At 48.8% G+C, this 144,179-nt stretch overlaps 1 protein-coding gene across 1 annotated transcript; it reads left to right on the top strand.

The window, feature by feature from the left end:
• The first annotated feature begins 29,615 nt into the window (after window positions 1-29,615).
• LOC147737910 (uncharacterized) lies at window positions 29,616-106,317 on the top strand. The gene is made up of 4 exons (XM_086924994.1): window positions 29,616-31,910; window positions 31,961-32,165; window positions 54,658-54,804; window positions 106,196-106,317. The coding sequence occupies exons 1-4, from the start codon at window positions 29,979-29,981 to the stop codon at window positions 106,315-106,317; spliced, it is 2,406 nt and encodes an 801-aa protein (XP_086781120.1). The 5' UTR covers window positions 29,616-29,978.
• Window positions 106,318-144,179: the final 37,862 nt, after the last annotated feature.

Raw genomic sequence — 144,179 nt, 5'->3', positions numbered from 1 at the left:
ATTATATCGTGATGTGGAAAGGATTCAAGGACACTATGGTGGGATTGTATGTTACCACTATGGACAGCCTTTCTTCGAGCACCACTGCCCACACTTTATGCTGTGTGTTGGAGCAGAGGCTGTGCCTCTCACTGTCTGAGCAGGACGGGCACAACCTTTGGGACGACCATGGAAGTTTCCTCCAGGAGGTCAGGTTGAAATTCTGTTATTTCAAGTTCCTACACCACTGGATGCCGGAGTGGATCTATAAAGCACATACGGCAGTGCTGGAGGTGCTGAAGGTGTAGTGTACGGCCTGTAACATTTTGCATTTCCTGCGGACTGTACAGTACTTTGTGCTACTGGGGCTCCATTTTGGATACCTTAATTATCAACCTAGGGGTGGCACCACAATTCATGGACCGTCTGACCTTGCTTCACAAAATGTAAATGTTCCAGTATTTAACCCACCATTGGAAAGGTTAGCTGTCTATGGCCTTCGTAGTGGGAGTTGTCTTTTTGGGGGCGACCATGGGGCCGGGCACCCTGATATTTTATTTTCCTGTTCCCAATGTTGCTGTCGAGGCACATAAGGCTGCTTGCATGACAATGCTACAAAGAGTTGACGCACTCACTAATCAACGGGGTATTGATGACTGGTGCACTATGATATAGGGGCTTATATGAAGGAGTAGAATATTTTCTATTTATTATAATGCCCCTCCCCTGTTCCTCATACCAGTAACACCCACTCATTTTTATGATACAATGCAAACTGTGTGAGACATTTCTGGTTCATATTTGATATCTCTATCTTAGGAATTAATTGTTTCAAAGATAAATTGCTTTATTTTGTGTCAGTGAATCTTTGTTGAGATAGGATGGTGGTTACTGTAAACAAAACAATAAAGCTTGGAAGAGGCCGCTATCTTGATAATTTAGGAGACAGTTGTACTCTTAAATCAGAAACTCAAAACCTAATTAGTGCCTAAATTTCAGTCTTGTGCGAGGATATAAAACCGTATCAAAAATAAGGAATAAGCCACATTCACATAGAATTAGAAATAAGCTGTTCCTTTCAGCCCTGCCAAGTACCATGCATCGGGCGCTAGACTAACGCATTTCAGTGTGGTGGTCCGCATCACCGCACTGAAATGTGAAGTCACGCATAAAGCGCCTGTGCCAGTCAAGCGCCGTGGACCGAGTGGGGGCTGGTCTTATAACAATACTAGTGTTAGTGGGCCAGGCAGGCAGCCTGCGCTATTCAGAAGACTGCTTGGGAGCTGGGCTCTGAGCTGCCTGCTTGCTACAATGTACAGACTGGTTTGAATCACTGCGCAGTAACGCAGCTTACTTTCACTTGTCATGGGCTGCCTCCCATGACACGTGCTCTCTGCTGCTGGTGCGGTAATGAAACTCGGCGGCTCGCTGCATTGCGATTGACCAACTCTCACCCGGTCTCACCACATCCCTGGGCGGCGGCGGAGTCACTTAGAACATTCGGACTGACTGCAGTTGATGGAGTGGTTAGTTCGAGGTCCCAGATCACTGGGACCCATGACTGTGAAGTTGAGTCCACTGCCCGAGAGAGGGAAGCCAGGCGGCAGGCATCACGTGGAATGCAGCTGCTCTTGAGCTGGCCACCACTGAATTAATTTCAGGTAAGTGTTTGCTTAACCCTGCTAGGAGTCAGTGAGGGCCATAAAATAACAATTGCTGCCAGTAACCAATTTGCAAATCTGTGCTTGACTTGCCTTCTGACCTCCATGTGCCACACACACACGAGTCACACCCACACTTGCAGTCAAACACAAACTTGCACCTAGCGGCCAGTCAGTGACATGCACACACAACATGTACGGCACAACACCTTTCTCAGGCCGGCTGATTTAACATGATTTCTCTCACCTGAACGCTCACTTGACACTGTTTACTAATGCCACTACACTTGATCTATCATCTTCCATATAATTGCCCACTGGCTCCACGAGGCTGTGACTAAGGGGGTCATTAGGATGGCGTGCTGACCTGAGTCTGCCAGCCATCCCCGCGGTTTTTGGACCGGCCGCCAGACCTGCGGCGGTCCCGCACCGCAAATTAGGATGCGATTGCCACCATGGCGGTTGCATTCCGCAATTTAACATTGTGGTAAGTGCTGCTGACAGCAGTACCCACCGCGATGTTAAAATCACATGTCTAACATTTCCCTGCACCACATTGCAGGCACCACACGGTGCCTGGCACCAGGTGCAGCGAAATGTTGGGGGTACTATAGATACCGGCAAGTGCACCCCACCTCCCCCAGATACACGGGGGGCCCTCAACGGGCCCCTAGACCCTATCCCCAATGCCGCCATGGGAAGGCCTTTATTTCCCACATCCTAGTATGGCGGACGGTGCCTGGTAGGTACTGCCACCATATTAGTGCCCCTGCTCCGTCTGCCAGACAATTGTGATGACTGCCACCAGCAGAAATGCAGCGGACGGACTTTCCGTCCACTGCGGTACCCACCGCCATCTTAATTTGGCGGTGGGTAAATCAACATTTGAAGGTGGAAGGATCGCCACCACCATCCCGGAGGTGGCGATCCTCCTGCCACCAAAATGCCTGGGGTGCGTGCTACTGCTCCAGTCTGCCCCCCTTAGTTTTCACTTGACTTTATCCTGGCGAGCCAACAGCAAAATTGTGCTTTACTTGGGTGATGATAGGAAATTAAATTCAGCGCTCTCAAGAGGCTGGTAGGTGTCTCTCGAAGGTAGTGCCCATGTTTGTGAGGCAGCTCGTACCCGGATGTATACGTGTGGTACATGAATGCTAGCTAAACTAAAGTGCAGCAAAAATACACCAATTATTGGAGCATGTGGATGGAAAATAGAACAGGTAGTTTATTTTGTATATTTACTAGCTCGTGCTGAGCTGCCTCGAGTTGAACGAGCCATTCCTTGAAATACTTCGAAACAACTGTGTAAATGTTGAGGGAGACTCATTTATAAAATTATAAACACTGCAGCGCACTGGCTGTTGGCTATGCCTGAGACTTCTCTGCGCCTCAGCCTGAGGCTTAATGGGTTTCAAGTGCTTTGCAGCAGTTTAAAGATTTTTTTGTTGCTCAAATTTAATTCAATTAAATGTCTTTCCCTCGTCTTCATTGCTTGATTTATTCTCGCAAAAAAGTGTCACTCATTGTCATTGAAATGTCACTCATAATCACACTGAAATTATGAAAATGTCACACATAGCAATATGAAACCTTGGCAGCTATGTTCTTTAATTATTGCTTTGACACATGACCTATGCTGCATTGCCACTGATCTGGTGTTTAACTCCTTGCATGCGACCGCGATTCTGCGCCTGTGCGGCAAAATCGCAAGTGGGCGGGTTCATGACGGCCCCCAGCCGTCATCAGCACACGAGCACCGCGGTGCATGACATACGGGTGCCGTCATCAGCATGCAAGGGGTTAAAACTCCATGGTATTTTCCTCTGTTTACTTTCCTACGTACCACGCTGTGGATTTGAAAAAAACTACAAATAGATAGTTTAAAAAAATTAATACACTGTACATCTTGATTGCAAAACTAACCAAAATACTTATATATTCATTGAAATATTGATATATTCATTGAAATACAGATATATTCATTGAAATTCAGACTGTCACTTCTAGTTGCCACCTTTCTGTAAATACTCTTAAGTCCTTTACATCGGTGTTTGGAAGATGCTCATCTGAAGGGAAGCTACAAATACTTTTCTATAGCAGCAACCAAGTGTGAGGCCCAGTACTTGAACTGTCTGACCCTTAAAAACATTCACGTCTGTGACATCTGAAATCCCAGGTCTTTACAGGTATAAATGCTTGTTTGTGTGAAAAGTATTCACTGCTGGAGCCTGGAGGCGGCGGTTCCGTCAGCGGCTACCAGAGGGCGCTCCTCGCCTGCTGATGAAATCCACAAAGCTACACATGGAATAAAAGGGTGAAGAGTTTTCTCTTCCGGGTCAGCGGTGGCAGAGACAGCACCAGCAGCGGTGCTGACATCACTTCCTCCATCTGCTCTGTATCCAGACTGCTGCAGAGGATGATGGAGCCCTGTCTGTCTGGTGGGCAGTTACCTTCATCTTCAGACCACCCCATCAGACCCCTGATCTGCCCCTGTCCCCCTCAGAGTCCAGATCTGCCCCCCCCACCATCATCCTCCCAGGAGGAGGATAGAGCCTGGACACGTCTGCACAGGTCTCTGCTCAGGTTGGAGATTGTCAGCACTTTCTGCTGTGTTTGAAGAAATAGACTGAATAATCCTGGAGGGAATCTCTGCAGGAGCCGGGCTGAGCTGGGCTCTACTATCCGGGGGGCCCTGGGGCTGAGCTGGGCTCTTTTATCCGGGGGCCCCTGGGGCTGAGCTGGGCTCTTCTATCCGGGGGCCCCTGGGCGACTGAGCTGGGCTCTTCTAACCGGGGGGCCCTGGGGCTGAGCTGGGCTCTTCTATACGGGGGCCTCTGGGGCTGGGCTCTTCTATCGGGGGCCCCTGGGGCTGAGCTGGGCTAGTCTTTCCAGGGGTCCTGGGGCTGAGCTGGGCTCTTCTATCCAGGGGCCCTGAGGCTGAGCTGGGCTCTTCTAACCGGGGGCCTCTGGGGCTGAGCTGGGCTCTTCTATCCGGGGGCCCTGGGGCTGAGCTGGGCTCTTTTATCCGAAACCCTAGGGCTGAGCTGGGCTCTTCTATCCGGGGGCCCTGGGGCTGAGCTGGGCTCTTCTATACGGGGGCCTCTGGGGCTGGGCTCTTCTATCGGGGGCCCCTGGGGCTGAGCTGGGCTAGTCTTTCCAGGGGTCCTTGGGCTGAGCTGGGCTCTTCTATCCGGGGGCGCCTGGGGATGAGCCGGGCTCTTCTATCCAGGGGCCCTGGGGCTGAGCTGGGCTCTTCTATCCAGGGGCCCCTGGGGCTGAGCTGGGCTCTTCTATCCGGGGCCCCTGGGACTGAGCTGGGCTCTTCTATCCGGGGGCCCTGGCGGGCTTTCCTTCCCGCCCTGGGGGTGTTTGTGGGCATCATTTGTGTTAAAGAGGGGATCCTTGCACTGTTGCACTGCATTTTACTGCACTATGAGGAATCTGCGCACAGTACTGCATCTTACTGCACTGTGAGGAAACTGTGCACACTACTCTCCATCTTACTGCACTGTGAGGAATCTGTGCATGCTGCTCTATATACTACTGCACTGTGAGGAATCAGTGCCACTGCACTGATCTGTACTGCACTATCCATGCATTTTACACCGCATCCTACTGCACTGGGAGACACCTGTGCATGCTGCACTGCTTTTCATTGCATTGAGGAATCTGTGCACACTGCTTTTACTACACTTTACGAAATATGAGCACGCTGCGGTACAACATATTGCAATGTGAGGAATCTGTGCACACTGTTCTGCATCTTACTACTCTTTAAGAAATCTGTGCACGCTGCACTGCATCATACTACAATATGAGGAATCTGTGCACACTGTACTGCATCTTACTACACTGTAAGAAATCTGTGCATGCTGCACTGCATCATACGACAATATGAGGGATCTGTGCACACTGTTCTGCTTTTACTACACTGAGTAATCTGTTCACACCACACTGTTTTTTCTGTGTGACGGCAATATATGGGCTGCACTGCTTTTTGTTGTACTGATGCATCTGTGCACACTGCACTGCTTTTTACTACGCTCTGTGTATACGCTTCATTACTTGTAATTGGCTATGATAAAGCATTGCATGCAGTAGTTTACCAAACAATGAGATATATGTGCACACTGCACTACTGTTTGCTACACCTTGAGAAATAATGGGACGCTGCAAAGCCTTTTACTACTCGAGGAGAAATCAGTGTACACTTCAGTGATGTTTACTGTACTCTGGAATCTGTACACACAACGCTGCTGTATGAAAAATATGTGCACAATGGATTGTGCATTCTGACCTGCTGTTTAATACAATTTGAAAAATCTTTTAACGCTACTGAGATTTGTTCTGATCAATTAGTAATGTGTGCGTACCTCACTGCTTTTCTGCTACACTGTTAGAGCACTATTAGCACTAATAGAAATCTGTTATGCCCTTTGGTTTAAAAAATGCCCTTGTCACCTTCCAGAGGTTGGTGAGTCAAGTCCTGACTGGGTTGGAGTCCTTTAGTGCAGCTTATCTTGATGGTATTGCTGTCTTGAGTTCCACCTGGCAGGATCACCTGATCCACCTTGGGAAGGTTTAAAAGCCCTGCAAACTGCAGGCCTAACCATCAAGGCATCCGAATGCCAGCTAGGGCAGGGCACTGTGGTGTAGTTGGGCCACCTTGTTGGTGGAGGCCAGGTACAACCCTTACAGCCCAAGTGCCAGTTTATCCTGGACTGGGCATCTCCAACAACCCAGGCCCAAGTCAGGGCATTCCTTGGCTTGACTGGGTACCACAGGAGGGTTGTGAAGGGATATGGGTCCGTTGTGACTCCCCTCATAGAACTCACCTCCAAGAAAATGCCCATAAAGGTAAACTGGACAGTTAGTTGTCAAAAGGCTTTTGACTCCCTGAAAGAAGCAATGTGCTCAGCACCAATTCTGAAGGCTCCAGATTATGCCAAGCAGTTCATAGTGCAGACTGATTCCTCTGCTATGAATAGGAGCGGTCCTATCCCAGACCAATGAGGAAGGCCAAGACCAACCTGTTGCTTTTATAAACAGAAGGCGTCTCACCGCGGAGCAGCGTTGGAGTGCCATTGAGAGGGAGGCCTTTGCTGTGGTTTGGTCCCTGAAGAAGGGGAGACCATTCTTGTTTGGTACTCACTTCCTAGTTCAAACTGATCACAGACCTCTCAGATGACTAATGCAAATAAAAGGAGAAAATCCTAAAATGTTGAGGTGGTCCATCTCCCTACAGGGAATGGACTTTGAAGTGGAACACAGACCTGGGACTGCCAATGCTAATGCAGATGGACTTTCCAGGTTCTTCCACTTACACAATGAAGACTCTCTAGGGAAAGGTTAGTCTAATCTTCTTTCGTTTGGGGGGGGTTGTGTGAGAACGTGCCCTCTTTCTTGCATGGTATGCCCCCACTTTTTGATGAATTGCTGATGTTCTTTGACTGAGTGTGCCCTGGGCTCCTGCTAATCAGGTACCCAGGGCCTATGTTTCTTCCCTAAAACTGTTATGAAGCCTAACCCCAATTGGCATCTCTGGCCACATGTCAGCCCCTAGTAAATGGTACCACATGTACCAAGGGCACTGTGACCAGAAAAGACCCCTAATGGCGGCACCACTTATTGTGCCACCCTTAGAGGCCCTGTACCCTGACACTCACACACTGCCCTTGCAGGCTGTGCGTCTTGGTACAGAACAAAGTGAAGAGTCGATATGGCAAACATCTCTGTGTGCCCTGCTCACAAACCACTGCCCTGGCATAGATCAGTCACCCCTCTAGCTGGCTGCCCTATGCCAGTGGTGAGGGTACAAGTGCATGAGCCCTGTGCCCCTACAGTACCCAGTGCCATTAAGAGTATATGGTGCTAGGAGTTTGTCATCACGAAATCCACAACACCATAATGGCTACACTAAAGACTGAGAGGTTTGTTACCAAACTTCTCAGCACATAAAACCCACACTGATGCCAGTGTGGGATTTAATGTAAAATGCACCAAAGAGGGAATCCTAGAGATGCCCCTGAAACTCAACCAACTCCTAGTGACCTGACTGAGTGGCTGCTTAGGCTGCCACCAATTGACATGTTTCGGGACCCCTGGGTCGAGAGCTTGCTGCTCTCGGGGGCCTGAAACAATGCACATCCTGGGACGAGGTACCAAGCCTCCTCCCCCAGGATGGGCAGGGTTCACGAAGGAGAAGATTCAAAGGCATACCGCCTTTGTGAGCCTCTCCAGACAATTTGCTGCTTTCAGCAACTGGTCCCTAGTGGTTCTACCCCCCACTTTGGGCGGGAAAAACAAGTGAGGAAGAGGGGTGTTGCCGACTCCACCTCTCAGGTGGGGGAAGCGGGTTGAAGCACAGCCTCGAGTCCCGGACATCTTGAGGATGGGGGACCCAGCCAACCAGGGACAGGCTCCAGCCGCCCTCCCACTGGAGAGTGGCAGAATAGGGGGTGTACCCACCCCAGGGAATGGACCCAATGGTCCATGCCCTTTACCTACCTGTAATATCCCTAAATCTAGTATTAAGGGGTCACCCTGAGCCTCGATTCCTCAGATCCAGAAACGACAAGAAAAGAAGATAAGGAGAAGGACCGAAGAGCCATGCAGAGCTAACAAGAGGACAGCGCCCACTAACTTGCCCCAGTCCTACAGGCCTGTCACCCCTCGAACCTGCTCCTGCAAAATCCCGGTGTGTCCTGCAGCCAGCAACCTCAAAACCACGGAAGACCTGCCTGCCTTCACTTTAAAGACTGAACCTCTTGTGAACACTGGACTTGTTCAAACAGCAACCCCTGGCAGCAGTCAAGGACCGTAAATACAGCCCACTCTGCACCCGCCGAACCAGGCCCGAACTCGAGTGGAAATATACCACATGGAGGTCACCATGGCGAGCCTGACCCGAGATCAGGTGACCCCCTGACCTGCCTCAAGCCTCCAGCTGACGAATGCAGCCTAAATCCAGAAGGCCCCCTTAAACGCGACCAGGAGCTGGTAAGAAGATCCGACCCAGAAGTCACCCCTGCACCCGACGCCCCGCGGCCTTGTGTGCCCAAACCGACGGTGCCTAACCAATCCTTAACTTCCCAACTTACCTCTCCCAGTGGTGGTCGCACCCAGAAGTCCTTTGTCTCCCTGCCTGAGGTTCTCCATAGAAAAACACTGGGCGCCCAACGTCGAATCAGCACTCTGCACCCGGCCGCCCCAGTGCCGCTGAGGGTGCATCTTTTGTGCTACTTTGTTTCCCCATTTGCCCTGACCTTAACCCTAGGAGCTTTGCTCTCACAACCCAGTGACCTGCTTGCCAGCAGCCACCATCCGGAGACCCCCTGTCCCCCTTTGGATAACAGTGGGCCTCAACACTCTGCACCCCGCCGCCCCAGTGCCGCTAAGGGTGTAACAACAGTGCAACACTGACCCTGGGGGACCCCTGAGACTAACCCCAGAACCTTAACTCCCACAGTCAATTACTTACCTATGGACTGTTAACCTGTTTTCTCTCCATAGGATAGCATTGACACTTTTTCTCCAAAAACTTTCCAAGTGTGGAGTTTTGAAACCTAAAAATATTCTTTAAAAATCATGTGAATAACCAAAACGTATTTACGTACCTGTTTCCAGGAAATGTCCCAGTGCTGAATCTAAGTATCCTGCTTTGAGTAAGAAAAGTAACGTAGAAAGTAACTTACCTGTAATTTACTATAAAAGCATATTCATTTCAATGTACTGTATTTGCTAACTGTTGCATCCTTCTGCATACCCTGTAAATCAAACAAAGTACAATTTCTATTGCATTTTCAAACTGTTCTATATCCAGTAACTTATTGCTGAAAAATATTTAATGCATACCTGTGCCATGTTTATTTGCCATCTGCTGAGTGTGTACATCAAATGCTTAACACTGTCCTCTGATACTGCCTTACTGCTCGACCAAGCTACCAATTTAGAGAGTAAGGTGCTATCTAACTTTAACCTCTTCCTACCTCTGGGTTCACTTGGTCTCTATACACACTATACCTCATTTTTGTGTAGTATATATATAGCCAGTTTCCTACAATAGGGCATTGATTTTTTTTGCTACAAGTAATGGATGGGACGGAAGTCTCTGTAGGGTTTGCTTCCAGAAGCATGAAAGATTTGGAAACACAATATTCTGTAATAGAAAGTGATATGTTGGAATGCGTTTGGGGTGTCGGCAAGTGTAAGCCATATCTCTTGAAAAGAAAATTTAGCTTGTGGACCGATCACAGACCACTCGTTGCTATTTTGTCTAGGATCCAAATTAAGATCCTCAGCCAGAGTATCTATCAAATTATTGGAGTTTTAGTGTGCTTCATATTACAGGAGGAAAGAACATTAGAGTGGACTTTCTGTCTTGGTTACCATTAGATTTGTGTTCAGTAGATTTACAGGAATAAATTGCGGCATGTATCATTGCATAAGTTGAAGAATTGGTCATTTGTTCCAATTTAATGGAATTGTGTGATCGGTTGAGGGAGGATACTGTATTGACCAAGGTCATGATTTTTGGGAAATTTGGGGGGCAGAGGGAAAAAACTTTGGAGAATTCTTTGTAATCTTATTGCAAGGTGGCAGATGAGTTATCTTTGGAAGGAGGATTGTTGGTAAGAGGTAATAAGTTAATTCCCCCAGGATGTTTCCACCAAAAGATTTTGGAGACAGCTCATGTAGGCCATCTGGGTATGAGTGCCACTAAGCGTAGGATAAGAAATTATTTCTGGTGCCCTGGAGTGGATGTGGAGGTAGAAGGATTAGTGAGAAATTGTGCATTTGGTGACCTCTGTGTGCACTGCTGTGCCTGTTTCATGTCCTGGTAAGGTGTGGCAGAGAGTTGTGGTTGATTTTTTTTTCCGACCCTTTTCATGTATTACCTTCCAATATGAGACACTTTATTGTCATGATGGATCATCTTTTCAGGCGGGTGGAAGTACGTGGTATAGCCGAACCCAACACAAACTCTGTGATTCCTTTTGTTTGTGAAGTGTTTGCTAAAGAACGGACTCCCGAGGAGCTGCTCACTGACAATGGAGTTCAATTTACTTCTTCCACCATGACAGAGATTTTAGGCAAATGTGGAGTGAAACATTTATGCACGCCATTGTACCACCCTTAGGCCAACTAAAAGTGGAGAGCTTCAACAGGTTTCTAGTGGAGTGTATCCGGAGCGCGGTGACATCTAGAGTTGACTGTGAAGTAACTACCAGATATTTATGGAGGGATTATAGCTGTACACCTCACTCGATCTCTGGTAAAGCACCTTTTACACTCATGAGAGGGAGAAAAGAGGTGTCCTTGTTGTGTCCCTCATTTGATCTCTGGTAAAGCACCTTTTAAACTCATGACGTGGAGAAAAGAGGTGTCCCCTGTGTTTCCCTCATTTGATCTCTGGTAAAGCAACTTTTAAACTCATGACTTGGAGAAAAGAGGTGTCCTCGTTGTGTCCCTATTTCGATCTCTGGTAAAGCACCTTTCACACTCATGAGGGGGAGGAAAGAGGTGTCCTCATTGTGTCCTTTTTGAAGATGGAGGTGATGGATCAAGGATGTGATGAATGTCTACAGCAAGTGATGATGCAGGGAAATTGAGTGACAAACAGTGTTGCTCGGTGTCAAAGGGACGTGAGGTGTAAGGAAAAATATGTCCAGGAGGTCAAAATCGCAATGATTGATTTGGCACGTGCCAGGAAGACACCATTTTGCTAAGAGATGCATCTTCGAAATCTAGAGATCCTGTTAGAGTCTTCGAGGTTAGAGGCAATGCTATTCGTGGTTCGAATGGACAATGGTGAAATATGACAAGAGTGGCTAGAAATGGAAAATGTGAGAATGAAAGTGAAAAACATGTAAGTGACAACCAAGTGTCTGTTGCAGGGAATGGTGCAGAGTTCTTGGTTAAGAAGGAGTTCTCGTGTTATCAAAGTGCCTAAAAGATAAGCTCCTCTTACATGTTGACTGAGTGGCATCTGGTTAGTTTTTCATATTTTCCTTGGGTATTGCTTTTTTCTGGTTCTCTGAGTTGATTTATTGTCCTGTTTTGTGTGTGGTAGTGTCACTGTGGTGATTTATTGTCCTATTTTGTGTGTGGTAGTGTCACTGTGGTTCTGTGTGTGTGTATGTCTGTGTGTGGTGTTAAAAAGGGGCAAAGATGTGTAGCCTCTGCAGATAGGATGCCTTTACTGTTTATTGTTATATGATGTAATACGGCAGTGTACAGACATTGGTCATGTTGTGTTCTGTTATGGAATTTTGTTATGTGATGCTTTGAATAGTGTTACAGATGCAAGGATTTGCTGGGCCTTCTACAGCTGTGTAACAACTGGCTCTTCAGGAACTTCTCAGATCTCTACCCCCACCCGCCCCCCACATTGTGGATTGGCATTATTTCCACATGGTTTCTTCCCCTCTGTTTCGGGGGTTCTTGCCTGTCCTCCCCATGGCCTCCGCATGTTTGCCGCCACTGACCCATACAGTAAATAGTGGTGGGAAGGCAGAGTATATTTGTTTGCGAGTTCCACAAAGTTCCTTAGTTTTCCACCTGTTACCCACTCCATAGCACTATCATACCCTTTCTATCCAACAACCTAGACCAATATCCCTCAAGCGAGAGATGTAGTAATGCCGACAGTGTAAGGTACTTCGCACACGGAACCCTCATTTGTGTTCGCTGCAAGACCCAGGCCCATTGAAATTGCAGGATGTCCAGCAAAAGATCAGATATTTGCTTGTTTGAGCATTAGGGCTAATCAATCTGGCCCATAGCATGGTACTAGCGTAGAGAAAGTGTACGCCAGTCTCTATCATGCCCCTCTCCCCCATCGACAATGTCGTCCGTAAGCTGCCCATTTCAGGTGCGCCGCCAGGCAATAAAGCTCCAAGTCAGGGACCGCTAACCCACCTCCATCAGTGGGGAGCCGTAGTTTGATTAATGCCAGTCTACGACATCCTGTGCCTTATATGAGGTATATCAATAGGCTGTTAATCTCCAAAAAGATGGATTTTGTGAGCCAATTTGGGCGAGCTGCAAAGTAATGAAAGAGACTGGGAAGGAAAACCACCTTCACAGTATCACCCTGCCTGCGACTGATAGAGGAAATATTAGCCAGAAATGTATGGATGTCTGCAAAAATCAGTGCCAGTTGAAGATTGCTCAAGATCGGCCAAGTTGTAGTAAATATGAATGCCCAGAAAGCATAATGTGACTGGTTCCGAGCAGAGATCCTCCCCCATTTCTGGCAGAATGGTGGCTGGTGTCAGAGCATGTATCGAGAATGCATTTGACTTATCCCAATTCACCTGGACTCCAACATCTGGCTAAAATCATCCAAAGCTCTAAATGCGTGATCCACATTTGCGTGTTCCCCACGCCGGTACACTTATAGATCCTCTCCATATAGGGGGATATAGATGGGGTGGTCGTCAATGACTATTCCTCGATAATGATGTATGGTGCAGAGTGTCAGGGCCAGGGGCTCAAGAGCCAAGGCAAACGACACTGGCGACAGCGGGCAACCCTGTGTGGCAACGGCCTCTACCCTACAGGGTGCTGATATTGCACCCCATTTCGGACCGGAGACATCAGGGGCAAATATAGCAGACGTGTCCAGCTGATGAAGCCATTCCCCAGTCCCATGCTGGCCAGAGTAGCATCAAGAAAGTCTCAGCGCCGATAGTCACATGCTGTCTCTGTGTCAGTGTTGATCACTAGTGCTCTAGGATAGTCCACCAATGAGGTATGGAGTATTTGGAGAATGTTAGGGATCAAACTGCGTTTAGGTATAAAACCCATTTTATCCGTGTGAATAAGATCATCTGTATGGTTGCCCAGTCACCAACAATTTACTAAGTAGTTTATAATCTACATATAATATGAAGAGCAGTCTATAGGATGGTATCTTATCACTCTACCCTTTTTGTGGAGTGGAACAAACAGGGACTTTCCCTTCATTGGTGGTAGTTCCCCCACAGTTTTTGCTGCATTATACAGTGTAGTCAAGATTGGGGGAAGCGAGTTTGCACAAGATGAATAAAATTCCAGGGTCAAGCCATCTGAGCCTGGTACCTTGCCCAGGGCTTTAATCAACCCATATCTTCCTGGATTGGGATATCACATCCTAGGGATGCAGCCGCTACCGGTGACATTGCTTCGTACTTGCAGATAGAACATAATCCTACACTGGCTGGGTTGGGTCCACATCAGAGCACCCATAGATGTTAGAATAATAGACAGCAAAGGCCGTATTATTCGCGGCATACCTGTAAACAAGGTTACCTTCCCCTTGTTTTGCATCTGCAGTATTTGGGGACACTGTCTATCAGGATTGGCCAGCCACACTAGTAATCTGCCGGATTTATAATATTCTATGTGTGCCCTAGTTTTTTATATGCTCGATAATCGTATGCCAGGAGTCGCTCCACTAGTTTGAGGAGTTTTTCCCTTTCTGCTCTCAGTGTGTCATGCAGCACCTGTGCTCCCTCCGTTGGTAGATCCGGTTTTATTAAGAGGTGCTCCAAGTGTTTGATCTAAGTATGAAGCTGGGACCGAGTCCCTACTACTGCTGAGATGCTGCAACCACGTAGCACTAGTTTGAATGCCTCCCACTACGCTAGTGTAGAAGTTGGACCTGTATTCTCCATAAGGTAATTACTGATCACGTTCCCTAGGGTAGATCTGAAGACTGGGTCATCAGCTTCGCAGTATTGAGCTTGCATGTCGCAGTGCGGGGTCTGGACAACGCCCAGGCCAGAATCCGTAATAACGGGTGGTGGTCACAGTATTTTTCACCAGACATTCGACCCTTCTTGCTCTCGCATGTACGCTAGCCGAGCATAAGAAAGTATTAAAGTATACTGATAGCTTGTGCGTACCCAAGTAATAAGAATTGAAGAGTTAAGGTTCTCCAGGTATCAACAAATCCTCAATTGTTAATCCAACATCGAAATGCGTGGGCAGTTTATGTAGTGGGGATGTGGGCTAAAGTGACACCAGCCATGCAGTTAAAATATCCTCAAAGTAACACAGAGTAATTATGTATTTGGGTGACAAGACAGTTTGGGAGAATAGGAATGATAGTTTGGCCCACATTGGGGAAATAAATGTTCACTAAGTCTATGTCTTTACCATCCAGTTTGCCTGCTAATATCACATAGTGACCTTCTCAGTCTATGATCTCGATCTGTGAGAGAAATAGGGAAGGAAGGATACAAACCAGCACCCCCCACCAAAGGCGGAGTTTATGGTGGCAAAGAATTCCCCCACATCGCTTCTGCAGCTCCCCCACTTCACCTCCAGCAAACATATCTCCTTCAGTCACACCACAGCTCTCCATTGGACGGACCACAGCTGCGTTCACTTTTTCTACAAAAAGCCCACAACCCACAACCATCCTCAACCTACTATGCGAAGAAACTGGAACAAAATCACCATCGACCAGATCTCCTCATCGCTTCTTCAAAACCCCCCTGCCCACTCTTCGAACCCCAACCAAGCAGCCTTTAACCTCACTCAATGGTGAACCAACAGCGCCGACAACCTAGCACCCCTGAGAAAAGGTCAAATCAAACTAGGCAACAAAAACGCCCCCTGGTTCAACAATGATCTTAAGAAATCCAAGAAACTCTGTCGCTCCCTTGAGAAGGCATGGAAAAAAGACCCAAACACCAGTACCAGGGACCTTCAAAAACGCCACTCGCATACACCACCAACTGATCTGGACTGCCAAGAAAACCGCCTTCAAAGACCGACTCGACAACAACGCCCACAACAGCAAGGAATTATTCAACATCGTCAAAGAGTTTACCAACCCCGCTGCCAACTCTAACGACATCACTCCCTCCCAAGCCCTTTGTGACTCCCTAGCTTCGTTCTTCCACGACAAAATCGCAGACATCCACAACAGCTTCGACAACCAACCCGGAGACCAACCCACCCAACCTTCCGCCGTACCTTCACCCCCCTTGAACATCCTTAATGACTGGAACCCAATCTCCACTGAGGACACCATCCGCCTGATGAACTCCATCCACTCAGGATCCCCCACAGACCCATGCCCTCACCACATCTTCAACAAAGCTGACTCCATCATAGCACCACACCTCCGAGACGTCATCAACTGCACCCTTAACTCCGCCACCTTCCCGGAAAGCTGGAAACACGCCGAACTAAGCGCCCTTCTGAAAAAACCCACAGCGGACCCCACTGAACTCAAAAACTACCGCCCCATCTCGCTCCTTCCATTCCCGGCCAAAGTAATCGATAAAGCTGTCAACAACCAGCTCGCCGCCTTCCTCGAAACCAACAAATCCCTCGACTCCTTACAATCTGGCTTCCGAGCCAAACACAGCACTGAGACCGCACTCATCGCAGCAACAGACGACATTCGAACTCTACTGGACAATGGACACAGTCGCCCTCATCCTCCTCGACCTCTCCGCAGCCTTTGACACAGTTTGTCATAGCACCTTAATACAACGCCTCAGAAACACCGGAATCCAAGGAAAAGCACTGGAATGGATCACCTTGTTCCTTGCCGGAAGAACTCAGAGAGTCCGCCTTCCACCATTCAAGTCAGAGGCCACTGAAGTCATCTGCGGCGTGCCACAAGGATCTTCACTCAGTCCCACCCTCTTCAACGTATACATGAGCCCCCTCGCGGCCATCGCACGCCAACACAACCTCAACATCATCTCCTACGCTGATGACACTCAACTGATCCTCTCACTCACCAAAGACCCTAACACCGCCAAAACAAACCTACATGAAGGAATGAAAGAAGTAGCCGATTGGATGAAGCACAGCCGTCTGAAACTGAATTCCGACAAAACAGAAGTCCTTATCTTAGGAACCTCCCCCTCTGCCTGGGACGACTCCTGGTGGCCAGAGTCCCTTGGAAAAGCACCCATCCCGACAGACCACGCACGGAACCTGGGCGTCATCCTGGACTCCTCACTCTCGATGACCAGACAAGTCAACGCCGTCTCATCATCGTGCTTCAACATTCTTCGCATGCTCAAAAAAAACTTTTCGCTGGATCCCCACCAAAACTAGAAAAACGGTCACCCACGCACTGGTTACAAGCCGCCTGGACTACGGAAACACCCTATACGCCGGCACCACCGCAAAACTCCAGAAAAATCTCCAACGCATCCAGAACGCATCAGCTAGACTCATACTAGACATCCCGCGTAACGACCACATTTCTGGTCACCTGAAAAAGCTCCACTGGCCCCCGTCAATAAGAGGATAACATTCCGCCTCCTAACCCACGCACACAAAGCACTCTACGAACCTGGACCCGAATGCCTCAACACACGACTTTCCTTCTACATGCCAGCTACGCTCCTCCAACCAAGCCCTTGCAGCTGTACCTCGCATCAACAAAACCACCATGGGAGGAAGATCCTTCTCCTACCTGGGGGCTAAAACCTGGAACTCACTTCCCACCCACCTTCGCCTCACTCAGAACCACCTAGCATTCAGAAAGCAACTTAAAACATGGATATTCGACAAGTAACTCCCCACCCTTCTACAAGCGCCTTGAGACCCTCTGGGTATGTAGCGCGCTATACAAATTAACTGAATTGAATTGAATTGAATTTGAGGTATCTGTGAGGGATGATGCAGATACATCACCTGCGGTCCCTGTGCCCACCCACAGTTGTTGTTTCAGTCGTACCCAATTGGTGCGTTCCGGATCTGTGGCAGAATGATATGCTTCCTGTGAGAGCTGATGCGCCAAATGAGATATTTCCATCTTTGGAAGTCTCAGTTCGCCTGAAGTAGCGGCTTGGAGTTTGGACATGGCAAGTCTGCGTGTCTCACCTTGCCAAAAGTATGTTTTAATGGCTGCGTCTATTAGGCCTAGTTCTGATGCTGGGACCAGTATAGGCAGCATGCTGAAAATGTAGTTAAACCTTGGGCTACCTCCATGTTCATAGTTTGGACTGGTCCCCACAGCGACAATTGCGGTTTGATCCATTTAGTGAAATCCGTGTGCATTTGATCAATCAGTGCAGTCATATTGTCTTTGATCATCATTGGAAACTTGGTGGTAATCAATAATCATAATATTTAATCTTTGTGGTGATTTACCAAAATGGATGTGCATGGAGGGCTTCCCTCATTGTATAGACCATCAAGGGTACGACTTCACTTATGGTTCTGTTCATTCTGTACCTGGAAAGTGCTGTACAGTCTGATATGGTGAACGTCGGTGCTGGTAGCGAACGTTCTGGAGAGGGTAAAGTAAGAAGCATGTTGTCTGCATACAGCCTAATTTTCAGGTCGCCGGCTATGATTTCAGTTTCCCAAATGTCTTCTGAGGAGCATATGCTGAATGTGAGGGGTTCTAAGGTTAACAGAAAGAATGCCACAACCATTGGGCTTCTTTCCCTCTTTCAGCTCTTCTCCACTTCTTTTCTTGTCTGTCATCTGTTTGTTCTCATCCAAATGCACACTTCACATTATGTGTTGTATGCATGCTCAGAATTTAGATTTTCCTAAGTTTAAACATTCAGAAAGTCTCAACTATTATGCATTTCATTCCTAGCTTTATCAGCATCCACGTTAAACGCAGTTATAAAAAGACTGCTCTTCCCAAAGCCCATTGGAATGCAAGACTACAGAAAACCACACCTGGTGCACCGTCATGGCACACTAGATCTCATATTTAATCCTCCCATGCATACAACAAGTCTTCTTCTCTAAAAAGGAGCATTGAAAACAAGATTCATTGGCTTTTCTGTTTTCAGTTTCTAAATTGTGGTTTTTTCAGTGTTATTCAAACTTTTAAAACATTTTTTACTTATTTTTATGCTCTGTAAAAAATTACAGGGCTAGTGAGTTTATTTCCTTCTCTTGCTTGTCCCTTTTGTCATTTCTAATTTACATCTATCTTCTCCTAACAATTTTTTTGAATTTGCTCTTTCAGGTCATGTTTCAGTGTTTTGCTCACCTCCAAACCTTCCCATCGATCTCTTTCCAGCAGTCTAGTCCCAGGATGTGCTGGATGGAGGTATGTTTGCATCTCATTATCTCATAAATATTTGATTGCATTTTTTATTCTTGTAAAACATCAACAAGAGCAAACTCTTTGAGCGATACAGGTTGCAGGGAACATCAATGACATAATATATGTGGCATATGTAGAACACATCCTGGTTGGGAAGCATTGCCAGTTACATCACTGTGAGAGTAAGATCTACTAACCCCTTCCATTCTTTGGACGTACTGGTAACGTCCATGGTTGTGGCGCTCCGGTGCCAAATGTAACCGTTACGTCCAAGGCCCACTATTTTGGAATCCCTCTGCTGCAAACAGCAGAGGAATTTCCTTTTTTTCTTGGGAGCTGGTGATGAGCTTACCCAGCTGCCGAGGCACTTTTCTTTCAGTGTACTGACGAGCAGCGTGCATGGCGTGCTGACGCCACTGCAGTGAAAGTGAAATAAGCTGATAGGTTAATTTCACTTTCACTGCCTACATGCTCCTGGGGCTATCCTAGTCCACCGAGCACGTAGGCAGGCAGGAGAGGTATCATTGGAAAGGGGAGAATCTAGTGGATCTCTGCTTGGGGATCGCCACAGGATGGCTTTTTATTTAACTTAGTGGTAGGGGCTGCCCTAAATGGGCATTATACTGCCCCCAGCTGTCGAAAAATTATCAGTCTTTCTGCTCCCCTCACCCTGGGGGACAGAAAGGCCACTAGGCACCAGGAATTATAATTTTTTATTTTTTAATAATGGAGAGGTGGGGGCTGTCCACAATGGGCATGTCTATGCCCCCACCCCAAACACAACAGGGACAGCCCCCCTGGGAGGTAGATAAGGGTTATTACCTACGATCAGCCCCCCAGGGGAGCAGAAAGCCCACTAGATGCCAGGGATTTTTTTTCCTCTCTGAAAGAGAAGTGGGGGCTTCCCAGAATGGGCATGCTAATATCTCTATACCCCAAAACAAAAGGGACAGTCTTTCTGTCTCTCCCCGGGGCAGAAAGGGGTTATTACCACTGATCTGCCCCTCCGTGGGGGGGGGGGGAGGGGGTGAGTCCACTAGACACCAGGGATTATAAAAAAAGGGATTGGAGCTACCCACAATGGGCAAAGCCATGCCCCCATTCACAATTATAAAAATAGAAGTCTTTCTGCCCCTCCTCAGGTTCAATTGAGGGTACTAGCCCCCGATCTGCCCCCAGAGTTATTGTTATTGTTATTTTAATTTTATACCGCGCCTAATCACCTGCAGGCCTCTAAGCGCCCGGAAAGATGGAATAGGACAATAACACAACAGGTCAGAACAAAAGATCGCATTGGATTAAGCCATGCTCAGGCTTCTCCTGAACAGTAGCGTTTTCAGGCTCTTTCGAAATTTTAGGAGGTTTCCTTCCTCACGTAGCCCTCCAGGCAAGTTGTTCCACAGCTGGGGAGCCAATACCGAGAAGGCTCTGCCTCCCTTCGTCACTAGCCTGTACCGAGGGCAAGTCAACAGCTGCAGGTCCGAGGACCGAAGTGATCTCGTTGGGCAGTACAGTTGTAGGCGCTCCTTGATATAGGCCGGAGCCTTACCATAGATGACCTTATGGGCTGTACACAGACTCTTAAATTCCACTCTCTCTTTTATTGGAAGCCAATGTAGGTTTTGTAGTAGAGGAGTGGCTCTAGACCTCCTAGGGAGTCTAAAAATCAGTCGGGCAGCATCATTCATTAGAACCTGAAGCCTATTAGTAAGGGTTTTCGGTAGGCCCAGGTAGAGGGCATTCCCATAGTCAATTCTGGAAATGATAGTGGCAGTTACTATTGAGCGCATCATGGGCTCTGAAAGGATAGGGGATAACTTCCGCAGTTGCCGGATGATATTAGTACAGCTGCCTACCACCGACGCGATCTGAGGCGCCATCGATAGGTCAGCGTCCAACCGAATCCCCAAGCTTTTTACAGCCAGGCTTGGTTTTGGGGCCGGGCCCAACTCCATGGGCCAGTAGAGGTCACTCCAAGGGGAGAGGGTGGATGGTATAACCAAGATCTCAGTTTTGTCAGGATTGACTTTTAAAAGGTTATCTGTCATCCATCGTACCGTGAACCTCAGAATGTTCTGGGATTGGAGTTGTGCGGCCGAGGTGTCATTTATACTTAGCAGCAACTGCGTATCATCCGCATAGTTGAAGACTTTACAGTCCATCGCAGCCAACGCAGCGATCAGGGGTTGCAGGTATAGGTTGAATAGAAGAGGGGACAGGGCCGACCCCTGCGGTACTCCACACTCTAAAACCCCGACCTCAGATGTTTCATCCCCCAGTTGTATCCTTTGGGTCCTGCCTGTAAGGAAGGATTCCAACCACTGCAGCGCCGAGCCCTTAATCCCAAAGCTCTTCAATCTGTCCAAGAGCAGGGTGTGGCTGACAGTATCGAACGCCGCTGATAGATCTAATAAAATCAGGGCGCTCGCTTTCTTACAGTCAGCCCTACCTCTTAGTTCGTCCAGCACCGAGAGCATCACCAACTCGGTGCTGTGGTGTGCTCGAAAACCTGCCTGTCTATCATGGAGTAGATGGTGAGATTCCAGATAGCAGGACAGGGACTGAAGAACATGTTGCTCAAGGATTTTTGAGAGAAAGGGCAGCTGGGAGATGGGTCTGTAGTTCTTCAACACAGCGGGATCTGACCCCAGCTTTTTCAATAAGGGTCTTACCCGCGCCTCCTTAAGTTCGCTCGGCAGGTATCCCATGTCTAGCGATCTATTAAGGAGAGAGATGATGTATTCCTCCAATAAGGGACGCGCAATGCGAAAGATCTCAGGTGGGCAAAGATCAGCTGGAGAGCCAGATTTAATTTTACACATCAGTTGTTCCAAGATTAATGTATCCATCTGTGGGAACATTGTAAGAGAACAGTCGCTCGCCTTATTAGATGTTAAGGCAATTGCAGTCCCTGTTGCCGCCGTATTCTCTATCTCCTGGACAATGATCTTCACCTTCTCCAGGAAATAGGTCTGGAAGGTATTACAGAGTGGCAGAAAGCCCACTAGGCCCCAGGGATTTCTTGTTTTCAATATGTGTGCCAATGACCCCACCTCCAAACAAAAAAATCGGACAGTCTTTCTGCCTGCCTTGAGGGGGCAGATGCGGGTAATTGCCCTCGATTTCTCCCCAGAGGCAGTAAGCCTATTAGACATCAGGATTTTTTTTAATAAAAGATGGCTGCAATGCAAATACCCCCTCCCCCAAAGGGGCAATAGCCCCTGATATGCTCCCTGGAGAGCAGAAAGCCCACTATGAACCAGAGAAATGTTTATGGGCTTAGGCAGGGTTGGTCCCTTTTTTGTGAACACATTTTTGCTGCTTCTGCCCTCCCCCCCACCACCCTCTTAGGGGCAGATCAGCAATATTTGTAGGCTAATCTGCTGAAAACCTTTAGACAGTAGCTTCTGTGTGTGTGAACTGGAGTGCGGATGATGGTCCGTTTTTACTGGCATTTGGCTGACTGTGTGTGAACCTGCATTTTGCTGGTAAAGTGTGTGGCCTGCGCTTAGGTGGCAGTGTGTGTGGACTAGTGCTTGGCTGGCAGTGTGCGTGTACTGTCGCTTGGCTATCGGTCTGCATGGCTGGACCATGTCTTGCGATTTGTATGTGGACTTTCACTTTGCTGGTGGATGTTGTGTTGCTGGCGGTACATGGATGGTTCTTGGGTGGTGATGTGCATGGATGGTGCTTGGTTGGTGGTGTGCATGGATGGCGCTTGACTGGTGGTATGCATGGATGGCGCTTGGCTGGTGGTGTGCATGGATGGTGCTTGGCTGGTGGTGTGCATGGATGGTTCTTGGCTGGTGGTGTGTATGGATGGTGCTTGGTTGGTGGTGTGCATGGATGGCGCTTGGCTGGTGGTATGCATGGATGGCGCTTGGCTGGTGGTGTGCATGGATGCTGCTTGGCTGGTGGTGTGCATGGATGGTTCTTGGCTGGTGGTGTGTATGGATGGTGCTTGGTTGGTGGTGTGCATGGATGGCGCTTGGTTGGCGGTGTGCATGGATGGTGCTTGGCTGGTGGTGTGCATGGATGGTGCTTGGCTGGTGGTGTGCATGGATGGCGCTTGGCTGGTGGTGTGCATGGATGGTTCTTGGCTGGTGGTGTGCATGGATGGTGCTTGGCTGGTGGTGTGCATGGATGGCGCTTGGCTGCTGGTGTGCATGGATGGTGCTTGGCTGGTGGTGTGCATGGATGGCGCTTGGCCAGTGGTGTGCATGGATGGTGCTTGGCTGGTGGTGTGTATGGATGGTGCTTGGCTGCTGGTGTGTATGGATGGTTCTTGGCTGGTGATGTGCATGGATGGTGCTTGGCTGGTGGTGTGCTTGGATGGTGCTTGGCTGGTGGTGTGCATGGATGGTGCTTGGCTGGTGGTATGCATGGATGGTGCTTGGCTGGTAGTGTGCATGGATGGTGCTTGGCTGGTGGTGTGCATGGATGGTACTTGGCTGGTGGTGTGCATGGATGGTGCTTGGCTGGTGGTATGCATGGATGGCGCTTGGCTGGTGGTGTGCATGGATGGTACTTGGCTGGTGGTATGCATGGATGGCGCTTGGCTGGTGGTGTAGGTTGTGTGAAACCTCCAGCGTTTTACTACCCAGAAGCTCCTGAAAACCTTTAATTTAGCTAAAAGTCACACTTTCCTCACATTTCTGAGTGGAAAAGTTGTGGCCTCATCGTGCCGGCACATATTTCCCACCAGCCAGCGTACTCCTCGGTTTCCTGATAAAAAAATGATATCTCAATTGTATTAGGCTGACTCTGCTTTGGGCACCCACACAAGTGAGGTATCATTTTTATCGGGAGATCGAGGGGAACGCTGGATGGTTAGAAATGTGTGCCGGCGCAGTGATCTCACAAACTTGGCACACAGAAATGTGAGGAAAATGTGACCTTTTAGCTAAATTTGAGCTTTGCAGGGGATTCTGGATAAGAAAACTTTGGGAGATCCATGCAAGCCACACATCCCTGGACTCCACCCGGTGTCTAGTTTTCAGAAATATCTATGTTTAGTAGGTTTCCATTGATGGCATGCGAGCCAGGACCAAAAACGCAGGTGCTCCCAATCAATCACAAAACAACCTATTTTTGCAAAGGAGTTTTTGGTCTCGGGCTCAGCAGCCATCTATGGAAACACCGGGTGGAGACCAGGGAGGTGTGGTTTGCATGGGTCCCCCAATGTTATCTTACCCAGAATCCCCTGCAAATCTCAAATTTAGCTAAGAAATTAAATTTTTCTCACAATTCTGTGTCGTATGTCACTGAACCTGTTGGAGTCTGTAGGAGCCCAGGATCAGTGATGAGTTCAGCTGTGGTTCAAAGCGGTAGCCAACAGCTCCCTGAGCTGGTTTGAACTGGAGTATGCAAGGAGGGCACCAAATCTGTCCTTCCAGCAGACTATGAGGCGCTGGCAAGCGCCTCCACCCCTGCCTAATACACTAAATCTTGTCTGGGAGATGGAAACACCTCCCTATGACAGGAAGCCTATTGTCCTACCTTCCCCTTCTCGGGCTTGGCCCAGCAGCAGGAGGGCAAAATAGGGTCTGTTGTAGGCAGCAGGCCTAAGTTGCTTTCAAGGTCTGTAGGATCGGTCCCAGGAGCGTGGTATGCTTCCCGGAGGAGCCCTACCGTGGATGGAATCATACCTCCAACACCAAATACAGTGTTGGGGTATGATTCCAACACGTCTGATACCAAATATGCCCAGGTTCATTCCAGCCAGTTTAGAGATAGTCTTGCTGTCTCATAATGGCTGATTTACGTACAATGCCTGGAGAATGGACTTCGGGGTTTGTATGGGTTGTTTGCTCATGCAGGGCCACCCTCACATTCGGAACCAATCACCCAGCCTTTGGGCCTGAAAGGCCTGCTAAAGGGGTGACTTATAGGTTTCAAGGGCAGGGATGTTAGATATAAGGAAACATATCTTTCGTGAGAGGTGCATGCACCAACTCACAAAGGCTACAATGGCAGGCCTGTGGTCAGAGTTTGGAGGGTCCCTCATAGTCATAGTCATACATTCTTATATAGCGCACAGTTCACCGTAAGGTCTCAAGGCGCTAGCAGCTAAAGAATGGAGGACAGGGACGGTGCATTGCGGCTAGTTGGTGGGAGGGGGGAAAAGCCAGGTTTTAAGATTTTTACGGAAACATTTATGATCGGTTATGGAAGAGATATGGACCGGTAGTTTGTTCCACCACATTGGGGCCAGATAGGAAAAGGAACGGCCCCCGTTGCGCAGAGTCCGAAAACGGGGCTGAGCAAGGAGGAATTTGGAGCTGGACCTTAGAGATCTACCAGGGATGTACCTAAGGAGCTTGTTTTTTAGGTACTTAGGGCCGGCGTCATGCATTGTCTTATGGACCAGGCTTAGGATTTTAAAGTGACATCTCTGGCAGATTGGGAGACAAGGAAGAGTCGGTAGGTTCGAGATGGATGAGGATCTACTGGGGAGATTGAGGACAAGCCTAGCTGCCGGGTTCTGAAGAATCTGAAGCTTGGAAAGCAGATTGGCATTTAGGGCAGTGAACAGGGCGTTTCCGTAGTCCAAACGGCTAACGATAAGGCCCTGTACCAGTGGTTTCCTAGCCTCAATAGGGAGCCACTTAAAAATCTTACGGAGAATGCACATGATGCCGTAGCAGACCCCAAGAACCTGATCTATGTGGGGCTTCATGGACAAGGTGGCGTCTATGGTAATGCCGAGGTTTCTGACAGATGGTTTGGGAGGGGGGCCCAATCCTAATTCCGCAGGCCACCAGTCAGACGACCAGACCTCCTCAGCTCTTCCAAACAAGATGATCTCGGACTTGTTGCTGTTCAGTTGTAACTTGTTGGCGCTCATCCATTCATTTATTCGGGTCATACAACTCCTAAAGCGAAGCCGGGTGCCGACGAGATCGGAGTCACAGGTGACAAGTAACTGAGTGTCGTCGGCGTAGGACACGGTTTCAAAACCATATGATCTAATGATGGCAGCTAACGGAGTGGCAGCTCATGGGTGGCATAACACATGCTGCAGCCCATGGGGGTCCCCTGGAGTACCGAGGCCCTAGGTACCTAGTACCATATACTAGGGACTTACTAGAGTACATCAGCAGCCAATAAGGAATGTACCAAGGTGCTCACCATAGCCAATTTAGGAAGGAAGCACAGTGAGTGGGGTCCTGATTAGCAGGATCTGACGCAGACTAGTCAGAAAAACTGTATGACACCAGCAAAGAGTGGGGGAAACCATGAAAGCAGATCCTACCTTCCCACCACCCCACCCATTCTCCCCACTCCTCTAGAGAGTAGCATGTGTAGTGTGTTATCCTCTGCTCGTGCACAGTGCAGGGGAGTATGCAGCCACCTCTTAGTGTCTGGCACAGAGGCCACTTTCCAAAACATTGCTTTTGTCACTTGTAAAGTACGTATCCAAGGTCTATGAACCAGTGTAAGTGTTTGCCCCTCTTTGCTTTATTGAGAAGGCCTAGCAGGCAGGATTCAGGGGTAGTTGACAGTGTATGGTCTGTGAGTTCTGCTTTGGTGGCTGTAATCTCAAGCCATGACACCAGTAGTGGTGGGCACTCCCGCACCATATGTTAGAAGCCAGCGCCAGCCAGTTTACAGCACCAATACTCTGGTGTCGAATCAGGAAACATGCACTTGATACGGTGGGGGGAGAGTTAACTGTAATGTGTGTAGTTAAATTATGTGAATTGAATCAAGGATTCCAGGACACTTCGCTAACATGTTTTAGCGCCCGTATGCACGACTTGAGCGGTTGCGTTAGCACGGTGTTCACTCTAGCCAATGCCGCCCCCGTGTGCCGCTGGTGAAAGGTTAATGGTCGGCATTTAACACACCTTCCTGTTGCCCTGTTCTTCAAACAATCATTAAAGATTGGCTTAAGTGAGGTGCTCAGTGCTGTGTTATTGGAAGCCAGCGTCCTACTACCCAGTTCTTTATCTCAGAATACTACTGAGCTATAAATGTTTTACTTCTGACTGATCTGGGCCTGCCCCCGCTCTATATTTCATAGAGGAAAAGCACCTTTTTCAAAGAAAGAACACTTTGGTGACAACAAACTTTGCAGCTGCGAACGCATTTGCGAAAGTAAAGAACCTTGGTGGCATGCTGCACGCTATGGATCATTTGGCGGTGCATTTCACACTGTGAAATACTTTTATTTTGCATTATTGAGCTGTGCCTGTGGCATTTTGTGAGTATTTGAAAAGCAATGCTAAGCATGTTGTTAACTTCTCAATCCTCGGGATCAGCGTGATGTTATAACAAGGCCACCTCCAGATCTAACCAAACCCAGATTGCTGAAATAGCCGTGGGTTAAGGAAGGATCAGGTGAGGGCAAAAAGAAAGGCGGGGAAGGAAGGGAACAGCGGGGAGGGAGATCTGGAAAACACAAGACAAAGAAATGCGTTGGTACCAGATACTCTCACTCCTGTTTCAATCAGCAACCCATTAACATAAGATGTACCCATCTACCTGTAAAGAAACTAAAGGAACGGTGTAATAGAAGATACAACTCTTCACCAGCATCAGAGCCCTGGAAGGATATGAACGGTGCTACGTCCTCCCTGTAATACTCAATGAATACCTTTCTTATTCTGTGCCCTTGTATAACCGTATTGCAAGAATGAAACACTATGCTATTGTACATACCCCACGACATATGAACATGACGGGACGTAGAGGAGAGTCTTGAGCAACATCCGAGGGACCCCTGGATTCAATGTATCCGAGTAAAACAAAGTTAAGCAACAATGGGTTACGTCACCCGATAGTATAAAACAGTACAGTACCTGTGTTACTCCAATCAGTATTGAATATGGTCCTGAAGGGCACTGCTTCAATTCAATATGAGATCCTGATTTCCTGTGTACGAGCCGCAAGACGCAGGCACAGCATACAGAGCAAAACTTACCACGTGCGGTAAGATTAAGTATATACGAGAATTCGTCCTCCGCACGAGCCGAAGCAAGAAGGCTCACCTGCGGAGGGCAACTGCAAGAAGGAAACACTCTCATGGAGAACACTCCACACGGAACACAATTCGTCCTCCGCACGAGCCGAAGCAAGAAGGCTCACCAACGGAGGGCAACTGTGGTAGTGAGACACACTCGTAGAGAACACTCCACACGGAACACAATTCGTCCTCCGCACGAGCCGAAGCAAGAAGGCTCACCAACGGAGGGCAATTGCGGTAACAATTCGTCCTCCGCACAAGCCGAAGCAAGAAGGCTTACCAACGGAGGGCAAGGAAATCCTTGGTAACTGCTACGGGAAGCAACTCACTCCAAGAGCTCAGAGTTCAGGTCGATAGAATCCAAAATATCCGACAAGAGAAACAGGACCGCCCCTAGATAGGCGCGAAGCATTCTGGGACATTTAGTTGTTTAGTCCGTATGACATCCAGCCGGATGACTACGTTCTGAGGCGCTCACAGAAACCTGACACATGTGGCCCTTTGTAAAAGCTGTGTAGGGACTGTTTCATTGCCGGGCATGTGTGAGAGTCGCAGAAGGCACTTTATCTTTATCTTATGTGCAGTGTGCGCTGTTCTGGTGCATTCTCCATCTTGTGGAAAGAATGAGCGCACCTCAGGATTGTACCATTGAAGGTGGCCACAGTGGTTTGTACAGGCGATGTTGAAAAGCATGAGTAGGAGGAGAGACCTATGAAAAGTCATGGGAATTACGTGGTTGGAAAATGTTGTTCGCAGGTTTTGTGCTGGAAATGGAATGTTGAAAGCAGGTCAATGCAAGTGAGGTGCAGGTGAATAGGTTTGAGAACAGGCTCTACCTTGTGTGGCGGGCAGCAGAGGTGTAGGATGTATGGACAGAGCAGTTTGACTTAAGAGATGTTTTTAAGAGAGTGTTTCGGGTGCTGAGCATGGTACAGGGGTGAAAGGGTGCTAACAGCCTTGGCTTTGGCGTACCATCTGTGCTCTTGCTACGCTGATGCACCACAGTTGTCAACTAGTGGGCCGCCAGTCTAGCATGCTATCTCAAGCTCTAAAGTTAGAGGTGGGACAACTAAACAACAGACCAGCCAAGCTCAATCTCCTTGTCCAGCTGGGAAACTCCCACCCCAGTGGATAATACCGACAAACTTAGAAATATATGTGAGAGAAGTAAAACCACAAAGTAAATACAATCATTAAACTGCTGCTCTACTGCATATTGTGGGTGTAGTGGATGAAGCAAAGCACCTCTGCGAGCAGCAATATTTGATTCATGGCACAACATTCTGATGTCCAACCTTCTGTCTCAAGTCTTCCTGATCCATCTCCCATCTCTTACTCAAAGAGCTGTTCTTGTTTTACAAAACCTTGAGCATTTGCCACTACCTAAAGCTGTAACTAGTGTATGAGTGCTATGCGAGCGCCCTTTTTTTTACCAACTTACTCATGAATAATTAAGATGTGACATATTCAAAACAACTTTTATGTAAATTTCTGTGTATGGTTAAATATGCCTTCATATGTTTCAAAAATGGTAATCAAGAGATATTTATACAATCAATAAAAAATTGTGTTTGCACATTCCGTTATGTTTCCCTTTAAGTTATTAAATTTTTTTTTACATCCGACAGAAAACAATCTTTGATTGTACGAAATGTTTCAAAATAAGGAAGATAACACTGTAAATCTGCAAAGATGAAGTCTGAAATATTGAGTTCCAGTATTCAGGAAAACATAAGTGCCATCAGAGCCAGCCAAACCCGAACATAAACTGAGACATCCTGAAAGAAGGGAGAAGGGACACAAGAAATTCAGTGATTCCACGAGTCTCAGCTGTGTACTTCCATGCCTCTGAACGAAGAAATAACCTCTTGAAAATGAAGACAATACTGATAAACCTCCTCTTGTGTAAACATGTCCAATAACAGCTTTGATCATGAGGTGGTGACAGCAGTGCGGTGCTTCCTAAAATAATACCAGGCCACCATTCTGTGCTAGAGGTGTATTGCAAACTGTTTCAGACCAATCCACAGCAACCATTGAAAAGCGCAATGGAGTGGAGTCAGACAACTGAAGGTTAAAAGAAATAGGGGTTCTGCTGTCTAAAATACAGAGCACTGTCCCAGTGTGCACCGACCAGAAGGACGTTGGATCTTTACCCGCATGCGTGCCGAACCATTATCCAGTCTAAAGACACAATCGCCCACGAAGAAGCCTTACACACGTTTTGAGATTGGGAAGTAGTTGGTGGCCATTGCACTTTATTCTTTAATCGGAAAGCAAACGTGCAAAATACAATACATACAGAGAATGCAAGAATAATACAAGTGCTTTATCAGTCATGTTGGCCCTTCAGGAAGTACAGTCAATGGATGTAAACAAGTATATACTAGAGCCAGAGACGCTAACCAAGAGAGAAGTCTCAGACACATGCAGTGAGAGCTTTAGTTTGTCATCAATATTAAAACACCATCAGCAAACACACACAGGGAAAAAACGATTCAAATGCCCTGAATGTGTAAAGAGCTTTATCCAGTTATCAGGCCTACAAAGACATCAACGAACACACACAGGGGAAAAACCATATCATTGCAATGAATGTGACAGTAGGTTTAGTTGCTCTTCAGCATTAAGGAATCATCAGCGAACACACACAGGGGAAAAACCATATAATTGCACTGAATGTGTGAAGAGGTTTAATCGATTATCACACCTAAAACAGCATCTGCGAATACACACTGGGGAAAAACCATTCCAGTGCAGTGAATGTGAAAGAAGTTTTAGTGATTCATCAACATTAAGGAAACATCTGCGAACACACACAGGGGAAAAGCCATTCCAGTGCAGTGAATGTGGAAGTAGTTTTAGTCAATCTTCAACATTAAGGATTCATCAGCGAACACACACAGGGGAAAAGCTATTCCAGTGCAGTGAATGTGGAAGTAGTTTTAGTGATTTGTCAACATTAAGAAAACATCAGCGAACACATACAGGGGAAAAACCATTCAAGTGCAGTGAATGTTTGAAGAGCTTTAGTCAATTATCACACCTAAAACAGCATCAGCGAATACACACAGGAGAAAAAACATATAATTGCACTGAATGTGTGAAGAGGTTTAATCGATTATCACACCTAAAACATCATCTGCGAATACACACTGGGGAAAAACCATTCCAGTGCAGTGAATGTGAAAGAAGTTTTAGTGATTCATCAACATTAAGGAAACATCTGCGAACACACACAGGGGAAAAACCATTCAATTGCAATGAATGTGAAAGTAGTTTTAGTCACTCTTCAACATTAAGGAAACATCAGCGGTCACACACAGGGGAAAAGCTATTCCAGTGCAGTGAATGTGGAAGTAGTTTTAGTGATTTGTCAACATTAAGAAAACATCAGCGAACACATACAGGGGAAAAACCATTTAAGTGCAGTGAATGTGTGAAGAGCTTCTCTCAATCATCACACCTAAAACAGCATCAGAAAACACACACCGGGGAAAAACCACACCAGTGCAGTGAATGTGAGAAGAGGTTTATTCTATTATCAGACCTAAAAAGGCATCAGAGAACACACACTGGGGAAAAACCATTCAATTGCAATGAATGTGGGAAGAGCTTTATATATTTATCAAGCCTAAAACAGCATCAGAGAACACACACAGGGGAAAAACCATTCAAGTGCAGTGAATGTGGAAGAAGGTTTAGTGATTTGGCAACATTAAGGAATCATCAGCGAACACACACAGGGGAAAAACCATTCAAGTGCAGTGAATGTGAAAGTAGCTTTAGTCGATATTCAACATTAAGGATTCATCAGCGAACACACACAGGGGAAAAACAATTCCAGTGCAGTGAATGTGGAAGTAGTTTTAGTGAATCTTCAACATTAAGGAAACATCAGCGAACACATACAGGGGAAAAACCATTCCAGTGCAGTGAATGTGGAAGTAGTTTTAGTCAATCTTCAACATTAAGGAAACATCGGCGAACACACACAGGGGAAAAGCCATTCCAGTGCAGTGAATGTGGAAGTAGTTTTAGTGAAATGTCAACATTAAGAAAACATCAGCGAACACACACAGGGGAAAAACCATTTAAGTGCAGTGAATGTGTGAAGAGCTTCTCTCAATCATCACACCTAAAACTGCATCAGAAAACACACACCGGGGAAAAACCATGCCAGTGCAGTGAATGTATGAAGAGGTTTGTTCGATTATCAGACATAAAACAGCATCAGAGAATGCATACAGGGGAAAATCATTCAAGTCCAGTGAATCTGGAAGTAGTTTTAGTGAATCTTCAACATTAAGGATTCATCAGCAAACGCACACCTGGGAAAAACCATTCAAGTGCAATGAATGTCTGAAGAGCTTTTGTCGATTATCAGACCGAAAGCACCATCAGAGAACACACACAGGGGAAAAACCATACCATTGCAGAGAATGTAGAAGTAGTTTCAGTGAATCATCAATATTAAGAACATATCAGCGAATACACACTGGAAAACCATTCAAGTGCAAGGAATGTGACAATGGATATATATACATATATATATATCAGGTCTAAAACAGCATCAGAAAACACGCACAGGAATCCTTCAAGTGCAGTGAATGTTGATGTAGGTTTTATGAATATTCAATATTAAGTACTGATCAGCGAACACACACAGGAAAAGCCATGTCATTGAAGTAAATGTGTGAAGATCTTTTGTCAACTCTCAGAGCTACAAAGATGTCAGCCTCTCTTCAGAAGAGTGCAGGATCAATAATGAAGGTCACAGAGCTACAACTGTGTGACAGCTCGGCCGAGCACACTTCAGAAGAGTGCAGGATCAATAATAAAGGTCACAGAGCTACAACTATGTGATAGCCAGGCCGCGTACTTCACTTCAGAAGAGTGCAGGATCAGTAACGAAGGTCACAGAGCTGCAGCTGTAAGACAGCCAGGCTGAGCACACTCCAGAAGAGTGCAGGATCAACACTGAAGGTCGCAGAGCTGCAGCTGTGTGATAGCTAGGCTGAGTACTTCACTTCAGAAGAGTGCAGGATCAATAATAAAGGTCACAGGGCTGCAGCTGTGTGATAGTCAGGCCGAGCACACTCCAGAAGAGTGCAGGATCAACACTGAAGGTCGCAGAGCTGCAGCTGTGTGATAGCTAGGCTGAGTACTTCACTTCAGAAGAGTGCAGCATCAATAATGAAGGTCACAGAGCTGCAGCTGAGTGATAGCCAGGCCGAGCACACTTCAGAAGAGTGCAGGAACAATAATGAAGGTCACAGAGCTGCAGCTGTGAGATAGTCAGGGCCAGCACACTCCAGGAGAGTGCAGGATCAATAATAAAGGTCACAGAGCTGCAGCTGTGGGATCACCAGGCCGAACACACTTCATAAGAGTGCAGCATCAATAATGAAGGTCTCAGAGCTGCAGCTGTGAGATAGCCAGGCTGAGCACATTTCATAAGAGTGCAGGATCAATAATGAAGTTCTCAGAGCTGCAGCTGTGTGATAGCCAGGTTGAGCACACTTCAGAAGAGTGCAGGATCAATAATGAAGGTCACGAAGCTGAAGCTGTGTGATAGCCAGGCTGAGAACACTTCAGAAGAGTGCAGGATCAATAATGAAGGTCTGAGATCTGCAGCTGTGTTATATCCAGGCCGAGCACACGGTGTCTGTTCAGCAAATACAGATTATCAATGAAAGTCTCCAACCCGCATGCTGTGTGATAGACAGGGTGAGCGCTTCTCTTCAGGAGAGTGAGGAATCATTTATAAAAGTCACTGAGCCGCATGTTGTGTGATAATTAGGCAAAATCACCATTTTACATTCTTGGACGAAGATTTTTTGATGGCTAATGGAGCCGAATTTTGACATGATTGTTCCACAAAAGAAATGAAAAAAAAGATTGATTGTATAAAAAATAATATTAAGGTAGAACCAATCACGGTGCTATAAAATGTACACAATAATGACTAAGTTTTACATATTAAAAAGAAAGGCACGTTTTTAAGATATGTAATAGAATAAAAAATTATTTGGATTTTGACATTTTACTGCTGATTGTAAAGAAATTATATTGAGCCCCAAACTCAAGATAATTTGTGCTGCCAGCAGGGAGTCTAGCAGAGGTGGCAACAGATGGGGGTTCTATCTCGACAGTGTGACTGCTGTCGGCAGGTGGTCTGGCAGAGCTGACATTAGAAGGAGGTCCTATCTCGAAAGTGTGACTGTCCTCAGCAGAGAGTCTGGCACAGGTGACATTAGAAGGAGGTCCTGTCTTGACAGTGTGATTGCTGTCAGAAGGTGTCTAAAATGAACAAAAGAGATGCACGTGCCGCTATTGACTTAGCCTAAACTATTTTTTCAAAACATATGAACTAAAACACCATGTTTCGTGTGTATTATCACTTCTTTTATTTGTTTTATATTTTATTTATATATTTCCTTTATTTTGGTATCTTAGTTTGCCAAATTCACATTTTTAAGACCTTATGTACACAAAGAAATACATTCATATTTACATAAACAGAAAACAACAAAAACAGATTTCAATATACACTTCAAAAATAGGAATCATTCAAGCCACTATTCAAACGGTCCTGATGATAACTCCAAAATAACACGAGTTTGAAACGCGTAGAACTTTCAATAAGCCAAAAATTACAAAAAGGGTTCCAAGAATTGTATAATTAGATCTCTTTTAGAGAATATTAATTGTAGATGGCTTTACTGTGAATAATTCTATTCCAGTATTCATTTAAAAGTATATTGTTATTGTTGTTTGTGGTGGTACGTCTGATGAATGAATGGTGGCTTGAATGATTCCTATTTTTGAAGTGTATATTGAAATCTGTTTTTGTTGTTTTCTGTGGGTTCCTCCGGGGAATAATCATTCCATAGTCCTATGGAAGCTTAAATTTAAATGTATAATTTTCTATAATGGAACTGAAAGCCCTCCTGCACTGAGCCAAGGTAGGGATAAGTACGTAGTCTGTACTGATGATTGTCTTTTTACCTAATGAGCTCGAGTGTGGATGATTGGCACAAGGATCGCTGTCATCACACAGTTAACCAGCTCAAATCTGTGTATGGAATTGTGTTAAAATGTCCTCATTTTGTGCACATATTCACACCAGTACTTCTGAAGAACCGGGTTATTTAATACCCAGCGGCGCCAGGGGCATGCCCAAAGTCTTCGGGTTCCACCTGTCTTAGAATACAGAGACACAGAAACTTCTTGGTGGCGTCAAAGATCAAATTTATTGGCTGCAGCCAGTAACAGAAGTCCTAGAAATCATCACGGTATGAGTTCTCAGGAGACTGCTCAATTTTACACAGCAAGTCGTCCCTTTTTATGCCAAAAATCACATTCCAGACAAATACCTAATATTTACAAACTGTCCAATCACATGTATTCACACCAAAGGTATCGCATGACAGTAAAACCCACTTTTCAGTTGCCCAGCCCATGATCAATCATCGGTCAAACCCAACATTCTTCTTTAGACAGGTTGAACGAACCCATAATAAAAAAGGCCACAACCCAATCATAAATAGACCATAAAGAAAGGAGCAGAAACAGGTGAGAGTAGGATAAGGCATATTTGTGTGCAATAAAACTTTACGATGTCCTGTGCTCTGATCCTTAACCTTGATCAGCTAGAGGGCAGGAACTGGTTTAACAAGGTCAGCTTCAGGCAACAGGGTCAGTTCACTCAGGTCAAACAGGAGTCGGCACGAACTGGAGCTAAGGTGTACATGTCCTTAAAAAGACTAGTTCAGCCACAGTCATCGGCCTATGTGAGGGCAACCACAAAATGGCTGCCATACACAAAATGGAACCCAAGGGTTCAGAACGAAATCCCTAAATACGTAGTGAATCCATCGGTCTAACGTGATGAAAACACTCATACTTGCCGCACTAACTAGTTACGGTTCGCTAATATCAAATTCGTAACTAAACCATCACCTTTATGAAACGGGTTCAGAATTCACGGAACCTCAGACCCTCCTTTTGCCCTTACATAGGCAATAATCTAAACTCACGTCAATCTGAGTCCAGGTCTATATTCATCAGATCATCAAGATGTTGCTGGAGCATAATCCTATCACTTAGTACCTCTCTTGGGACAGGTCTCCTTGCACACGTAGTAGCACAGAGGCCACATATAGCAGGAGCGCACTGCACACAAAGACAGAACAGGAAAAGAATCGCTAAAGCCATCCCAATGATCATCAGAATCTTCCATCCCCAAGTCGATAACAGTTCCCAAAACCATCCAATCAACGACCAATCTCCTTTATCCACATTTATAGACTCAGAGATCTTATGTAACTTAGAAATGGCCTGGTATACTGTAGGAGCATTGTCTGGTATGAAAACGCAGCAACTCGATTGGATCACTTTACATACCCCACCTCGATCTGCAAGTATGACATCTAAAACCATTCAATTTTGTAATGTCATAAGGCGATCTGCTTGAAGCTCAGCGGTCAGATTACTAAGGGCACCAGCAGTTTCATTTATGGTGGATTCAACAACTCTTGTCAATTGCCGTATATTTCTACTGTTTGCCATAGGTCCCCAAAATGGTAGGAAACCCTTGAAAAAGTCTCCCACTTCTTGTCCCGTAGTATCTTCCTCACTGAAGACACCCCTAACAACTCTCGTTCTGTGGTAATCTACAGCAGCAGTATACGTAGGAGGCAACAAAAATGCAACATTACATGTTCCTGAAAAATCAGGGGGCAACCATGTATATGCTCTATCATAGCAGACAAAATATGTGCCCTTAGCTGCTAAAAATGGTGGGGAAGTTTGGGACTCAAAGACATACGTCTGAGTACAAACACTCTTCCCTAACTGAGCTCTCGGATTCTTGCCTTTCCCTTGCAGACAAAAATGACCACGATGGGGTAATATCCAAATCGGAGGTGACCTTTTTCGTCTCTGCTTCTCACCCAGACTAATACTATATCTGGTTGCATTCCAACCAACATATGCCATTAACTCATCTCTGGGAATAGTTCTATAAGTATCGATCTCGCTACTCATGTTTAAAACTCCTTTCACCAAAGCTTGGTTACTCGTGTTCTCTCTTCCAAAACGCGGAGCATAAACCTCAAGGGCATAAAGGAACTATGGCCCACATGCATCAAGCATTTTTGGAGTCGCAAACGGTGCGATTCCTTAAAATCGGCCGTTTGCGACTCCAAAAATGCTTTTTCAGATGCATCATTATTTTTTAATGAAATTCGCTGATTTTGCGACTTTCCAGAATGCGATTGCATTTAAGGAATCGCAAATTTGCGATTCCTTAAATGCAATGCATCATTCTGAAATCAAATTGCGAGAACAAGGTTTGGAAGTGCAAATTACCACGAGGTTGAACCTCGTGGTAAATTGCGAAAAATGTTTAAAATGTACTAATTTACATTTTAAACAATGTCATGTTACAGACACACATGTCCTTAGGACATGTGTGTGTGAAACATCCATTTAAAAATACATTTCAGGACGCACATGCAGCATACGCGTAGGGATGAGCGGCTACAGGAGGACTTACTTGCATGGCGTATGATGTGTGCGGTGGGGTCGACTGACAGCGACTCCGATGCTACTAGTGCTACATTGTTCTCGTCCGAGGAATCGGGACCTGAGGAAGGGGGGGCGGGGGAAGGGGAGGGAGAGTAGGGGCTGGGGTACTACCCTGATGACTACGCACATGTTCCTTATGTCAGTTTCTGTACTTGCACTGTATCCCGTGGATCTGATTCTTGCGTTTCCTGTTCTATCTGCAACTGTTGGAGCCGGGCTGGGGGGGTGAACTGCGTACACATGTATTTTCTGTACCTTGATGCCAATTTTGGGGAGGGAACGTATTGTTTATTCTGTCGAAACAATAACGTTTTTTTTTTCTTCACCCTTAAAAAAAAAAAATACATTTCAGGGGTGCAGGGGGGGGTCCAAAGGACCCCCCCCTGCACCCATGAAATTTTCTAAGTGCCACTCGCAATTTCCATTGATTCCTATGGGCCTTTTGGCCCATAGGAATCAATGGGAATAGCGAATTCGCAATTTTGAAGTCACATAATATTTGCGATTCGGTAAAAATTGCGATTTTTACCGAATCGGAAATATTTTGCACTTTCTATGATGCATCCCGTTTTGCGAATCCATATTTGCAATTCGGTAAAATTCGCAAATCTGGAAACGCAAAACGGGAGTTTGATGCATGTGGCAGATAGTCTGAAAAGCCCACAAAGACCCGTTCTGACTGATCGGTAAAATCAAATAGGGAACACCTCTATCCGTAGTATGCGGCATAAGACGACACACCCAGCAATTAGTGATGTTCACCACCAACTGATGTTGATGCAATAACTGTATGAATGAGTTATTTACAAATTCTGACCTTCTAATCTGTTCGTGTTCAGGTAAAGTATGGAAAGAATGCAAAGAAGTAGTAGCAGGTAAAGTCGTAGGTTGAAAAACGGGTGCAGAAATCAGTTGAAGAGAAAATACAAACCAACCCACCAAAGCTAACGTCATGCTAAAAAACATCAAAAGACATGTGATCAGAAAACATTTGCCGTGCATAATTTTACACAGTTTCTTCTTAAAGTTCATTTTCTCAACGGCTCTCTCAATCTCAAAAAACTCCATCCTCTAACTCAGTGGTTCCCAAACTTTTGACTCCTGAGGACCCCCATTGAGTCACCACTGGAAGCCGGGGACCCCCAAGCAATGTGTATGAGTTAAATTTCAAAATTAAAACAGTCATTCGAAAAAAATACACACGTGTGCACACAAAACAAATACTCAAGGTACTAAGGATTTTGGGGCCAGATATACGACCATTTCATTTAGCGCCTCGCAATTAGCGACACATTGCGAGTGGCAAATTGTGAGTCGCTAAATGAAATGTACAACAGTGTGTTTAACACTGTTTGGGATTCCCAATGGGGTCGTAAATTGCGAGGTTCATTAATATTAATGAGCCTCTCGCAATCTGCGAGCCCATTGGAAATGCCAGCCCTCCCAGGGATGGTGGCCTGCTGGGCTCTGCAGGCCACCATGTCTTGGACTGCTTTTAAATAAAGCAGTTTAAAAAAAAATGCAGCCTGTTTACCATGCATTTAAAATAAAAAAGAAAATGAAACATTTTTGTTTCATTTTCTAAGGGCAGGCAGAGGTCCCTGGGTCCTCTGCCTGCCCTTAAAAAATAATTTTGCATGCATTTGCAAAGGGGGAGGGGTCCCCTGGGGACCCCTTCCCATTTTCGAATGCATTACCATCTACTTGAAGTAGGTGGTAATTGCGACTGTTTTGCGACCGCAAAACATTTGTACATGGTTTTGAGACTCTGTGGTACTTAAAATTCTGGACCCGTGTTATAAACATCGTCGTATCATGACGATTTTGGTATCAGCAGACCGAGAATGACGAGTATACTATATACGAGCATTTTCGGTGTGTTCGAGTGATGAGATCACCACTAAATCAGAGTTTCCGTCCTGAACCCTCGGGGTCCATTTTGTGAGCGCCAGCCATTTTGTGATTGCCCTCACATAGGCCAATGACTAAGGCCAACCACGAGTCTGAAGGACACATACAACTTTGCTGACTCCTCTGTGACCTGGGCAAGCTGACTCCACTGCCTGAAGCCAAACCTGTTCGGCCAGTTCCTTTCCCAGTGGTCGAATGAGATTAGTATCAAGGCACAACATGTCATAAACCTTTCATCATACACGAACCATGCCTAATCTTACACACACCTGTCCCTGTTTCTTTCTTTATGACTTGCTTTACGAGGAGGAGGTGCCCGTTTTTATTGGGGGTCCGTCGATATCTGATGAAAATACTGGACCTTGCCGGGTAATTGATTGTGGGCTGGACAAACTGAAATATGGGCTTGTCATCATGACTCTGCTTTTTCTTTGTAGTGGAAATATGTGAACGGTTAACTGTAAAATAAGGAATGTTTGCCTAAAGCATAATATTTTGTATAAAAGGAGAAGGATGGCTTTGTATGTTTGAGCAGTCTCCTGAGAATATACACCGTGTGGTACTTCTAGGACAGCTGTTACTGGCTGCAGCCAATAAATTCGATCTTTGACTTCACTAAGAAGTCGCTGTGTTTCTGTAGTCTGAAACAGGAAGGACTCGAAGTCATAGGGTGTGTCCCTGGCACCGCTGGGTTCTTAAAAACCCAGTACTTCAGTTTGCAAAATAGGCTATGTACGTGGCTCAATAGGTTTTTGCATGTATAAACGGGTTTGCGACCCGTTCGCGCATATCAAAACAGATCGTACATCTGGCACTTGGTATTTTATATTGAAGTAATAGCCCCTCTGTCACATGTATTTCATTTGTTTTATAGCATCTCTCATACCATTGTAGGATGTCAGAGCACTTTACATCACACACATATAGAGACATTGAATCATACATGTAAATCAGTGTGTATATAAAATGTTTAAAGAGTGCTTATCTGGAAAAGCACAAACTCAGGATTCAGAGCATAACACAGTGGCTAGCACTGACTTTAACATTAAAAATGCATTTACACACAAATAAATATTTTTATCAGCATCAGGATAATGAATGGGAAAAAATATATGTTAATAACTGGTACCATGCAGTTTGCAAGCAGCTCTTTGATGACAGTTTATAGGTCCATATGCTAGATTATGATTGTCACTTATGAAGTGCACAGTAACAAAAGAATTTCTGTGACAAAAGCAGTAACCACGAACCTATGCACATAAAATACAGCTTTTTAAGATGCATGATACACGTTCTTTGCAGTAGGCACATTAACCCTCTGTGCTACATTAGTTCAATCAAAGCTGCCACTGAACAAAACTCTCCTCAGCTCCAGCAGGTACATTAATCACTGGCATTCTCTTGACACTTTTATTGTTGCTGGAAGGCTGCTAATTATACAAGAAATGTTTCTGTGCTTTTAAAACTGTTGCCTACGGACCCCCTGGGAATGTGTCACGGACCCCTGGGGGTCCGCGGACCACAGTTTGGGAAACACTGCTCTAACCAATGCTGTTCACGGCGGTTGGTTTTCTTCTGCTAAGGAATGCTTCTGTCAGCCCAGGGAACTCCCTTAGACCAACCAGAACCGTCGACCTTGCGTCTTCGGCTTGCACTCTCTAGTCTTTACACCCTGACCCTACAGCTGAACCCGGATGGTGGTTCACAAAAATATACCAAAAAAGTTTCTTGGCTGAGAGAGTTCAGTTACTGAGAGAGTTCAGTTCCAAAAATCAAAAAAAAAGGAATTCATTTATTTTATTAGTCCATTGTTTCTAGGACGTAGATTATAACGCTCTTTTCCAGGCCTCGTTTGAGGCTGAAACTACAGTTCAGGTTCAGTAGTGTCTAATCTTTGAGACACAGGCACAGCTTCTTGAAGGACATCGTCATCTCCTTTGTCGGAACCTCTCCACACCAACTCAGCGTCGCTAAACGGTGCAAACTTCGGCACCCTTTCAGTCTCTGAATCTGCAATACCTTCTCGGACCCACTGGTCGTACGGCAGAGGCAACGGCACCCTCTTACAATGTACACCGTGGATCCAGTTTTTCTTCCCGAAAACCTTTACTGAAGTCCTCGTAGATAGCAGGACTTGGTACGGTCCATTCCAGGGGGGCTGATCATTCTTAGTCCGCTGAAAATATTTCACCAGGACCCAGTCACCGGGATTGAGAATGTGACCTGGGTCCGCAGAAGCTGGCGGCAATTTATCATGAACCTGTTGATGTAAGACACGCAATTTAGTCGTCAAGTCATACAAGTAGTCCACTAGCATAGGGTATTCGATGTCACTAAACTTCGTTGGCCTCGGCCAAACGTTTGACGGACGGCCAAAGACAATCTCATACGGACTAAGGCCTATCCGGGAACGTACTGTAGTTCTAGTCGACAAAAGTGCCAATGGTAAAGCATCAGGCCATTGAAGACCAGTGCTCGCTTGAATCTTAGCCAGCTTTAACTTTAACATGCCATTATAGCACTCAACTAAACCAGCTGATTGGGGATGATTCGCAGTGTGGAATTTCTGGTGAATTTCCAACCCTTCACACACTCTCTTCATCACCTTCCCCACGAATTACCTTCCGTTATCACTCCATACCATCCTTGGCAACCCAAACCTAGGGAAATATTCTTTGACCAGGACTTTAGCAGTGGACGAGGCAGTATTATCTTTTAGGGGGTATGCTTCTACCCATCTAGAAAAGGTGCAAACAACTACAAGGACATACTTTAAATTATTGCACCTTTCCATGTGGATGAAATCCAATTGCAAAACCTCGAACGGATACGTCGGAGGAGCAAAGTGACCAGCTGGAGTTGGGGTTCCCTTGCCAGGATTATACATTAAACACACCATGCAATTCTTGACCACATTCTCCGCACATTTGGGAATTCCAGCATTCTGCCATACTGGAGCCAACAACTTACAAATCCCTTTCACAATGATGTGAGGCAAACCATGTGCCATAATAACCACTGCAAGCACGTGCGCATCTGGCAACATCCATCTTTGGTGTTCTGACAATTCAACCCAACAACCAGTCGAATCTAATCTACCCGTAGTTTCTCTCCAAACATTCTTCTCACTTTCAGTAGCTTCAGCCTGTATCGATTTCACACTCTCAAACGTATCTTCGCACATTCCAACATCACCAATCCATCTCGCAGTGCCTGCCACATACATTCGACTCATCAGATTTCTTTCTGTGTCTTTCGCAACTTCATCCGCAAACGCATTACCACGGCCAACATCATCCGAAACCTTCCGATGAGCACTACACTTCACAATCGCAACTTGCTTTGGCAAAGTAAGTGACTCGAGAAGCTCATTCACCAACTGTCCATGCTGAATCTTAGTCCCATGGGATGTGAGGAATCCCTTTCTTTCCACAAACGTCCCAAACTATGGGCAACACCAAACGCATACTGACTATCGGTATACACATTCACTCTCTTTCCTTCAGACAAAACACACGCTCTCGTTAATGCAATCAATTCCACTGCTTGTGCTTAATTATAGCTCACTCGTTCAGTTTCAACAACTGTACTTAATGTCGTCACGGCATATCCTGCAGTCATGTCATCATTCGGAAGCTTGTAGCATGAACCATCAACCCATAACGTACCATCAGGATCCGGAAGAGGAGAATCTTTTAAATCGATCCTACCCTTCGTCTCCTCTTCCGTCCTCAGAAAGCAATCGTGCTGTACCTAACCATCTGTATCCACAGGCATCGGCAACAATGTTGCTGGATTCAATACATTGCATCGCTTAATATGCACATGACTAGCCAAAAGTGTCAACTCATAACCCGACAACCTTGCACTAGTAAGGTGTTGAGTTTTTGTCCGATTTAATAAAGTATCCACTGCATGTGGAACCATCACAATCAACGTATTATCCATCACCAGTCCAGCAGACTGTCGGATAGAAACAGCCGCTGCCGCTGTAGCTCTCAAGCAACTCGACAACGCTCTAGCAACTGGATCTAACGTTGATGAAAAATACGCGCATGGACGCTGCTTGTCCCCAAAAGATTGTGTCAACACTGACAACCCACATCCCTCTCTCTCGTGCACATACAACGTGAAAGGCATGTTATAGTCTGGAGTACCCAACACAGGAGCCGAACACAATGCATCACGTAATTCTGAAAAACTTTTCTGACATTCATCAGACCAAGGAAGAGGATACGGAGTATCTTTCACAGTCAATGCTAACAGAGGCTTCGCCAACAATGAAAAATTAGGGATCCATTGTCTACAATATGATGTAATACCCAAAAAGGCAAGAACTTCTCTCTGTGTCGTTGGCACACTCATTGACGCAATCACCTGAATTCTTTCTGGGGTCAATTTCCTTCCCTCCTTCGACAAGAGATGACCTAAGTAGGTTACCTCTTGGCGGCAATATTGCAACTTTGAAGGCGATACTTTATGATGCAAGTCCGACAGATGTCGCAACAAAGAAAGAGTAGCTTCTTTACAAGTTTTCTCATCATCAGCGGCCACTAACAGATCATCCACATACTGAATAAGAGCAGCACCAGCAGGCAACACAAGAGTATCAAGTTGAGTTTTCAAAGCCTGACTATAGATAGAAGGACTTTCACAATAGCCTTGGGGAGCTCTCTTAAACCGGAGGCTTCGGCCTCCTAAAGAGAAGCCAAAAATATCTCTACTCTCCTCAGCAATTGGAATACTGAAGAAAGCATTTTTCAAGTCTATGACTGAAAACCAGGCAGCTGAAGCAGGAATCAAAGTCAACAAAGCAGTAATATTCGGAACAACTGGAAACTGTGGCACAACAATCTTGTTAACCTCTCTAAGATCGATCACAAACCTGTAAACAGGTGGCTGAGAAGAGTCAGTGCGTTTCAGGACAGGCAAAACAGGACTGTTATACACATTACCTCTCGTTTCTTTAATCACACCTTTCTCAATCAGATCATAAATGATTGCTAAAAGCGCTCTTTCACCATCGCTAGAAATCCAATATTGGGGAATAAGCAGCATTTTAACATTCGCTTTAAGCATTACAACATAAGGTGGAATCACCAAAAGACCCACATCATTAGGACCTGTAGCCCAAAGATTATCAGGGAGAGAACGCAATTCTGGTGGAAGCCGATCTTTAGACAAATACATCGGAGAGATCACTTTCTTACCCAATGTAAGTTGTACTACCGCAGGAGAACAACGTAATGTTGCATGCAACCTTTTCAACAAATCCAAACCCAACAAATTCTCACCACAACCTGTCGTTAAAATGAGAGGTGCTTCCAACTCACAAGGCACTATAGAAAGAGACAAGGGACTAGAAACTGTGTTACGAACTGAGGCGCCAGAGAATCGTACTGAAACATTAGTTAAGCCAGACAAAGGTGCGCCAGGGAGTTTAGAGTGCATAATAGAACTCTTTGTAGCACCAGTATCCAAAAGAAAAGGCTCTACCACACCTGATTTAATCACTTCAACATACGGTCCACTCTGATCTACTGGAACTGAGACTACTCCCTTACTTTGTCCATGGCTGTCCTAGTTATCATTATAACCAACACTCTCACCTTCAACGTAGTAATCCTCAACATAGTACTGAGTCGACTGACCAGATGCAATTTTCTGTTGATCAAAACAATTCATAGAATTCTGTGGGGGAAAGGAACGTTCGTTCTGAGGAAACGCACCACGTCCTCTACCCCTAGACACTTGCTGAAAACCACCACGGCCTCTCGGGCCGTCATACCACTCGCTCGCTGTCGCAACACAGGGCACTCATTTTTATAATGGCCTTCCTCCCTACAATACGCACACTGATTTAAACCGAAGGGTGGTCTTGGAGGAAAATACCCAGCGTTCTGTGGCGGTCTCTGAAATGGGGGAGGTTGCTGAAACTGTGGGCGTTGCTGTGACTCTTGCTGATTGAAGCGAGGCGGATACGCCTGCTGCAAAAGAACCTTTGTCTTTAAGTCTTTGGTCTTTTTCTCTACTCTTTCTTTCTCGTCCTTGTCTCTATTCTCGTAGTACTGTGCAGTCGCTAATATCTGGGCCGACGAGGAAACAGCCCAAGAACTCTCAGAATCTTTCAACTTATTACACAGTTCAGGAAGTAAGTTAAAGACAAACTTATCTACGAACAATCTTTGCCCACCTTCCGTACTCATATCCTGACCACTATGATCTACAAATGTTTCTTTAAATCTAGTGAAGAAATTAGATACACTTTCGTCCTTCTTCTGCTTACATGCTGCTAACTTGTCCCAATTTACTCATAACGCTGGCATCATCGTCTTCATTAAATTAATAATTCTACCTGGCAATTCCGTAACCAAAGGTTCAGGTTTAGCACCTCCCTGTTGTCTACCATCCGCAGCAATAATATTTGCCCAAGTATCTCCTAATTCTACCCCATGATTCTCATGACGAATCTTTGCCCATAGAGGTTGAGGTACTACATTACCCAACAGCATATCTATGTCTGCCAAATTCATGATGCATGCGTCAACTGTCTGGGACAATTCTTTGTAATAGCCAGCAGGATTCTAACGGGGATCAGGTAAGGTCTGCTTAAGAGCCAAGACCTCTGCTCTCTTCCATGGCACATGTACCCATACTCACTGAAAATGAGCCGGTGCGGCAACAATACCCTGATTTACATTAGCCTGAACAGCTTCCTTCCATACAGGAGGAACTTCTCTCATGGGATACTGTCTGGTTTTCGTCTAACAGAGGAATCAGGTTCGTACAATGTCTGAGGAGGAAGGCTAGATCTAAAAGCCAGTATCGTCTCTACGGCATCTGTAATATCAGATTCCACTATCATCCCTTTAGCAAAATCCGACTGAACATCAAGTAGTTCCTGCGGGATCAAACCCAAATCATTATCTTCCCATTACTGACGCAGAAACATACACATCACATTAAAAACATACCTTTGCTTAGGCGGTTCCCACTGAAAGAAAACATCCATAACTACTGGCAAACTATACCTTGAGGCATTTATAATCCATTTACAAGCCAACAAATCCAACACAGCCCGTTCCTCGGAACCAGGAAGCTGACTACGACTCTGCTTACGTTCCGAAACAGGGGTCATATTCAGTGACCCAAACAATGGAGACAATAAACTAGAAACAGTTTCTGTCATTCGTTTTCGAACAGAAGGAGAAGAAGCAGTCATAAGAACAGGAGAATAAGTGTTTTGAGGCAAAGAAGGTGTAGGAATAAGAACAGTAGGAGTCTCAGATGCAGAAGCGGAAGGCAAAGGAGTTTGAGGCAAAGCTGATAGCAAAGCTGGCAACCATAGAGCGGGTTGTGCAGGCGGAGGTAAAACCATCTGTGGAGTACCAGGTGGCTGAACAACAGCAGGAGGTTGAACAACAAAGGGTGGAACAACCGGTGGTAATGGAGGCGCAGTAGCACCCTGCACATAAGGAGGTGGTAATCTCAGTAAATGAGACATCAAAGGATCTTTCTCAAGATCTTCAATCACTTTCAGAGGAGTAGACGGCAAGGCCGGATAACATTTATCTATGGCCATGCAACGTTGCCTATCTGACACCTCAATTGCTTTATCTTCTTCGTTTTCTTTAAACTGCCTAGCAGCTTGCATTATTGATACATCCTTTTCTCTTTTATCTCTTTTAGCTTGTTTAATTTCTCGCTGTCTGGCTTCTTTACACCAAAGGCGAAAGGAGTCAAACATTGCCGGCCGGGCTTTCTTCCTAAATAATTTAGTTTCTAAATTGTCTAAAATCTCTGTATTAAAGCTACCATGTTGGGGCCATTGTAAGGCACCATCTTTTCTAGTGTAGTGGACCCATACTTCATTGAACGTAATGGGGCCCACGCCGTGTTTAGAATAGAGCTCATAAGTCGGAGTTCCAACCGGAGGTATCGGACAAGAATCCTCCAATCGGGAATCTCTGTTGCAACCACAACCAAACCAAGTACAAAATTTACTACGATTAGGCATCTTCGCTCACAAATCGAGCTTCAAACTTCAAGGGATTATCTCTACTGATACACTCGTAAATATACAAGACCCTCGGTTTTGGAAATTGCAATTTTCAAATCAAAACTAAGGACCAAACAAACTAAGAACCAAAGAACCAAAAACTAAGGACTGGGGGCGACCCACTTTTACTTAACTGAGGTATCAGTCACGCCACCAGAAGACCCGTCTATCTTCTCGCCATACAAAGCATCACAAGTGGGTCCAAGACAGGGCGACAGTCAGGGCAGCAGTCCTTCGTAGCCGTCAGGAAAGCGGGAAGCGTCGCAGAAAAGACCTTCAGTCCACATTCGACATGCCGGGGTCGATGAAGTGGTGGCCGTCCTCCAGAATTTCCTCACGAAGCTCCTCACGATCTTCAGGCTTGGACCGGTACCGCTGAGGTCGCCCCACGTTGGAAGTGCCAACTGATGAACCGGGTTATTTAATACCCAGCGGCGCCAGGGGTACGCCCAAGGTCTTCGGGTTCCACCTGTCTTAGAATACAGAGACACAGAAACTTCTTGGTGGCATAAAAGATCAAATTTATTAGAAATCCTAGAAATCATCACGGTATGAGTTCTCAGGAGACTGCTCAATTTTACACAGCAAGTCGTCCCTTTTTATGCCAAAAATCACATTCCAGACAAATACCTAATATTTACAAACTGTCCAATCACATGTATTCACACCAAAGGTATTGCATGACAGTAAAAGCCACTTTTCAGTTGCCCAGCCCATGATCAATCATCGGTCAAACCCAACATTCTTCTTTAAACAGGTTGAACGAACCCATAATAAAAAAGGCCACAACCCAATCATAAATAGACCATAAAGAAAGGAGCAGAAACAGGTGAGAGTAGGATAAGGCATATTTGTGTGCAATAAAACTTTACGATGTCCTGTGCTCTGATCCTTAATCTTGATCAGCTAGAGGGCAGGAACTGGTTTAACAAGGTCAGCTTCAGGCAACAGGGTCAGTTCACTCAGGTCAAACAGGAGTCAGCACGAACTGGAGCTAAGGTGTACATGTCCTTAAAAAGACTAGTTCAGCCACAGTCATCGGCCTATGTGAGGGCAACCACAAAATGGCTCCCATACACAAAATGGAACCCAAGGGTTCAGAACGAAATCCCTAAATACGTAGTGAATCCATCGGTCTAACGTGATGAAAACACTCATACTTGCCGCACTAACTAGTTACGGTTCGCTAATATCAAATTCGTAACGAAACCATCACCTTTATGAAACGGGTTCAGAATTCACGGAACCTCACTTCTAAAGCCAGGACACCATATCTAAATATTTATACAATTGAAAATAATTGCTAGTGAGGCTGAGTCATTTGGAAATTTTAGAGAACCAAAACATTTGACACAAAAAATAGTGATATGAAATTAATTGCATTTGGTTCTTTTGATTGCGTAAACCTTTTTCTGCCCCTGGTTCTCTTCAAAACAGGTGCTAGCCGAAAAGCCTATAAAGCTAGTTTGAGATACAGCCTAGCACACTAGTTCTATGTCCAGTAGAATAAGACGAGGTCACTGTCAGAACTTGGAAATGAAACCGTTAGTTACCGTAAAATGCTAGAAAGAGCATAGCACAGCCACAGGGCCAGAGTTCCATCCACCATGGCTCTTTTGGTATGGAAGGCTTTGTGAACCAATGATATTCAACTAAAGAGAGATGGCTCCCTATCGACTTGGCTGCCTGTCCTGTATGACATGGTGGGTGTTCACCGAGAACTGGTTTCTCAAGCTAGGTGGCGGGCTCGCGGATGCTCAAACTAATTTAAAAGGTAGTCTGATTGATGAACAAGACAGCTGTCCCTAGCTTTTATTGCAGTGTACAGAATAAAAAGGTCATACATTTCTGAAACACCTAGTTGCTGACTCCGGAGGGGAGGATAAAATGATAAGAAAATGGCAATTTGCCAACAGTTATGTATTGATACATTTTCACTGTATTAAAGCCCTTAAATGGCTTGTAATTGCTGGTATAAGTCCGGAGCTCCAACATACCAATGTTTGTCTTCATGTTTTTTCTCTTTTTAATTTAGAACAATCTACCCTCAGTGGGTGGAATCTTCTAATTGCCTTATAGCCCTTCTGCCACGGGATATACCAGTCGTTAAAGGCCCTGAACCCGTTGCAGCCCCGAGACGCATGCCCTTGCAGGGGGCCATAAGGCTATATTAAAGCCTGCCTGACCAGAATAGTATGTTTGGCTATCATGTACTTGATTGCATTCTTAAAACAGTACTTAACTGCAATGTTTAAATAAGTCAAGACATATTTATACATTGTCAATTGAATAGAATAATTGAGAAAAAGTCTGAGGGGCGCCCGACGATCGCTGTGTGGTTGGGGGCGTGACATTAAAAGGTTTTAAGACCACTGGTCTAGGGTGTTCCTCATCAGAGAGGTGTGAGGGGCCTGACGTAACACTGTTGGTTAGTCAAATCTTAAAGGAGAGGGCACAGAGACTCAAAGCCGATGGATTTCAATGTCGAACCTGTTTATCACCACTTAATCATCCTCACAATTGCAATAAGTGACTAGATCAGGACACCTCCTCCCACGTCCATATGGGCTGCCAGCTAGGTATATTCAGCACAGGTTTGGAAATCAAGGTTTGAGATGTAAAACATGAAAGTAATAGAAACATGTACGCTTTACAAAGGAACGGTGATGGTGATGCCAAGCCCTATGTGCCACTGTTAGTACTGCCAGCAAGAGTGTGTACATTTATCTGCTAACAGCGCCGCTCCATGGGAAAGGTCAGCCATCCCTCATCATACCTGCAAACCAAACCTATTCTAGACCCTCTCCAGCAGCACCTGTAGGCAGCTGGCCAGTGAACAGTAAACTCTCTCTGATAAACCCACCTTTAGCAGACAGGGGCGTGAACACTTCAGGCAAAAACAACAAAACTAGGGCTGCTGATCGACCCCGATCACAGGCCCAGAGTGTTTGGTCCTAGAGATCCACGAGGACTAGTTTAGTCCCGTGTGGGGCTGAAACGTAACCGGTTCCTTACAGAAATGCTGAGTGGAAGAGCATGGGCATTCAGTGCTTATGACCAGGGGTTGCTCAGCCCTTTAAAATAATTAGACAGTACGTAAACCACTAGGACAAAAATACCTTAAACTCCCCCCTCATCCCCCTCCCACCTCCCTTTACCGTTCCCATCCCCTTCTCATCCCCCCTCCCTCCCTTGATGAGCTCGAACTTAGGAGCTGCGACGGCAGATCCGTCTGAGAGCAACACAGAGGTTTTTCATTTAAACAAGTTATGTCAGGAGAAACTTGAGTGAAACTGTGAAAGAAATATTAAAAAGAGGGTTGCTCTTGCGATTATAAGAATAAACATTTTGGCTTGGTCAGGTCTAACTAGGAACACCATTAAGTATTCTTAGTCCCCAATGCTGAAACCTTAAACCCCAAGCATCCTCAAACCTTAAACCCCAAGCATATAAACCTTAAGTACATATAAATTGAGTAACAGAAAGTGCCGTAGCACTTCTTACGAACATTGAACGTTGGGAATTGGAATTCCAGTGATAAGTGACAATGTTAACAGTGTGTTGGCACCGCTAATTCAGGAGCAAACACTAAACTCTAGATGCAAGAGTCGCGGTTTAACATGGGGTTTGAAAATTAACAGGACTTACCACCCTTACAACACTGAATATGTCTAACTGTATAGAAGTACATCATGCAGGGCTTCTTTGGATGACATTTGTGCAAAAGCAAAGTAATGGTGTAATGTTGTGTGACAAAGAATACAAAGTAATGGATATCAAGTTTTTCGCTTGTTTGACGAACCTCCAGAAAGGTCCATCTCTTGGGCAGGGTTGTCTTCCAGGTGACGTGCGAGGTCTTGGGGGTTTGTAAAGATGCTTGGTTTTCCATTCTCTAATATTCTGAATTTCAAGGGTCCTGCAAAAAAGAATTGAATGTTCTTCTTCCTCAGAATGTCCCGAAGTTGTAGGAATCCTTTCCTTGTGTCAACTGTGTCTTTGGAGTAGACCTGTAAAGGTAATCCGTTGGCCTGCCCAGGTGACATGATGATTTTTCCTGGCGTAGTTTAAGATGGCTTCTGTGTGTTGGTAGCGGAGCGGTTTGAAGATCATGGGGCGAGAGCCTTTTCTATTTGGAGGGTTGAACGACGGAATTCTATGGGCTCTGTCCAGTTCCAGGCCCTGTTGGAAGTTTATCCCCATTATCATTGGTATCCAAGCTTCGAGGAAGGCTACGCATGATCCTGCATCAGACTCTGACCCTTCTGGAATACCGAAAATACGTATGTTCCCTCTCCTATTTCGGTCTTCCAATTCCGCGTTCTGTTTCTTAAGCTCACTGGTGATGTTGAGGAGGTGTTTGATCTCTTTGGTGGCCTGGGAGGTCGTGTCTTCAACATCGCTTATTCGTTGTTCCGCTTCATCAATTTTCGTGTTCATAGTGTTCATATCGGCACGGATTGCGGTTAGTTATAGTTGCATTGCATCAGTGTTTTGTTTCGTTGATTTTGCCAGGTCATGGACTTGTGCTAATTATTTTAATATCATGTCTGTTGTGCTATTTAGGTCTGGTCTGGCTTTTATCAGTGATTCTGAGATGGTTGTTCCGGTTTCACTTTCTTGTAGGAGGATCTGCTCTCTTTGTCCGCCATTTCTAGTCAAGAGGAGGTTGAGATGGCTAGGTGACGCGATGATTAAGGATAGGCTTACTCTCAATGAGCTATATCTCTAAGGCTGCAAGGTCGACAAAGATCCCAGGCACTGCGCTTGTTAATATTAGCACCTAGATCAGTTAAAGCCCAGGTAGGAGCACAGGTAGGATGATGAGTGTGCCTATGATATCAGCAGTAGGAACAATTGGGACAAGTAGTCAGCGCAGACACAGTAATGCAGATAATGTTAATGTCCAATTAGCAAAGTTAACATCCAAGCCAATGGGTCAGAGGAAGCTGCAGCCTTGATTCTGACCGTACACCGCCTGTGAAGGCTTTATAAAATGTTGTCTTTTCTGAATGATAGGTATTGTAAGGCAGACAGACTTAGCTGGCAATGGAGTTGGGTCACCATCAGAAGAGGCTTGCCCCTATACTTGAGCCCAGTAATTAGCGACAGCAAACACCTACATGACGCCGAATAGAGCCTTAGCAGAGAACCTTAATATTGTATCTCTGAACGTTAAAGGCCTCAATCATCCAGTGAAGCGCAGGAAATACCGAGCGAAAACCAAAGGGGACATCATCCTCCTACAAGAAACCAAACTCTCAGAAGAAGACGTAGACTTCATAAAACATAACTGGATCCCTCATGTCTTATGCTCTCCAGCAGGCCATAAGAAACAAGCATTGGCATAGCCAATAGGTATCGCCTTTGCGACCTTATAAGTGTTTGTTATGCAGTACAATATCCTTGGTGCAACAACCTCAACTGTTGCATGGCTAAACACTTTCAAGGTCCCAAAGGCGAGACCTATTGGCTATTCCAATGCTTGTTGGTGATGTGAGGAACTTCGGTGTTGTACAGGAACAATGGTGAAAAGGCTGGCACCATAGTTGGGGACTTGAACAGCTGTGCCATGGGACAGAGAACTTGAGGATGGAGCCAAGCTGTTACCAAAGGACAGCATGCAAGCGCCACTGGGAAGGTGAGAGTTTGAAAGAATGCAATTAGCTTGATGATTTGGGGTCCAAGAGGCAACTTTTTGCAGGAGGAACATGTGCATTTCCGGTGCCAGGTCCTACCCAGGCAGGTCATAAGGTAAAGTTAGTCTAGACAAAGTAAGTGTGCAATTTCACAAGGCTAGGTGACTGCCTAAAATGTATGTTATAAGATGGTGCGGGAGTGGGGTTAGCGCTTTCTCATTTTCTGGTTCCTACCAAAAGACAACTTACACTCTGATGCTTCTTGTGAGGGCTATGGATGACAATGCTTTCAGCAAACTGAGGCCGGAAGGCAGGTCACCTGTCTGGGGCTGGTGCATGATATACTGGACTATTGTTGATTCACATATTGATCAATAATGCAGGCAAGACATACTCAGGCTTTATCAGTCATGAGAGGTATGGCGCACATGCTGTCCTGTTAACAAGAAGGAGAATCCTCTCTGAACGTTTTATACAACCCCTTAGACGACTCATATTTCAGGCTCTTAGGCTGCAAAATGTATAGAAATTTGGAGCTTTAACATTTGTCAAAGCTAAAGTAACCTGCAATTATTATATTCATGAGCAGGAACAGCCCATATTTAAATATTGCACTGCAGAAAGGGCTTCAAATCTTTGGCCATGTGTATTATGAATTATTCAATGGGCAGAATCATCTCAACCAGTTACTCATTACATGGTACTGAGGGCAGGCAAATCCAGAGAGAGAGAAAAGTAACTCCTTTTAACCAGATCTTCAGAGGTGAAACTGTGCCTGTAGTAAAAAGAATGATGAGTTAGGGCCCAATTTAATTATTGGCCAACAGAGCAATCACCATTTGCCTAATAAAGGACTTTACTTCAGGCAAGACAAGACTACTCCACCCGCTAAATTTATAAATACCACCCAGCAGGCAGTTCTTTTCAATGCATTTTACTGTTTGTTTCAAAGAAGCCCTGTAACAAATAGTAATCAATTTTTATTTTCAAAAAGAAAATCCCAAAATTAGATGTTATTTATGTAAAGAAAAAAACGTAATGCTCCCCTCGCTATGAGTTTGATGTGGTAATGTGATTAAATAACATTCCCTTATGACATAATTGTTGCAGATTTATCTTTTCACTTACATGTTTCTAAATGTATAAACTTTTGTTTGTCCTTAGCTACTGGGGCCACTCTATAGCATACCAATTCTCACCCAGGCCCCAGTACCATTGGGTCTACCCTTTTGTATGTAAAAATGGCGAGGGGAGTCTTAAGAATATTTTTGTTGCAATGTGTGCACGTTTTTGGCAGCCAAACTAAATCGATGGCTAAAGGTCTTTTCCCAATGCAGCACATGTGTGCTGCGTATGCGAGACCTAAAAAGGACATTCAGTGAGGCTCACACAATTTTCTATCGCCAGCTTTTTACTGGTAGTTTCTCCCTTAACTTTCATCAGCCTCTGACAAACCAATAAAAAGTTACCCAGGATTAATACATTTAAAGCACTAAAATTATGTGAGGGAAATAAGGCAGGCAAATTGTTAGCTTCGTATCTCATGCACAAACAGAAACAATTCACCATCCAATCGACTAGAGATTCCAAGAACATTGTTCAAACTAAAGAAAACGAGATACTAAAGGCATTCCAAAACTTCTATGAGGACCTTTACAAAAATAAACAAACAATAGATCTAGAGATCTGCACTAAATATCTAGAGACATTGAGCCTACCAAAATTAAGTGAAACTGAGAGCTCAGCTCTAGGGAACACCATTTCTGAAAAGGAACTCTCTATATCCATTAAATCCCTCAAATGCAATAACCCCCCAGGCCCAGACGGCTTCACGGCCTCCTTTTACAAAGAATTTGATAAGTCACTAAAACCCACCTTACTAAAACTGTTCAACTCTATTGCTAAGGATGGCTGTGTAACCAAATCAATGGGTGAAGCCAACATCATCGTTGTTCCCAAAGACGGTAAGGACTCCCTTTTAAACAAAAATTACAGGCCAATCTCGCTTATCAATCTTAATTGCAAGCTCTATGCAAAAATCCTAGCCAATAGACTAAAGGCAATTCTGCCAAAGCTGATAAGTAATTCGCAGGTGGGGTTTCTCAAGCATCGCTTGTCTAATGATAATACGAGATTCTTGTGCCACATCCTGGAAAAAGCTAAGATAATGCCCGTCCCTTCCATCGCCATTACCTTAGCCGAAGAAAAAGCGTTCGATAGAGTATCATGGTCTTTTTTAAAACAATGCATGTCATCTTTTAAACTATGTGAGGCTTATATCAATATGGTCCTGGCCCTGTACTCTTGCCCTACTGACCGAATAGCTATTAATGGCACCTTGTCAGAACCCTTCCGCTTAGAACAGGGAACCAGACAGGGCTGTCCCCTCTCTCCTGCATTATTTATTTTGGCCTTGGAACCACTGATCACGGATATCAAACGTAATAGCGATATAAAGGATGTGTCATTCGGAGATACAATAGTGAAGCTGGCCGCTTACGCAGATGATATCCTAGTGGTTACAGAGAACCCGAGTGATTCCATCAAAGCACTTATGTCCACCATAGAAAGATACTGTAGTCACTCTGGATACAAATTAAACCGCGACAAGTTTGAAGTCAAACCCCTGAACATCCTTGGTACCCGTGATATGTTAGGTGACTCTGGGCTTGCTTGGCAACCTGGTTACATAAAATATCTGGGGATTGAATTTGGCAGTACGATCCTCGAGACACTCCATCGCAACGAGGCTAACACCCTAGAGAAAATTAAATGTCTCCTTGATGCATGGACCCCAAGATTCATAACATGGTGGGATAGGATTGAGACCATCAAAATGATGATCTCGCCCCTAGATAACTATATAATCACTATGCTCCCCCTCCTTTTAACTGAGGACTTCCACCATAAATTAGACACCCTGCTCGCCAAATTCCTGTGGAAAGGGAAGAAAGCAAGAATTAGCTTGAAGAAACTTAGATTAGATAATTTACTGGGTGGGATCAATCTTCCAGGTTTCAAACTCTCCAGACGGCTTTTTTTAGCAAAACAAGGCCTCTATTGGCTCGTTAAATCAGAGGACTACACCCCAGTTTGGCTGGACATTGAGAAATCAATCCTCATGAATCTCTCCCCTGCGTCCCTGCTTACCACGAATCTCAAGGCGGTTACATTCTGAAAGTCCTTGTTTAAGAACACAAAATGGGCCCTACTGAAGATCGATACATTTCTGGACAACAGTATTAAGAGCTCCAAACTTGAATCACTTTGCAACAATCATAAAATACTCTACAAGGGAAGCCCTCTATACAATGACTCCTGGGTTAACAAGGGCATCTTTTTTCCACACCAACTCTTCAACAGCGCTTACCCCCTCTCGTTCAAAGAAATACAAGCTACTTATAACTCGGAATCAATTGAGTTCTATAACTTCCTAAAAATAAAATCAGCATTAAATAAAGCGAAGTTACCTCTCTTCTCTCCTTCCTTCCCACACTATCTCTCGAAGGTAAGTAGGCTAGGTCATCAGGTCTCCTGGATCTTTAAACTAATTCGCCCTCAACAATCTTCCCTTAATAAGAAGTTGGTAACCTTTTGGGAATCGCAGTCCTCCTCCCCCATCTCAGAGCTCGATTGGTCCAAAACTTGGGCCTCAACGCTGAGAAACAAGGCCAAAGTTGGTGACCTTGATCATCTCACACTCCAGTGCGTTTGTGTGACACCATTCTGGGATAAGATCTTCGACTTCATATCTGACCTTTTCACTTACTCCCCTAGTAGAGATATCTCGTCACTAGTTTTTGGTTTCCTTAGAGCAAAAGCACTGACTGAAAAGGACAGGACACTCCTAGACTTACTTCTAACTGCGGCGATTAAGATTATCCTCAACAATTGGAAAGACACACGCAAAGCCTCCTTTAATTGCTGGTTAAACTGGGTCATCAATCTAAGACGCGCCGACAATATATCCCTCCAGACCTCGCCATGGAAATCTTCTACCAGACACATGTGGGACACTCTCGACACATATCTTAGCTCTCACAAACCGCCCTGATTCACCTCAATCACGCTATGCCGGCTCACCTCAAAGATATGACTATCGCACCAAGACCTACGAGCGGCACCGGCTATCTTAAGCCCCCGCTCTCCGTGATAAGCCTCTACAACCGGGTATCTCTTCACACCTCCTGACACTACTGTCATGTCATTCACCTTAAGGCACTCTCCCCTGACACTACATATGCCATGTCTGAACTGTGGCGGCTTGGTGAGCAAAATAACGATGGAATAAACCCAGATCTGGGACTGGGGGTGAATGTTTTGCCATTGTGCAACATTCCATCCATCATCTTGTGTGTTTTGCGTGTTACTTGTCAGGCCTGTTCCCCTCAACTCAGGCAACCTTGCACTATGGTACAAGGCTGCCTGCATTGGTGCTAGGCAGCTAAATTTAGCACCAGCACAAGGTGAAATGCAAGGCTGCACCGTATTCTTGTAAATACGGTGTAGCCCTGCATTTCAGAAGTGGAGAGCGTGGTATTAAGCCAAAGAGGCCAACGCCGTGCTCCACCACTTCCTTGTAAATATGCCCCTTAATGTCACCAGCCTGACCTATTTTATCAAGAGACAGAAAATCCTCTTATTTCAGAGGATGCACCACCTTGATGTAGCATTGCTCCAGGACACACACCTGCACCTATTGAACATGATGAACTCAGAAGGGATTGGATGAGCACAGTACTACATGTCAGCAGGATCCAGACTACTCTTACACACCCATCTACTCCTCTGGAACATGGCGAGAGTGGGTTGGATATCTTATTTTACAACTTCCAGGAGGTTTGCACACTGCGGACATGGCGGGACCCCCCTGGGCAGATATATTTTTGCCAAGGTTCAGATTTTCAATGAATCTTTGTGTGTGGGCTATATCTATGCCCCAGCGGCTGACCAAACTCCTGCTCTCCTTTGGGACAGCCGGGGTATTCATGAGGGGGGGTGCTGGAATATGGCACCTTGACAAGTCCAGAAACCATAAACCAGGCAGCCCGAGACGGGTTCATCCTCTCTGACATTATTGATGATCATGCCTTGATGGATCCATGGTGGTTGACGCACCTGAGGGACGTGGACTACACTTTCACCTCCTGCACCCATTGCATACGTTTACACCTTGATCCTCCCAAACAGTACCTCTGATCATGATCTTCTGCTACTCGACCATAAACTTCGATTGTTGCAAATCCCTCAGGCCCGTTGGCGTATGTATACAGCACGGTATAAAGCCCCTGAAGACAAGCACAGACGGTGCCAATATCTGAGCCAGTACTTGGAGGAGAACGTTGGCTCCATCTCCTCTGCACAGGTGCTGTGGGAGGGCAGGATGGCCTCTGAGAGGATATTTGATGAATGATTTGACTGCCTATAAGTGCCGCTGTGAGGCATAACAGCGTTGGTTGAGTGACCTCACGCTTCATCTGACTCAGGCGTATAACGCATTGCTGATCCCTGCTCTTCTCAAGGAGCTGCTTGGGGCCAAGTATGATCTTAACTCTCATTACACAGTGGAGGACCAGAGGGATACGCTCTGTGGATGATATAGTAGGGGACGGTGCGTTGGCCCCCTTTACTACTCTCATGCGTGATTATGGGCTGCCACAATCGCATCACTGACTGTTCCGACAGCCTATGCAAAGCCTGCGACACATGCTGGGTGCTCCCCCTTACGATCTAGAGACTGACGGTTAAAAATGGGGATCTCTAGTTGGCAGCGGCTGGCGCCGAGGTCCAAATAGGTATCCTTCTTTCTAAGCCAGAGTAAGGGGGCTACACCCTTTGATAACCCCTGCTCAACCCTGTGGTAACGTAGCACGAGCAGACAGGCCTATCTCAGAGGCAGTGTGTGAAGCATTGATGACCATACACAATAACGCTGGGAAGACTCTACAAACAGACACCACAAGCAGTTATAGAAAAATAGTTATCTCTATATAGATTGAACACGAGGCGTAAAAGAGCTCATGGAGCCACAATGCACATAATTACAGATTCACTTCAAAAGCAATAAAGGCACTCAAAAAGCATGTGGAACGAACTTAGAGCGATGCCGGGGTCCACGCGACCCAGTGGTGCACATTGTACCTGAGATTTAAAGGAGCACAGTACGCAGTCTCACAAGGAAGTTGCGGTGATGACAGGCGGACTCGCAGCAGCCACAGCTCCCAGCTGTAGCGGTCCGCGGCATGCCCTCACGATAATCCTGTGACGGGGCTTAATGGCGGGCACCCAGCGGCACGCGCAGGTAGTAACAAGACCCTCGAAGTGGGGACTAATGCGGGCACTCAGCAGCACAGCTCCTCAGCTGCAGCTTCCCGCATTAGCGATTTCGATGATGCTCGTAGGTCGGCAAATGCGTGCACTCAGCGGCACAGCTCCTCAGCTGTAGCGGCCCATAATAGCGATAGTGAGGATTCTTGTAGGATGGCAAATGCGGGCACTCAGAGGCACAGCTCCTCAGCTGCAACTGCCCACAATAGCGATAGCGATGATTTGGGTAACACAGTCAAATGCCGGCTCTCAGCGGCAACAGCTCCTCAGCTGCAGCGGCCCACAATAGCGATCACAATGACTTTGGTAACACAGGCAAATGCGAGCTTTCAGCGGCAACAGCTCCTCAGCTGCGGCGGCCCACAATAGCGATCACAATGGCTTTGGTAACACAGGCAAATGCGGGTTCTCAGCGGCAACAGCTCCTCAGCTGCGGAGGCCCACAATAGCGATGCGATGACTTTCAGCCCGCATTCCCCGCAGTAGAACCAGAGGCTCTGGAATTCTCAACAGAGGCCTCACCTGCGAGTAGAATCCCTCTCAAATAGGAATCCGGACTGCTGATGGGTGAAGTCTAATGTCCTTGAGACTTCGGCAAGAGGCAAGCTCAGATCAGGCCTTTGGGTAGTTGCTTCAGCAAGCTGGGTGAAAGTTTCAAAGTCCATTCCCTCTAGTTACTCGGACAGGGGTTCGTCTTGACATCCAGAAGTAACCCACTGTGTACGGGTTTTTGCACAGATCTTTATACCCCAAAAGTCTTTGTTCTCAAAAATTCACAAATCACTGAACCCAGCCAGAACCAGTTTGGTGTCATCCTGAGGCACTTTGTTTACAAGGCTGCATCCTTCCCTATCTATCCCTCGGTTCACATCATTCTTGCCTGCCGCCGAGTCCAACATTTTGGCCATCCTTAGATCTCTGAAGTCTGGCTCATCCACTGATCCATGTCTGGCTTGTGTACTTGCTGGGGTGGCCAAGGAGGTTTGTCCCGAAGTAGTGGCGATTGTCAGTCTCTCCCTTCAGACCGCCACGGTTCCTGTGAGATGGAAACAGGCCAAACTGTTACCCCTGCTCAAGAAACCTTCGCTGGACCCTTTGGTGCCAGCTAATTATCGGCCCATTTCTCTCTTACCTGCCTTAGACAAATCTGCGAGAAGGTTGTTTTTTGGCAGCTTGAGACTTTTGTCGAATCCTCGGGTGCTTTATAACCAGCCCAGTCCGGGTTTAGAACTACCTACAGCTCGGAGACCGCTTTGGTGGAGATGTCGGAGGTGATCAGGGAGTGCCTGAATGGGGGCGGCAGGGTGGCCCCGATTTTACTTGACCTCTCTGCCGCCTTCGATACGGTGCCTCACCAGATGCTTCTTGCCCGGCTCTCTTCCATTGGCATTACGGGCCTGGCTTATGAGTGAATTAAATCTTTTTTGGATGCTCGCACGCAGCAGGTCTGCATGGCTCCCTGTCTATCCTCTGACAGGAAACTGGCGACGGGGGTGCCACAGTGCTCTACTCTGAGCCCTCTGCTTTTCAATGTTTATCTGACCCCTTTGATTTATCTGGCAGAGGAGGTTGGGGCAAAAATCATAGTGTTTGCAGACAACACCCAATTGTTATTTACCTGGAGGGGCTCGGATCTGGACACCAACATCGCCCAGACGTGCCTAGCGTCCGTATTTCGCTGGCTTGGACATGTCTCTGTGAAGTGCAATGAGGACAAATCGGAGGTCCTCTTGTACGGCCAGTTCCCTCTGGCCTTTAGACAATCTCAGTGGCCCCTTGATTTCCCATCTCCTAACTCTGTGGGAGCCCCAGCAAAGAACTTAGGGGTATGATTTAGTGAGGATCTTCGGTTCGCTGACATGTTAAACAAGCATTTACAATGCAATGGTCTCTGCATTATTAAAGGTAGAGCTATTGGCATTGCTCATAACATTTTTTTTTAAATCATAAATAAGGGGCATTGTCATTTACAATGACAATAGCATAATCGCTCGCAAATGCATGACCTTTTGCATTTACACCCACACAGAGCCACACACACAAAGCCACCCACACAGCACAACTGCAATGGGTGGCTCTGTGGTTCTCCGAGCGCTACCTATTGGACACGGCAACATACTCACAACCTTCATCTCATCAAGCTCTTCTCACACTATACCACCCATGTACCAGGCAGAGATCTCCAGCGCAATTACTGCTTAATGTAGCATACAGATGCTATAGCAGAAGCGTGCAGATTACACGAGATACAAAACCATATGCCCCTGCACTACCATTGCTGGGTATATCCAGAGGACCCACCACTATCACGAACCATGAACTGAGACACTTGAAGGAGCCCGGGATTCATGACACAGGTGACTTATACCATGAAGGCAGTCTCATGTTGTTTGCCTCCCTAGAGAGTAATGGACTTCAGCCAGGACATTCCTCATAAACCACACTATAATATCAGCATTGAACTAAGATTGGGGTGACATGTCAAGAGAGCCCCCAATACACTTAACTATTCAACCCTTGCATGTCATGGGGCAGGGATGGCACAATCAGGGGGGCAGAGGCAAGAAAAATGGCACAATCCGGGGGGCAGAGGCAAGAAAAATGGCACAATCAGGGGGGCAGAGGCAAGAAAAATGGCACAATCAGGGGGGCAGAGGCAAGAAAAATGGCACAATCCGGGGAGCAGAGGCCAGAAAATGGCACAATCAGGGGGGCAAAGGCAAGAAAACTGGCACATTTGGGGCAGAAGGCAAGAAAACGAGCACAATCAGGGGAGCAGAGGCAAGAAAATGGCACAATCAGGGGGGCAAAGGCAAGAAAAATGGCACATTTGGGGCAGAAGGCAAGAAAACGAGCACAATCAGGGGAGCAGAGGCAAGAAAATGGCACAATCAGGGGGGCAAAGGCAAGAAAAATGGCACAATCAGGGGGCAGAAGGCAAGAAAAACGAGTGCAATCAGGGGGCAGAAGGCAAGAAAAACGAGTGCAATCAGGGGAGCAGAAGGCACGAAAACGAGCACAGTCAGGGGGGCAGAGGCAAGAAAAATGGCACATTTGGGGCAGAAGGCAAGAAAACGAGCACAATCAGGGGAGCAGAGGCAAGAAAATGGCACAATCAGGGGGGCAAAGGCAAGAAAAATGGCACATTTGGGGCAGAAGGCAAGAAAACGAGCACAATCAGGGGAGCAGAGGCAAGAAAATGGCACAATCAGGGGGGCAAAGGCAAGAAAAATGGCACAATCAGGGGGCAGAAGGCAAGAAAAACGAGTGCAATCAGGGGGCAGAAGGCAAGAAAAACGAGTGCAATCAGGGGAGCAGAAGGCACGAAAACGAGCACAGTCAGGGGGGCAGAGGCAAGAAAAATGGCACAATCCGGGGGGGGCAGAGGCAAGAAAAACGAGTGCAATCAGGGGGCAGAAGGCAAGAAAAATGGCATATCCAGGGGAGCAGAGGCAAGAAAAATGGCATATCCAGGGGAGCAGAGGCAAGAAAAATGGCATATCCAGGGGAGCAGAGGCAAGAAAAATGGCACAATCGGGAGCAGAGGCAAGAAAAATCCCTCTCTCCCATTCCACTATAGAACAAGTGATTCTAAAACTCCTAACACTTATCCTAAGTGCTATGTTTTCTTGCTTGAGGTTAGCCGGACTATTGCGCCCGAGATCATTCAAAAGGCAGACTCTGCCAAGGAGGTGTGAAACTACCCCATGTACATTGATTCCAGTTTCAGTTTACTGAAGGGTAAACTCTTCTGGAGGCGGGGCGTCTTCCCCAACCCACAGATGAGACGTACTTATGCACTTTTATCTGAAGCAGGGGCTCATGATTGAAGTCCTTAATGCATACTGCCCTAATGGTTTATATCTGAGCAGGCACAGAGCTGTGCCAGCCTAGTTCACTTGTGTCAGAATACTTTCCCATGCACATAGTGTTGCTGTTTTCCTACTGATATGATGCTGTGTGCATTAAAGCACCAGTGTTGTTTCTGATACCATGGTGGACCCGGCTTTCTATGATAACTCTTCTACTGTAGGGCACTGTACTAATGCCCTGCCATCTACTAGTATTCCTTCTAAGGAAGGCCACACTCAGATACAAGTTGCAGCTGACCTGTGGCACAGTGACCCAATCAGCCAGACAAAACCTCAATTAGCATAATTTTGAGTCACTCTTGTTTCACAAAATGCCTGAAATTATACCATTATGCCACACGGCAAAATTATGCTCTGTATTCTGTCAACACACAGGAACTACGCGAACAACGGAACAGAAGCTGCTGTTGTTTGTGGTGGGTTCTGTTTTTTGCACGGTTTGGTAGAGTGAAATGTATCCTCACGTCCAAATGCATTTCGTACTAAAATACATCGCCAAATGCCACTTTTGCATTTTATGTAATTACGTGTAATTTCGTGCAACTATGCAAAATCAAGTTAAGCGAATTTCTCCCACCCCCAGCTAGCAACTAACTAGCATCTTGATTCCCCTGAGTATTATGGGACTAGAGAACTGCACGGATATTAATCATGATTGCTGAAGGACTAGTTCGGCTGCTGCATGCAAGACCTGCGAGCTGGCATCTGTGCCTGATGTCACTTAAGATACAAAACTGAAACATACCCATGAAATTAGAGTAAAAAACAGCAGTGATTGGCAAAAGGATGAGGAGAGTTATAACAAACACTACACCATCACAAGGATACACGTTTGGCAGCTACATCCAGGTGAAAACAAATCTAGCCGATGCTGGCTGTACACCCAATGGAACAGGACTGCTCCAGGAACGCTGCCATTAAAGAGTTAGATGACATCATCGTGTACGGTATAGACACAGACTAGAGTAAATACGAACTAATTGGCAAGGGCATGGTGGCTAACCTCGTGGCAATCGGCACTCACAGTACGTGTTTAATTTATCATAGATACAGAGGTGAAAACCTGAAAAATGCCGTGAGGACGTGGAAAGGACGGAGATTGGCGAACACAAGTGAACGTCCACCCTCCTCAGCAAGGCTGCCCTCTTCCTGCCTCCACTGAGGAGTCCTCTTCGCACCAGATTGTTGCAGGAGAGTGAATTGCATTGAAAGTGGGTCTTTTGAGATAATTCCCACACGGGCCCAGTGGCTTAGCCAGTGTCGGCCCTGGTGCAAGGAAGGAAATGGACTCCCTGGCTGCTGTTTCAATGATAATATACATATATTATCACTTTTCAGGAGAGCCTCTGGGGCCCGGTGCTACTGCACCAGCTGCACCAATGGCAGCTACGCGCCTACTTGTGCTCCAGACTCAGTCTCCCCCCCTAAAACACAAATGACAGACTCCAGAGCACAGTGTGAAATAAAACACGACAAGACGACATAGGAAGGGGGTGGGACGCGAATGCAGACAACCAGGGGCATGCTAACTCCGGGGTAATACGAACGTCGCCATTTCAGTTATCAGAATTACGCAATTACACTTCTCCACAGAATACTTCCGAAGAGAACATCGAACCCACTCCAACTGTAAGGTACTTGTTGCACCCAGTTCACAGACGATGCCACAATCCGAGAGGCGAACAACAACCAAGACGTGGGAATGGAATTCCAGTCAAAGGTTAAAGCACTCAAGTATTACTTCCCGACAAGTCACGACATGCATTCATCATACAGCGGCCACAACAGGGCACCCACCTGCAAGAGTATCGTGACATAGACATTCCCTGTTTCATGCGCTTCAGTCATACATGCTGCCAATGCTAGGGACCCGGTTTATGGGCTTAAACACACACTAAGGGGTCCGAACACGCGCACATCTGCACCTAGGGGGCGCTGCGCGGCTGCCTTTGGCTGCGGGCAGGCGCACAGCAGAAGGCCTGCGAGGCCTGCGCCTGTCATCAGAAAGGATATCCCTGACTCTGAAATCGACTGCCGCAAATGGAGGCCGCGATAGCATCGCCCCCAGCTGTCCTGCGAGGGGATACTGCCGGACAGTGGATCAGTGCGCCTCTCGCAGGGCCCGCGATGGCAATCTGCGCAACACATCAGCACCCCGGGCCCGGGCCAGGCTGATAAACCCCCTGCAAAATGCGCGGGGCTGGAGATGGCCGCGATAAGGGACGTGAGATATCTCCAGGCGCACACGTCACAGATGCTGAAAGAGGAGCCCTCACCGGAGACGAGGGTAAAATGCTTAGAGAGCCCAATATGAGAGCGGATTGAGGTGTGGCGAGCAGCACTGAAGTGGCTTTGTGCGAGCGGCATTTCGGCTGCCTCCACGTGCACCCTCGGTGCCTAATGACGTCAGGATGGACCCGAGGAAGGACCAGTTCAGTCACCCATCCTCTCCCGGGTGATAAGAGTGGCTCTGGGAAGCAGTGCAGGTCGATCCACGCTTGATAAAGCGCTCTTGCCATCAGCTATTCCTGCAGAAAGAGGAGCACGCTGCAAGAGAGCAGATAGAAATGGCGGCCGCAAACGTCCGCAAATTTCGGATTCAGGAGCGTGTTTTGACGTTCTGAGTTACGGGTGACGTCACAGTTGAAAGAACGCAAAAAAACACGCCCCCAAATCCAAAAGAGACGTGGCTTTATTGGAGTGACGCCTGTCTCCTCCAATGGCTGGGCTCCGTTTAGGGAGCCAGCCAATGGAGGAGAGAGGCGGGTTCAAGCCCCCATACTGAAAATTACTCAAAATCATTAAATCTCCTCCCGGAGACTGTGCAAGCGCAGCCTTCGGTCCTTGACCTAAAAAACTGACTGTTGTCTTTTTTGGCACCCTCAAGGCACTTAGAAAGTTATTTCCCCTGCTCCCTAGAGAGGCCAAAAAGATAGTAGCCCGTGCTTTGATTCTTTCTCGTCTTGATTATGCCAATGCCTTGTTCATTGGCATTCCCGGGTATTTGCTGAAAAAACTGCAAACTATACAGAATGCCGTAGCTAGACTCCTTTTTAACATCTCCAGGAGATCTAGTGTTCGACAGCATTTGCGGGATCTGCACTGGCTGCCTGTGGCCCAGCGAGTACAATTCAAAGCTCTCACTCTCACGCACAGGGCCCTTCATGGTCTTGGTCCTTTGTATCTAAGGAGGTGCTTTGCCCTGTATGTACCCAATCGATCTCTGCGGTATGCCTCTTTACGCTGGATAGGTAATGCCGCGTTTCCGCAGAGCTCGCTTGGGAGGCCAGTCTCTTTCTGTTAAAACAGCAGTGGCTTGGAATTCGCTCCCTGCGGATCTTCAGCTTACTCAAGACTTCAAACTTTTTAAAAAACGCCTAAAGACACATTTGTTTAGTCAGCTCCCTTAACTGGTTTCCATCTGTTCCGCCCCAGTTCACTTCCGTGCCAGGGCACTCTAGAGTATTAGTGCGCGAATCAGCGATACAAGCTTTCTATTACATATAAAATAACATAACATCCTGCCTTTTAAGAAGAGGGGGTCTGTTATCAGACACACAGTGGGAGGTGGAGCCATCATTGACCTTGCCAGGCACAGCCCTGCTCAGATCAAAGGGTCACCCCTCCCCATACTCCAACTGCATATATCTCTATTCAATATTGGTCGGGATCAGCCTGCCCTGACCCTCCAAAACCAGATAGCCAATGCACATAACAGCAGAGCACACTGGAAGGTTTAGGCAAGAAATTACCTTCTTCCTAAAAGTGGTATTTTCAATCACATCCCTGTGTTTAGCTCTTTTCTGTCCCTGTGTTTAGCTCTTTTCTGTTTTCTGCACTTCCCGTGACTGTATTTCTATCGCTCTGTGCCCCACCGCTCCCCGCTCCCGCCACTGCTCCCCGGCGGCCCGCCCCTTTTTCTCTTCTGTGCCCACTCCCCGACGCCCATTCGCCGCCCCGCGCCCGCCTCCCAGCTGCTCCTCCCCCCCACTTGGCCGTTTATGGAGGAGACCGCATGGTGGTGAGCTGTGATCCTTGACCCTGCTCGCAGGGCCGGTCGCTCCACGCACCGCACGGCTCCCCGTGTGTGACCAGGACCTTCACCGCTGCTGCCGCAAGTTCGCCACTGCTCCTGTGCTCTGTCTGCTCTGAGTATTTTGTGTTTTTACTGTGCCCATTATTGTATTTTCTTTGTGCCCTGTGTTTAGCTCTTTTCTGATTTCTACACTCCCCGTGACTGTATTTCTCCCGCTCTGTGCCCCTCCACTCCCGCCGCTGCTCCCCGGCGGACCCGCCCCTTTTTCTCTTCTGTACCCGCTCCCCGACACTCATTCGCCACCCCGCTCCCGCCTCCCAGCTGCTCCTCCCTCCCACTTCACCATTTATGGAGGAGACCGCGAGGACGCGCCGCTGGTGCGCCAAGGCGCACCAAAGGCAAGCCCGTCTGCGCCTGGACTGCGCCCAGCGCCAGAACCCCGCAGGAACCTGGACATCCGACTGAAGTACGACATAGCCGCCCTCAACACACTCAACACTGGACGACCACCCGCCTGCTATCAAGCCATCCCAAGGTGCACCCACGGACACTTCACCTGTCAAGCCTACAAATTCATCTGCCTCCGACCCGCACCCCACCCGCCAAACCAAACCACAACAACAACCACCTCAAGTGCATCCTCCTCAACACCCGCTCCGTTCACAAGCACGCCATCGAACTCTGGGACCTCCTCGACACAACAGCACCTGACGTCGCCTTCCTCACGGAAACCTGGATGAACACCTCCTCAGCCCCCGACATCGCTATAGCCATCCCCGACGGCTACAAAATCACCCGGTAGGACTGCTTTAACAAAACAGGAGGAGGGATCGCCATCATCTACAGAAACACCATCAGCGTCACGACCAACACTGAAGACACCTCTCCACCGCTGAACACCTACACTTCCAGATCCACACCGACCCCCAGACCACCCTCAGGGGAACGCTCATCTACAGACCCCCCCGGCCCGTGTACACAATTCAGCGAAACCATCGCCAACCTCATCAGCCCGCACGCCCTAGCCTCACCAGAATACATCCTCCTAGGAGACCTGAACTTTCACCTGGAGAAAAACAACAACAGCACCACCACCACCCTGCTCGACAACCTCGACAACCTCGGACTCAAGCAACTGGTGGACACCCCCACCCACCTCGCTGGCCACACTCTTGACGCCATCTTCTCCGCCAGTAACCACGTCACCTTCAGCCACTCAACCGGACTACACTGAACCGACCACAGCTGCATACACTTCACATTCAAGAAGACTACATCTCAACACCTCACGCATCAGATTCCCCGCAGATGCTGGAGCAAAATCACCACAGACCAGCTTACCACATCACTGAGCCAGAATCCACCAGCCGACACCAACATACCCGACACCAACAACGCAGCCCACAACCTCGCACAGTGGATCACCAGCTGCGCCAACGACCTCGCCCCACTGAAGAACCCCCACAGCAAGACCGCCACCAGAAAACCCTCATGGTTCACAGACGCCCTCAAAACCGCAAAGAGATCCTGCCGTACACTCGAAAAGACCTGGCGCCACAAACGAACAACAGAAAACATGACAGCCCTCAAAAACGCCACCCGCGAATACCATCAGCAGATCAGGGCCACCAGGAAGACAACGTTCAAAGAGAGACTGGACAACAACACCCATAACAGCAAGGAACTCTTCAGCATCGTCAAAGAGCTCTCCAATCCCAATGCCAGCAACAACGACATCACCCCTTCGCAAGACCTCTGCAACTCCCTCGCCACGGTCTTCCACCGCAAGATCGCAGATATACACAACAGCTTCGGACCCCAAACTCCACCTCCGGACACCAAACCAGCGCCCACGACCACCACCATCAGCTCTTGTACCCCCATCAGCAGTGAAGACACCATCCACTTCATGAATACCATCCACTCCGGCTCCCCCTTCGACCCATGCCCCCATCACATCTTCAACAAATCCGACACCACCATCGCACCCCACCTGCGGAACGTCATAAACAGCTCCTTCAAGTCAGCAACCTTACCTGAGAGCTGGAAACACGCAGAGATCAACGTCCTCCTGAAGAAACCCTCAGCGGACCCCAAGGACCTCAAGAACTTCCGCCCCATCTCTCTTCTCCCCTTCCTGGCTAAAGTCATCGAGAAGACCGTCAACAAACAGCTGACTGCTTTCCTCGAGGCAAACAACTCACTCGACCCCTCCCAGTCTGGATTTCGACCCAACCACAGCACCGAGACCGCCCTAATCGCAGCCACTGACGAGATCAGAACCCTGATGGACAACGGAGAAACAGCCGCCCTCATCCTCCTAGACCTCTCAGCGGCCTTTGACACCGTCTGCCACAGCACCCTAATCGACGACACTGGAATCCAAGGAAAGGCCCTGGAATGCGTCACTTCGTTCCTCTCCGGCAGAACCCAGAGAGTCCGCCTCCCCCCCTTCTGTTCCGCGGCCACCGAGATCATCTGCGGCGTGCCTCAAGGATCATCACTCAGTCCAACGTTCTTCAACATCTACATGACCCCCCTTGCCACCATTGCACAAAAACACGACATCAACATCATTTCCTACGCCGACGATACCCAGCTGATACTCTCCCTCACCAAGGACCCAGCCATCGCCAAAACCAACCTTCAGGAAGGTATGAAAAAGGTAGCAGAATGGATGAAGCTCAGCCGTCTTAAGCTCAACTCGGACAAGACGGAGGTCCTCATCCTTGGACAATCCCCATCTGCGTGGGATGACCCCTGATGGCCCTCGGCGCTGGGCACCGCACCGACACCCACGGACCACGCACGCAATCTGGGATTCATCCGGGACTCCTCCCTCACAATGACCAAACAAGTGAATGCCGTCTCATCCTCATGCTTCAACACCCTGCGCATGCTTCGAAAGATCTTCCGATGGATCCCCACAGAAAGCAGAAGAACAGTCACCCAGGCCCTCGTCACCAGCCGGCTGGACTACGGGAACGCCCTATACGCAGGAACCACCGCCAAACTTCAGAATCGCCTCCAGCGCATACAGAACGCCTCCGCACGACTCATCCTCAACATCCCTCGCCACAGCCACATATCCACCCACCTGAGGTACCTCCACTGGCTCCCCGTCAACAAAAGAATCACGTTCAGACTGCTCACCCGTGCACACAAAGCGCTCCACAACATGGGCCCCAAAAACCTCAACGGCCGCCTCTCGTTCTACACCCCCACCCGCCAGCTTCGCTCCACCAGCCTCGCCCTCGCCATCGTCCCACAGATTCCCAGAACCACCACCGGGGGAAGATCATTCTCCTACCTGGCAGCGAAGACCTGGAACTCCCTCTCCATTTACATACGACTGACTCAGGACCATCTCAGCTTCAGGAAGGGAAGCACCTCAAGACCTGGCTCTTCGAACAGTAGCAGTACCCCCCCCCCCCCTCCCCCCCTGTGCCTTGAGACCCTCACGGGTGAGTAGCGCACTCTATAAATGGAAATGATTGATTGATTGACAGAATATAAAAATAATCATCACTAAAACATGCACTTTAATATTCGGAGCTCAGGCATACTAAATTCGAATTTCCTATCATGTTCCTTGGGTCAATTAGGATTATACTAATTCATACAGTCAATTTACAATATGGAGCACTCGCGCTGTGGCAGTTTATGGCAGTGGCACAGCGCCTAGAGCATCTAACACCAGCAAACACAGAGGAGACAAAAGAGAAAAATGGAAGGACGACTCACGACAAAGGTGCCAGGTCTAACACTGACCCAATGTTGCATTATATCCTGATGCGGAAAGGATACAAGGACACTATGGTGGGATTGTATGTTACAGCTATGAACAGCCTTTTTTCGAGCACCACTGCCCACACTTTATGCTGTTTGTGGAGCAGAGGCTGGGCCTCTCACTCTCTGAGCAGGACTGGCATGACATTTGGAAAGACCAAGGCAGTTTCCTCGAGGTGGTCAGGTTGAATTTCAGTTATTTCAAGTTCCTACACCACTGGCACTGGATGCCGGAGTGGGTCTATAAAGCACATATGGTGGTGACGATGGGCCTGGCACACTGACTATTCTCTCCTGTTCCCACGTCCCTTCCCCTCATGTTCCCCCTCGTCCTCCCTTCCTGATAATCTGCGGGATCTTCTGGGTCACATCACCTCTATCTGGACGGGTTATCTAATTTATGGATTTTCCTGTTATCAATGTCTTCTCACAAGTTCTAGTTTACACAGTATCTTGCACTCTGCTGAGTCGATAAACTTTCATACCTGTTATATGGTCATTGTATATGAAAAATCAATAGAGAATTGAGGGATTAAAAAAAAGACACAGGGAGTGGAGTCACTTAACATTTGACTTTGACAATTCCAAAGGAAGAGACATTACTGAATTTATAGATATGATCAGAACAAATGTAAAGTGATAAAATTAACAACCAAGTCTCACTAAAATAGACATTCAATTTAAAATTCTACTGAACTGTGTGAAGTACTCATGGTGAAATATGAGAAAGGTTTTGCCAACAAAATGTGGGACAGAGGGTCTGCTCTGTGCCGAGTAGTCACGTGTGAAGTTCTAGTTTATCCCCATAGTTTGGAAGAATGGGCCAGGTTTGAGTGAGACCTCAGCACGACCCCCAAATGTGTTAGTGTCCCTCGTGATGGGTGACGCTTGAGGGCTCTGATGTATGCACGTCGGAACTAATGTTGCTGTCGAGGCATTCAAGGCTGCTTGCATGACAATACTACAAATAGTTGACGCACTCACTAATCAACGATGTACTGATGAAGAGCGTGCTGTGATATAGGGGCCTCTGTTAAGGAGAACAATATTTTTGAGTAGTGAAATGCCACTCCTCTGTTCCTCAGACCAGTAACACCCACTCATTTTTATGATACAATGCAAACTGTGTGAGACATTTCTGGTTCATACTTGATATCTCTTTCTTAGGAATGAATTGTTTCAAAGATAAATTGCTTTTTTTGTCAGTGAATCTTTGTTGAGAGAGGATGGTGGTTACTGTAAAGAAAACAACAAAGCCTGAAAGAGGCCGCTATCTTGATAATTTAGGAGACAGTTGTGCTCTTAAACCAGAAACTCAAAACCTAATTAGGGTCTAAATTTCAGTCTTGTTCGAGGATATAAAACTGTATCAAATATAAGGAAAAAGCGTCAGACACCGAAAAATTGGAAATAAACTGTTCCTTTAATTGTCGCTTTGACACATGACCTATGCCACATTCTATTTGATCTGGTGTGTAAAACTCCATGGCATTTTCCTCTGTTTACTTTCCTATATACCACCCTGTGGATTTGAAAAACCTGCAAATAAATTATTTTAAAAAATGAAAAAGCTGTCCAGTTTAATTGCAAAACTGACCGAAATACTCATGTATTCATTGAAATACAGATATATTCATTGAAATACAGATATATTCATTGAAATACAGACTGCCACTTCCAGTTGTCACCTTTCTGTAAATACTTTTTAGTACTCTACATCAGTGTTTGGAAGATGCTTGTCTGAAGTGAAGCTATAAATACTTTTTCACAGCAGCAGCCAAGTGTGAGGCCCTGCACTTGTTTGTGTGAAATGTGTTCACTGCTGGAGCCTGGAGGCGGCGGTTTCGTCAGCGGCCACCAGAGGGCGCTCCTCGCCTGCCGATGAAACCCGCTGAGCTGCACATTGTGACAGTGAGAAGGGTTTCCTTTTCCGGGTCAGCGGCGGCAGAGACAGCACCAGCAGCGGTGGTGACATCACTTCCTCCCTGTGCTCTGTGTCCAGCCTGCTGCAGAGAAGGAAGGAGCCCTGTCTGTATGTGTTTGCACTGCAGTTACCTCCATCTTCAGACCCTCACATACCCCCCCTCAGACCCCAGATCTGCCCCCAGACCCCAGATCTGCCCCCCCAGGAGGAGGAGAGAGCCTGGACAGGTTTCTGCTCAGGTAGGACAGCTGCTAACTCACTTGGCTGCAATTTATTAATCACTGGATCTTTAATCCCCCTGCCCCCCCATTAATGGTGTTGTCAGGAGAGCTCAGCTATTCCTGCTGCTGATGCTGAGTGGGGAGCGGAGGAGGTGAGGCCTGTCCAGGGGTGCAGAGGAGGAGAGGCCTGTCCAGGGGTGCAGAGGAGGCTAAGCCTGTCCAGGGGTGCAGAGGAGGTGAGGCCTGTCCAGGGGAGCGGAGGAGGTGAGGCCTGTCCAGGGGTGCAGAGGAGGCTAAGCCTGTCCAGGGGAGCGGAGGAGGTGAGGCCTGTCCAGGGGTGCAGAGGAGGCAAGGCCTCTCCAGGGGTATAGAGGAGGTGAGGCCTGTCCAGGGGTGCAGAGGAGGAGAGGCCTGTTCAGGGGTGCAGAGGAGCTGAGGCCTGTCCAGGGGTGCAGAGGAGGCGAGACCTGTCCAGGGGTGCAGAGGAGTTGAGGCCTCTCCAGGGGTGCAGAGGAGGTGAGACCTGTCCAGGGGTGCAGAGGAGGTGAGGCCTGTCCAGGGGTGCAGAGGAGTTGAGGCCTGTCCAGGGGAGCATTGGAGGAGAGGCCTGTCCAGGGGGTGCAGAGGAGGAGAGGCCTGTCCAGTGGTGCAGAGGAGGCGCGGCCTGTTCAGGGGTGCAGAGGAGTTGATGCCTGTCCAGGGGAGCGGAGGAGGTGAGGCCTGTCCAGGGGGGCAGAGGAGGAGAGGCCTGTCCAGGAGTGCAGAGGAGGTGAGGCCTGTTCAGGGGTGCAGAGGAGGTGAGGCCTGACCAGGGGTGCAGAGGAGGTGAGGCCTGTCCAGAGGTGCAGAGGAGGTGAGGCCTGTCCAGAGGAGCAGAGGCGGTGAGGCCTGTCCAGGGGTGCAGAGGAGAAGAGGCCTGTCCAGGGGTGCAGAGGAGGTGAGGCCTGTCCAGGGGTCAGAGGAGGTGAGGCCTGTCCAGGGGTGCAGAGGAGATGAGGCCTTTCCAGGGGTGCAGAGGAGGAGAGGCCTGTCCAGGGGTGCAGAAGAGGTGAGGCCTATCCAGGGGTGCAGAGGAGGAGAGGCCTGTCCAGGGGTGCAGAGGAGGAGAGGCCTGTCCAGGGGTGCAGAGGAGGAGATGCCTGTCCAGGGGCAGAGGAGGAGAGGCCTGCCTAGGGGTGCAGAGGAAGTGAGGCCTGTTCAGGGGTGCAGAGGAGGAGAGGCCTGACCAGGGGTACAGAGGAGGTGAGGCCTGTCCAGAGGCGCTGAGGAGGTGAGGCCTGTCCAGAGGAGCAGAGGTGGTGAGGCCTGTCAAGGGGTGCAGAGGAGGTGAGGTGTGTCCAGGAGTGCAGAGGAGGAGAGGCCTGTTCAGAGGTATAGAAGAGGTGAGGCCTGTCCAGGGGTGCAGAGGAGGTGAGGCCTGTCCAGGAGTGCGGAGGAGGAGAGGCCTGTTCAGAGGTATAGAAGAGGGGAGGCCTGTCCAGGGGTGCAGAGGAGGAGATGCCTGTCCAGGGGCAGAGGAGGAGAGGCCTGTCCATGGGTGCAGAGGAGGTGAGGCCTGTTCAGGGGTACAGAGGAGGCGAGGCCTGTCCAGGAGTGCGGAGGAGGAGAGGCCCGCTCAGAGGTATAGATGAGGTGAGGCCTGTTCAGGGGTGCAGAGGAGGTGAGGCCTGTCCAGGGGAGCGGAGGAGGTGAGGCCTGTCCAGGGGTGCAGAGGAGGTGAGGCCTGTCCAGGAGTGCAGAGGAGCTGAGGCCTCTCCAGGGGTGCGGAGGAGGTGAGGCCTGTCCAGGGGGTGCAGAGGAGGAGAGGCCTGTCCAGGGGTGCAGAGGAGGAGAGGCCTGTCCAGGGGTGCAGAGGAGGAAAGGCCTGTCCAGGGGTACAGAGGAGAAGAGGCCTGTCCAGGGGTGCAGAGGAAGGAAGGCCTCTATAGGGGTGTAGAGGAGGTGAGGCCTGTCCAGGGGTGCAGAGGAGGCGAGGCCTGTCCAAGGGTGCAGAGGAGGAGAGGCCTGTCCAGGGGTGCAAAGGAGGAAAGGCTTGTCCAAGGGGCAGAGGAGGAGAGGCCTGTCCGGGGTGCAGAGGAGGTGAGACCTGTCCAGTGGTGCAGAGGAGGCGTGGCCTGTCCAGGGACACAGAGGAGGAGAGGCCTGTCCAGGGGTGCGGAGGAGGAGAGGCCTGTCCAGGGGTGCAGAGGTGGCGAGGCCTGTCTAGGGGTGCAGAGGAGGAGAGGCCTGTCATGGGGTGCAGAGGAGTAAAGGCCTGTCCAAGGGGCAGAGGAGGAGATGCCTGTCCGGGGGTGCAGAGAAGGTGAGGCCTATCCAGGGGAGCAGTGTCTCTCTTCGGGGGCTGTGCATAGCACCGCAAGGCTCAGGGCGGAGTGAGAGGCGCTGTATGGGGTGGAATGAAGTTTGGGCTCATCTGTCCTTAATGAGAATCCTTCACCGAGAGCTCCTGGGAGAAGCATCGAGAGGCCTGTCCAGGGGTGCAGAAGAAGTGAGGCCTGTCCAGGGGGCAGAGGAGGAAAGGCCTGTCCAGGGGTGCAGAGGAGGTGAGGCCTGTCCAGGGGTACAGAGGAGGAGAGGCCTGTCCAGGGGGGCAGAGGAGGAGAGGCCTGTCCAGGGGTGCAGAGGAGGTGAGGCCTGTCCAGGGGTACAGAGGAGGAGAGGCCTGTCCAGGGGGGCAGAGGAGGAGAGGCCTGTCCAGGAGTGCAGAGGAGGTGAGGCCTGTCCTGGGGGTACAGCGGAGGTGAGGCCTGTCCAGGTGGTGCAGAGGAGGAGAGGCCTGTCCAGAGGAGTGCAGAGGAGGCGAGGCCAGTCCGTGGGTGTAGAGGAGGTGAGGCCTGTCCAGGGGTGCAGAGGATGTGAGGCCTGTCCAGGGGTGCAGAGGAGGAGATGCCTGTCCAGGGGCAGAGGAGGAGAGGCCTGTCCATGGGTGCAGAGGAGGAGAGGCCTGTCCAGGGGTGCAGAGGAGGTGAGGCCTGTTCAGGGGTGCAGAGGAGGAGAGGCCTGACCAGGGGTACAGAGGAGGCGAGGCCTGTCCAGAGGCGCAGAGGAGGTGAGGCCTGCCCAGAGGAGCAGAGGCGGTGAGGCCTGTCCAGGGGTGCAGAGGAGGAAAGGCCTGTCCAGGAGTGCGGAGGAGGAGAGGCCCGCTCAGAGGTATAGAAGAGGTGAGGCCTGTTCAGGGGTGCAGAGGAGGTGAGGCCTGTCCAGGGGTGCAGAGGAGGTGAGGCCTGTCCAGGGGTGCGGAGGAGCTGAGGCCTGTCCAGGGGGTGCAGAGGAGGAGAGGCCTGTCCAGGGGTGCAGAGGAGCTGAGGCCTCTCCAGGGGTGCGGAGGAGCTGAGGCCTGTCCAGGGGGTGCAGAGGAGGAGAGGCCTGTCCAGGGGTGTAGAGGAGGAGAGGCCTGTCCAGGGGTGCAGAGGAGGAAAGGCCTGTCCAGGGGTACAGAGGAGGAGAGGCCTGTCCAGGGGTGCAGAGGAGGAAAGGCCTGTCCAGGGGTACAGAGGAGGTGAGGCCTGTCCAGGGGAGCGGAGGAGGTGAGGCCTGTCCAGGGGTGCAGAGGAGGTGAGGCCTGTCCAGGGGTGCAGAGGAGCTGAGGCCTCTCCAGGGGTGCGGAGGAGCTGAGGCCTGTCCAGGGGGTGCAGAGGAGGAGAGGCCTGTCCAGGGGTGTAGAGGAGGAGAGGCCTGTCCAGGGGTGCAGAGGAGGAAAGGCCTGTCCAGGGGTACAGAGGAGGAGAGGCCTGTCCAGGGGTGCAGAGGAAGGGAGGCCTCTATAGGGGTGTAGATGAGGTGAGGCCTGTCCAAGGGTGCAGAGGAGGAGAGGCCTGTCCAGGGGTACAGAGGAGGAGAGGCCTGTCCAGGGGTGCAGAGGAAGGGAGGCCTCTATAGGGGTGTAGATGAGGTGAGGCCTGTCCGGGGTGCAGAGGAGGTGAGACCTGTCCAGTGGTGCAGAAGAGGTGAGGCCTATCCAGGGGAGCAGTGTCTCTCTTTGGGGGACTGTGCATAGCACTGCGAGGCTCAGGGCGGAGTGAGAAGCGCTGTATGGGGTGGAATGAAGTCGGGCTCCTCTGTCCTTAATGAGAATCCTCCACCGAGAGCTCCTGGGAAAAGCACCGAGAGGCCTGTCCAGGGGTGCAGAGGAGGTGAGGCCTGTCCAGGGGGCAGAGCAGGAAAGGCCTGTCCAGGGGTGCAGAGCAGGAAAGGCCTGTCCAGAGGAGTGCAGAGGAGGCGAGGCCAGTCCAGGGGTGCAGAGGAGGTGAGGCTTGTCCAGGGGTGCAGAAGAGATGAGGCCTGTCCTGGGGATACAGAGGAGGTGAGGCCTGTCCAGGGGGTGCAGAGGAGTAGAGGACTGTCCAGAGGAGTGCAGAGGAGGCGAGGCCAGTCCGGGGGTGCAGAGGAAGGGAGGCCTGTCCAGGGGTGCAGAGGATGTGAGGCCTGTCCAGGGGTGCAGAGGAGGTGAGGCCTGTCTGAGGTGCAGAGGAGGTGAGGCCTGTCCTGGGGGGTGCAGCGGAGGTGAGGCTTGGCCAAAGGGTGCAAAGGAGGTGAGGCATGTCCTTTTCAGGGGGTTGCAAAGAAGGTGACGCCTGTCCAAGAGGTGCAGAGGAGGTGAAGCATCCCCAGGGGGAGGAGAGGAAGTGGCTTGTCGAGGGGGAGTAGAGGAGGTGAGGCCTGTCCAAGGGTGCAGAGGTGATGAGACCTGTGAAGCTGATGCAGAAGAGTTGAGGCCTGTTCCACGGGGGTGTAGAGGAGGTGTGGCCTGTCCAGGGGTGCAGAGGAAGTAATGCCTGTCCTGAGGGGTGCAGAGGAGATGCTTGTCCAGGGGGAGCAGAAGTGGTCTGGTCTGTCCCGGGCGTGCAGAGGAGTTGAGGCTTGATCCAGTGCGTGCAGAGGAGGTGAGGCCTGTCCCGGGGTACAGAGAAGGTGACGCCTGTCCAGGGGTGCAGAGGAGGTGAGGCCTGTCCAGGGGGTGCAGAGCAGGATAGGCCTGTCCAGAGGAGTGCAGAGGAGGCAAGGCCAGTCCAGGGGTGCAGAGGAAGTGAGGCCTGTCCCGGGTTACAGAGAAGGTGATGCCTGACCAGGGGTGCAGAGGAGGTGAGGCCTGTCCAGGGGGTGCAGAGCAGAAGAGGCCTGTCCAGAGGAATGCAGAGGAGGCGAGGCCAGTCCAGTGGTGCAGAGGAGGTGAGGCCTGTCCAGGGGTGCAGAGGATGTGAGGCCTGTCCAGGGGTGCAGAGGAGGCGTGGCCTGTCCAGGGACACAGAGGAGGAGAGGCCTGTCCAGGGGTGCGGAGGAGGAGAGGCCTGTCCAGGAGTGCAGAGGTGGCGAGGCCTGTCTAGGGGTGCAGAGGAGGAGAGGCCTGTCATGGGGTGCTGAGGAGTAAAGGCCTGTCCAAGGGGCAGAGGAGGAGATGCCTGTCCGGGGTGCAGAGGAGGTGAGACCTGTCCAGTGGTGCAGAGGAAGTGTGGCCTATCCAGGGGAGCAGTGTCTCTCTTCGGGGGCTGTGCATAGCACCGCAAGGCTCAGGGCGGAGTGAGAGGCGCTGTATGGGGTGGAATGAAGTTTGGGCTCATCTGTCCTTAATGAGAATCCTTCACCGAGAGCTCCTGGGAGAAGCATCGAGAGGCCTGTCCAGGGGTGCAGAAGAAGTGAGGCCTGTCCAGGGGTGCAGAGGAGGTGAGGCCTGTCCAGGGGTGCAGAGGAGGTGAGGCCTGTCCAGGGGTACAGAGGAGGAGAGGCCTGTCCAGGGGGGCAGAGGAGGAGAGGCCTGTCCAGGAGTGCAGAGGAGGTGAGGCCTGTCCTGGGGGTGCAGAGGAGGTGAGGCCTGTCCAGGGGTGCAGAGGATGTGAGGCCTGTCCAGGGGTGCAGAGGAGGTCAGACTGGTCCGGGGTGCAGAGGAGGTGAGGCCTGTACTGGGGGGTACAGCGGAGGTGAGGCTTGTCCAAAGGGTGCAAAGGAGATGAGGCATGTCCTTTTCAGGGGTTTGCAAATAAGGTGACGCCTGTCCAAGAGGTGCAGAGGAGGTGAAGCCTCCCCAGGGGGAGGAGAGGAAGTGGCCTGTCCAGGGGGTGTAAAGGAGGTGAGGCCTGTCCATGGGTGCAGGGGGGATGAAGCCTGCGAAGCTGATGCAGAAGAGTTGAGGCCTGTTCCATGGGGGTGCAGAGGAGGTGTGGCCTGTCCAGGGGTGCAGAGGAGGTGATGCCTGTCCTCTGGGGTGCAGAGGAGATGCCTGTCCAGGGGGAGCAGAAGAGGTGAGGCCTGTCCCGAGCGTGCAGAGGAGGTGAGGCCTGTTCCGGGGTGAAGAGTAGGTGAGGCCTGTCCTGAGAGGTGCAGGGGAGATGCCTGCCAGTGGGAGCGGAGGAGGCGAGGCCTGTCCGCGGTGCAGAGGAGGTGAAGCATGTTCTGTCCAAGGGGTTAACCGCAGGTGAGGTTTGTCCAGGGGTGCAGAGGAGGTGGTACCTGTTCCTGGCTGGGGGAGCAGAGGAGGTGAGGCGTATCCGGGAGGGGTGCAGAGTGGTTGAGGCGTGTCCAGGAGGATGCAGAGGAGTTGAGGCGTGTCGTCTGCTGGGATGAAACCTGCCCTGTAGGGGTAGGAGGTGAGGCCAGTCCCGTTCTCTTGGTATGAAGAATGTGGACCGCCTCAGCCGCTGCTCTCACCGCCCAGAGATGCTCCTTTCCAGACATATCATTTTATTTTAATAGCTCATAATCCGCGTTTTTGAAAAGTATCCTGAGTTACCACAGAGCCTCAGATGGCTCCTGACAAAGGCACACATCTCCTCCAATCATGGAGTTTATTTTTTAAACCACTGTCTTTAGTGAAGTAACCAAGACTACAACCCCCAGAATGCACTTACGTATTCCATGAAACTACAGGCATGAATATTCGGGGGACCACTCTATTGAAATATTTGGTACTTCCCAGGGCATCGTGGAAGATAAGAGTAGAACAGTTCATGTGCAAGGACGTTCATTCTCAGCCTCTTTCTGCTGATTGTGAGTCCAGTGAGATCTCTGATAATATGAATCTCTCTCAAGGAGATTTCACACAGTTTTATCTATTTCAGGGAGAAATACAAGGAAAAACAGGGGGCGCCCCAGTCTCTGGTATCCTTGGATCTCTGGACTGACCCTTCCCTGGTCTTGCAAGAGAGGACAAACCATGTGTTTAGTCTGGCCTCTCCAAGTGAGCGAGAGCTGGCTCAGGATCCTGGTCCACCAGGTCCCGTCTCCTATCCTGGTCCTCACAAGGCCCCGGCTCACGTCCTGGTCCTCACAAGGCCCTGGCTCTCGTCCTGGTCCTCACAAGGCCATGGCTCACGTCCTGGTCCTCACAAGGCCCTGGCTCATGTCCTGATCCTCATAAGGCCCCGGCTCAGGTCCTGGTCCTCACAAGCCCCCGGCTCACGTCCTGGTCCTCACAAGGCCCCAGCTCATGTCCTGGTCCTCACAAGGCCCTGGCTCACGTCCTGGTCCTCACAAGGTCCCGGGTCACATCCTGGTCCACCAGACCCCAGCTCAGGTCCTGGTCTACCAGGAGCATGCTCACATCCTGGTCCTCACAAGGTCCACAAGGCCCACGCTCATGTCCTGGTCCTCACAAGGCCCCGGCTCATGTCCTGGTCCACCAGGCCTTGGCTCACGTCCTGGTCCTCACAAGGCCCTGGCTCATGTCCTGGTCCACCAGGCCTTGGCTCACGTCCTGGTCCTCACAAGGCCCTGGCTCACATCCCGGTCCACCAGGCCCCAGCTCACGTCCTGGTTTACCAAGCTCCAGCTCACGTCCTGGTCCTCACAAGGCCCTGGCTCGCGCCCTGGTTCCCAGAAGGCCCTGGGTCATGTCGTGGTCCACCAGACCCTGGCTCACATCCCGGTCTACTAGGCCTATGCTTATGTCCTGGTCCTCACAAGACCCGACTCGCGTCCTGGTCTACCAGGCTCCAGCTGACATCCTGTTCCAACAGGCCCCGGCTCATGTCCTGGTCCACACAAGGCCCTGGCTCATAACCTGGTCCTCACAAGGCCCCGTCTCACATCCTGGTCCTCACAAGGCCCTGGCTCACGTCCTGGCCCTCACAACGCACCAGTTCACGTCCTGGTCCCCACAAGGTCCCAGCTCGCATCCTCGTCCTCACAAGGCCCCAGCTCACTTCCTGGTTCTCACAAGGCCCCAGCTCACGTCCTAGGTCCTCACAAGGGCCCAGCTCAGTCCTGGTCTTCACAAGGCGCCGGCTCACATCCTGGTCCGCCAGGCCCGGGCTCACATCCTGGTCCTCACAAGGCCCTGGCTCTAGTCCTGCTCTTTACAAGGCAATGGCTCACATCCTGGTCCTCACAAGGCCATAGCTCACGTCCTGGTCCTCACAAGGCCCTGGCTCATGTCCTGATCCTCACAACGCACCAGTTCACGTCCTGGTCCTTACAATGTCCCAGCTCGCATCCTGGTCCTCACAAGGCCCCAGCTCACTTCCTGGTCCTTACAAGGCCCCAGCTCACGTCCTGGTCCTCACAAGGCCCCAGCTCACGTCCTGGTCTTCACAAAGCGCCGGCTCACATCCTGGTCCGCCAGGCCCCGGATCACATCCTGGTCCTCACAAGGCCCTGGCTCTCTAGTCCTGGTCTTCACAAGGCAATGGTTCACGTCCTGGTCCTCACAAGGCCATGGCTCACGTCCTGGTCCTCACAAGGCCCTGGCTCATGTCCTGATCCTCACAAGGCCCCGGCTCACGTTCTTGTCCTCACAAGGCCCCGGCTCACGTCCTGGTCCTCACAAGGCCCCAGCTCATGTCCTGGTCCTCACAAGGCCCTGGCTCACGTCCTGGTCCTCACAAGGTCCCGGGTCACGTCCTGGTCCACCAGACCCCAGCTCAGGTCCTGGTCTACCAGGCCCACGCTCACGTCCTGGTCCTCACAAGGTCCACAAGGCCCACGCTCATGTCCTGGTCCTCACAAGGCCCTGGCTCACATCCCGGTCCTGGGTCATGTCGTGGGCCACCAGACCCTGGCTCACGTCCAGGTCTACCAGGCCCATGCTTACATCCTGGTCCTCACAAGGCCCGGCTCGCGTCCTGGTCCACCAGACTCCAGCTCACATCCTGTTCCAACAGGCCCGGCTCATGTCCTGGTCCACACAAGGCCCTGGCTCATGACCTGGTCCTCACAAGGCCCCGTCTCACATCCTGGTCCTCACAAGGCCCTGGCTCATGTCCTGATCCTCACAATGCACCAGCTCACGTCCTGGTCCTCACAAGGTCCCAGCTCGCATCCTGGTCCTCCCAAGGCCCCAGCTCACTTCCTGGTCCTCACAAGGCCCCAGCTCACGTCCTGGTCTTCACAAGGCGCCGGCTCACATCCTGGTCCGCCACGCCAGGCCCCGGATCACATCCTGGTCCTCACAAGGCCCTGGCTCTCTAGTCCTGGTCTTCACAAGGCAATGGTTCACGTCCTGGTCCTCACAAGGCCATGGCTCTAGTCCTGGTCTTTACAAGGCCCTGGCTCATGTCCTGATCCTCACAAGGCCCCGGCTCACGTCCTGGTCCTCACAAGGCCCCGGCTCACGTCCTGGTCCTCACAAGGCCCCAGCTCATGTCCTGGTCCTCACAAGGCCCTGGCTCACGTCCTGGTCCTCACAAGGTCCCGGGTCACGTCCTGGTCCACCAGACCCCAGCTCAGGTCCTGGTCTACCAGGCCCACGCTCACGTCCTGGTCCTCACAAGGCCCAGCTCTTGTCCTGGTCCACCAGGCCTCGACTCACGTCCTGGTCCTCACAAGGCCCTGGCTCACATCCCGGTCCACCAGGCCCCAGCTCACGACCTGGTTTACCAAGCTCCAGCTCACGTCCTGGTCCTCACAAGGCCCTGGCTCGCGCCCTGGTCCCCACAAGGCCTTAGGTCATGTCATGGTCCACCAGACCCTGGCTCACATCCCGGTCTACCAGGCCCATGCTTACATCCTGGTCCTCACAAGGCCTGGCTCGCGTCCTGGTCCACCAGGCTCCAGCTCACATCCTGTTCCAACAGGCCCCGGCTCATGTCCTGGTCCACACAAGGCCCTGGCTCATGACCTGGTCCTCACAAGGCCCCGTCTCACATCCTGGTCCTCACAAGGCCCTGGCTCATGTCCTGGTCCTCACAACGCACCAGCTCACGTCCTGGTCCTCACAAGGTCCCAGCTCACTTCCTGGTCCTCACAAGGCCCCAGCTCACGTCCTGGTCCTCACAAGGCCACAGCTCACGTCCTGGTCTTCACAAGGCGCTGGCTCACATCCTGGTCCGCCAGGCCCCGGCTCACATTCTGGTCCTCACAAGGCCCTGGCTCTAGTCCTGGTCTTTACAAGGCAATGGCTCACGTCCTGGTCCTCACAAGGCCCTGGCTCACGTCCTTGTCCTCACAATGCCCTGGCTCACGGTATGGTCCTCACAAGGCCCTGGCTCACGTCCTAGTCATCTCTAGGCTCCAGCTCACGTCCTGGTCCTCACAAGCCCCTGCTCACGTCCTGGTCCTCACTAGACTCCGGCTCACGTCCTGGTCCTCACTAGGCTCCGGTTCACGTGCTGGTCCATACCAGGCCCAGGCTCACGTCCTGGTTCTCACAAGGCCAGGGCTCACGTCCTGGTCCTCACAAGGCCCTGGCTCAAGTCCTGGTCCTCACAAGGCAATGGCTCACATCCTGGTCCTCACAAGGCCCCGGCTCACGTCCTGGTCCACCAGACCCCTGCACACATGCTGGTCCATAGCAGGCCCAGGCTCACTTCCTGGTCCACCAGGCCCTGGCACACATCCTCATCATCACAAGGCCCTGGATTACGTCCTGGTCCTCCCAAGGCCCCGGCTCATGTCCTGGTCCTCCCATGGCACCGGCTCACATCCTGGTCCTCACAAGGCCTTGGCTCACGTCCTGGTCCTCACAAGGCCCCGCCTCACGTCCTGGTCCACCAAGCCCCTGCTCACGTGCTGGTCCATACCAGGCCAAGGCTCACGTCCTGATCCTCACAAGGTCCTGGCTCACGTCCTGTCCACCAGGCCCTGGCACATATCCTCATCCTCACAAGGCCCAGGCTCATTTTCTGGTCCTTACAAGGCCCCAGCCCACGTCCTGTTCCTCACAAGGCCCTGGCTCACGTCCTGGTCCTCAACAGGCTCTGATCACATCCTCATCCTCACTAGACTCTGGCTCACATCCTTGTACTCACTAGACTCCGGCTCACGTCCAGGTCCCTACCAGGCTCCGACACATGTCCTGGTCCGCATAAGCCCCTGACTCACGTCCTGGTCCTCATCAGGCCCTGATCACAACCTCTTCCTCACTAGACTCCGGCTCACGTCCAGGTCCTCACCGGGCCAAGCCGGAGAGGGAGATCAATTGGTTGTTGGCCCACAATGCCACCTCAAAAAGGAAGCAGACATATGCAATTCAGCTTTAGACTTCTTCCAATAGGGCAGTCCAGCCTGAAGAGCCAATCCAGATCCTTTCTGAACCAGAACACAATCAACCCAAGACCGGTTTCAGCCTATCTGGGCCTTGACTGTAGGGTGCGGCTTCATTCCAGTGGTTCAGCGAGCACGGACCCACATCTGGGCTCCCACATCTGGGCTCTGACTCTAGGGTGCAACTTGATTCCAGCGGTGCAGCGAGCACAGGACCCATATCTGGGCACACCTGGCGTATTTATGAATAAGCAAAATGATGGGTGGGATGTTTGAGGTCATCCCAGGCTCTGGTAATTACTCTGGGACACATCCAAGCCCATCCTTCTTGTTCTCGCCCCCCGTTGCACCCCAGCCTGCAGCCAATCAGAGTGTTTTAGGCAACATTACTTCCAGATTTCTGCTCCAGTAGTCACAGCAGTTCTAACTCTAAGGATCGGCCTGTCTCTCTGTTCCTGATGTTCACCATTCTAACTGAGGCCACGGTGAACAAGCAGCTCACCAAATACCTTGAGTCCCACCAACTTCTGCACAAAGTCCATCCAGGGCTCCAAAAGAGCTAAAGCCATGTGGGATATTAGAGACATTATGAATGGGGGTGGGGAGGTGGGGCTCTGATCTGATTAGATCTGTCTGCAGCCTTTGACACCATCTCCCACTCCATATTACTACAGAGATTGCAGATGGTGGGTCTTTGGGGAAAGTGCCTGCTTGGTTTTTATCCTTTTTGAAAGATCTGACCCAAGCGGTGGCCTCAGCTAACTTCAGATCAACCACTAAGACAATTCGCCCTCCCCCGGCTGATTTTGAGCCACAATCTTTTCAATATTTACATGGCCCATTTGGCCAGCCTGATCGAGTCATTCGATATCACCTCTACTCGATGATACACAGATCATTAGATATAAGAAAATACACCTGATCGAGTCATTCGATAATCGAGATCACATCTACTCGATGATACACAAATCATTAGATTCGAAGAAAATACGCCTGATGGAGCCATTCAATATCACCTGTACTTGAATATACACAAATCATTGGTTTAGAATTAAATACAGATAAAATGCTCACTAATTTCAGGAGCTGCCGCCAGGAAGTAGCTGATTGGATGAGGTCAAACTCCCTGGCGCTAAACAGTGGAAAAACGGGAATAGTGGTATTTGGGACCGGAGCCTCATGGCACAAGGGTGGCGGCCGGTGTCTTTGGGAGCTCTGCTCACCCCATTCCCTCAGGTCAGCAAACTGGAAGTTTGGGTGGACTTGCATCTGTTCCTAAAATAATACATTAAAATCACCTGCTCTACAGGCTTCTGACTGCTGAAAGTTATCAGAAAAATACTTCCATTAATCCCTGCTTTATCTAGGAGGGACCTGGTACAGGTTCTGATTCTATCCAGAATGGTTTCCTGCATCACCTTATACGTAGACATATCTGACTATCGTCTACATAGATTGTTGCTGCTAAAAAGACAGCAGTTGGGCTTGTTCTGAGGTTAATAAAGTCAAGGTCGATCTCCAACAAACTGGTCAAATTGCAACCGCTTCCTGTCCTGAAAAGATGTCAATATAAAGCACTTTATGTCATAAATGCTCTACAGTCATGGGATTCATTCTTATATGTCCTCGCCTTTTGCCTGGTATCAGCTGGCCAAATGGTGAGAACCCATCATGCTTTGCGGCGTAAAGTCTCTAAGTTTATAAAAATCAGCATAGATGGCTGCTCTCTGCCTGTGGTGACTGCAGGTACCTGGAATGGAATGCCCTCCCACCTGCCCTGTGCGCCCAAGAAAACATGAGTTTTTTTCAGGAAACAAATCAAAACCTTTCTGTTCATGTTCAGCGACTGTGGGATTTTGATACGTATGTGCTTATACTAGCGCCAGGACACTTCTTTCCCGAACTAGTTATTCAGTGCTATATTAATTTGCTTTCACATCCAGTCATAAGCCATCGATCTCTGGGCAACAGATCGTTGTAGCTATAGACGCCTATTAGAAATGGGATTTCCGGTTGGCTAAGGTTTGCGACAAAGTCAGGCAGAAACCACCACTCTAGTCAGGGCAAGGGAGCTACACGCCAAAGATAACCCCTGCTCACCCTCTAGATAACGTGACGCGAGCAGAAAGGCTTATCCCGGAGGCAATGTAGGTTAAGTATTTGCGCACTCACCCAGCAACAACACCAAAGGCCCACCACAAAGGAAACACCAACAAGGTCATATTTAAAAATAGCCTTTGTATTATACCAAACACATTAGATAATTAACACACACTTTACAATGTGCCATAGGCACGGGCAGAATTTACAGGGGATTATGTACATGGGACAGGGCCACGTGGGCCACTGTCAGGAATTTGCACTTTTACAACTAGCACTTGGTAGAATTAGCACTTTGTAGAACATAGAATACTTTTAGGAATAACACTTAGCACATATATAAACTGTAGCACCAAATAGCAAATGTAGCACACAACCAGTAACCACTAGTAACAGGTAAGTACCACCTACGTAACCCTAACCACCTTAGGCATGTATCACGCAGGGAATCATGAACTCACTAGTATAACAATACTAGGAAAAACAACCACCTAAGCATGATAAAACACATTCAGAGGAATAGGCACAAAGACATTATACATGATGCAGAAATCACACTAGGCAGGTCCTTACACATTGCGCAAAGATCACATAGCGCCAAAAACATGTACCCCATGCAAGGGCACAACACATGAACTGTCCCCAGGCCAACTGACCTCTCAGGGGCTGAAACGTCCTGTGTCCAAAATGTCAGGGCAAGCTGCGTGGGCAGCCAAAGGAGATGCACCAGGGCCTAAACGTAGCCACTGCCCACTAAGTGCTGGGCAGCTGTAGCAGGTTCATCCCCGTTATCAGGCTGGGACGCAGATGCCGTCGACCAATTTCGCTACCAGTCACACCTAGGAGGTGCTCTATAATACCTTGGGGCACCAGGCTCATAATAGTTTATAGAAAAGAGCGTCTTGAAATACGCGTCCCACTCTGGATTTGATATATATTTTCATGAGTACACTCTATCTTTCATCGGATCCCCGTTCTTTTTAAGGCGGCTCTCGCTGTGCCAATTACCTCAGAGATATTCCGTGAAATTGATACCTCCTGAATTTTGAATTTGAAGAGATAAGTACTTTGTTCTTGACCCATCGTCATATCACACGCCCAACTGCATATTGATATCCACACATTGGCTTACTATATGTCGCGCCTAAACATTTGCCCAGACGAAGTTACATATTGTAACGAAACGCGTTGGCTGTTTTTACCTGGTTTAATTGACCGAAATCAAGAAGAGTTATTTGGAGCATTAACATCGTCTCCTTAATCTATTTGAGTGCGCCTCCTACTTTCGTTTATAATTTCACCCATTTGGGACCTGTGCCCTAGGACAACAGGCACTTGGAGTGTGCAGCACAAACATCCACTTTTTTACTATTGTTTTGGTTGTGCTTAACCTTGGTCAGGTTGTCCTGTTCTTCTTTCTCTCAGCTGTAGCAGGGAGCCTGGCACCAGCGTGCCTCCTGGCTCTCCCGTGGGGCTCTGAACAACAATGGGGCCCAAGGACACCTGGGAGCCTCGTGGGCTCAAGAAACAAATGCCACCTCACAGGGCGGAGTGGCCTGTTGCCAACCGGGGCCGCTCTACCTTCCAAAATGCCCCTAACAATGCGGGTGTGGGATCCTCTCGGGCTCTAAACAACGATGGCCTCTTCATTGGAGTCCCTCTTCTAGAGACTCGGGAAATAATGGCCCCTGAAGTCCGTGGAGCCTTGCAGGCTCTAAAATAAAATGAAGCAAGCACTTTAGCAGTAGGGGGGCGGGCACCGGCAATGTGCCCGACGCCCCCTCGAACAATAATGGCCCCTTCGTTGGAGTCCCCCTTCTGGGGACTCGGGAAACACCTGAAAAATGTGGGTCTTTAGCAGGGGAGCGACCTCTGTCAACTGGGGCCGCTCCTCATTAAATTGGGAACTCCCACCGAGACGCCCGCACTCACCAGCTGCTTGGAGGAGGCGTCTCCGCGGGGCTTCTTTACGGCGGCCGATGCTCCTCTAATCCCCGGAGCGGAGTCTCCGTTGTCTTCCAGCTGCTCCTCGACCCGCACCCTGGGTCTTGCTCACTCCCAGCGCGGGGTAGGCTCCTGCCTGGGGTCGCTTAGGGCCACACTTCCGGGGACACCGGCACAGCTCTGCTGGTGTCCCGAACGGCACACCTCGCCCTAGGATGCCGGAGCGCGGGGTGGGCTCCCGGCGGCTTCCGGTTTCGGAACAGTACTTCCGGGTCGCGCTAGGCAGCGGCCCGGAGGTAATTCTTCGCGGGCCACGGCAACAACGGGGTAGGCTCCCGAAAATTGGCAGAAATACGGCAATGAGCGGGGTAGGCACCCGCACCGCAGATTAGGGCAAAATGCGGGCGAAATGCAGGGTGGGCACCTGTGCCGACAAACAAAGGCAGGGGGATCCCCATGCTGGGGAATCCCTCGTGAGAGATGAAAGCAGCTCCGGGCTGCAGACAAAAGTAGGAGTGCTCCCAGCACTCAGGAAACAGCGCTCTGCTGGTGTCTCCAGAGGCAGAGTCCTAGCCAAAGTCCAGCAAAGTTCCCAGGAAGAAGAGAAAGGTAGGGGGGGAAAAGGCTGGGTTCAGAGGCCAGCTCACAGGGTCCTCCAGGCAGGAAGGCAGTCCCAGTGGCGGTCCTCCTGGCGCCCAGCAGCAGCAGGCCCCCCTCAGATTAGGATCAGGAACAGAGAACATTGGTATGGGGTCACAGCCCCTTCTTATACCCAGAAATCCTTTGTCTAGGCTGCAGGGTGGGGGAAAAACCAGTCGCAGCTGGTTTTGGAGCACTCTGATGTGCTCAGCCCCTCTTCTCATTCACTGGCCAGGCTAGGGACATCAGACGCATCACAGGGGGCGGAGCCAGCATTATGTGGGGAAAGTCCAGCCCTATTCAGGTCCCAGGTGCACTCCTCCCTCACATCACTCATGCAGATCTCTCCACTCACCACTGGGGCAGACCCATCATGACTCATGGAGCCAGGCTCACCAGCCAGCTCCAGCCAATCACAAGCCAGACAGCCAATTCACATAAATTACACAGACAGGCCAACTTCTAGAAGTGGCACTTCCACACTAGACACAATAACGCCGCACACATCATTGCGCAGCATTTAATCACACAAGTCCGCACATACCAAACTCGCACCTGCACTCCCCACGCATCAGGAACTACCAGGGACACAACATTCCCCATGCATTCCCATGGGAGGGCAGGCCAACCTTACTACATGCACGCACGTTACCCTGGGACACCGTGGTAAAGTGCGCAGAAGCCAAAAATCACTAACACCATGTCACAAGTAAAAGCAAAAAGTTTAGGGGTGAACCTGCCAGAAAGGCCAAGTCCAACACGCCCTAGGAGGAGGAAAGGCTCCGGGTTCTGAAGGTCAGGTTTAGAGTTTTACAAAGCTTAGAAATAAATTCCTGCCTGAGGTGATGCGACTTGGCTATCCCTCCTACGAAAGAGAATTGTCTCCCCGTTACAGTTGGGATTTGTCCCACATAAACCCACAGCGGTTCATCTACGGACGGTATTCGCAGTGCTGCATCGGGAAAACACACACATGAAGGTTGATAATGCCGATAAGGCGTTTGACTCCCTGGAAAAATCTTTTATGATCGAGACGTTTAGGCGCCTTGGTATGTCAGGGAGTTTGAGATCACTTAGGAAGCTGATGGACACCCAGCCTATGTCCTGAGTTTACGTAAATGGGCTCAACTCAGACGCCATTCAGATCACCTGGGGCACTGGACGGGGACGCCCTCTGTCATCCATTCTATATACCAGGAACGAACCCTTAGGCCTGTGAACTCCAGGAGTGGCATACCATAACCATATTTGGCTGACACCTTTTAGACACTGAAACCAAGAAGAAAACACATCTTTATAAATTGACAGGTTTATAGTCACAGTGGCCAGGCCTGGAGGTGCGTTGAGAGTTGAGAAGGCCAGACGACGGAACTTCAGAGTTCAATTGTTCTAAATGCTTGAAGTTAGAGTTTTTCTGGACAGGTCTGCTGTCCTCTGGAGATCTGGTCTTTAATGAAGAGTAGAAATTAAAATATCCTCTTGGAATCAAAAGTATCACTAAGTAGGTATAGCCACCATTCAATCCACTCTACTCAATCACATCTACACAAGATCCGTTAATTATACATATATACCACCAAGAAAGAAATTCCACATAGTAGCTTTAATACAGAAAAATACAACTCATGTTATTTCCTTTGTACGTAAAAAGGAGATTATGTATGTGACTCCCTATAAACAGTTCTAATTTTAATCCCACAGTACAAAATATAATTTGGCGCACTAAAACACTTCAGTTAAAAATACCTGCGGTACTGGCATCAGTGTGGGTTTAATGTGCTGAGAAGTTTGATACCAAACTTCCCAGGTTTGAGTGTAGCCATTATGGTGTTGTGGAGTTCGTAATGACAAACTCCCAGCACCATATACTCTTAATGGCAGGACTGTACTTACAATGCCCAAGAATGGACTTGGGCACTGTAGGGGTTCAGGGCTCAATAACCTGTACCCTCACAATTGGTATAGTACACCTAGCTGGTGGGGTGGCTGATCTACGCCAGGGCCGTGGGTTGTAGGCATGGCTCACAGGGATGTGTGCCATGTTGACTCTTCACTTTGTTCTGCATAAAAACACTCAGCCTGCCAAGGCAGTATGTGTGTGTAGAGGTACCCGGCCTCTAAGGGTGGCACAAAAAGTGCTGCAGCCCTTAGAGGCCTTCTCTGGTCACAGTGCCCTGGGTACCTGTGGTACCATTTACCAGGGGCTGACCTGTGGTCATGTGAGATCAAGCTATTTTGTCTGATGCCCGATGGAGCTACCTGGTTTAGCTCTAGGGAAGACAGGTCAGTGATTCCCTCCTTGGACGTCACCTACCCAGTCGGTCATCAGCCAGACTTCCTTTCGTCTCTCCTGTCGTCTCTTCCCGCTTACTCCCTCTATCTTTGACTCTCCCTCTCTCCTCTCTCAATGTATTGAGACTGAACTATTTTGTTAAATGCCCGATGGAGATACCTGGTTTAGCTATAGGGGAGATGGGCCGTAGACTCCCACCTTGGTCGTCACCTACCCAGTCGGCCGTTAGACAGACTTCATTTCGTCTCTCACTGTTGTCTCTTCCCCTATCCACCCTTTCTCTCCTTTCATGCCCCCCTACTCTCTACGCTCCATTTATTTTGCCATCCATGTTTTTTTGTTTGTTTTTTTTTCACATCGAGACCAAGCTATTTGGCCAACGCCTGGTTGAGCCACCTGATAGCTATAGCGGAGATGGGTTTTGGGACTTCCCCTCGACCGTCACCTACCCAGCCGGACTTTGGACAGACTTTCCTTTCGTCTCTCTACCGTTATCTCCCAACTATCCCTTTACCCTTACCCCCTTCCCCTCTACACTTCAAGCATCCCGTCTTCTAAGCTCTTGCATTTATTTGTCTAGCAACTGATGTAAATTGAACTGACGTAATCTTGTAATGTAATTTTTGTGGAACCTCATGTAAAGCGCTCTGATACCTCCGGGTCTAGCCAGCACTATATAAAACTCTTGAATAAATAAATAAATAAATAAATAGGCAAATTGGGTTAGTTTTGGGGAAAGAACACAGGCCCTGGGAACCTGATTGGCAGGGTACCAGGGCACATCAAGTCAAAGAGCATCAGTGGTCTGGCAAAAAGTGGGGGGTTACTATGACAGAAACCCACTTTCCTACAGGTAGTCTTTGAACAAAATGTGGAGATGCATACCATGCGTTCTAACTTGTCATTTGCTGGTCTATTTTCCAGAAGGGTCTCTCTTGGAGTCCACCAAGCACGTTTCATCGTATTTTCAGCAACTTGTTTGGGTATCCGCATTCCTTTAATTTGTGCACAAGAATTTCTGCATTCATGAAATAATCACTTTTACCTGAGCAATTCCGTCTTATTTGGAGAAATTGGCCCGAAGGCAAATTGTCACGTAAACTGTGTGGATGATGACTTGTATAATGCAGGGCATTGTTCCTAACCCTTGATTTGGTAACAATGTATTTATTCATAAAGTTTTATATAGCGCGAACTTGATCCCGAAGGATATCAGAGCGCTTTACAGTTACAGGGAGAGGAAGGAAAAAGATCACAACAAGACTAAAATGGTGAAACTAATATGCATAAAATCATATAGTGCAAACATAACAGATCCTATCTAATTCAGGGTTAACGTAGAGTGGGCTAGTCAATGATAAAATGACATCAAGGGAGTGATGATACATAATGATGTAAGCGGGGCGAATACAATTATAACAAACAGAATTATTAACCAATGCTGTAGTATTTACAGAGCGATTAGGGTCCATCGTGTTAAGGTAAGAACTTATTCATGAGGAATCTTTCTGCTTCCAATTTGAAAGCATCCTTGGAGGAGATTCTACGAATTTCCAGTGGAAGCGAGTTCCACATTTTTGGTGCAGCGCCAGAGAAGGCTCGTTGTAGTTCATAATCTGCCATTGTGGCCAAAGACTGCTACATACAAAAATGAGATAGATGACTGGCTTCTGGACACACAGAATTGTATATCTACTGATCTGGCATTCAACCATTCAATAAACACATTTAAGATATCATCTTGTCCATCCCAAATGCAAAAAATGTCATCAATAAACCGAAACCATTTGTGGATATGATGCACAAATGGATTGCTATCATAGGTAAATTTCTCCTAAAACTTGGCCATGAATAACACGGCCAGCTCTGGGGCAAGGGGACAGACCATCGTTGTCCCTTTGATTTCCTCTCCATGGGCAGCTCGCTGGTGTGACAGTGTCTCCATGAAGACACGTTGAGATGTCTGCCCCAGAAGTCATGGCGGAAGGTTGAGTAGTCGCGGTGGAAGGATCTCCTTCTTGGGTCTGAGTTGCTGGTGTTATCGCAGAACTGCAACAACGGTAGAGTCAGCAATGGTTTTCTGCTTCTTCCCCTCTGCGGTCTCCGAATCAGCTTTTTTTATTTAGCAGTTGACACTGGCAAGTGAGACACAACCTCTACACAGACTTGCTCAGTCAGGGAGACTGGGGGACCCTGGGCACTTCACAGGACTTCTCGACACTGCCACAGTTTCTCTGTTCCTTCTGGGCCTTTCCTCACAGCGGGCTCTGCTGCTGGTCCTCTTCAAAGGGCGGGCAGACTTCTGCCGGACAAGGCTCTCTCCTCTTCCCTCTCCTCAGACAGGCAGCTCACAGGGCCACTGCCCACAGCAATAGTTTCATCCCAGAAGACTTGCAGAAACCAGGCAATGTGCCCTCGCCTACGGGGGAGTCACTATCAGTGATACTTATCTTGAAACAGCGGCTCTTCGTGTCGGGCAGAAAAGCAACTTGAGTTACGACAAAGCCCATATGATTGCGACCCACTTTTCTGTAGTATTTTCAGACCCTGAATGCTTATTCCCTGTTTGGGTTTACCGGTTTCCCTGGTTGCATTTCATCATCCATTTTCTTCTGCTGCACAAACAAGGACTTTGTGCAGGGTGATTGGTAGTGATGATGCTGCCTCCATGTGGGAATACTTACAACATGAGCACAGTAAGTGTGAACCTTCTAAAAGGCGGTCCTGACTCCATCCCTCCACCCTTGTGTCCAAAGTTACACCCTTCGCGTCTGGATTGCTGACAATATTGCCCATCTTGTGCCATGTTAGATGGTGGGCAATCGAACATGGATGCAACTGGTAACAACATGCATACACATGTGTAAACAGTATAGAGCAGCCCTGCTACCTTATATTATAAATACACATCTCGAAATTCAAACGGGATGCCAATGCGAGGCTGGTCATGACACGTGAATGGAACTTTACTCAATGCCCTGTAGGGATCGCAGCCGCCCTCTGACAAGTAAAGTGACCAGTTCAGCTGGTGACCTTTAAGAACATGGTACGCTGCTACCACTACTCACTGTACAAAGCCAGGGACACAGATCGTAGTCTTTGCCCCACCAACAGAGTGGTTGTAGTGTCCATCAACGTCCCCAGAGCCAGGCTCTGGGTCTTCGGGTCAATTTTGGACCTAGTCATGCAGTGCGAACAAAGTATTTTCTGCCTGCTGAGGCCAAAATGAAATCCGGAATACCAGAGTCACTTGCAGTTCCGTCTTTCAAGGCAAGGGTGCACGGGCTTTGGCGAAGGTGGGGGATAGGTTGACCAAGCAGGGCTCAGCTAGTCTATATTGTAGTCTTCCCCTAAAACAATTGGCCTCTGATATTTACATTTATTTATTTTAGCCTTCATTTGTAAAATCACAATATACTGCAGCAGGACTTTGAGCTGTATGAGGGTCCTGCCAATCAGGGCGGAGTGGAAGGAATTGAAATATAATATATACTATATCTAAAATGATGAGAAAATGCAAGTTGAACTATTCTGTATGAAGTGGTCAATTGCTTAATGTTATAATTTCTGATGTCTTCGTCTCAAACCGGAGGGTCGCTAATTTGAATCCTGGTTGGTGCACTAGGGAATAGTGACTTGTATATTTACAGTGCTATGACGTCCCTGCCTGTGAGAGACAGCACTTTGAATAGGAAAGGCAATAGTTTAAATAAAGAATTAAACAAAATATAAAATACGCTACACAAATTATAAGATGGGCTGTACAGAGTATAAGATCAGTCGCGCTTAATTTGGAAAAACAGAGAACGTGTAAATGCTTATAGTGATATCAGATCTTACATTTTTAATATCTGCAATCATACTGTAGCTAGTGTTAACCTTTTTTTTAGGATTCCATGAAAATACTGCATTCAAGAAGTACTGGTAACACCCTCACAGTAATCTTAAAAAGAATTACTCGTTGTCACCGGAAACCTCCAGGTTTGTCGCACCCTCGGGAGGTCTGCTCCATTCCCCTCAGTCATCTAGTGCAGCTCGGTGATGCCAGCACAACCGGAACAGCCTGGCAGGGCGCACAAATCTCAGCTATAAAAGTCCTGATTGTTTTGTGCTGGGTGGCAGGAGCTGCTGGGCAGCAAGTATCCCGTAGTGAATGTCCACATGCCAGTTTGTGGATCGTCTTCCCAAACCAACTATATCAGCATACTGCAAATCTTTGCGCCACCACACAAGCAAACTGACCCAGGAGTTACAAATTAGCCATGGCGGCTCCAGGCCATTGCTTACATTGATGGTCCCACCCAGGTCTCTGGCCCTCTGGACAGCTATCTAAATAGAGGACATGCCTTTTGAGAAGCTAGTAACCCCAGTGCTTCTTCGAACAGTTCTTTTATCGTGGCGCTCCATTTTACACAACCAACTCTCACCCCAATGGCCTCCTCAACATGGTGCGATGTTCTGGTAGCTTTCCTGAACAAGCCTTGTGTTACAAAAGCAGTTCTACTGAAGCTTAATGGAGAAGTACCAAACATCTTGTGCGGCGATGCTATGTCAACTTAACAGGGCCTGAAGCTTCAAGCATTTGATATAATTAAAAGGAAATGGCTTCTACACGTGCGTAAAGTACAAGCCCGAAACCCATCAACCTATATCTTCCAGGATCAACACCTAACGAGAAGAACAAACGCAGAATTCAAATGTTTTGATAGACCAATATCATAGTCACAGTTTGATGCACAGTAGTTGTTCACTGTATTAGCAGGTCTTTTCTAATTAGGCGCTCCTACGTGGAAACGGTTGTTATGTGGTCACTATTAATAAGGGTTTATTGTTCTCCATTGTGGTTACACTGTCTACCTTGATACTTCTGCTTTTCCTTAACCTTTGTGTTGCTCTAAAAGTACCAGTAACCTTTATAAGAAAAGGTTGGTAATCTTTATAATGTTGTCTATCAGTTGTCGCTTTGTCCCCTTCTTGTAAAATATTCAAGCCAAACTTGAAATAAGTAAATTTGCTGTGGGAATAGCTATTGTTGCCGGTTATTTATTTTATTGCAGCACAGCAATGCCTCTATTCTAAATCTAACATTGATAATTCAAATAGTATTTATTTCATTCCAGTGTGTCTTTTGCACCATTAAGGCGATAAATAATACGTTGACCTCATATTTGAGTTGGATCGTTTTATCCTGTTAGAGTCCTGTCCTTCGTCGTCATTTTCTAGTGAGCAGCCTAGGCTTTAGAGGGTCATACGGGCTCTCCCCCTCCCTTTGCTTCGACAGTGTTTGCCTTTAGAGATGCTGATATGTAGTGCGGAGACCTGCAGTTAAACAGCTTTGAACGAGTGAATGAAATCCATGCTGGTGGTTTGTGCTGGGAACGTGCCTTTGCTGTTTATTTCTTCCATCCAGCCTCCTTCGAGGTGCACACATTGTCAGATCAGGGGACAGAGGCACAGAAAGAGTAGGATTTGTCTACTACTAAACAGTTTAAGTCTGATGAACGCAGAACTACTTTTTCCAAAGGTTATTATTTGGCCACATTACATTCTGGTGAATAGTCCGTGAGAGTGGGTGTTGTGTACCCCCACGCCCCAAAGGGCAATGTCTATGTGGTATTCAAACTTTCGTGTCATCGGTGGTCTAAGGGTAAGATTTATTCACCACTCACCCAACTGCACCAGGAATGTAACTGCCGGGAACACTCCTGGCAACACATCAACAACACTCCTGGGAAAGTTCTTTTCTTCCACTCTCATGAGATGGTTTTACAAGGCAAATCTGAGCTCACTGAGTGTGGAGCGTCCACGAATCTCAGAGATGGGCCATTTCAAAGATGGTAACAGAGAAGGTTGAAAGATCTGAGTCTTGATCCTGGCAGATGGATGGGTGATCCCGGAGAGGGTGTGGGTGGTCTGTGTGTTGCCACGGCTGTCCAGGGGGGTGTAAGAAAATGTCAGCAATTTGTGGAGGGCCCTCTTTTGGGTGAGAACCACCCAGCTTCATGCAGTACGGACTTGAGGGTTTGTGTCTGCGCAGGATGAGTTACATTCTGATAGCAAAATGGAGGACCTTGTCCAAAGGGGATTGATGTTACCAAGGTTTAACATCTTCATTTATGACAGATAGAGAAAGTCCATGTACCTTGAGATTTTGAAAAGCTTTCTGCACTCTGCTGGTGCAAGCAGGATGTTTATTCTCTAGTTGGCTTTTGCCAGGGGATGTTCAGATACAGTGGTTGACTTAAACCTTCAATCAGCACTTGTAGCGTTGAACCTTTGGAGTCTCGTAGTATATGCTGGATGTGGTAGAACTGTCTTAATGTTCTACGGAGCTCAGAATATCCAGACTCTCCTTCATCTCAGAGCTCCAGCTCTGTGGTTTGACCAGTATAACTGCAATAAAGAAGATGACCTAGACCAGTTCTACCTCTCCTGACCTTTGAACTGATCATTGAGGAAAGAAGCCATTGTCTGGAAGGAAGATCCGCACTAGGCACAGCTGACAGAAGACCCTGCCTGTGTCCCAGTGGAAAGTGCGTGCGCACTCTGAGTGCGTGTGGTGAGATAGGCCTGCTCTCCCATAGGAATGCATAGGGAATGTCTGTGTCCCTGGTAGTTCCTCATGTGTGAGGTGTGCAGGCTCGCGTTTGGTATGTGCGAACTTGTGAGATTGAATGCTGCGCAATGATGTGTGCGGCGTGAATGTGTCTAGTGTGGAAGTGACACTTCTAGAAATGGGTGTGCATGTGCAATGAGTCTGCTGGCATGTGATTGGCTGGAGCTTGCTGGTGAGCCTGGCTCCAGGAGTCTGGATGGGTCTGCCCCGGTGGTGAGTGGAGAGATTAGCATGCTGATGTGAGGAAGGGGTGCACCTGGGACCTGAATAGGGCTGGGCTTTCCCCACACAATGCTGGCTCTGCCCCCTGTGGTGCGTCTAATGACCCTAGCCTGGCCAGTGAAAGGAAAGGGTGGTTGAGCACATCACAGTGCTCCAAAACCAGCTACGACTGGTTTTTCCCCCACCCTGCACCCTGAGACAAAGGAATTCATGGTATAAAAAGGAGCTGTGTCCCCTTACAAAATGTTCTCTTCCTGGATCCTTGTCCTGAGGGGGGCTGCTGCTGGGCGCCAGGAGGACCGCCACTGGGGATTGCCTCCCTGCCTAGAAGGACCCTGTGAGCTGGCCCCTGGCAGGCCCAGCCTTGCCCCCACTTCCTAAAGACTTTTCCCTGAACTTGTGGCTTTGTTCTACAGTGCCAGGAATGCTGTATTTTCTACAAGAGGGAGAAGGGCTGCATTTCCTCAAGAAGGAATCCCTGGACTTCTGTTGCTTCCCCTAGCGCCTGGGAGCGCTTTATTTGCCCCTTTTCGTCCTAGGTAAAAGCGGCGGCCCACGCCGCATATTTGCCGATTTTTTGTGCTTCATGAACAGGAGGCCACCCTGTTTTATTAATTTATTTAACGGGTGCCCACCCCGTATTGCCGCCAAACAAGCCGCCGAGGTATCCCCCCTGGGCCACCGCACTGCCTGTGGCAACCCGGAAGCAGAAGCCACAAACCCTGAAGTCCCGCCCTGCAACCTCAACGCGGGCGGAAGCAAGAAGACGGAGTCTCCCCCGGGGCTCCCGAGAGAGAGGAAGAGCTCCGTGGTGTCCCGCAGAGGAGCCTGCAGCGTGCGACGGAGGAAGGAAGGGCGCGAGGTACAGTGCCGTACCTGCCCCCGCCGCACCATCGAAGAGGACCTGCCGCCCCCGCTGTCACCGCCTCCAGAAGCGGAGAAGCTGGTGAGTGACGAGGCGGGAGGAAGCACGGAGATAGTGAGAGCCCATGAGGGCTCCGGGCACCATTGTCAGCAGAGGGGGCGTTGGGGCGCATTGCCGGTACCCTCCCCTCCTGCAGCTGCTCAGTGTGAGTGGGCCTCCTTTTGATACCCTTTCCCGACCGAAAGTAAAGAAGACAGGCAGCAAGAGCCCCGGTGAGTGGGGCTCCGTGTTGGCAGTCCGCAGAGGAGGGGCATTTGTGTAGTGAGAGCCTGCGAGGCTCCCCCTGAGGCCCCATTTGCTTCTGTGAAGCCCGCGAGAGGCTCCTGGGCACACCGTTCTCGAGTCTGAGAGGATCCAGGGCACCACATTTGTTTCTAAGCCCACGAGCGCTCCTGGGGGCACAGTTGTTTGTTTTAGATCCTGCGAGGCTCCCACATTGTTTTTGGCGCTACTATTCATGTTAGGAGCCATGGGGAGTTCTACAGCTGCCGAGCACTTAGTGGACAGCTGCTACGTTTAGGCCTTGTGCAAATCTTCTTTGGCTGCCTGCGCAGCCTGCCCTGACATTTGGGACACGGGGCGTTTCAGCCCCATGAGAGGTCAGGTGGCCTGGGGACAGTCACAGGTTGTGGCTTACGTAATTTCTGCGAATTATTCTGTCCTGCACCTCTGAATGTGTTTTGATGTGTCATGTGCCTTGTTCCTACACCGCTGAATGTATGTTTATGCATCATGTGTTTTCCTTCCCTACACCTCTGAATGTGGTGATGCATCATGTGTAATGTGTTCTTGCCTAAACCTCTAAATGTATAGTGATACTTAGGTGGTTGTTCTGTCTTGTACAGGTGTTGCTGGTAAGGGCCTGGTTCCCTGCGTAATATTCTCCTAAGGTGGTTAGGGTTGCGTAGGTGGTACTTACCTCTTACCAGTGGTTACTGGTTGTGTGCTTTATTTTCTATTTGGTTCTACAATTGTTCTATGTGCTAAGGGTTATCCCACAGAGTGCTAATTCTACCAAGTGTTAGTTCCAAAAGTGTTTCTTCCTGACAGTGGCGCCCGTGGCCCTGTCCCATGCACCTAATCCCCTGTAAATTCTGCCCAGGCCCATGGCACATTGTAAAGTGTGTATTTATTATCTAATGTGTTTGTTACAATACAAAGGCTATTTTTTACAGAACCTTGTGTGGAGTTTCCTTTGTGGTGGGCCTTGGGTGTTGTTGCTGGGTGCGCGCTCAAACACTTAACTCACATTGCCTCCGAGTTTAGCCTTACTGCTCGTGTCACGTTACCAAGGGGTGAGCAGGGGTTATCTTGGCATGTAACTCCCTTGCCCTGACTTAGAGTGGTGGTCTCTGACTGACTTTGGCGCAAGCCCTGGCCAGCCAGGGATCCCATTTCTAACACAGTAGATTGGGTTTAGCATGAGAAAACTGCACCCTTTTAAACGAGGCCCAAGGAAGGAGAAATGCTATCCTTTTTCCTTCCTTTTCTGACTTTGCATGCGTGCTGCACTGTGTAACAATCATACAATGTGGGAAAAGCTTTCCCTCATGTCTAGGCATAGTATTTTGTACAGGAAGGGTATCCTTCCTGTACAAAACCTATGCTGGACTCACACACACACACCCTAGCGCTCTGGTGCTAAGGTGTGTGCATGGCGCAGGGCCACTGTAATCAGTGCTGGTGCAAGGGAAAGGGAAGGAGAGAGTCATATCTTTGAAAATATGGTCCTCTCCTGCTCCCTCCCTGTCACACAGAGCAGCCTCTGGGGTGCGAGGGACTGCACTGCATTGCGTGGATATTTTGTAAATCTCCCAAATGTGTTTTACAACCATTTAAACATTGTGAATTCTCATTCCATTATGTTTCAATTTAGTAATTTTAAATATCTTTACAGCCAACAGAAAACAATCCTTGAATGTATGAAATGACCATCTATAATGAAGCTAATGCTGTAAATCTTCAATAATAGTAGAAATAATGAGCTCCGGTACTGAGGACAACATCAGCGCAGTCGGCGACAGAGTAACCTGCCCATAAACTGAGAGATGCCGGATGAAGCATTAAGGGCAGTTCAGTGATTGCAAGAGGCTGAGCTATGCACCTCCACGCCACAAGACGAAGAAATGACCTTAGGAAAATTAAGGCAACAACAATAACAAACCGCCTCCTATATAAACAAGTGTCCAATACCAGCTTTGATCATGGGATCGGTATGATGTGATTACCACAGTGCTCTGTTTTCTAATATGATGACAAGCCATCATTCCGTGCTCTAGGTGAATAGTAAACAATGTCTAGCCAAACCACAGTAACCAGAGAAAAGCACAACAGAGCGGAGCCGGACAACTGACTGGTAAAGGGAAGAGGAGTTCTTCTATCTGCAATACAACAGACTGTCCCAATTTGCACCAGCCAGAAGGAAAATACATCTTTACCCGCAAGCGTGCATAGCCATGATCCAATGTAAAGCACAATTGCCTACAAAGACATCTTCTACGTATGAGGAGTGTGGAAAATGTTTGCTGGCTATTGCATTTTATTATTAAAGCAGAAATCGAACATGCAAAATACTTCAAATATATAAAGTGTGTGAGAAAAACACAAGTGCTTTATCAGCCATGTTGGCCCATCAGGAAATTCAGTCATGGGATGTAGACAAATATATACCCGACCCACAGAGTGGAGAAGTGTGGCTCACTGGTTAGAGCAGGCAGACCCTGAAGCAGAGGTCAGACCCGGGACCAGGGTTCAATTCCCGACGCGGCAGGGTCTTGAGCACAAATGTCCATGGACTCGATAATTCTCGCTTCAGTGCCTGACCTAATCATTGGTTCACACTCTGCAACTCTGGGCTTTAAGCTTGCTTAATCTCCACAACGCCCCCCGCGGCGGGATGCCTGGCTTTCACCTTGGGGATGCCCTGTAGGGGCTATCTCACAGGGAAAAGCCAGGACGGGTTCCCAAGGCAAGTGCGAGGATACCCCTTCGGGGGTCGATTCTGGCGCTATATAAGAAACATAATAATAACAGACACTAACTAAGAAAGAAAAATCATACACCTGCAGCAAGAGCTTTAGTTTGTCATCACTACTCAAGCTTCATCAGCACACATACACAGTAGAAAAACCATTCAAGTGCAGTGAATGTGTAAAGAGCTTTAGTCAGTTATCAATCCTCCAAACACATCAGCAAACACACACTGGGGAAATGCCATTCAAGTGCAGTGAATGTGCAAAATGCTTTAGTCAGATATCACACCTTCAAAGACATAATCAAACACACACAGGAGACAAACCATTCAAGTGCAGTGAATGTGTTAAGCGCTTTAGTCGATTATCATCCCTACAAATTCATCAGCGAACACACACGGGGGAAAGGCCATTCAAGTGCCGTGAATGTGGGAAGAGCTTTAGTCGATTATCATCCCTACAAATTCATCAGCGAACACACACGGGGGACAAACCCTATCATTGTAGTGAATGTGACAGTAGTTTTCGCAGCTCTTCAGCATTAAGGTATCATCAGAGAACTCACACAGGAGAAAAACCATTTAAGTGTAATGAATGTGTCAAGAGCTTTAGTAAATTATCAAGACTACAAATGCATCAGCGAACACACACAGGGGAAAAACCAATCAAGTGCAGTGAATGTGGGAAGAGCTTTAGTCGATTATCAGTGCTACAAAGTCATCAGCGAACACACACGGGGGAAAAACCCTATCATTGTAGTGAATGTGACAGTAGTTTTAGTTACTCTTCAGCATTAAGGTATCATCAGCGAACTCACACAGGAGAAAAACCATTCAAGTGCAGTGAATGTGGGAAGAGCTTTAGTCGCTTATCAAACCTCCAAACACATCAGCGAACACACACAGGGGAAAAACCATTCAAGTGCAATGAATGCACGAAGAGCTTTAGTCGATTATCAGTGCTACAACGTCATCAGCGAACACACACGGGGAACAAACCCTATCATTGTAGTGAATGTGACAGTAGTTTTCGCGGCTCTTCAGCATTAAGGTATCATCAGCGAACTCACACAGGAGAAAAAACATTCAAGTGCAATGAATGTGGGAAGAGCTTTAGTCGATTATCAGTGCTACAAATTCATCAGCGAACACACACGGGGGAAAAACCCTATCATTGTAGTGAATGTGACAGTAGTTTTCGCGGCTCTTCAGCATTAAGGTATCATCAGAGAACTCACACAGGAGAAAAAACATTTAAGTGTAATGAATGTGTCAAGAGCTTTAGTCAATTATCAAGACTACAAATGCATCAGCGAATACACACAGGGGAAAAACCATTCAACTGTAGTGAATGTGGGAAGAGCTTTAGTCGATTATCAGTGCTACAAAGTCATCAGCGAACACACACGGGGGAAAAACCCTATCATTGTAGTGAATGTGAGAGTAGTTTTCGCGGCTCTTCAGCATTAAGGTATCATCAGAGAACTCACACAGGAGAAAAAACATTCAAGTGCAGTGAATGTGGGAAGAACTTTAGTCGCTTATCAAACCTCCAAACACATCAGCGAACACACACAGGGGAAAACCCATTCTAGTGCAATGAATGCGGGAAGAGCTTTAGTCGATTATCAGTGCTACAAAGTCATCAGGGAACACACATGGGGGACAAACCCTATCATTGTAGTGAATGTGACAGTAGTTTTCGCGGCTCTTCAGCATTAAGGTATCATCAGCGAACTCACACAGAAGAAAAAACATTCAAGTGCAATGAATGTGGGAAGAGCTTTAGTCGATTATCAGTGCTACAAAGTCATCAGCGAACACACAAGGGGGAAAAACCCTATCATTGTAGTGAATGTGACAGTAGTTTTCGCGGCTCTTCAGCATTAAGGTATCATCAGAGAACTCACACAGGAGAAAAAACATTTAAGTGTAATGAATGTGTCAAGAGCTTTAGTCAATTATCAAGACTACAAATGCATCAGCGAATACACACAGGGGAAAAACCATTCAACTGTAGTGAACGTGGGAAGAGCTTTAGTCGATTATCAGTGCTACAAAGTCATCAGCGAACACACACGGGGGAAAAACCCTATCATTGTAGTGAATGTGACAGTAGTTTTAGTTACTCTTCAGCATTAAGGTATCATCAGCGAACTCACACAGGAGAAAAACCATTCAAGTGCAGTGAATGTGGGAAGAGCTTTAGTCGCTTATCAAACCTCCAAACACATCAGCGAACACACACGGGGGAAAAACCATTCAAGTGCAATGAATGCGGGAAGAGCTTTAGTCGATTATCAGTGCTACAAAGTCATCAGCGAACACACACGGGGGACAGACCCTATCATTGTAGTGAATGTGACAGTAGTTTTCGCGACTCTTCAGCATTAGGGTATCATCATCGAACTCACACAGGAGAAAAAACATTGAAGTGCAATGAATGTGGGAAGAGCTTTAGTCGATTATCAGTGCTACAAAGTCATCAGCGAACACACACGGGGGAAAAACCCTATCATTGTAGTGAATGTGAGAGTAGTTTTCGCAGCTCTTCAGCATTAAGGTATCATCAGAGAACTCACACAGGAGAAAAAACATTCAAGTGCAGTGAATGTGGGAAGAACTTTAGTCGCTTATCAAACCTCCAAACACATCAGCGAACACACACAGGGGAAAACCCATTCTAGTGCAATGAATGCGGGAAGAGCTTTAGTCGATTATCAGTGCTACAAAGTCATCAGGGAACACACATGGGGGACAAACCCTATCATTGTAGTGAATGCGACAGTAGTTTTCGCGGCTCTTCAGCATTAAGGTATCATCAGCGAACTCACACAGAAGAAAAAACATTCAAGTGCAATGAATGTGGGAAGAGCTTTAGTCGATTATCAGTGCTACAAAGTCATCAGCGAACACACACGGGGGAAAAACCCTATCATTGTAGTGAATGTGACAGTAGTTTTCACGGCTCACCAGCATTAAGGTATCATCAGAGAACTCACACAGGAGAAAAAACATTTAAGTGTAATGAATGTGCAAAGTGCTTTAGTCAGTTATCACACCTTCAAAGTCATCAGCGAACACACACAGGGGAAAAACTATTCAACTGTAGTGAATGTGGGAAGAGCTTTATTCACTTATCAAACCTCCAAACACATCAGCGAACACACACAGGGGAAAAACCATTCAAGTGCAATGAATGTGGGAAGAGCTTTAGTCGATTATCAGTGTTACAAAGTCATCAGCGAACACACACGGGGGAAAACCCTATCATTGTAGTGAATGTGACAGTAGTTTTAGTTACTCTTCAGCATTAAGGTATCATCAGCAAACTCACACAGGAGAAAAACCATTCAAGTGCAGTGAATGTGTAAAGAGCTTTAGTCAGCTATCACACCTACGAAGACACCAGCGAACACACAGAGGAGAAAATCCATACCTTTGCAGTGAATGTGTGAAGAGCTTTAGTCAATTATCAAAACTACAAATTCATCAACGAAAACACACGGGGGGAAAAGCCATTCAAGTGCACTGAATGTGCAAAGTGCTTTAGTGAGTTATCAAGCCTTCAACGTCATCAGCGAACACACAGGGGGGAAAAGCCATTCAAGTGCAGTAAATTTGCAAAGTGCTTTAGTCATTTATTAAGCCTTAAAAGTCATCAGCGAACACACACAAGGGAAAAACCATTCAAGTGCAGTGAATGTAAAAAGTGCTTTAGTCACCTGTCAAACCTACAAACACATCGCAAATACACACAGGGGAAAAACTATTCAAGTGCAGTGAATGTGTGAAGTGCTTTAGTCAGTTATCAAACCTTCAAAGACATAATCGAACACACGGGGGAAAAACCCTATCATTGTAGTGAATGTGACAGTAGTTTTAGTGACTCTTCAGCATTAAGGTATCATCAGCATACTCACATAGGCGAAAAACCATTCAAGTGGAATGAATGTGGGAAGAGCTTTAGTCGATTATCAGTGCTACAAAGTCATCAGCGAACACACACGGGGTAAAGCCCTATCATTGTAGTGAAAGTGACAGTAGCTTTAGTTACTCTTCAGAATTAAGGTATCATCAGCGAACTCACACAGGGGAAACCCCATTCAAGTTCAATGAATGTGTAAAGAGCTTTATTCAATTATCAGACGTACAAAAACATCAGCGAACACACAAGGGGGCATAGTCATTCAAGTGCAATTAATGTGGGAAGAGCTTTAGTCGATTATCAGAGCTACAAAGTCATCAGCGAACACCCACACGGAAAACATAGAAGGGCACTGAAAGTGTAATAAGCTTTTGTCAATTTTCGATCCCACACAGCCCTCAGTGAATACACTCCTTCATTTAACTTGCATGGAAATAATCCTAGAGATGCAGAGACTCTGGAGAGATCTTAAGAACATCAAAAATAATATTGACCCCTTAGAGGACAAAGACAAGAGCTGATCAGTGCAGTTAATGTGAGAGGAATGAATTACGGAAAAAGATCAAATTAAAATTATGTGGGACATTGAAATTCCAGATGATAGAAGACCCAACTAGCAGTAAAGAAGAAAAACAGATAACAGTATTTGCAGAATTATAAAACTGTTTGTTTCCAGAGACTGGTCACCTCAGTACACATAGCAAAGCGACATGATGCACCAAAATACACAGTGGGAGAAAGCACCATGTGGACTAAAAGAAAAGAAACATTCTTTATTTTTATTTGGTGAAGAAGAGATACAAAAAATAACATTCAATCACACCTGATCACACTACCTGTAAAAGTAACACTGAACAACACTGGGACTAACAATGGTACTTTCAGCTAACTTGTCAGATTAGTGATAAAACCTATAAACCCAACACACCCAGAGTGGACATGTTGTCAGGGCTCTGGAGGTGGGATGCTTCATTTGTAAAATGTATGTATTACTATTAACTAATGCCACAGCAGCATATATAATGAACTAAAGTGAAGCACAGGTGTTCAACAAATAACCTACTGTTAGATATATAAAAGAGCATATACCTTGTTTTTAATTAACATTTGCTGCATCTTTTACACACTGTTATCAGTTGATGGATCAGCTTGTGCCTCGGGCCTTATACCAAAGTGTGACCTGTGGCTCCTCTCTGACTTGGCTCTCCCTATTCATTTTGTGACTTGCCAAACTCTACTTTTTATCATAATTGATCCACTGTAAGCAGCAGACTCTGGTTGAAGAATCATATGCAAATCAAAATGACGTCAGAAGAAGTGATGTCAGGCCCTTATAATAATTTTCAAGTGAAATGTAAATGGCCCATTTTAAAAACAAAATACAAGAAACATAAAATAATGTAAAAATACGTTTTTATACATCATGTGTTTTTCCCACTATCAGTTTGTAACTAAACTCGGAAAGGACTGAAAGTGTAAATACTTTTAAACAGATATGTGGAACTTGGAAATTACATTTTTAAACAGTTTTCAGTGAATAAATAAAATGTGCTTTTAATTTGAGTTTGTTTCCTGACGTTGTTCTTCATACAGCCCTTAAGTCCAAAAGTGTTTCACATTTACAGTGTATTAAGCAATTGAAGGGCTAATTTTGTCTAGTTCTCTGTTGCTCTCTTGCGCCACTCACACAAATAAATAAAGGGCACGCTGCTAGTTGGACGGATAGTTACAAACACTCTGAGGCCTGTGTTTGCAGATGCAATAAACAAAGTAACAATTCCCAGTCGCAGCCTAGGAAGCTATGTGGAACTAAGTCTCTTTTCTAGGTAATAGTGGGGGGACCCCATCAAACTGTGTCGACCCCCGACTTGTACCATGCTGATAAAGCAATAGTGAATTTGAGGTATTTACGATGAATTGAAATGCGAGGAAGAGAAGAAGAGAGCGAGGTGCAGGATATATTAAAGAAAATGAAAAAAAGAGACACAAGACTTTACCCTGTTCTGTGTACAAGCATTTTACGAAAACAAGTTGTGCTGTGCGATGTGAACAGGCTGTCACCCCCCTTTGCATGTAAATGAGCTTCTGTGACCAGACACCACAGGCTCCCATCTCTTCTAGCACGGATGATAATGTGAGCACTTTAAGGTAATCACAAACAAGGGCTATATTGAGAAACCATTGGCTTCCAGGTCACACAGCTGTGGGTATGTAGTTCTTTATTAGTTTTTTTTAAGTTACTTTAATTTGCAGCAATTCTCTAGGTTAATTTTCCTCAGTATTACGCTTCAGGTCGCTCACAGCTCTCCATCAGTTAAACGTGAGGTTTGATGTAGGATTTGTTGTTAGTTTCCCTAGACCATGTCCCAATCCCTTTGTCCTTGATTTGTCGGCATGGGTTTTGTCCACACACTGGTCTAGGATGGGCCTTCTCAAGGTAGAAGGCGCTGTAATAGGAATAATAAATTAGACATGTATGAAATTGTATGTAAACAAATAAGTGCCTTTCAGTTATCAGGCACCACCAGACTCACTTCTACACATATAATTGAGCACCGGACTAAAGTGACTCCTCCCTATATAAATATGTGCCATCAGTAATCGGGCTGATGGTTCCGCTGATGCGCACAGCAAATACAATTTCTGGGACTGTACGGATTGGCCTATATTTTTATTGCTGAAGTTTCATGCAGTGTCGCTGATGAGCACAGCGTATAAGGTTTGTGCATATTGCGCACTGTAAGCAGATCACTGAAGATCACCCTTAAGTAGTAACTAGGTCAAAACATAGTACGTGCATCATGCAAAATTTCACTGCCCCTCCCTTCTTGTTGACATCTCCAGGAGTTCCTCTTCTTTCATGGCTGAAGTGAAAGAAGGTTTTCACACATTATGCTTGTGTCTGTGGCACTTCCTTAAGCGCAGAGAGGAAAGCCTCATGGTTAATGGATTGTTTGGGCTCTGAGGGACAATAATTCTTTGAACACCTTCCTGAACTCTCTGATAGTGACTCTGCCACTCTTAATGAATATGAGATCTGCAACAAAAAGTTCGACTTGCACCACCTCCCCAAAGTGAGTACTGTCCTTGAATGATATAACTTCGGGAGAAGAATGCAAAGGCAGGATGAGTCGGTGGAACAGTACATAACTACCTTGCGCAAATTGGCTTCCACTTGCAATGGGTTTTTTTAAAGTTTGTTTATTGATTTTTCATAATATCAACACAAAACTCAGCAATATACAACCAATGCACTACAGCATTCTTCTTCGGATACCTTGTTATACAATGTACATATTCAACAAGAGGGCAGTTTTAGGAACACGTGCGCTTATACATCACACAGCAGAAACCTAGTCATCAATATCATTTGTTACCTGGGTTCTTAAGTAGACTGTGAGGTACATCCAATAGTCACGCTGTATTGAACGAGTAGGCAGTTCCTCCTCATACGTATGACAATATGCCATGTCAGCCATCCACTGTTTAATGGATGGTGTCTGTTTACTGTCCCAGCATAAAGATATTCTACGTTTTGCAAGCAATAGTGCTATCATGCAGAATTTGCATTTCAAAGCCTTCACGTTTGGTACCAGTCCCAGTAGGCAACTCTTTACAGTACATGCCACCTGAATCTCAAGCATGGTAGTCAGCGTCTCAGTTACCTGTTTCCAATAATCGTTAATTTTACCACATTCCCACGCCAAATGTAAAAAATGCGCCGGATCCCATCCACATCTAGTACATTTTGCTTCCTGCCGTATACCACATTTATAAAGCTTGGCAGGTGTGTGATACGTTTGGTGTATGTACTTAACATGTAGTAGTCTAAGGTTCCCATTAGGGGTCAAGAGTTGTGTTAGTGTGCATGTTGTTAACCAGTCATTTTCCGTTATTGGGTCTGTCAGGAACGCATTCCATCTATCCAAAGTAGTGTTACCCCCTGCCCATGCAGTATGCCTGTTATTAAAATGTATCGGCCCTCATTGTCGATAGTCTCGCTCTCTACTCGAAATCCTGTTCCCTTTTTAATCATGATGGACACTCCTCTGGAGTAGGAAGAGTATGTAGCATGCCACACCTTTTCAGCCCAACGCGCGCCCACAGCTTTGGAGGCATATGGGGACAAGTGGGTCTCTTGCAACATAATGATGTCTCCATGCCATCTATCAATGCTAGCAAAAATCTGTCTTATTTTTTTAGGGTTTGTGAAGCCCCTTATGTTCCATGTTATTATGTTCAACTTCGTGTTAACGGACAGGTCATGTGTGAATTTCAGTCTTATGACCCAAGTGAGTGTTCTGCATTGTAATAACATCAGTCCTCTGCAGCCCTCTCTGTCGCTGTCTGCTGTACTTCAAATTTACATTTATGATGGTGTATATCTTCCAAAATAAAGCAATGCTTCTCAAGTGCTTTGGTTCCTGAAACTGAACTGACCTCCCCATCCCCATCCCCCCCTCCCACAACAGCAGCCCAATCCTGCCGCAGTCATACCCAAACATTAAACTTTACATAACTAGTTTCCAGATCAGGGAGCTCCCATGTGGAGGTTCGCCGAGAACGCACAACTCCATCCAAGTTAATGGATGTGAACGGACTATTTCACATTTATAGATAGTGTATACGTGTCATGTCTTAGAGATTTAACATTAGCTGACCATATAAGTATAGATGAACATACCAATACATTAGCAACACATCCTCCTGTACAATCAAACTTAGCACAGTTTTAGTTATGTATTAGCGGCCGTAACATTGCATTTACCATTGCATGTGGATGCAGTCCTGTCTACTTTACGACATGTACCACCCCGCTCCTCCGGTGCCATTGTCAACGAGTCTGTAACGCACCTCCCTAACTAGTTCACAGTATGCGTTACGCTCAATATCATATGTGCGGAGAACTGCTCTCCTCATTTCGCACACCACAAGTCAAAACATCAAAAATCTGGGGGGGTACATGCTTGTCCACCACTTCAAGCCTGGACATTTAGCAAGATTTTGATGCATCTGTTCATCCGTAACCCTGCTACATGTATACCAGTGATGCCAAGTAACACGTGTGTGCAGGAGAAGCAGCATACATTATGAGCGTACTCGTGACATCTCATTCATAGTTCTGCAGGCTTAATCAGCCTCCGCTATCTCTTTACACCCTGTTTAATACTGCACTTCAAGTGGCAGCTTTATCCTGCCAATTTGTATGGGCGCCCTTCAAGGTTCATAGCTGTGTCACTGCATTGTGGTGAACCATGCATTTTACAGTTTTGCGCCATTCTAGTCGGTCCTGTCTCTGCATTGGTAGCCATCTTACCTTACAGTTGCACTTCCCGATGCTTCCCATGTACTCACGACTTCCCACCGGCCACACAAAATTATGAAACTGCCTTTATTCAGAGTTTTGCTCCTGTTCCGCCTGATGTTGTTGTTTTCTCTGTTCATGAATTTTCTTAATGAATTCATGGGCGGCTTTCGGCGTGTGAAGTATTGTTGTTCTTCCTCTCCAGTTAACTTTTAGACGCGCTGGATAGAGCATCGCATATTCCACTTGTAACGAGCGTAATTTTGATTTTGCCGTGTTAAATTCTTTCCTCGCTTGTTGTACTGCATACGTGTGGTCTGGGTAAAATTCCAGGTGGTTGCCTTGATATTCTATGTCTTTCTTTTCCTGTGCCATTCGCAGTATGTCATCCCGATCCCGGTAATTCAGTAATCTGGCTATCACAGGACGAGGAGCAGCACCTGTAGGTGGCTTAGGCGCCAGGGATCGGTGGGCACGTTCCACAATAAATATGGTTGATAGTTGTTCCATCCCGAATATTGATTTGCACACATCTTCTATATATTTTTCCATCTTCCCGGTGTTGGTCGTCTCCGGTATTCCCGCTACGCGGATGTTGTTACGCCGCAAATGCGCTTCCAAATCTTCAGTCTTGTTTCTAAGTACTTCCAGCAATTTCTCTTTTTCACCATTTTTTGCGGTGTTGGCACTCGTTTCGTCTTCCACTGTCGATAGTAGCTTCTCAGCTTCATCTAGTCGGTCGCCTTGTTTGTCCAATTTTATCGCCATTGTGTCCACTCGGCAAGTGAGATGATCCAGTTTGCTGTTAATGTCTTGGAGGCTCGTTTGAATAGCGGTCAAAATGGTTTCCATGTTGTGTTCGGCGCTGTTTCCCGTATAATTGTCACCGTCTGCAGGGGTGGCCGGTCCTCTCACCGATCGTCGTGGTTCAAACGTGAGTTTTGGCTGTTGTTTTTCCGGCTTTCCCATTATCCTTTGCCACAAAGTACTGCGCTGTGATGTAGTTCCTCGCGCGTTTCCTGTGCAGTCTTAGTCGACCAGCGATCGTCTCTTATCAACCGGTGGAGCAGTGTTGGCTGCACGGTGTGTTGTAGATTATATGTAGCGGTTGTCACGTGCTGTATCACCCTAGTATGCAATCAAGCGGCCATCAGCTCAGTCTTATGGCTTCACAGTGGAGGGGTGAATCTATTCACTTCCAACCAGGTGCCAGGATGCCCATCTAGCCCACGCTACCTGGCAGGTCGGGTGTTCTCCAACCCACACGATGTCGCTCTGCAGCAGAGTGTGGCCGTAAATCTGCGGTCGTAGTTTGCAATGCGAACGTGCTAGTTATTTCTGCGTCCGGCAGTGAGGAGCCGCGTGCACACTCTTCACCGTGTTTGCTGGCAGCCTGGTCACCGGTACTGATAGAGCGCGCAGGTCACCCGACTCACAGGTTATACCAATTTCCACGCACTGGGCCCTGGCGTGAATACGATGACAGAGTTTTTCATGAGTCGGGTGAGTTTTACACGCTACTATAAGTAATTCGGGGGTGATTCACACACCACTATTACCAATGTACCTGACTTACCACAGGCACATTTCTCCTGATGGATCAGGAGCTATTAGAGGACAGGCGATAAGAGTTTGACTATATCTTACACATTTAAATGCATTTAATGATATAATGACCACAGACACCTGAAGAGTTTTAAAACTTTATATAAGGAAGTTTTAGAATGATGATACCAAAATAATAAGACAAATGCAGATTAATACATCAATAAGTATAAGCAAAGTGATGATGTAACTATGTATTAGGGTAAGAACCATTTAGTTGAAGGGGAGAAATCTTACAGGGCAAGGGTAACAGGGAACATGCTAATCAATTTAAGCTAAGGCAGGTACACCGGGAAAGACCTAATATGTGCACTAATAAGCGTATGCTAATTCCTATCTCTATGCTGTCTTTAACTACTCGTTGAGGCGTAAGTACTAAAGGAAGGGAAAAATGGAACACGCTGAATCAACAGTCACTTCAATGTAAGTTCTATAGGTAAGGGAAAAAGTGGAACATACTAATAAACATAGCATTTAAATCCGTTTAGTATATGATAGGGTAAAATCATAGGCAAGAGTGCTTTATTAAGAGGAGGAAAGGTAAGAGTATAGTTAGACGAACACCCACACGGAATATTTACCTAGGACGGGAATGAGGACTAACCCTGGCCACGGGTCAGTTTGGGAAAAAGCGGGGACAAGGACCCTCAAGGATTCGGGACACCAGAAGTCGAGCAGGTACAGCTCACGGACAGTCAGGACAGGATACCCCTCAGGATTTGGGTCAGGACTGGGCTCACCAAAGGGCACGACCAAAACCTGCAGCTTCGGATGCAACGCCTGCGCTACTCCCTCTCTGCACGGAATCCGCCAGTAACCCCGATTGGGTTTTCGAATCTCCCAGCAAAGTGCTTCGACAGCACTAGAGTCTATTTCCACCCCTTGGAGTTTGTGGAAAGTACGGACAGAGTGCTCCGCAGCGCTCTGTATCAATCACCTATAGAGTTCGTAGGGTCAGTGACAGGTCTGCTACTCGGACAAGTCGGACAATTTTCTTAGCTAAACTAGGCTAGTTATACTCTTCTTGAGTCCCCAGACCACCCACAAATGTTGCAAGTGACAAGGTCCCAACTTATGATTGGTCAAGAGAGGTGGTTAGGTCATTGTCACCACCTAAATTCTGCGTTCCCATATTACATATTCATATGACAGAATCCACCCCTTGGAGTTTATGTTCCCAGGCATACGTGCGGTAGAGGACAATGGAGTACACATTGGAATGAAACATTGTATCAATTTTTAGATGTAATACAGCATCTTCTCCAGGGGCAGAGGTGATCTTCCCAGGAGAGTCTCAGCTTCGGTAGCCAGCTGGCTGAGTTCCACTGATGCCAGGCCCAGTTCTCATGTCATGTGATCGAGTCCACATGGGCTTCTAAAATGGCGCGGCTCCCCAACTCCCAGGCCCCCAGATACCCGGTACATGAAAAGTAAGCGAAAACAAATTAGAAACACAGAAAAAATTAATACACTGTATACCATGACCAACTACTCTATATCCTTTACTTTATAATATCTATAGCGTTAAAGGTTAGTGCGGAAAAGACAGCTGTGCTTAAGCAGCAGGGGCAAGCAGAGGGCATGTTAAAAGGCAAGCGGCCATATTAGCTACAATGCGCATGAGCGAAAACATCCCTCCAAATTGCGAGTGCGTCACATCACGTGGGTATGACCGACGCATGCGCAGACTGGATTTCTGCGAAGCGGCCATTCAGTAGTGCAAGCATCATTATGATTAGTAGACACATATGCGAGCTTCTCTCGGACACCCGCGTGTACTGGAAAAATGTGATTTTTAAGACGAACAGGATTGGTTAATACTTATTAAAGGTTAGACGAGGTTCATGAATGAGAGCAAGTCGCTTTACATGCGAATCCTTGTCACCGGTACCACATTGCGTTGTTGTTGGGTATAGTTGTAACTCCCAGCATATCTTCCTGCTCAGTCTTGTGCGCGGTATCAATCGCGGTGTGTGTTCGCACTAATTTGCCGATATTCTCCCTCCGCCAGCGCCGCCATCTTAGTGCAGTTTCACAAGTCTGGGAGTTTCTGGGACTTGCAGGTTTAGAGTGTAACTTGTTCCCACATCAGCGCCAATATACAAAGTTCAGTTCCACACGCCGTTATTACAATGCAGAGCATCACCGCTTACAGAGTAGTGTACCGCATTTGTATGTTTTATAGCTCATTAAACTTCCGCCGCCATCTTGGTTTAGTCTGTCACTTCTTCGCGCTTAATTAACTACATCGAGCATAGTTGCACCGCTTACAATAATATTCTCGATATCGCCTTGTGTAGTTAAATTTTTCACGCTATAATCCTTACGCCTATAGTTTAGTTTGGAGGCTTTACACCGTGTGGTTATAAGCTCCGAGTTAGAGCCGGGTAGCCACCATCTTACCCGCTCGCAGTGCAGTCCAGTCAGCAGCTCTCAACAGTTTTTTCTGAACGTATGCGCCTTCGCTATTGCATCTTTTTCGCATCCACAGGTGCACGAAACTTTCCCATAGCGGTCAGTGTTCGCCGTTTTTACATCACCATCCGTTTACCGCTGTTCTCGTACGTTATACAGTCCGTCCGGCAGAGCCGCTTTACAAGGCAGCCATCCCGCAGTGCACCCTCTAGCGCCCTCCTCCACTTGCAATGTTGGTGCAGCTTTAGAGGAGCGCTTAAGAGATCAGTTCTTGGTGGGATGCACCCTCGACAAAACAAGACATGCCCTGTGGCAAAAAGACACGCCGTTGCTTCAAGAAGTGCTGACCATAGCCAAAAGTCACGAGCATTCAAAAGCGTGTGTTGATATTATACGCAAAGACAGTTCAGGTGATAAAAAGGAGAACATTGATGTCAAGGTGGTAGTGCATAGATTCGTTAAACCCAAATCGAGCCCCATTTCAAAGCCCTTTGCAGTATCCTGGCCTGACATGTGCTATGCTGTGTCAGTGGAACCCTGCATCAGTGATGCAATATGGAATGTTGGGAGTAGTAAATGTCAGTTAGATTGGGGCTGAGCGCCTGGAGCACCCAGCTAGGCGCTCAGCCCTTCTCCAACTGTGAGTTCCCACTCCCAACATTCCATCTTGCATCACTCAGGCAGGGTTCCACTGGCACAGCATAAATAATAGCAACCCAGGATACTACACCCTTTAACACAAAGAATTTTCAGGGGATGTGCTTCAGGTGTGGCAACTCTGGCCATATGGCCAACTTTACCCCGTTGCATGCAATGGGCGGCCCCCGGCCATCCAACGTCACAGTGAGCATGTGCAGAGGATGGACGGGGGCCATCCAAACCGCACCCACTCATTATTATGCACGCACCGCAGCAAAATTTGTGCCGCAGTCAACAGGTTAAAGACTGCCCATGCTGGAAGGCCATGTGAGGGAAAAGGTCACGTCTCAAAGAGCTGCAGAACGGGCAACGAGCATAAAAAGTCGGGGAAGTTGATCTTTATGAAGAAGAATTGGAAGGAATCAATATTCTCCCAGTCACAGGGAATGCTAGTGATGGCCCTCAGGAGCTAGTTTTGATCAATGATGCTCCAGTGAGCATGCTCTTCAATTCTGGGGCCAAGATAACTCTAGTCCCCAAAACATTTTATGAGCGTAATCTGCCGGGCAAAGTCACCCTGTTGAAGCCAGACATTGGACCAATAGGTTACGGTGGGGTGACTAATGAGTTGCTGGGTTATTTCTGGGGCACAATTGACTTCAAAGGGAGAGTCATCCCTGGTAAAATCTATGTCTCGATGAAGCAGGACTCGCTCATAAGTTGGTCCCATCAACGTGATCTACATATCTGCCTCGATCCTAATGAGAATCCCTCTGCCTAAAATAATTTCCACCAGTTGGGGTTGTTAGTAATGCTAATCAAGACTGAATCCAGGAATTCCCTGAGGTCTTTGTGGGTGAACTGGGTTTGTCTCAAACATTATGTACATTGGATAAAGGTTAAATCTAACGCTGTTCCAAAAACAGCTGTGGTCAGGAATACACCTCTGTTAGTAAGGGAGAGCATGAAAGTTGAATTAGACAATCTCTTACCCAAGTGGATCATTCGAGAAGTAGAAGCAACAGAGTGGGTCTCTCCTGTTGTTATGGCCCACAAGCCAATGGGGAGGCCAGGTTCTGTGTCGGCTCGAGGGAACTCAACAAAGCAGTTATTGTTGATCATTACCCTTTACCCAACATAACTAAAATGCTGTGTTATCTTGGGGGGGCAAGTTATGTTATTTCCTTGGACTTGACCTCCGCCTATCACCAGGCCGGGCTTCACTCCTTTTCAGAACATTCAAAACGTTCACTCCTCTTCCCAGGACCTTACCTCCTTTGTAACACCCTTTGTTACCTTTAGATGTCTAAGAATGACTTTCGGACCGATTTCTTCAGCCTCAGTATTTCCACCCCCTTTTGTACCGTCAGTATTTCAGAGGGCGATGCTATGAAGAGAACAAAGGTATGCCCAAACTGCTAGAGCAGGAACCCGGGGGAACAGCAGATAACAAGTAACAATGCTTCACTGTAGATTGATTTCTAAAAAATACCAACTCGATGACTGTGTGGATGCCGCCGCTCCCCATGAGCGGTCCATTTACCAGAAATGTACAGTTTTAGCATTTGCTGACATTACTTCGACAATTCTGAAAATACAGTTGAAAATCAACAATAGAACAATCACACTTGATTCAATTTATTCACAGAATTTAGAAAATGAGATCAGCAATAATCATGATATAAAGTGCTCAAGAAGTGGACAGCTGCTCATGTGAATAAAGGGGTGCATCAAGACAAAGTGAAGACATATGGCTCAACTTATTGAGTGACTTCCAGGCGCTCTAGACACTCCATTTCATTCTATGGTTTGTAAACTATCTTAGTTCAGAATAAGTCTACAGCGAAGCATTGTTGTTTGTTGTATATCATCAAAATAATAGCATCAAAATAACAGTGTACAGTATCAGTAACCATAGCTGGTAATTTTGGAGGGGCTCAGAAATGTCAAAACAAGTCCATTGATGCATAAGAAAGGGAATAGGTGCAAAGATATGAGCCCATCCCTTCAAAAATCTATAAATGGAGATTGAATGAGGCATGCTGAACAGGGCAGCAATGTATCCTTCGTCTACTGCTCAACTCTGCAGGACCATCGACAGAGCACAATGAAAACCTTCTGAAAGGAGAGCCTTTGAAGGGTTCACGGTATGATCAACACACCAGACGATGTATGAGTTTTACCTTCCAGATTAGACTGACTAGGTGGAGGGGCACCAAGCTGATAAAATTACATCAACCACCTCCATTGGCAACTGGAAGGAGCTCTGATGCCCCTCTCAATCTCTAGAAATTAAGGTGGAGGCTCGGCAGGGTGAGATGCGGGTCCCGCCCCTTTTGATCTCCAGATATGAAGTTGGAGGCTCTGGAGGGTGAGGTGCAGGTGCTGCCCCTTTTGATCTCCAGATATGAAGGTGGAGGCTCTGGAGGGTGAGGTGCAGGTGCTGCCCCTTTTGATCTCCAGATATGAAGGTGGAGGCTCTGGAGGGTGAGATGCGGGTCCGCCCCTTTTGATCTCCAGATATGAAGGTGGAGGCTCTGGAGGGTGAGGTGCAGGTGCTGCCCCTTTTGATCTCCAGATATGAAGGTGGAGGCTCTGGAGGGTGAGATGCGGGTCCCGCCCCTTTTGATCTCCAGATATGAAGGTGGAGGCTCGGCAGGGTGAGATGCGGGTCCGCCCCTTTTGATCTCCAGATATGAAGGTGGAGGCTCTGGAGGGTGAGGTGCAGGTGCTGCCCCTTTTGATCTCCAGATATGAAGGTGGAGGCTCTGGAGGGTGAGGTGCAGGTGCTGCTCCTCCAATTGGGAAAGAAGCTCCCCCTGAGAGGCAGATGAAGAGGGTGGCACAAGGAGAGGCGCAGACGGTTCACGTACCATACCCTTCTGACAAGTGATGGGTAGTAAGAATGGCTTCAGACCAGTCATGGTGAATATTCCTGAGAGCGGGAGGGATTAAGGATATGGGAAGAAAGGTGTAGAGAAAGCAGAAAACCCCACCTCAAACGAAATGTGTCCCCCAACATTTCCCACAGTGTAAACCGGAGGGCACAGCATTGTGGACAATGGGCGTTATCACAAGTTGCAAATAGGTTAACCTGAGGGGGGTCCCACAGGGCTAACATGTTCTGCACCAGAATCCAAAAGGAGATGTCGTTCGTGGTTGGCAAGATGAAGCGAAATCAGGCTGAGAGCTGACCAGATGTATGACATCTAGCCAGGTCGCATGCTGGTGCACATAGAGCCCAGAGACTGGCACCTTTGCGCCGCCGGAACTTCACTATTTTTATGTTCCAGTGGCGCAATGTGCTACCGCATATTTATAAGGCCACGTGAAGCCATTTTACATGGCTTTTCATGGCCTTATAAATATGTGCCCCTTTCACGCAGAACACTGCATGAAATGGGCGTTCCATGGGTGTTACTGTGGGTGTTCCCACACAAAGACGGTCACCCAGGCCCTCGTCACCAGCCGACTGGACTACGGAAACGCCCTATATGCAGAAACCACCGCCAAACTCCAGAAACGACTACAGCGCATACAGAACGCCTCCGCACGACTCATCCTCGACATCCCTCGCCAATGCCACATATCCGCCCACATGAGAAACCTGCACTGGCTCCCGTCAACAAGAGGATCACGTTCAGACTCCTCACCCACGCACACAAAGCTCTCCATGACATGGGCCCCGAATACCTCACCAACAGCCTCACGTTCTACACGCCAACCTGCCAGCTCCGCCCCGCCAGCCTCTCCCTCGCCACCGTCCCACACATCCCCAGAGCCACAACCGGAAGAAGATCGTTCTACTACCTGGCCGCCAAGACATGGAACTCCCTCCCCACACATCTACGACTGACCCAGGACCATCTCAACTTCAGGAAGCACCTCAAGACCTGGCTATTCGAGCAGTGACAGCACCCCCCCTCCCTTCAGCGCCTTGAGACCCTCTCGGGAGAGTAGCGCGCTCTATAATGTTTTGATTGATTGAACACTCATGAAACCTGACGCATTCCCAGATTTATGAGAGATTGTGAACCTGGGAATACGACAGACTCTAACGCCACCCCAGGGGTGCCGTCAGGGAGGAACAACTAGGAGGTTTATTATTATTTCTCCCGTGCTTTGCTTTTTCTATTTGTTCTGCATTCCACAGAGCCTCCCACACACACACCCACAGAGCCCCCCACACACACACCCACAGAGCCCCCCCACACACACCCACATAGCCCCCCACACACACCCACAGAGCCCCCCACACACACACCCACAGAGCCCCACACACACACACACAGAGCCCCCCACACACACACCCACAGAGCCCCACACACACACACCCACAGAGCCCCACACACACACCCACAGAGCCCCACACACACACACACCCACAGAGCCCCACACACACACACCCACAGAGCCCCACACACACACACACCCACAGAGCCCCCCACACACCCACAGAGCCCCCCCCCACACACACAGAGCCACACACACACAGAGCCACACACAGAGCCACACACACACAGAGCCACATATACACACAGGAGCGCAAGCACAGCGAGGGGGCAGGGAAGCAAGAACAGCCAGGGAAGCAAGCACAGCCAGGGGGCAGGGGAGCAAGCACAGCCAGGGGGCAGGGAAGCAAGCACAGCCAGGGGGCAGGGGAGCAAGCACAGCCAGGGGGCAGGGGAGCAAGCACAGCCAGGGGAGCAAGCACAGCCAGGGGGCAGGGGAGCAAGCACAGCCAGGGGGCAGGGAAGCAAGCACAGCCAGGGGGCAGGGAAGCAAGCACAGCCAGGTGAGCAAGCACAGCCAGGGGGCAGGGAAGCAAGCACAGCCAGGGGGCAGGGGAGCAAGCACAGCCAGGGGAGCAAGCACAGGCTAGGGGAGCAAGCACAGCCAGGGGGCAGGGGAGCAAGCACAGCCAGGGGGCAGGGAAGCAAGCACAGCCAGGGGGCAGGGAAGCAAGCTCAGCCAGGGGGCAGGGAATCAGAGGTCGGAGGGGGAGAGAAGGGAAAATGTATGTGAATATTTCTGTGAATTACCTAAAACTTCGAACTAAAAGTTCTTCTATTCGTCCTCCACTCTCTCTGCACCCCAACACTACTGCACTCCGCTTTACTCATTTTACAGGATATGGGGAGACTCCTAGATAACACCGCACATATTCAACGCCGCCGAACCCAGGCCCGGCAAGAAGGAGAGCTCCGCCTAATTGTAAAAACGCGTCAGGCTGACGGGAAAGACCTAATCAGAACCCCATGTGGAGGCGAGGCCTGGCCACATCCGCAGTCATTTCATTCTGACAACGGCACATGTGGTACAAACAGAACTTTCATTTTTATGTTAATCTTGAAAGAAGTGAAGGATTGCATTGCCCTGGACACGCACACACACCCACAGGGACACACACTCACGCACAAATGCTTTTACATACACAGGCTAACACACACCCAGAGGTAAACACACATACACAGTTGCGCACACACGCCCAGGCACGCGCGCACACACACAGAGATACACACACACACAGATGCGCACACACGACCAGGCACGCACACACACAGATGTACACACACACAGAGATGCGCACACATGCCCAGGCACGCACACACACACACACAGATGCACACACTGATACGCACACGGGCCCAGGCACGCACCCACACAGATGCACAAACATACACACAGGCGCACATACACAGATGCGCACACACAGGCACGCGCACACACACACAGACATGCATTCACATACAAAGGCAACCACACACAGGCATGTACACATACACAGATGCACACACACGCCCAGGCACGCTCACACAGACACACACGTGCGCACACACACACACACATTCATGTTTCCGTCTGCGAGGCTGGGAGAAAGAATTAATTCCAAACTCCCTCAGTGTTCACATCTATGGATCTTATGGCCATCATTTACATGCATAATATCGCCCCATAGACCCAGCACATTCATGAACGTCCTGCCACACTGGGCTCCATTAATATCCCCAACAGACCAACATGGCCCGTTACGGAGGTAAATATGACATAGTATTCCTCGGATTAAAACCTATCTTTAGAACTTCATTAATTGCCAAAAGCACCTCTAGCTCACAGTATTTTCCAATAAGATCTATTCAATGCTCTGAGAATTGCCTCATTCATACATTTGCCTCTTACATCTCAATCAAGCATGCCCCACGAACACCATTGTCTAACAGATCGCTAGTTCAGTCGGACAGAAAAGCCTTCCCGCAGACAAAACGGCTTACCTCAAGACCTTCCCCACGGCTTGTAGGACCATTTTGCAACTTAACCTGGTCTTGGAGCTGGGAGAGGGTCCGGGACGGTCCCGGCTGAAGCTGCTATGATCGCCTACCATGATAGGGAGAAGGAGCAAGAAGGGGGCTCGTGGGAGGAGAGGGCTGGAGACAGGGGGAGGCAAACCCGAGGGGTACCAGAAAGAAGTCTACAATTGCCGAAAGAAGTGGCTGTAATATGAACAAGGCCGGGGCTGGAAATTCAAACTAAAGAGCCCAGTTTATGGAAACAGACCCACGGCTGTGAATCTCAAGAAAAGTTCAGGTGACCCCGTTTTCTGATCTGCGTAAATATAATTAAAGTACTTTTTGTGGCATTAATAAAGACTTATTTGTATAACATTTCCACTGCGCTGCACAAAGGCCACCTTTATGCGGTGTGAGGGCTTTTTTTTTCAAAATGGAGTTAAATTTATACACATTTTGTTGTATTTTTAGCTCTGGCCAGCGTGTGGATGGATGGAGTCTCTGGAAAAAGGAGTACCCTTTGAGCCCCCTGTAAAAAAATTTTTTATACATTTCAAAATAAAGAACTATTGAGGCCTCTGTGCGTGCGGTTAACCTGTTCGGTTCCAATTCAGTCAGGAAGGCATAAGCAGGGGAAAGTCTAGTTTCAGCGTGAACAAGTTTTAAAAGGTATACGTGGGTATCAAGCAGCCTACAGTGTGTAGTGTACACCTAACTCAGATGGATTAAGCTGTATTTCTTTTTGTGAACATAGCTATACTATCCCTCGCAGTAGTTGTTGGGTGGTGTCTTGGTCAGTAAAGCCGTTTTGGGGGATGGTCTTCGGAGGTGGAGGTGATGTTTTTTTCCCAAATTAGTATGGAAACCTCGCCTTGGATTTGGACACTGGTGAGAGAGAGTCTGCTGTGTGCAGATTATTTTAAGAGAATGAAAGCATGCTCTAAATAGGAGGCATTACTAGTGACTGATTTACTGACTTGGCGCGAGAGACCCGAGTTACAATGTTTTCCCGACATCTCCTGGGGGGGGGGAGATACATAGTTCGGTGTGCCCGCTCTGCGCATCCACGACTCTGGCCGCTATCTTCGCATCAGGTGATGCCTCCTCGGATGCCAGGGTCACATGCCTGCCCCCTCTTTCTGCTAGCCACGTCATCACGCGGCTGACGCCAGCTAGAGCGCCGACTCTACATATCTCCCCTTTTCACACATATAACAAAACTAGAACTATTGTCCATCACCCATATCATAGTCCTGAAACCTGGACGGTCTCACCACTGCTCTCTCCCCCTCGGGTGCATCTTACCGGGGTCGCAGTGTCCTCTCTCTCCTCGGTAGCTCCGCTGCCATCACCTTGGTTGGGTTCGTTCAGCTGGGCTCCCCGTTCATCGCCTTGTGCTCCTCTCCGCTTCTGCACGATAGTTGATACTGCTGCCCTGTTCCTCACTCAAACCTCCTGCTTCTGCGTCCATTTCCAAGCTGGAAGGTTCCATCTCGTGTCCACGTTCCGCAGTTCCTTCCTGATCATGTTCATCGGTGTCCCATCTCACTATTCTGTTGCACCTCGCCATCCTATCTTGGGACCACACATTACCGTCACTCAATAAGGCTGCTCTGTCATATATCTCCTTGACTTGGAGTGGTTTGCTTTACTTGCTGTCCCCTTTCCTTTGTAACATCGCCAGCTTGACTCTCACCCATTCGCCTTGCTCCAGTCCTGTGTCTCTCACGTTCCTTCATGTGTTGTAGTGCTTGGCATATACTGCTTGCGCTTTCTCCAGGTTGGCATGAACTACAGCAGGGGACCATTGGCTGGTCACTGTTTTTTCCTTCCACGCTCTGTTGTCTCTCGTGAATGGGTCTCGAACTCTCAGTATCTGGAAAGGGCTATATCCTGTTCCCGTGGGTGTAATTCGGTAGGCCCATATAATTTTCCATATTTCCTTCTCCCAATCTTTCTCACTCATGATGGCTGCCTGCACCGACCCCATTACCACTCTATTGAAACGTTCTACTAAGCCATTCCCAGCCGGGTGGTAGATAGACGTGTGCCTGGATAGAATTCCATTTCTCTTCATGAAGTTGGTCCACTTCTCTGATGTGAACTGAGGCCCATTGTCACTTAATATGGTTTTGGGAATGCCTTCTCTCACAAAGGTTATTCAAAAACAATGGTCTCAGACAATTATTTCTACTCAAGATAAATCAAGTGAATACTTATAACCTTCTCTTAGTTGTGGGGCATGTCCAGTAGATTAGCCCAGGTACATTCAATGATTATTTGTATACAATCAAACAAAAAGCAACAGCAATAGTTATAAGTCCAGGGCAATTTTAATTCATTGCAGTCATGGCTATCTCAATGTGTAAAAAGAAGAATTTTGGTTGCCCAAAAGAAGTATGTGCAGAAAATTGAAATGTAAAGTGCTAGAATAGAGAAGTAGAGAAAGAGCATAGAGTAAAAAGTTTTTCAATTTTTATATACATGCAATAAATTCGCACAATATACAATTTACAAATGGCCTGGCGTGTAATAAATTCTAGACACTTTCTTATGGAGACATTGCTTCCAAATTTATATTGCACAAAAAGTGTGTGACACCATCCAGGACAAAGATTATACAGCGTCGACGTTTCGACTCGTCTTTGAGGCCTTATGGCAAATTAAACCTTGGCCACGCGAGTCTTCATCAGGACTATTAATGTGGGCAGCCAGAAGAGTAGCACAAGCCCTAATGGAGGTAGGAGACAAGGAGGTGATGATTTCACTCTTGTTCACAGAGTTAGGGAATTAATACCTTGTTCAAAGGGCGGGCCTGAGTGGTATGTTAATTCAGGTATTGCAGGCGCTAAGTCTCTGCTTCTTCAATTCTCTTGGAGATTAATATGATCCCGTTCTGTAGCTAACAGACGGCCCCTTCAATCGGCCAGCTGGAGGATTAAATCGTAGTCGCTAGGGTGATTTGAATCTGCCCTTCAGCTTTCGGTGCAAGTCAAGTACCAAGTGAGTCCTAGGTCGATCCCAAGTGCTTGGCGTTTTGAATAAAGGTTATAAGTATTCACTTGATTTATCTTGAGTAGAAATAATTGTCTGAGACCATTGTTTTTGAATAACATTTATTACCCGGGTCTTTTTTGACATTCTGGGTCACCCCATTTTCTTAATGGTTCTCTCACAAATGTGTCGCTCAGGAATTTTACCACTGTCTCCGTGTCCATCACTTCTGCTACCTTCATTTCTGGCCACTTAGAGTACCTGTCTATAAGGACGCATACGTACTTCTGGGTCCCTTGCCCATCCAAGATTGGGCCTAGGATATCAATAGACAGTTCTTCCCACGGGTTCCTTGGGGACTCGAATTTCCCTAGTGCTGGTCTCAAGGGTTTCAGTGTTTTGTCCGCTTCTTGACATTGTGCACACTCCCTGATGTACCCTTTAGCTTGGGCATCCACGCCCAGCCACCAGTACCCTTGCTTGGTCCGTAATTTCATCTTTCCAATTCCTAGATGTCCCTCATGGAGTATCTCTAGTAATCTTGGGGCCATTCCTGCCGGGGGCTGACCTTGTCCCCTCTGTATATGAATTTTCCCTTGTCGCCAACTGATAGTTCTTCCCTGATTTCGTAGAATTTCCTTAGGTTTTCCTCCATATGTCTTTTCTCCAGCCATCCCTTCATTATGCATTCCTTCACCTCCTGTAAGCCTTCGTCCTCTTGATACGCTTTGTGCCATTCTTGGTTGCTGATGACCCTTTCCTGGTCCTCCGTCAATGCCACTATTTCTCCTCCGACTTCTCCGTCTTCTGCTTCCGTCTCCATTGCTGCTGCTCTACTCAGATAGTCAGCTACTTTGTTACAACTGCCTGGGATATACTCCACGTCATATCTGTACTCCAGCAGCTTGAACGTCATCTTGGCTATTCTGGTCGTGGCACTGGCATGTCCACTCGAGGTTAATACCTTTACCAGCGGTTTGTGGTCCGTTTTCAACTGGAACTGTGTGCCCCACAGGAATTGTCGGAATCTTCCCATCGCCCATACTACCGCCAGCATCTCCTTTTCTATGACGCTTAATTTCTTTTCTGTGTCACTCAGTGTGCGTGACGCAAAGCTCAACGTTTCCACCACTCCTTGGCCTCTGTCCTGCATTAACACTGCGCCCAGCCCCTTGTCGCTGGCGTCCGTCGTGAGTACCGTTTGGTCCTGGGGGTCATATCCTTGTAGGGGCACTGCATTCACCACGTCTCTCTTTACACTCTCAAACTCCTGTTGTGGTTCTTCCGTCCAGCTGAACGGCGTCTTCTCCCTTGTCAATTGCCGCATGTGGTGGGTCTTTGTTGCGAAGTGTTGGACAAACTTACTATAATACTCCGCCATGCCCAAGAAGGATCTGACCTCCTCTCTGTTGGTGGGGGATGGTGCGTCACAAATCGCTCTCACATTTTCAGTTTTAGATTTGATTCCTTGTACTCCTATCTCGTGCCCCAGATAGGTTACTGATTCCATGCCCAGGCGGCATTTTTTCCATTCCGCCGTCAGGCCCTTTTTCTCCAGCACGCTCAGCACCTTGGTCAGTTTGGCGTCGTGGTCTAGTCTGTCTCGCCCCATCACCAGGATATCGTCCTGAAAATATTGGATGCCATCCATGTTCTTGAAGAGTTGATGCATCAGTTTTTGGAACACCGCCGCAGCCGATGCTAGTCCGAACGGCATGCAGCAGAACTGGTAGCACCCAAAGGGGGTGATGAAGGATGCCAGTCTCTTACTCTCAGGATGTAGTGCGATCTGGTGGTAGGCAGAAGTCAAGTCTATTGTGGAATACCACTTTATCCCCCGGGTCTTTGCTAGCATCTCCTCAATGCAGGGCAAGGGAAACTTTTCCACTACGATGCCCTTGTTGAGCTCGCGGAGGTCAACACACAGCCTGACCTTCCCACTGGGCTTCATTACCACCACCAGTGGTGCCAGCCATTCTGCACACGTGATGGGTTCGATTATGCCCTTGTTCTCTAGTTCTTCTAGCTCTTCCTGGACTGCCTCTATTATGGCCAGGGGTATGTTCCTCACTTTGTGCGATACCGGTACCGCTCCTTCCTGGAGTATTATCTTGTGCGTAAACTTCTCAAGTCTCCCCACCTTGCCTCCGAACACCTTGGGGTACTCCTTCTTCCACTGGTCTAGGTCCGGCCAACTGTCAGGTTCGGTGAGCAGTATCTGGACCTTTCCCCCCGGGTCTAGTTTGATACCCAGGTCCCCTTGGTCCAACCACCCAGGACTGAGGGTCCCTTCTCCGAGACGTACAGTTTGCAGATGGCTGTGCGCCCTCTAAATTCAAACTTCAACGGCATGAACCCTGCCATGGGTATGCGGTCTCCGTTGTACGTGACCGGGCAAATATCTAGACGCTCCAGTTCCGGACCCAGTGACGGCTTGAATGTCTTGTTCCATACCGCCCTCTGGACTATGGTGTATGGGGAGCCTGTGTCCGCCACTATGCTGATTGGTACTCCTATTGTCATGTCCAGCACTGGCTTGGTTGACCTTTTGTTGTCGACGCAGAGTATCTGGTCATAGATGCATAGCACAGTGTCGTCTTCCTCATAGTTGTCTTCTCCTTGGTCTTCCTGCTCTTGTTCTACAAACTTCACCATGGTCTTGGTTGCTTTCCTGCGGCACACCTTTTCATAGTGTCCTACGATCCCACAGAACAGGCATTTGGCATGAAATGCCGGGCACTTCCTGTTGTGAGCCTCGTGCACCATGCTCCCGCATCTGTAACAGCTCCGTTTGTTGGTTTCCCTGGGGTTCCTGGATTTCCTTGCCACCTGTTGGGATTCTTCTGCACAGTACCTTTGTACTTGCTTTCCCTTCGGGGTCCCTCGTCCTCTATCCTGTTCACCATTGGTCTGGCCACCGGCTCTTTCTTCACTGCCTCAGCACACCGTTTTGCGAGTTCCGCTTTCTTGACCGTCGCCATGACTTCCTTCAGCGTGGTGTCTCCGCTTGCCCATAGTTTCTCCTGCACAGCTTTGCTCGTGGTGTGCATCACAATCTGATCCTTGATGAACTCATCCTGGAACGCAGCGTAATTGCACGTGGAGGCCAATTTCCTCAATGCCGCCACGTATTCTTCAACTGATTCACCTGCCTCTTGTTTCCTTTGTTGGAAATTGTACCTGTCGATTGAGACGCAAACCGCTGGCCAAAAGTGTTCATTTAATTCCTCGATGGTATGGGCGTAGACGTCGTTGTCCGAGCTTGTCCGTTGCTTGGGTACTAATTTCTTGAAAACCCTGAGCCCCTAAGGGCCTAGGTTAAGTAGTAGTATGCGTCTCTTCCTCTGGCTAGTAAATTTCTCCTCATCTTCGTCCTCCAGTACTTCTATAAAGTTGTATATATATTCTCTCCAATTTTCCCACCGCATGAGGGGTTCCCCTGGTTTGGGTAGGAAAGGCACCGGTGCCATAGCTGAAGACGTTTGGGCGCACATTCTCTCGCGCTTTTCTGGGGGGCTAGTCCCACTGTGGTTCTTGGGGCTGCCTGGCGAGTCGTCCTCCTCCTGTTTCTTTGGTTGTCTCTGGGAGCTCTTATTGTCTTCCCCTACGCCTTTTCCCGGAGTCGCCAGCTCTCCAGCCCTTGGGGTGTGGGGTCACTGGGGTCCTTTGCTGTCTTGTCCCCTCCTTTCGGGCCCGCTCACCTTCTGTGGCGGCTGTGTGGCTCCTTTGCACATGGGTGGGCTCTGCCACGCTCTCTGATGTCCTTGTCCAGTAATAATGGGGTTTAAGCAAGCACGTCGTGTTGTTTAGGGAGTGCTCCTGCCCCGGGGCTCAATGGTTGATACTGCCTGTGGGTGTTTTTTTTTTTTTCATCACTTTTTTTTTCCATTCACCTCCTCGTCGCCATTGTAATGTTGCCTCTTACTCCCGAAATGATGACAGGAGCCGTGGGTATCTTCTTTTGAGCCTTTATTCTACTTATAACCATCAGAGAGCGCCGAGCTGCAAATCTTGCCGGCTCCGACACTCGTGCTCTTTCTGTCGGGATGCGCGTGCATCCTGTCATGGCCGCAGGCGTGCCACGTCATCACACGGCTGACGCCAGCTAGAGGCCCAACTCTACAGATCTCTCTCCGCCCACCTTTATGTCGGACTGTGTGGCCCTCTATTCACCTGTTCATTACAGGAACCTATTCAGAAGAGTGACTGGTCCAAGCATCCCTTGAAAGGAAGTTCGGAAGCAGTGGAGTGACTCCTGCCCCCCCCACTCCCCGGACCCACGCCCCCAGCCCTGGCCTCCGTTGCACCTGTATGCCACCTCGTGTTCTTCAGTCTGCATTTCTTGTGTCTCTCCAATTCAATTCTCCAGTGACTCCTGCCCCCCCCGACCCTCGCCTCCTGCCCCGGCCTCCGTTGCACCTGTATGCCACCTCGTGTTCGTCAGTCTGCATTTCTTGTGTCTCTCCAGTGACTCCTGCCATCCCCCGACCCACGCCCCCTGCCCCGGCCTCCGTTGCACCTGTATGCCACCTCGTGCTCTTCAGTCTGCATTTCTTGTGTCTCTCCAGTGACTCCTGCCCCCCCCGGACCCTCGCCCCCTGCCCCGGCCTCCGTTGCACCTGTATGCCACCTCGTGTTCGTCAGTCTGCATTTCTTGTGTCTCTCCAGTGACTCCTGCCCCCCCCCCCCGGACCCTCGCCCCCTGCCCCGGCCTCCGTTGCACCTGTATGCCACCTCGTGTTCTTCAGTCTGCATTTCTTGTGTCTCTCCAGTGACTCCTGCCCGCCCCCCTGGACCCTCGCCCCCTGCCCCGGCCTCCGTTGCACCTGTATGCCACCTCGTGTTCTTCAGTCTGCATTTCTTGTGTCTCTCCAGTGACTCCTGCCCCCCCACCCCGGACCCTCGCCCCCTGGCCCGGCCTCCGTTGCACCTGTATGCCACCTTGTGTTCTTCAGTCTGCATTTCTTGTGTCTCTCCAGTGACTCCTGCCGCCCCGCACCCTCGCCCCCTGGCCCAGGCCTCCGTTGCACCTGTATGCCACCTTGTGTTCTTCAGTCTGCATTTCTTGTGTCTCTCCAGTGACTCCTGCCCCCCCACCCCGGACCCTCGCCCCCTGGCCCGGCCTCCGTTGCACCTGTATGCCACCTTGTGTTCTTCAGTCTGCATTTCTTGTGTCTCTCCAGTGACTCCTGCCGCCCCGCACCCTCGCCCCCTGGCCCAGGCCTCCGTTGCACCTGTATGCCACCTTGTGTTATTCAGTCTGCATTTCTTGTGTCTCTCCAGTGACTCCTGCCACCTCCCCCCCCCGGACCCTCACCCCCTGGCCCGGCCTCCGTTGCACCTGTATGCCACCTCATGTTCTTCAGTCTGCATTTCTTGTGTCTCTCCAGTGACTCCTGCCCCGCCACCCCCCCGACCCTCGCCCCCTGGCCTGGCATCCGTTGCACCTGTATGCCACCTCGTGTTCTTCAATCTGCATTTCTTGTATCTCTTCAGTGACTCCTGCACCCCCTTCCCCGGACCCTCGCCCTCCACTGAGAACCACAAATATTTTATACACAATATTCAATTTTAAACTGTTTTGTTAAAAAGTTTTCATTCTAATACAAAGTTAAAAATGATTTAAAAAATTCGTAAAAATTGTAGCATACAAATTCATTTGGCGGACCTATACATAGAATAATCAATTCCTGTACTGAATTAATTCTACATGTGGTATAAACTGGTTGTAAAAACCTTTTTCTTGCTTTTACCACTTTCGCATTTGGGTAGGTAAACAACAAATGCTCCAGGTCCTGCTCTCCACCATTACACAGATTACAGATAATACTTTCTTTTAGGTGCCACCTAGAAGTAAAGGTTTTTACAGAAAGTATCCCAAATCGGAGCAGGACAATCGATCTCCTGACCCCATGCTTTAAATTAAAATTGATATACTGTTGAGGTTTCTTAAAAGCTATAGATTCTGTAACATTTTTATATAAAGGCAAATTAAGACAGTGCTGAGAGTCAAGGTCAAAACTAAGTCTTGGACGTTGTTGGACAGGCGTTGGACAGGCCACATGAAGGGCCGCTCCCCCTCTGCCCGACCAGGCCTGAGCCCGGTCCCTCAAGTGTCACACACCACCACTTCACGTTTTCCGTCCCCGCCGGGACCCTTGCCTCTGAACATATCGACCTCGTGGGCCCGATCCACTACTGGCCCGCGCGCCCAGCCTGGGCGCCATCTTGGACACTCCGCCACGAGGCCGCGTGGCCCCCGATCGACCCCAACCCTGGGCCTGGCCAGGCCTCAGACATCCCGGCACCACCATCCACCCAGGAGGTGAGCGGACTACTTGGCAGGTCAATGGGAGAAAGAGGTGTCGATGGCTCTCCCCCGCCAGGTGCCGATCGCCCACAACCTCCCCGGGCGCTGGCTCCACCCCCCTGCTGGGTGTCTGGACTCCTTCATCCCGGACCCCCCGACCTCCAAGTGCGAGGGTCCGGACATCAAAGGGCACCAGCCCTATAACTGAGGCAGCTCCAGAGCAGGAAGGCAGTTGTATCCTGGAGTCGAGAGACGCAGAGAAGAACTCATCCTTGACGGACTACTGGCGCTGCCGTAGCTCTGCCTTGCGAACTATCGTCCTGCCTGCTGGCGCTGCCGCAACCTTCGTAAACCTTCATCGTCGTCGGGACCTGCTGGCGTGGCCGCGGACCGTTTGTAACTACCATCTTCATCGGGACCTGCTGGCTCCGCCGCGGACCGTCGCTTCCTTCATCCATCTCGGGACCTGCTGGCTCCGCCGCGGCCCGATCATCTAGAACGCCGAGCTCGAGGATTGAGAGCTATTTTCATCTATTGGTAACAAGACTGTCCCGCTACCCTTTTCCCAATCCAGAGACCAGAATCGAGGGGACCCCTGAGTCCAGACCTCCTTGTACCATTTTACCGTACTTAAAGAATTGCCTATAAAGTATCGTTGAACCTTATCCTGGTGTGGTGTCCGTCTGTGGGGGGGAAGTTACTTGTCTGTACGATCGCTGGAGACGGCTCTCCCCGGAGACCTCTCCCCTTATCCTCGGCCGACCCTCCCGGTCCGTCTAACATTGGTGGCCAGCGGCGCGATCCGAATCACCGCATAATCGTACAGAAAGTAGCTCACCCCACGACGAAATCACGATGACAACCAAAGAAAGCGGATCCACCGAGAAATTTCAGATGGAGAAATTGGACGAGTACAGCCATCGTGAATTAAAACAATTCTGCATCGAACTAGGTATCGCTACCACCGGTCTAAGTACCAAAGACGATTTCAAGCATGCCCTAGAGTCCTGGGCAGAAACCGGGGCCGTCGGAACCACCGACCAAAACATCGCAGCAGTAGAAAAAAACACCACGGCCCCCGAGGAGCGAAGAACGGGTCTCTCGCAAGACGAGATCCAGGAACGAGAAAGAACACGACTACATGAACTAGAAATGGCCCGGCTCAAAATGGATGTTGAACTTAAGTTGGCCGAACAAAAACTAAGCTTAGAGCACCTGCGTCTCCGAGAAGAAAGAGAGGAAAAACAGAGACAAAGGGAGCTCGAGGAAAAGAGACTGGCATATGAACATGAGCGCAAATTAGCTGAGATAGACTTACGCAAGCAGAACAAAGAATTAGGGGTGCCCGAGCAACCCCGCACCCCAGGGGCAACAGAGAAAAAGGTACACATCCCCAAGGATGTCGTTCGAGAATACTTCCGAGAGGACGACATCCAGCAATGGTTTAAGGCCTACGAAATCGCTATGACCGCCCACCGGATCGATCGAAGCGACTGGGGAGCCGGTCTATGGGGGAGATTCCTCAATGAGGGCCGCGATGCCCTGCTACAGCTCCCGGACCATCAGATGACCTCCTATGACCACATGAAAGCTGCCCTCCTCACCCGCTATGGGCTCACACCCGAGATGTACCGTCAGAGGTTCCGAGACTGCACCCGCATCCCGGGTACAACTTGGGTGGACTACGTGAACTATTTTAGCCGAGCCTTCGAGGGCTGGATCAAAGGAAGCAATGTCACAACTTACGAACAACTCTTCAATCTCATGGTGTGGGAGCATCTATCAAACAATTGCTTCATTGAGCTCCGCCAGCACCTCCTCGACAGCAAATTGACTGATCCACGGCAGCTCGCAGCCGAGGCTGACCGGTGGGAAATCACCAGAGTGGGCCGAAATGGATCCTATGAACAGAACCGGAACAACAACGGTCAGCACCGTCCCCGAGGAGGAGGAGGGGGCCAAGGGCGAGGAAGAGACAACGCTCCGGTCGCCCCCGCTACCAGCACCACCCCCCCGGCCAACCGGGGCAGCACCCCGGCGCGACCAGGATACAGAGCCAATGTCACGTGTCACCGATGCCAACGAATCAGCCACTATGCAAACGACCCAAATTGCCCACAGTACCAGATCCCAAGACCCCGCCAAGTGGCCGCTGCTGCCCTGGGGGAAGAACAGATCTCAGAGGAGCAGGAAGAATATGAGCAAGAGCATCAAGAATGGGAGCCAGCCGCCATGGCTCTAGCATGCTTAGGGGGGAAAGACATGGTCCCGCGGGTCCCCCTACCCGCTAACACCCGGAAGTACAGCCAATGGGTGAGCATCAATGGACGCCAGGCCGAAGCCCTCCGTGACACCGGGGCCAGTGTAACAGCCGTCCGCTGTCACCTGGTGACCCCAGAACAGTTCCTACCAAACATTCTCTGCCCTGTCCGTTCAGCCGATAACTCGGAAAGTCTGTGTCGGATGGCCTGCGTCCCTTTCGAATGGGGAGGGGTCTCCGGCATGTTGAAAGTGACGGTCCGAGATGATGCCCCCGTAGACTGCCTCCTGGGAAATGACCTTGAAAGCTCTCCGTGGGCAGCCGTAGAACGAAGAGAACACCTGGGGATGTTAGGCATCCCGGACTGGGCGTGCGTCACCACCCGGTCCATGGCCGCCCGTGCCAATCCCCGACCAGAGGAACCCGAATGGCCGGCGCCTCCTCCCCCGGTCGCCCCAGTCGAAGACACCGACCGTGCCGTCCCCCCAGAACCAGCTCAACCTCCGGACCTCGCTGGCCTCGACCAGTGGCATCAAGAGGGGGGGCCCACACAGGAGCAGTTTCGCCAAGAGCAGAAGACCCGTCCCTCCCTCGAGGGACTCCGCCAACAAGCCCTCGCCCAAAGCGCAGGGGATACCTCCGGAACACATTGGATCTACTGGGACAATGATCTGCTATACAGTGAACAAAGGATCGCGGAGTTGGGGGCCAGCCGAGTGCTAGTGGTGCCCCTCCGTTTTAGAGACTTCTTGCTAAACCTGGCCCACGATGTCCCCCTGGCTGGACACCTGGGTCAGGATAAAACCTACAGCCGCCTAGTGACCCACTTCTTCTGGCCCAAAATGAGGAATGATGTACTCCAGCATTGCCGATCTTGCCCCACGTGCCAAGCCAGTGGAAAGAGCGGCCGCAAACTAAAAGCCCCCCTGCAACCATTTCCCGTGGTCACCACCCCGTTCGAGAGGGTCGGGATAGACATTGTGGGGCCCCTGGACCCCCGTACAAAACAAGGACATCGGTTCATCCTGGTGCTGGTGGACCACGCCACCCGCTACCCCGAGGCTGTTCCCCTGCGAACTGTGACAGCCCCGGTAGTTGGCCGGGCCCTGATGGGGATCTTCTCCCGTGTGGGCTTCCCCCGAGAAGTCGTCAGCGACAGAGGCACGAACTTTATTTCCAAATATATGAAGTCCCTCTGGCAACAGTGTGGGGTCACCTACCGATTCACGACCCCCTATCACCCTCAAGGAAACGGACTCGTTGAGCGGTTCAACCGCACGCTCAAAGGGATGATTGGGGGGTTGGAAGAGCCCCTCCGTCGCCAGTGGGATGTGCTGCTGCCGTGCCTCCTCTTCTCATATCGAGAGGACCCCCAGAAGTCCCTCGGCTTCAGTCCGTTTGAATTATTGTATGGACATCCCGTACGGGGGCCTCTCAGTCTAGTCAAGGAAGGCTGGGAAATGCCCCCTCTAAAGAACCCTCCAGATGTCTTCAAATACCTCCTAACCCTCCGCAACCAGACCCGACGGTTCAGAGAGCTGGCAAAAGCAAACTTGGAGGCCAGTCAAGAGGACATGAAAAAGTGGTATGACCAGAATGCCTCCTCCATCGAATTTGAACATGGACAACAGGTATGGGTGATGTCCCCCACCGAACCCTGCGCCCTGCAAGACAAGTGGACGGGGCCCTTCAAAGTAGTCGAGCGCAAGGGTCCTGTCACCTATCTCATCGACATGGAATCTTCACGGAACCCCCTCCGAGTCCTCCACGCTAATAGACTGAAACCCCACTTTGTGCGTTCAGAACTCAGCCTCCTGATGGCCACAGACAATGGAGCCGAAGAAGACTCCGAACCCCTCCCTGACCTCCTACGGACTCGGGAGAAAGATGGCTCCGTGGATGGGGTCCGACTCTCGGAGGCCCTCACCCTGGAACAACGCCAAGAATGTCGAGACCTTCTGTTGCAGTTCGCCAGCCTGTTTTCCCTCACCCCAGGTGTCACTTCCTGGTGTGTGCACGACGTGGACACGGGGGACAGCCCCCCTATTCGCCACCGGGCCTACCGCGTACCAGATCGGGTACGGGCCTGCATCCAGGAAGAAGTAACCAAAATGCTCACGCTCGGGGTCATCGAGCCCTCAGACAGCCCCTGGGCCAGCCCAGTAGTACTGGTCCCCAAAGCAGCCACTCCCGGCACCACACCGGAACTCCGGTTCTGCGTCGACTACCGGGGCTTGAATGCGGTCACCAGAACGGACGCACACCCCATCCCCCGGGCAGACGAGCTAATTGACCGCATGGGAGCTGCCCGCTACCTCAGTATTTTCGACCTGACGGCGGGCTACTGGCAGATCGGCCTCACACCCCGGGCCCAAGAACGATCTGCATTCTCCACTCCTGATGGCCATTATCATTTCAAGGTCATGCCCTTCGGCATGAAGAATGCTCCAGCAACATTTCAGCGGCTCGTCAATCAGGTCTTGGCCGGGCTCGAAGGATTCAGCGCCGCCTACCTAGACGACATCGCTGTGTACAGCCACCATTGGTCCGAGCACCTCCACCACCTCCGAGCGGTGCTACAGGCCCTTCAGCGAGCTGGCCTCACGATCAAGGCCAGCAAATGCCAAATTGGTCAGGGGTCCGTAACCTACCTCGGACACCAGGTGGGAAGCGGCCTGGTGGCCCCTCTGCAGCTCAAGATTGCCGCCATCCAGTCCTGGCAGCCCCCCATCACCCAGACCGAGGTACGCGCCTTTCTGGGACTCACGGGCTATTACAGACGGTTCGTGAAAGACTATGGTACCATAGTGGGGCCCCTCACAGAACTCACGTCCAAAAATCAACCCAAGAAGGTCAACTGGACCCCAGATTGTCAAACAGCCTTCGAACAACTGAAGGCCGCCATGTGCTCCGCCCCTGTGCTCCAGGCCCCCGACTACAGCCGGGAATTCGTCGTCCAGACGGATGCCTCCGACCACGGCATTGGGGCGGTCCTGTCTCAATTGAACACCGAAGGCCTTGATCAGCCAGTGGCCTTCATCAGCAGGCGACTCCTACCTCGAGAACAACGCTGGAGCACCATCGAGAGGGAGGCCTTCGCCGTGGTATGGGCCCTCAAAAAGCTCCGGCCCTACCTCTTTGGCACACACTTTCGGGTGCAGACAGACCATCGACCCCTGCAGTGGCTGATGCAGATGCGGGGGGAGAACCCAAAACTACTACGTTGGTCCATCTCCCTACAAGGGATGGACTTCACTGTTGAACACCGGCCTGGGCCAGATCACGCCAACGCGGATGGCCTGTCCCGCTTTTTCCGCCTCGACGAGGAGAGTCCCCAAGAGGATGGGTGACTCTCCCCGCCTTCAGCTGGGGGGGACGCATGTTGGACAGGCCACATGAAGGGCCGCTCCCCCTCTGCCCGACCAGGCCCGTGCCCGGTCCCTCAAGTGTCACACACCACCACTTCACGTTTTCCGTCCCCGCCGGGACCCTTGCCTCTGAACATATCGACCTCATGGGCCCGATCCACTACTGGCCCGCACGCCCAGCCTGGGCGCCATCTTGGACACTCCGCCACGAGGCCGCGTGGCCCCCGATCGACCCCAACCCTGGGCCTGGCCAGGCCTCAGACATCCTGGCACCACCATCCACCCAGGAGGTGAGCGGACTACTTGGCAGGTCAATGGGAGAAAGAGGTGTCGATGGCTCTCCCCCGCCAGGTGCCGCTCGCCCACAACCTCCCCGGGCGCTGGCTCCACCCCCCTGCTGGGTGTCTGGACTCCTTCATCCCGGACCCCCCGACCTCCAAGTGCGAGGGTCCGGACATCAAAGGGCACCAGCCCTATAACTGGGGCAGCTCCAGAGCAGGAAGGCAGTTGTATCCTGGAGTCGAGAGACGCAGAGAAGAACTCATCCTTGACGGACTACTGGCGCTGCCGTAGCTCTGCCTTGCGAACTATCGTCCTGCCTGCTGGCGCTGCCGCAACCTTCGTAAACCTTCATCGTCGTCGGGACCTGCTGGCGTGGCCGCGGACCGTTTGTAACTACCATCTTCATCGGGACCTGCTGGCTCCGCCGCGGACCGTCGCTTCCTTCATCCATCTCGGGACCTGCTGGCTCCGCCGCGGCCCGATCATCTAGAACGCCGAGCTCGAGGATTGAGAGCTATTTTCATCTATTGGTAACAAGACTGTCCCGCTACCCTTTTCCCAATCCAGAGACCAGAATCGAGGGGACCCCTGAGTCCAGACCTCCTTGTACCATTTTACCGTACTTAAAGAATTGCCTATAAAGTATCGTTGAACCTTATCCTGGTGTGGTGTCCGTCTGTGGGGGGGAAGTTACTTGTCTGTACGATCGCTGGAGACGGCTCTCCCCGGAGACCTCTCCCCTTATCCTCGGCCGACCCTCCCGGTCCGTCTAACAGACGTCAACACTAAGTCTTGGACCATCTTCTCTTTAGGTCTTATTGAGGTGGGATGCAGATCTGAAATTTAATCAACCTGCTACTTGAAAAAGACATCTGCTATTTTAAAACAAGCATTGACAAAGCCAATACGATTTGCCTATGCGTGTTTCAGCAATAGTTTTGTTGCCATGTTGCAAATGGTTGAAAGTAGTATAGAAGCTTTATGACAAAGCTAGCATTGACTGTGTTAGTGTTTTTTGAATTTTTTTATTCTTGCAGCTATGCTGCACTGTAGCCGGTGTTGCTTTATAATTTATACTGTAACTTCCCTCTAAATCTATAATCTGGTTGCAGCAAGCACACTCCTGACATCTGCATGCTGCCTCCTGTTCAAAATGGGCTAGCATGTATTTACATTTAGATCATAAAGATGTTAAATAATGGGCTGCCAAATTGGGGATCCGGGTTCGAGTCTCGGCTCAACAGCATGTGAACCTGGCCAAATCATGTAATCTGCCCAGTGCCATAAAAAAGGGGATTTTGTGCAATATAACTCGAGCTCTTATGGATTGCAGAAATACTTTATAGAACTTTTAAGTGCTTTTTATGAAAGCTGCCCATACTGTGAAAAAAGGTGCTTCATACGCATTTAAGGTGTTCCAGTGTCCCAGGAAAGTAGAAAAGGAAGCCTGCGAGGGAGGAAGCCCTTGAGGTTATAGAGGATGGGTCAGGAAGCGCAGCAGCAGGCGAGGAGGCGGCGCACGCACTGCGCCACAGGGAGCAATAGGACGGCAGACACTTGGTAGGGAGCAGGGAGATATCAGCCAGAGCTGGTTCAGAGTTGGGGGTAGTAGTAAAATACAGCAATACTCGACATTCAGTGGGGTTCCTAGACCCCTTGGCCCCTGTGCCGCTGCTCCTGTTGCACCATTCAAATCATTACTCTAATTTATTTATTCATAAAGCGCCAGAATCGACCCCCGAAGGGCTATCTCTGCGCTGTCGACGGACAAGGTAAGAAAGACTAAGAGTCGGAGGTGAACAGATAGGTCTTAAGCTGTTTCCTAAAAAGGAGGTGTTCCATGCATTGTTTTAATTGGGCAGGAAGCTTGTTCCAGTGACAAGGACCCAGGTAGGATAGGACCTTCCCACCTTGCCTGGCTCGTTTGATTCTAGGCACTGTGAGCAGATGTTTCCCTTGTGAGCGGAGGGACCGCTGAGGGACATAGGGAATACATTTATCTACCAAATAACTAAGGCCGGGGTTAAACAAGGCCTTATGAATCATACAGCACACCTTGAACTGTACACACTTTCGTATCGGGAGCCAATGGAGTTGAGCAAGCAAAGGCTGAGAGGCGTCCTTGGTGGCGCGTTCAGAATCTGACGAGCTGCCGTATTCTGGACGACCTGTAGTCTGTCCAGAGCGGCCTCATTGGCAGACAGCAGAAGGCTGTTGCAATAATCCAGGCGGCTTAATATGAGTGCCTGGATTAGCATCTTCCTACAGGAGTCCGGAAGCAAGGTGAGTATACGGCGCAATAAGCCCAACACGTGGAAACATGAGACAGCTGTGTGGGTGGCATGCTCTTTCATGGTGAGGGTCTGTTCAAGGCGAACACCTCAATTTTTCACAGTTTTTTGGTGCCGCAGGAGAGCCAAGATCTAAAGGCCACCAATCAGGGATCCACAGTAGTCGAGCTTCCCCGAAAAGCATTATTTCAGTTTTCCCCACATTGCACTGAAGGAAATTAGTCCTCATCCACAGAGAGATGTTTCTCATCCCCATAGAGAAGGCAGCCTGTACTGAAGGGGTAAAGTTAGCAATGGAAAGAGCATTTGGGTATTGTCTGCATAGGAAACAGGGATAAACCCACTGTTCTTCAACAGATTGGCCAAGGGAGCCACATAGATATTAAACAAAGTGGGGCTCAAACAAGAGCCCTGTGGGACTCACTTGGACAACTCAGTTGCAGCTAAACGATAAGATCCAAGGTTAACCGCCTGGGAGCGAGAAGATAGAAAACTCGTCAGCCACTGGGGGGCCGAGTCTCTGAGTCCAACCTCCTCCAATCTCCTGAGCAAGATCCCATTGGAAACCGGGTTGAATGCGGCAGATAGATCCAACATCACCAGAATCGTCGAATAGCCTCTATCTAGGGTCATCCTGATGTTATCGGTTACCTCTAGTAGGGCTGATTCTGTGCTGTATTTTGGGCGAAAGCCTGATTGAGATGGATCAAGACTGCCCGTCTGTTCGATGTGGTTGGAGTGATGGGTGTTTATATGCTTCTCCAGAAGCTTGCCCAGGTAGGGGAGGAGAGAGATGGGGTGCAGGTTGGCAAACTCAGTTAGGGGGGCCTTAGAATTCTTCCGAATAGGCATAACCTGTGCTGCCTTCCATTCCAGTGGGACCAGGCCTTCTCGCAGGGAAAGATTGAGGAGATGAGCAACGGAGGGGGATAAGTGGCTGGCAAGAGAAATAGTAATTTTTGCCGGTAGAAAATCCAGAGGCGATCCAGATTTCACGGAGCGGATCAGTGACTCCGTCTACTTTTGCGTCACCAGGGGAAAGCTCCCTAACAATTCAGTGGTTACCTGTCCAGATTAAACAGGAATCATAGTGGTAGCAGAATGCTCTCCTGATTGAACAATTTTATCATATATAGACTCAATTTTTTTGGAGAAAAAGGTGCCAATGTCATTGCATTATTTTTGTGAGGGGATCATTGGGTTCTCGCACACCCTAGGGTCCGTGAAGGACTTTAGGATACGGTATAACACCTTAGGGTCATTATTGGCCTGGACTAATTGTAGGGCTATATAATCTTTACGTACCGCCCTGATTTTCCCATGGTACTCAGCTAGGGCCACATAAAATCGAGCTTTATCCTCCTCCTCATGAGTGAGACGCCACCGCTTTTCATACTTCCTGCAGATACGTTTCTGCTTGCCAAGTAGGGGGGAATACCAGGCATTCTGAAGCTGCCTGGGCGTACTCAGGAGAGATTTCAGGGGGGCTAGTTGGTCCACTGCACTAGAGACAGCTAGATTATACTTGGCTAGCGCCTCTTCAGTGCCATCCGACTCTAATATCCGTGGCTCAGCAAAGATGGCTTTAAAGCCTTCCTGGGTGACTTTCTTCCACTGTATGAAAAAGGCCGGAGAGTCCTTAATGACTTGATTCTTCTTCCTAGGTGCCAGAATGCAGAACTCGATTGACGCATGGTCAGACCAGAGAAGAAGCTGAAGGGGTTTACAAGAGACATTAGGACAGTTGGAAAAAACAATGTCCAAGGTATGACCCGCTATGTGTCTATGGCCCTCATTGAGCTTAATTAACCAGAGAGTGGCTAACTCTGTTATAAGTATCCCTGCTTCCACATTGGAGCTACATTCACTATGTATATTAAAGTCGCCGAGTAGCAAGAAGTTAATACCCGCAATTACATGCGGGCGATAAGCTCAACGAGATGGAGAGGGAAGCTGTTTAGAGGGCCGGGGGACGGTATACCAGAGCTCCCTTTAAAACTTACACGGGACGAAAGGTCCATACGAAAGACCAACACTTCCATAGTTGGATCACTGTGCTGTTCCAGTGCAGTAATTATAATGTTATCCCTATGCACAATGGCAACTCTGCCTCCTATTTTTGTTTTGTCTGTCCATGGAGACGAATCTGTATCCCTCTGGCACAGCAAGAGCTATGGAGGGGACCGAGTGGGGTTTCAGCCAGGTCTCGGTTAGAAACCCGAAATTGGGCTGCACCGAAGAGAGGAGATCCCAAACCTCAGCGGATGTTTAGGGAGGGATCTCACATTGCACAGTAAACCTCCCCACCCCAGCTGTAAGTTGGAGGGGATGGTGCTAAAATTAGCTGCGGAGGTGTGAGATAGTGGGTTAATCCCACCAGTAATAGTGAAAGTCTTACAGTCAGTGGTGGCCTAAAAGAGACAAATCCTACATGAAAAAGGACCCTCACACACGGGCCACACACCCAACCCATCAGCAGAACAAGGGGAGAACCTCATCCTAACTTTTTCTTCAGACGAATATGTCCAGCTCATGGGTGGGCCTTGGTCTGAGGAGAAAAGGCCATGATTCATATAAGGTAATTGCACTTTTGACTGCTTATTTAGGAGTAAAATATAGCAATAATTAGTGTTCATTTAGTTTCCTAGAGCTTTGGGCCCCTGTGTCACTGCACCTTCTACACCTTTCAAATCAGGGTCCTAGTGCCTGCAAGGTAATTGCACTTGCGAATGCTTGTGCAGTAGTTAAATACAGCAATAATCGGTTTTCAAAGGGTTTCCTAGAGCTTTTGGAACCTGTGCCACTGAACCTGCTGCCCCATTCAAATCATGATGCTAGACTCCATAGGGGCATAGGAGGTCTCCCTTGATAGGGTAGGCGGCGCTGAACTCAGCCAGTCACACCAATACCTGGTTGACCAATCTCTGGCAGGTGGCAGGGGCATTCTTCATCCCAAATGGCATAACCCAGAACTGGAAATGCCCATCTGGTGTGGAGAATGCTGACCTCTCTTTGGCCCCATCGGTCAGGGCGATCTGCCAGTACCCAGACATTAAATCAAACGTGCTGAGGTACACCGGGCAGCCCCTAACCGATCAATGAGCTCATCAGCTCTGGGGATGGGGTGCGCGTCAGTCTTCGTGACTGAATTGAGTCCTCTGTAGTCCATACAGAACTGGAGTTCAGGTGTGGCTCCCGGCGCAGCAGCCTTTGGGACCAAGACCACTGGGCTGGCCCAAGGACTGCTGGAGGACTCAACCACCCTAAGAGCAAGCATCTTTGAGACCTCCTCTTTGATGCAGGTTCTGACCCTGTCAGTTACTCTGTAAGCTTTGTGCTTTACAGGCAAGCTGTCTCCTGTGTCCACATCATGGACGCACCAATCTGTGACACCAGGAACCAGGGAGAACAGATCAGGAAACTGCCCCAGAAATTGGCGGCAGTCATTCCGTTGTTCAGGAGTCAGGGTGGGTGAGAAGTTAACTCCATCCACTGACCCAACTTTCTCAGAGGCTACCAAGAGGTCAGGAAGAGGCTCAGTCTCCTCCTCCATCCCATCATCAGTTGCCAAGAGCATGCCCACTGCGGACCTCTCCAAGTGGGGCTGAAGGCGGTTAACATGTAGGACCCTCAAAGGGTTCCTGGGAGACTGCAAGTCCACCAAGTAGGTGACAGGACTCTTGCGCTCAACAACCTCAAATGGACCTGTCCACTTATCATGAAGTGCACAAGGCTCCACCGGGGCCAAGACCCACACCTTTTGTCCAGGCTGAAGCTCCACCAGAGTGGCATTCTGGTCATACCACCGCTTCATCTCTTTCTGGCTGGCTTCCAGATTTGCCTCAGCCAGTTGCCTGAATCGCCGGGTCTGGTTTCTGAAGGTCAGCATGTAACTCAGAGGTCCTCTCACTGGGTGACCATACAGAAGCTCAAAAGGGCTGAACCTTAGAGACTTCTGTGGTACCTCATGGTATGCAAAAAGAAGGCATGGCAAGCGGACGTCCCACTTACGCCTCATGGGTTCTTCCAGACCCATGATCATGCCCTTCAGAGTTCGGTTGAATCTCTCAACCAACCCATTTCCTTGGGGGTGGTAAGGCGTGGTGAATTTGTAGGTTACACCACACTCTTGCCAAAGGGATTTCATATACTTGGATTGGGGCCCGTGTCAGAAACCACCTCTAGAGGGAATCCCACTCGGGAGAAAATTCCCATCAGTGCCCGTCCCAAAACGGGGGCTGTCACTGTCCTCAGAGGGATGGCTTCAGGGTAGCGGGTGGCATGATCCACCAGGACCAGGATAAACCTTTTGCCCATGGCTGTCCTGGGGTCCAGAGGGCCAACAATGTCAATTCCCACTCGCT

Source organism: Lissotriton vulgaris, chromosome 1_1, assembly GCF_964263255.1.
Source record: "Lissotriton vulgaris chromosome 1_1, aLisVul1.2, whole genome shotgun sequence".
Lineage (NCBI taxonomy): Eukaryota > Metazoa > Chordata > Amphibia > Caudata > Salamandridae > Lissotriton > Lissotriton vulgaris.
Note: the sequence above shows the minus strand (reverse complement) of the source record. Positions and strands in the feature narration are given on the sequence as shown.

Excerpts from the sequence above, each read along its gene's own strand:
- LOC147737910 (XM_086924994.1), top strand. The coding sequence starts at position 29,979 with ATGTTGGCCCTTCAGGAAGTACAGTCAATGGATGTAAACAAGTATATA. Across the intron at positions 31,911-31,960 it reads GGGAAAATCATTCAAGTCCA|CAAACGCACACCTGGGAAAA; the intron begins GTGAATCTGGAA and ends AGGATTCATCAG. Across the intron at positions 32,166-54,657 it reads ACCATTCAAGTGCAAGGAAT|GCCCAGACGGCTTCACGGCC; the intron begins GTGACAATGGAT and ends ATAACCCCCCAG.